At 49.3% G+C, this 144,179-nt stretch overlaps 4 protein-coding genes, 1 long non-coding RNA gene and 1 pseudogene across 7 annotated transcripts; 4 read left to right on the forward strand and 2 right to left on the reverse strand.

Moving 5' to 3' along the window:
- Positions 1-6,045: 6,045 nt before the first annotated feature.
- On the forward strand, positions 6,046-29,328 carry SULT4A1 (sulfotransferase family 4A member 1). The gene is made up of 9 exons (XM_078876305.1): positions 6,046-6,077; positions 7,665-8,085; positions 11,925-12,055; positions 14,871-14,951; positions 16,730-16,856; positions 18,389-18,483; positions 19,497-19,635; positions 22,613-22,630; positions 24,125-29,328. Exons 2-9 carry the CDS (start codon positions 7,914-7,916, stop codon positions 24,235-24,237), a joined length of 876 nt encoding a protein of 291 aa, XP_078732431.1. The 5' UTR covers positions 6,046-6,077; positions 7,665-7,913; the 3' UTR covers positions 24,238-29,328.
- Positions 29,329-34,080: 4,752 nt separating this feature from the next.
- On the reverse strand, positions 34,081-92,033 carry LOC144947104 (N-alpha-acetyltransferase 15, NatA auxiliary subunit-like). 3 transcript variants are annotated; one of them, XM_078876306.1, is made up of 20 exons: positions 91,927-92,033; positions 81,833-81,917; positions 81,087-81,191; positions 80,422-80,585; positions 61,752-61,886; positions 57,378-57,531; positions 56,515-56,634; positions 55,792-55,887; positions 52,836-52,942; positions 49,936-50,008; positions 48,696-48,865; positions 47,114-47,245; positions 46,122-46,250; positions 44,379-44,610; positions 43,315-43,484; positions 40,988-41,099; positions 40,105-40,203; positions 38,431-38,574; positions 35,924-36,021; positions 34,081-35,190 (listed from the first exon to the last, which is right to left on the reverse strand). In XM_078876306.1, the coding sequence occupies exons 1-20, from the start codon at positions 91,984-91,986 to the stop codon at positions 35,068-35,070; spliced, it is 2,508 nt and encodes an 835-aa protein (XP_078732432.1). In that variant the 5' UTR covers positions 91,987-92,033; the 3' UTR covers positions 34,081-35,067. The 3 variants fall into 3 exon arrangements, with proteins under 3 accessions (XP_078732432.1, XP_078732434.1, XP_078732435.1); XM_078876308.1 differs by lacking the exon at positions 55,792-55,887; XM_078876309.1 differs by lacking the exon at positions 40,105-40,203.
- On the forward strand, positions 90,443-100,183 carry LOC144947105 (uncharacterized). Its single transcript, XR_013639975.1, has 2 exons — positions 90,443-91,870; positions 99,928-100,183. It is a non-coding gene; the product is annotated as an uncharacterized LOC144947105 (long non-coding RNA).
- On the forward strand, positions 97,780-99,897 carry LOC144946905 (uncharacterized). Its single transcript, XM_078875972.1, has 4 exons — positions 97,780-98,232; positions 99,319-99,452; positions 99,541-99,763; positions 99,893-99,897. Exons 2-4 carry the CDS (start codon positions 99,336-99,338, stop codon positions 99,895-99,897), a joined length of 345 nt encoding a protein of 114 aa, XP_078732098.1. The 5' UTR covers positions 97,780-98,232; positions 99,319-99,335.
- Positions 100,184-103,225: 3,042 nt separating the features above from the next.
- Positions 103,226-106,244, forward strand: LOC144946954 (uncharacterized). Its single transcript, XM_078876023.1, has 3 exons — positions 103,226-103,269; positions 105,564-105,738; positions 106,050-106,244. Exons 2-3 carry the CDS (start codon positions 105,601-105,603, stop codon positions 106,242-106,244), a joined length of 333 nt encoding a protein of 110 aa, XP_078732149.1. The 5' UTR covers positions 103,226-103,269; positions 105,564-105,600.
- Positions 106,245-139,540: 33,296 nt separating this feature from the next.
- On the reverse strand, positions 139,541-141,770 carry LOC144946952 (protein S100-A1-like; annotated as a pseudogene).
- Between the last annotated feature and the right edge of the window lie 2,409 nt (positions 141,771-144,179).

Raw genomic sequence — 144,179 nt, forward strand, 5'->3', positions numbered from 1 at the left:
AATCAAAAGGACAATTGTTCTGTCGTGAGAGGAAACCGACAAATCACAGGCCGAGGAGCAAAATCAAAGGAATTCTGGTCCTTTGTGAGAAGACGAGCCGGAGGCTAAACATTTCGGATATAACGAAGAAGCCGAACCACCCAAATGAGTCTTGCAACAGCAAGCTCCGGCGTATGGTCCTCAAAATCAACCATGGGTGTTGCGTCTTGCAGAGGAGAGGGGCGATGTGTTGCTAAGTGTTGAGTTCGGCGCTGACAGACGGAGTATCGCTGAAAGTTTTATTCTACATTCATCCTTATGTTTTGAGTCGCTTGCAGAGTCAAGGACTGCGAGAAGTTGTATTGTACTAAGCTACAAGAGTCGTGATATGCTAAGAGGTGTGCAAATACATTTTATGAGTTTTGGAGAGAGCGGACGAGCAGCTCAGAGCAGGAACCTTCCTGGTGGAAAGGCTGGGAGCGCCAAGGTTGCTCGCGCGAAGCAAGCTACTGAGACAAGGAGGAGCGGCGCGGTCACAGGCATTCCGACTGCTAATCGACCCGGGCGCACAGACAATCTGCGGACGTGCCGACCTCGGAAGCCCCAAGCACACTCCAGCAAAGGTCGAGAACGAGTCCCGATCAACAGTGTCTGGTGCCAAGGGGGGTGACGCGCTGCCGCCCAGCGGACGAGCTGCGATCGCCATCTGGCAAGGCGACCATCACGCACATCAACGCAGACGGAGCCGGACCCATCATCCCTGCCAGCACGGGCACCACCACCAGCACGGCCACCGTTTCCAGTGTGAGCAGCGTGCCGACTCAGCAACCACCGCAGCGGTGGAGAGAGACTGACGGGCTCAGCCGAGTGCACCGTGTGTTCGGCACATCCACACGCCGACCCAGCGCCCCCTACCGGGGACCTGTGGTATTTTCGGTATAAGAAACGCTGCACAACGGTGACGCTTCTGATTCGTCAAAACCTTATGTTCCATCCCCCTTATATACCTCTCGGTGTGGCCAGAGGCCCGCCTCTGGCCACCTTCCAGAACCTTCGAGAATCTTCCTGACTAACCGCACCTTTTAGCTTTAACCCAGATACGCCCCCCTTCTGATTAGTTGTTACATAACCTTGCCCATACCCGTGATTACCCTTCCAGGCCGACAGGTGGCACCCTGTCATTACATTTGTACTGACGTCAGCATAGGTGTATAGAATCGATTCTGGGCTATCCAGATCACGCTTAAACGAATAGAATATTAACATTACGAGTATGGATCTCGCCAAGAGGAATCTACAACTCCCGCGCTATTAACCGCAATTGATTCCCTGATATATGTACTGAAGTTATCACAAGTTTGTGGAATCGATTCTGGGCTATGCCGATCATGCTTAATTGAATCGAAAATTAACATTGCGGGTCTGGATCTCACCAAGAGGAATCGACAACGACCCCGCTATTAACCAAAATCGATTCCCTGTTATATGTGTAGGACTTGGAATATGCCGCGCCACGCGTTCTGTGGGTCTGTTGCTATGCAAGCGAGCAGTGTACAGTAGGGGGTATTTGACGACGATGTTGTTGTTGCTGAGGCATGAGGGAAACGCAGTTAAGTGGCGTAACAGGTGTTAAGGGTAACCGGGGATACAGGGCGGTGATTGGCTAAGAGGGTGAGGGCTTAATGACTGGCGTCGCCCAGGCGGGAACAACAAGGCCACGTGAGGCTGGGGGCCTGGGGGGCGAGGGGTAATCGGGGGGTGAGATAATTAATAGGGACTAATTGGTGCGGGGATATAAGACACAGCGTAACAGGGAGACGGGAGTCTTGGTCGGAGTCTTGGTTGAAGCTGGAGCGATGGGGAGCTGGAGTGATGGTGCCCGGGGAAGAGAGGAGCAGGAGTAAGTAGGGAGATACGATAAGGGTAACCGTGATAGGGGGAGTCTTGGTGGAAGCTGGAGTCTTGGTTAGAGCTGGAGTCTGGATAGGAGTTGGAGTGATGGTGCCTGGAATAGCGAAGAGCAGGAGTAAGTAGAGAAGTTACGATAAGGGTAGCAGTGGAGAGAGATAGGACAAAGTACGGTAGCAGTGGATAGAGGAGACAGAGTGAGTGGTAGCAGTGGTAGCAGTGCATCGGAGAGATACAGAGTAGGGTAGCAGCGGAGTGACGGACTCTGGGAGAGCAGGAGAGAGAACGGAGAGACATAGAGCGCCGTTGATGGCGGATAGCGTGACGGAGCGAACGGGGAGACACGGAGCGGTGATGAGGAGAAGGTGTGGACTTAAAGGAGCAAATAAACGAAACGAGAAAGACAACCCGAGTACGAGTCCTACATATGTGCTGATGTCATCACAGGTGTGTGGAATAGATTCTGGGCTATCCCGATCACGCTCAATCGAATCGAATATTAATTTTGCAGGTATGGATCTCGCCAAGAGGAATCGACAAAGACCTATTATTTCATAACTAGCCTTTTGCCCGTCCAAGGAGGGGTGTATTGTAGTAAATCTGAAACTTGCAAGCGAAAAGCAGACCACGACGTGATATTCATTGCATCTATTCGTGTGCAATTTGTAAGGCCGCGGTGACACAGACCTATTTCATTTAAAGGTTATAATCCCTTGTTCATCATGACGTCCTTTTTACTTCGATGTCTCAACAGCGTTACGGAGATCGCGTGACGTGAGGGTTCTGCCTTTGTAGTGAGGGAAGTAAGTTGACGCTGAGGAGGGGGGAGGAGGCGCCTCGCCCCCCTATGTGGAGTGACGTCACCCGCTAATTATTATTAATGGAGGGGGGTCCATGTGGAGGACGTCACCTGTTCATGATTATTAATGAGGGGGGCTGGCCGACGTGGAGTGACGTCACACAGATATTCTTGGCTCATCATAGTAGTAAATATATTAATGGCGTCATCACACGTGTGACAAATCGATTCTCTGCTATCCCAAACACGCTCAATTGAATCTAATATTAACATTGCGCGTATGCATTTATCCAAAAGGAATCGATTCTAACCCTAAACCTCTGGCACACTCGGTGGGGCGCTCTGCCCCACCCCCTCGCCCGGCCCGCAGTCACTCCGCCCTCGCTCTAAATGACTTCGATCACCACAGTGTCACTCATCCTGCAGTGTCACCGAGTCTCGCGACTCTCTCCCAGGGGGGTCCTGCGCAGAGATGTTTGGCCAGTTTCAAATGGCTCACGTGGTTCCCACTTACTGTCTCCGAATGCCCTAAACGCCTTGGAATGCCATCACTTCACAAATGTATTTCATATTTGATCTGCGTGGGAGGGAACCGGAACAACAGCAAATTATCATTTACATCAACAAAACAGTTTGCCTCAGCAGCTTTCCCACACTTTTTTCTCCTGATGACAATTGCTTGTGTTGCGATCGAAACGTCGTAGTTTTTGGTTATTTTGTTATTTTCTTTGAACCTATCTATGTGACTTTACCGAAAGACCGAAGAATAAGAAAATTATTGCCTTACTGAGTTGGAGACAGAATATTGGAGGAACTACATAAACCAGACACCATAATAAACGGAAATAATGTTGTCGAATCGAATCACCATCCCGAATCGTGACACTCCGTCGAGGTCTAGGAGGAGTATCGGTGAATGGTGACAAGCCTGATGGTCGCTATACAACTAAGCGTAATCCTTCATGATGTCTGGGTTGATTGTATCTCGCACACACGAATATCCGTGCAGTGGTGGTGCTAACACATTGGCAGGCCTAAGCAGAAATTACTTCAATTTATAAAATAAATCGTCAGATGACAAAGAGATGTGGAGACAACAGAGGACCACAAACACAGAACCAGCTTTTCCACCTGGCCCCTTCCTCCTCCACTGTCTCTCTCCCCCCACCTCTCCCTGCCCTCCGCACTCTCTCACCAACCCCCCCGACCATCGGAACCCGGCTCATGAGACCCCCCCACCCCGCTCGGTTCAGCAGAGCATCATGAGCTCGCTGTGAGGTCGCAGGTGCCTCTTGCTGGACGACAGTTACTTGGATGTGTCCCTTGAGACCAATTAATGAAGCTTAAAATGACGACGATGTCCAATTAGCCAGAGCTATGGCACTGTTATCGGCCTCATGCGGGGTCTCCGAAGCTTGAGCGCTCTGGTGATTGGACACCGCGCGCTCCGCACGAGGTTCGCTTCGTGCCTCCAGCACCAATCCCTTCCCTCGCGCCAGCCAAGCCGATGGTGAGCACGTGGCTACCATGTGACGGACGGGGACTAAAATGGGCTCAGTCATTTGTAAACACAGTGGCCTAATTTCCGTGCGATCTCATTGGCCAATGTGGGCTGGGTCCAAAAAACAAATGGGCCGTTGAGGAAGAATATTTGGGGATGCCGAATATGTGGGGACTCAATGCCAACTGAGAGCGTAAATAAGCAACGAAGCGTACACATTAGAGGTCATATAATATCTTGATTTGAAGCTTTTATGACTGCAGGAATTCATACTCTTTGGTTCTTTCGATAAAGTCACGTAGGTAGAAAATAATAGATCACGACGTTTCGATCGCAACACAAGCAACCGTCATCAGGTGAGACCAACACAGCAGGGTAAATGCTGACGAAGGAGAAAGAGCTGCTGCGACAAGAGGTTATATAAGGTATGAACAACTGACAAACGAAGTTGTGTCTGCGGCAGCAGTTACATCGGAGAAATGAAATGACATGTCTCGGACCGTGTTCGCGAACACAAGGCAGATTTGAAACACGGCAGAACCAATACCTCTGCCGTAGCTGATCACTGTTTTAACACGGTGGGTTCACACGATATTGTTTTTTACGAGACCAAGGTACTCTACAAACCTTCGGGCTACCATCAAAAATTTGTCCATGAAACCTTCCTGATATATAAATACATACACAATTTTAACCGAGATGGGTACAAACTGAGCAATCATTGGAAGCACGTTAGTAACCGGTTTAGGTCATAACTGGCTATGATGCCCCCCTTCCTGCCTGCCGATGTTAGCAGCTATTCTCGACTCTCTGAGTCACATTCACTAACACAGCTTCTCTCTCCCCCTGCTACCGATTATCTCTGCCCCACCCCCTCTCTATCCTCCTGCCTCCGATCTCCGCCTTGTCTCACGCGCAGCAGTCGTTTATGGGATACTCCCATTTCTACCCTTTAAAAGCAGCCTGCATCAGCGGCTTTCCTCCTACCTTATATAACCTCTTGTTGCAGCAGCATTCCCCCTGCTGTGTTGGTCTCATCTGATGACGGTTGCTTGTGTTGCGATCGACACGTTATTATTATTTTCTACCTACGTGACTTTACCGAAAGAAGCAAAGAGTAAGGTCATATAATACTTCAATGAGAAAAAAACTATGTTTTACTCCGATCACATTTCCAATTTCCCCAAACAGACCGGCCCACCGGCCGTCGGAAAAGACCGGCCCACGGGCATGTGATACTGCCTGTAGTGCAGCAACAGAAGCAGTACTGTGGGCACAGCAGCAAGGGTTAGTGGATCGCACACTGATGCCATGCAACTCTCTTCCCCGTGGGTGAGGAATAGCCGTACCCTAGCTCTGACAGAAGACGGCGGTAGAGTAAAGTGTGGACTAATAGCCTTCTGTCCCATATGAATGGGATAGAGTGTTGCCCCCTCGCACGCGTGGGTCTTCTCTGGGTTGCTCCAATTTTCTTCCAAACTTATACAAAATAAATATACTGTTTACTATGAAATACATTTAAATAAAATCTAAAAATACATTACGAATTATATTCTTTGAATTCTAATAATTATAAATTGATTCTAAATATAAATGATAAAAATGATAATTGAGAATTAAAAAAATCGGATGAGAATATCTTCATCTATACAGATTGCGCAGCGCTGGTGTGACGCAGTTACAAAGCCATGCATGACCGCTACTCTATAAACGTTCACTATGATTTAGTTTTAATCATATTTATGATTGTGTGGCGCTGTTGCACTGAGATCCAGCACATCAAACACACATTTACAACACGGAGCTTACGCTGTTTCAGGTCATGAGATGTACAGTTCCACTTGGAGGAGACGGCCTGCAGTGAAACGAGCTGAATTCTATTTTCAAAAGGTAAGATCTCAAAACAGTGCGAATGAGATTACAGGAGAATCGTGTAGTAAACCCTACCGATGCTGCGTTGTTTACTCAAATAAATCCGACCGTTTCGCTGTCCAATTCCACTGTCTCGCCGTCTGTCCCAGAGGAGTTGTTAATCTCTCGCTCCACCGCGGAGGATGCGCTCATAACTTTGAAACGGGAGAATCCCACACGACAGCTACATTGTGCCTGAGAGCTGCCCCGACCTCAGCCCTAATTGCGTGGGAAAAAAAACTAGAGATGTAAAACAAACAATCAATGATGAGCCTCAGTGGGCTTTACCTGGTAAGATCAAAACAATACTTTAGTTGTATTGTATATTTTTAAGTGATTTACACTTTGATCATGTTTTGTATTGCTTGTTGTTGTGACGTTCTGATCTACCCTTACTAGACATCTGTAAAAATAGCTTAATAGCTCATCGGGTTCCTCCAGTATAAATACATTTCTGATTCTGACTTCCCTCTGGCCTTGAACTCGGTGCATGGCGAGTGAGGGAATGGTCGAGTTAAAAGAGCGGGGCGTTGGGAGAAAATCCGAGCCGCTCCACCAAACAGTTCAGTTCAAGTCTCGTCACCGCGATGGGATGACCGCAGCAGGAAGGTGAGAGGAGGGGGTTGTGAGGCTGACCAGACGGTTGATGGAAGGGGTCGCCACGTCGGAGCTTCGGGGCTCGTGCACAGACAGAGTTTAACTTGAGCCGCAGGTGTCCGGGGATGAGTTCCGGAAAATATTATTTCACACCCCCCCCACCACCACCCCGGAAAATATTACGTAAAAAACGAAGCCCTTGCTCCTGTACACCGATGCGGTGTTGAGACACACTTGGTGAGCTGTCCCTGGTGCTGTCCCTGGTGCTGACCCTGGTGCTGACCCTGGTGCTGTTCCTGGTGCTGTCCCTGGTGCTGTCCCTGGTGCTGTTCCTGGTGCTGTTCCAGGTGCTGTCCCTGGTGCTGACACTGTCCCTGGTGCTGACCCTGGTGCTGTCCCTGGTGCTGTTCCTGGTGCTGTCCTTGGTGCTGTCCCTGGTGCTGTCCCGGTGCTGTCCCTGGTGCTGACCCTATCCCTGGTGCTGTCCCTAGCGCTGTTCCTGGTGCTGTCCCTGGTGGTGACCCTGGTGCTGTCCCTGGTGCTGTTCCTGGTGCTGTCCCTGGTGCTGTCCCTGGTGCTGTTCCTGGTGCTGTCCTTAGTACTGTTCCTGGTGGTAACCCTGGTGCTGTCCCTGGTCCTGTTCCTGGTGCTGTTCCTGGTGCTGTCCCTGGTGGTGACCCTGGTGCTGTTCCTGGTGCTGTCCCTGGTGCTGTTCCTGGTGCTGTCCCTGGTGGTCACCCTGGTGCTGTCCCTGGTGGTGACCCTGGTGCTGTTCCTGGTGCTGTCCCTGGTGCTATCCCTGGTGGTGACCCTGGTGCTGTTCCTGGTGCTGTCTCTGGTGCTGTCCCTGGTGCTGACCCTGGTGCTGTTCCTGGGGCTGTCCCTGGTGCTGACGCTGGTGGTGCTGTCCTCAGCGACCGTGGAAGAAAAAAAACGAGGCAGGCACTTGCGTGCATTTGTTGTTCACAGCGCTCATCGGCAGCGCTGCGCGTGATGTCATACGCAGCCTTGCGTGGTGAAGTCACTCCAGAGGGCGCGAGTGAGAGCGAGGGAGGAGCGAGGGTGTGAGAGCGAGGGAGAGAGCGAGCGGTGAGGGAGGGGGTGGGAATGATGTAAGCGGTGAGGACACCGACCACCATCCCGCTCACCTCGGCACGGTGCGCACGAACTGGGAGCCGCCCGACCCGGCGCTTGCACGAGTCACGTCCGCGCGCCGCGATGGCGGAGAGCGAGGTGGAGACGCCCAGCACCCCGAGCGAGCTGCTCGAGAACCGCTACTTCGAGTTCAACAACGTGAGGCTGCCGCCCTTCTGCCGCGGCATCATGGACGAGATCCTGGCGTTCCCCGTGCGCGAGGACGACATCTGGGTCGTCACCTACCCCAAGTCGGGTGCGTGTGCTGCGGCTGGGTGCTGCTGCTGCTGGGTGGTGTAGGATAGTGTTTGACCAATGCTGGGTGGTGTTAAATGATGCTGGCTGGTGTAGGATGGTGTTTGGTCGGTGCTGAGTGGTGCAGGTTGCTGATTACTCAGTGGAACTGGTTGGTGGGTGCTGCTGGGAGTTGGGCGTTGCTGAGCGTTGCTGAGCGGGACTGGGTGGTGCTGGTTATTCGGTAGTGCTGGGTGATACTGGGTACTTATTGATGGTGTGTGCTGGGTAATGCTGGGTTTAGGTGAGTAATGCTGCGTATTGCTGGGTGCTGGAAGATTTTGGGTGGTCCTGCATTGTGCTGGCTGGTGGGTCCTTGGTGGTACAGGGTGTTGCCTGGTGGTGGATGGTGACTTGTGCAGGGTGCGGGCTGGTGCAGGGTGGTGGTTGGTGCTGGATTGTGTTGGCTGGTGTTGGATGCTGAGGAATGCCGGGTGGTGCTGTGTGGTGGCTGGTGCAGGATGCTGACTGGTGGTGGGTGGTGCAGGGCGGTGCTGGCTGGTGGTGGGTGGTGCAGGGTGGTCCTGGTTAGTGCAGGCTGATGTTGGTTGGTGCATGATGCTGGTTGGTGCTGGGTCGTGAGTGATGCATGCTGGTATTGGCTGGTGTTGGGTACTAGCTGGTAGTGGGTGGTGCTGCGTGCTGGCTGGTGCTGCGTGCTGGCTGGTGCTGCGTGCTGGCTGGTGCTGCGTGCTGGCTGGTGCTGCGTGCTGGCTGGTGCTGCGTGCTGGCTGGTGGTGCTGAGTCCTGGATGGTGCAGGGTGGTGCTGTGCGCTGGTTAATGCCGAGTATTGGATAGTGCTAGGTAGCGCTGGGTAGTGCATGGTGCTGGGAGGTGCAAGGTACTGGATAGTACTGCGTAGTGCAGGTAGCTGGGTGGTGGTGGAGGGTAGTGCAGGGTGCTGGCTGGTGCAGGATGGTGCTGGGCGGTGCTGGGCCGGGCGAGCACCGCGCTGAAATGGGCGGGGGCGCTGCACACGGGCGCGCTGAGGCCGCGTGTCGCACCACCGGGACGCAGCCTCGGCATCGCCTCCCAAGCGGCCCTCCCTCGCCGCGGCCGCGCTTTGTAACGATCACAGCCATCACAACGATCCCACTCCGGGCTATTGAACAGCCGGACAATGAACGCTCTGTGCTCAATTTGTGCCCATTTACTGGCACGCGAACGTGGCACACGCATCCCACGTAACCGACGTGCTGTATTCAGCACGTCACACCGTACCGACACACCAACTACTATTTCCACGTTGTGCTGTGTGTGGTGTGTACTGTGTGTGTGCTGCGTGCGGAGTGTACAGAATATATACTCGGTGTGCACTGCGTGTGTGGCGTGTTCGGTGTATATTGTATATGTACTGTGTGTGCTGCGTGTTTATTGGTGTACTGAGTGTGCTTACTCTATGGCGCATGAAAACTTCGTGTGTTCTGTGTACTTCGTGTTTACTGTTTGTACTGCGTGTGCGGTGTGTGCTGCGTGTACTGCGTGTGTTCTGTGTAATGCGTGTGTGCTGATGTATGTGCTGATGTATGTGCTGCGTGTGTGCTGCTTGCTGTGTTTGTGTGCTACACATGGGTCCGGGCGGTTGTTATCACTGTGACGCGGGTTCTGACCACGCCACCCAGCCCACACCCTCGTGTGCCGATCCGGAATTCGTAGGTGGCGCTACTGTTAAGGCTACACGCTGAGTCGCAGGAGTCATTTTCAGGAGGGTTCTGTCAGATTGCTTATTTATTTTTAGATGTGTTCCGCCAATAAATGGCGAGTCGTATTTATTATTCACGTGGGGAGAAAACCCACACCTTGCGCGAGGGGGTAGCTACACCCCATCCTCCGTACAGATGGAAACAGCTGGCGATTTGTCCACATTTCGCTGCCACCGCCTTCTCCTGGCGAGCCCGGGTACTGCACCTCCTCGACGTCCATGGGTAGAAGGGAGTTTCGCAACAACAGTGCAGTGATCCACCAACCCTGACTGGTGACTCCACAGTGCTGGAGGATTACAGGCAGCCACTTGCAGGAGCGGAGGCACCACAGTGGCATGGAAAGGCTGCATAGAATACTACAGGCAGGGAGATGTTACAAAAAACATAACTCGTTCACAGCCAGACCTGTGCACAATGGGAATCCCGTAATCGATTCAAAACAACGCGCCTATTGCGGGAACTCACAAACGTGGCCTTTATAAATATCGCGGACTCACAATTTCGTGTCCTATTTCTAAGCCTCTTATTAAAATAATTAAATGGTCAAGATTCCAGACTCGTACGTGATTGCGGCTTGAGCAGCTGAGAAGCGAATTCCCTCTCAGCGTGCGAACCCGCCCGTGCGTCCTCAACAAGAGGACACGCGCACTGCTAAATTGCACGCGAATCAAAAGCAGTAATTATCTAGCGAATTGCAAACACCATTTGCGTGTTTTGTAACGGGGGTACGGTCGAGATGTCATTGGGAGCTAATTGCTCAATGCGCCCCTGCCGAGTTATTTAAGCTGCCAGTCACAAAAGGCATTGTCACCGTGAGCAACACGAGACGCGTTAAAGTGTGCTGGGTGTTGGCTGGACCGAAGGATAACGCCATAGCGGATGTAGAACAGAAGTGTGGTGTGTCTGTCTGTGTGTACTCACAGGATGGTGTGTCTGTGTGTACTTACAGGGTGGTGTGTATGTGTGTACACACAGGGTGGTGTGTCTGTCTGTGTGTACTTACAGGGTGGTGTGTATGTGTGTACACACAGGGTGGTGTGTATGTGTGTACACACAGGGTGGTGTGTCTGTGTGTACACACAGGGTGGTGTGTCTGTGTGTACACACAGGGTGGTGTGTCTGTGTGTACACACAGGGTGGTGTGTCTGTCTGTGTGTACACACACAGGGTGGTGTGTGTGTGTACACACAGGGTGCTGTATCTGTGTGACTCACACAGATCACGACGATCACAATGCATTATCCAGTCAGACTGTCCCTTCGGGCATTCTACATCTGCACTTGTTTTTAAGTTATTTATGAAATGTAATGCTTCTATTCAGACTGAAAATTAACAGTATAGGCACACGTTGAAGACAATGTGTGAGTAAACAGTACAGAAACAAGAATATGAATTACAAGATACGTCACCACTTTTGCCAGGCTAGGTGCACTTTGAGGCCGCCACTAAGTGTCGAAGGGTCTCACTGCTGGCCAGAAGGTGTCACGGAACAGACCCAGGTGCCGTGGGTTGACTGAGATGACTGGCAGATGCCACTACCTGTGCTCCCCACTGTGCCACCTCGCTGGGTTTAATCTGCCAGGGGCTCCGATCTTTGTTGTGAGTGTCCCTCCTCTGCTCTCATTACCAACATTTGCAATCAAAACAATGGTACCGAGAGTGTTTATGAACGATCCATTAATCCTATTAACTAGATGTGCTAGATTGGCACTGATTGTACGTCACAGATTGATTGGCAGACGGATTGAGTGGCACACAGTGAGTGGCATGGAGAGAGTATAGAGAGAGAATGGAGTGGGCGATAGAGGAGAGAGAGGACGGAGAGGGCATGGAGAGCGAGAAAATGGAGAGCGAGAAAATGGAGAGCGAGATCACATGGAGAGCGAGGGGGCACGTAGAGAATGGAGAGCGAGGGGGCACGGAGAGAATGGAGAGCGAGGGGGCACGGAGAGAATTGAGAGCGAGGGGGCACGGAGAGAATGGAGAGCGAGGGGGCACGGAGAGAATGGAGAGCGAGGGGGCACGGAGAGAATGGAGAGCGAGGGGGCACGGAGAAAGCGCGCTTCTCTTGACGGGGCCCGGCACGGCGCTGGGCAGGCACGAGTCTGCTGCAGGAGGTGGTGTTCCTGGTGAGCCACGGCACCGACGTGGACGAGAGCGCCCTCATGAACATCGACGATCACATCCCCGTGCTCGAGTACCCGCAGCCTGGCCTGGACGCAGTAAAGGTACCCCAACTGCTCCATTCCTACCCCATAACCAACATACGTACGTATACTCTTTGGTTATTTCGGTAAAGTCACGTAGGTTTAAAATAAAATAAATCACGACGTTTCGATCGCAACACACGCGGGCATCCTCAGGCGGAAAAAAATATAATCCAGCAGTGGAACTGCTGAACCAGCGAGAGAGCTGTTACAATAAGGTTATATATGTGGCGATGGGCAAGCAAGCGGGGTCTGAGCTGGAAAGGAATACCATCCACAGACACAAGCACGTCAGTTGTGTTAATGGGGGAGATTAGGGAGAGAGGGGTTAGGGAGGGAGATTAGCATGAATGAGCTTCCGTCACCGCATAAGAGTATCATGCCCGCATATGCGCACAACAGCAGTGTTAATGAGAGATTAGCACCATGAGAGTGCAATCCAAAGGACGTGAACATGAGAGTGCAATCCAAAGGACATGTGAGCATGAGAGTGCAATCCAAAAGGCAAGTGAGCATGAGTGTGCAATCCAAAGGACATGTGAGAGATCTAAGAGAGAGGCACAGGGAGAGAGAGACACAGATAGTAGGAAATAATAGCCGACATAGGCAGGTAGGATGGAAACATCACAGTCAGTTAAGACTTTACCCGGTTAATAACGTTCTTCCAATGATTGCTCAGTTTGTACCCATCTTCTTGGTTGAAGTTTTGTCTTTGTTTATATATCTGGACGGCTTCATGAACAAATCTCTGAAGCTAGCCAGTAGGTTTGCAGAGTACCTCCATCTTGAAAAAAACAATTTCGTGTGAGCCCACAGCGTTAAAACAATGATCAGCAACGGCAGAGGTATTGGTCCTACCGTGTTTCAGATCTGCCTTGTGTTCACGAACGCGGTCCGAGACATGTTTCATTTCCCAAATGTAACTGCTGCCACAACCACAACTCAGTTTGTAGACACCAGGGTATTGCATGTCAGGAATCACATCCTTTACAGATGGGATTAAATCACGGATGTTGTGTGCTGTGTTGAAATAGAACCTGGATCTTGTGTTTGTTTAATATTTTGGAAATCTTTTTGGTAAGCCCTGCTATGTATGGTAAAGTGATGATTTTGGTTGGATCCTCAGAAGGTTGTCTCGCCATGGCTGGGGAGGCAGTTTTGCGGATTGTACGGTCCGAGTATCCGTTCATCCTGAGGGCTTGGTGTACGTGCTCCAACTCAATAGCTAGATGGTGCTGTTCGGAGATGTAGTATTTTGATGAGGGAATTCTTCTGGGCTGAATGGTGGTGGGAGTCAGGCTTTAGATAGGCATCCGTGTGAGTGGCTTTCCTGTAGACCAAATGTCCCAACGAGCCATCAGGTCTCTTCTCGATCAAAACATCCAGGAATGGTAGCTTGCCATCCTTTTACACTTCCATAGTAAATTTGATAGACAGGTGTATGGAATTGATGTGGTTGAGAAATTGTTTCAGTGCTGGCAGGCCATGTGGCCAGATGACGAACGTGTAATCTACGTATCTCTTCCACAAGGAAGGACGTAGGGTGGATGTCTGGATGGCATCTGTCTAAAATTTCTTCATGAAAACATTCGCTACCACTGGCGATAAGGCAGAACCCATTGGAGTACCCTCATTTTGTTGCAGAATGTACCATTCCAGGTGAAGTATGTTTTGGTAAGACAGTGCCTTAGCAAATTTGGTACATCTGGATTCAGTCCTTGTTGGACCAAGTCTTCAATTATTGCAATCGTGTCAGGTACAGGTACCTTGGTGAACAGAAAGACTAGATCGAAACTGACAAGCAAATCATCTGGAGACAGTGAGATGTCCTTGATTAGAGAAACCAAGTGAGCTGAGTTAAGTACAGCTGAGGTGGACTTGCCCGTGAAAGGAAGCAGGGTCTCAGACAGAAATCGGGCCAGTTTGTAGGTGGGTGAGTTAATGGTGGAGACGATAGGACGTATGTTGAACTTCTTTCGCACCGTACATAACCGACTGTGCTAATCGTAGGTGCGGGGGAAGGACAACAAACTAAACACACAAAATTGGACCGGTGTCATGCCGTGTGTCCACTCAGCCGCAGTTTCCTCATTGTTCGTTGTGGCCATGCACGTGGCCTGTAACCCAGTGCTGTGGAGGCATTCGCAAGGGTTGGTGGATCACGCAAAGATGGCTGTGAAACTCGTTTCCCGTGGGCGTCGAGGAGGAGCCGTGCCCTGGCTCGCCAAAAGGCAGCATTACAAAGCATGGGCTAATCTCCATCTGTTCCATCTGTATGTGGATGGAGTGTTGCCCCCTCGCACACGTGGGGTTTTCTATGGGCCCTCCGGTTTCCTCCCACATGTAAACACACATTAATTGGCCTGTATGCCCTTTAATAAATAGATGACCTCAGAGCTTGGGCAATTGTTGGCGCCGGCTCATCGTGTGGCTGCCTCCCCCTCTCGTCTACAGTTCCTTCGCACGCCTCCGAGTCGTTCTCTTGTACGAGAGCGAGCAAATCCCATACTAAAAGTTATTTAAATAAATGTAATAATAGTTACTTAATTTATTTTCTGTCTACGTGACTTTACCGAAAAAACCAGAGTAGAAAGAAAAGAAATTAAATAATAGTTATTTCATGTATTTTCTTTCTACGTGACTTTACCGAAAGAACGTGACTTTACCGAAAGAACCAGAGTAGAAAGAAAATAATTCAAATAACTATTATTTTATTTATTTTCTTTCTACATGACTTCACCGAAAGAACCAAAGAGTAATTCCTGCAGTCACGAAAGCTTCAAACCATTATTATTGTTATCAATATCGTGAGCCTGTGACCGTTGCTGTGCTGCAGGTGCTGCCATCTCCCCGCATCATCAAGAGCCACCTCCCCTATCAGTTCCTGCCCAAGGAGCTGCAGGACGGAAAGGCCCGGGTAATTGAGGACGAGCGTGGCCTCCAAAAGGCTTGGAGCATCGCCAGGATGGGCGATGCTTGTGATGTTAAGATGCTTCAACGAGCGCTGTTGAAGAGTGTTGTGGAATATTTATAAAATACAACACAGAGAGACCCCAAGCAAAGGTCATGCTCACTGACAACAGTTAGGTCAAATGCATTGGCTCTAGAATTCATAGTGCACATAGGTGCACCATCTCAGCAATGCTCTTCATTGCAAGGCCCCACGGGCCACTGGTGGCCACCTTGTGGCCTTTACTGCGGCCCCTGACAATGCACAAATGTGAAAACACCCCCCATGATCGTGCTGCTGTCAAATCATAATGGTTTCAAATGTGTGGCGGCCCTCATACTGATGATGTCTTAGGGGCCGTCCATAAATGACGTCACGCGATTTTGGCCGATTTTTGACCCCCCCCCTCCCCCCTCATCACACAAAGTCAGACCCCCCTCAAATATGACGTCACAAAACTCTGCCCCCCTCCCTAAAATCATATTTCCATTAAGAAAACAAAACATGCTTCAAATCACTTTAAACTATTGTCATTGTAATGCGTATTTAATGTGGCGCTGCACTCTGATGTTGTAAGAGAAAACACGGATTAAAAAGGAGGCGTTGGAAAGCTGAAATTTAGCATAAAATTTACTTGAAAATATTAACGTCTAACTAAAACTGCAGATGTTCAGAATATTATATTGAAAGTCTCTTATAATTATAAAATATTACAAGTAATTATAACTATAAAAAAATACTTGAAACTTTGTAGTAGAACGAAGCAAAATGAAGAGTACAATTATAACAATCACACATTAATTTCACAGAATGAAAAGCCCTGGTAGAATCATTAGAATCAAAATGTTTAATTACAATCATTTTATTTTTTTACAAAATTGATGCTTCTCCATTTCCCCAAGGAGAAGCAAAATGCTCCTTCATGGAATAAATTAAAGGTGACCTTAATACATTTGAATAATCAAATAGTTAATAATAAAAATAATCAAAATTAGTGTTGTTATAACAATTCTATTTAATTAATATTTATTTAAAGTTGCGCATTTTGATGTGACGTCACATTTCTCAACCCCCCCCTCCCCCCCTCGTCACACATCGTCACAAATGTCTGACCCACCTCCCCCCCTCTAGGTGCGTGACGTCATCTAAGAACGGCCCCTTATCGGCGAAAGTGGCCCCCCTCAGAGGATTAGCGAAGATCACCATCCTACAGCATGCAGCTTAGAGCTCAAAGTTTTTTTTGCAAATTATTTTCATTATTTCGGTAATCTTAACTGGCTTAGCCCGAATTTTGGCGAACTCGAGTCCAGATTTGGGAGGGGTTTATTTCCCAGGGTTGTAATTGTATGTTGACAACAGGAAACTCAGAGCTGCAGGTCTCTGTTGAATACTCCTGTGGGAAATGCGTGCTCTCCATTGAGCTAATTCACCCCACCCCTTGCCGTGGTATCCACAGCCTGCGCACGTATCAATATTGAACGGCGTTGCCACGTGTACTAATGCGTAGGCCGCCTCCAACTACCACGTTCTGTACTTCCCGATTAAACGTGGAACTTGGGCTGTGAGTCCAATGGTTCCAACGACATGTTAACATTGGACCAACGTTGATCTAACCACATGCCAACGTTGGGCCAACGTTGATCTAACCACATGCCAACGTTCGCCTGACGTCCGTCTATTTATGCGTCCCACGGCTAGTCGGCGGTGACGCGCGGTAATGTCGGTACGTGCCCGTGGCGCTGCAGCTCGTGTACATGGCCAGGAACCCCAAGGACCTGGTGGTCTCCTACTACCAGTTCCACCGCTCGCTGCGCTCCATGAGCTACCGGGGTACCTTCCAGGACTTCTGCCGCCGTTTCATCTACGACAAACGTGAGATCCGCCATGCCGCCTCTCACCCGTCCACGATTCACTGCGCCTGTGCCGCCAAACTCCAGAAGCGTTTGTCTACGATCCCCAGCCGATACCTCCCTCCCAAAGAGAAAACATCCCCTGTGTAGCCTTACCAGACTGTCGAGACAAGTACTGTTAGCGAGCACCTATGAAGGCCGGCACTGCACACGAGGACGTGGGCGGCCAGCCCCATGCCCGGCCGCCTTTGTCTCCCTCGTGGAAATATTTACACACTGCACCAGGCACTCATTTGAGGCTGAGTCGACCTAGAGGAGGCCCAGGACTGGTTCAGATGAACGTCACTGGTCTTGTCCATGAGCGGGATTCGAACTCGGGACGCCAGGTACATAGCGCAGCGCGCGAACCGCAACAGCACCACCGCTCCCCTTATTACTCCCCGCCTCCCCACTTTGCCTGCACCATCGCTGCTATCCCGGCACAACTCTTTTGGCTGATCATCAAACGAAGATGGTCACAGCAATCGCGCACTTTCAGATGCTTGTCTGCGGCTGTCTGGAACGCGCGTACTTCCGATATTAGCAAGCCACTGGAGCTGTGCATTTTATAATCTAAATTGAAAATTTTTTTCTTTAGAACTGCTTTTGTGTTTAGTTTGTTGTCCTTCCCGCGCACATCCAATTAGCATGGTTGAATGTATCTTCTTTTGCACCATATATAGCCAATCGTGCAAATCGTAGGTGCGAAAAACGTTCAACCGACATACATACTTATACTGTATCTGTGACGCGGTATCCCTTGCCTGCAGTCCATCCATGAAGGATATCACAGAATCCTCAAATCCGTTGTGAATCTCTTTTCGAGGCTGAGATTTTGGCAGTCCCTGGCAGTGTCGGCTCTAGGGCCCAACGACCGTGCCAACATCAATTCCGGGTCAAACGCTGGGGGGTCACCTCTGAAGCCGTTCCTTGGCAGCTGTGCCCTCCCTCTGTGGCCATGCATCCCGCGGCCGGACAGCAACGTGAACGGAGCGCCCACTCTCTCTCTCGGTTGGCGTGGGCCCAACGCCACGGCATTCCCTTATGCGTCTCATGCCTCGCTCGCAGTTCACATCCGGGAGCTCTGCAAATGCGGCGGCAATACTCTGGCCGAAAGCCTTAATAGCTCAATCAACTTTTTGGCAATTAAAAATGTCCCCATTGAAAATGGCCCAAAATATTTCGTGTGAGCAGAATAACGCATGGCGAGAGCAGATTTTGATGGGACGCAAATTGGGCTTCATGTGCATTTAATTTCTTCATGACAAATACTCCGCAACTCGTATTTCAGGAGGCCGCTGCATTAGGGAGGCCTTCATTCAACTGCAGAATAACCATGGCCGATGACAATGATGATGGAAATCGAATACCAATCAAACAAGACCGAAAACTCTCTTGGCACAGCGTTGTATGTACAGTGCTTTGTGTTCAATTAACAAAGAGGCATATGAACTATCTGCTGTTTCCTTCTCTCTTTCGTCCTTACTTTCCCTCTGCCGGCACCACCACCACCAGTGGGCTACGGATCGTGGTTCGAGCACGTGCAGGACTTCTGGGCACACCGCAATGATGAAAACATCCTCTTCGTGAAATACGAGGATCTGCACATGGTTTGTGCTGCAGCGCCCAAGCGCTCGTTGTCTTCGCGTTATGCGGCAAAATAGCCGGGCGGTGGTGGTGAAAGCTTCCACTTGCCTGGTATACAGGAGGGTCGTGGGTTCAATCCCAACCCTGACACCTATATATTTGGAGTTTGCATGTTCTCCCTGTGATCACGTGGATTTTTATCCACCACACCTGTCACAGAGTGAGACTTTCAGCGACTAAAAATGGCACTTCTGGTAATCCAGTGTAGACGTATGCGGACGATGCTAGGAATTCAGACTTGTATGTTTAGAATACAATATGGGAATACAACATTGTAGATGCAATAAGGAGGAAGTTGTTCTGTGTGGGACACGTGTGTAGAGTGGAAGATAGGGTAAGCAACTTGGAGGTTGAGCGGTGGCACAGTGGTTCACATACTGCGGTGTATGAACCCAGCGATCCACACCCACCTCCTTCACCTACCCACCCACTCCTGTTGGGGTTGAGTCGTGGGCATAAAATGTCAACTACATCGAGAACCCTCCACTTCCCGACACGGCCGGGCAAATCGAGTGGTCACGTGATATCGCTTGCCAGCGCACCTAGCGGTTCGTAATGTTGCAACGCACGTCCGCATCTACTCAAGGGCCCGGATCGGAAAACACTTTTGATCTAGCGCCGAGCTCCTGCCGACGCCTGATGACGCTGCGCATAATCTCCAAAATCCTCAACATAATGCTCGCTTTTCAACGTAACCGGTTTTGCTGGGAAAAAAACGCATCAAATCGGCACATTAGTTAGCCTGTTTCAGGCGGTGGAGGGTTCTAGCTCTGATATTACACCCACACGAAGGTTTAAGCCCAAGAGAGACCAATCGTGAATCGGTAATGACGACCGATTTCTGGGCTTGTTCGCAATTCCAACCGCCGCGGCACGCGACCGTTCGTTGCGTGTCATCCGTGGGAAAGTATTTCAGGAGGGGGGAGGAGGAGGAGGAACATCGGAATGTGACCGTTTGCTGCTGTCGGTGCTGCAGGACCTGCCCAGGGTCCTCGGGAGGCTTTCCTCCTTCCTGGGCGTCTCCTATGAGCGAGCGCACCTGGAGGGCATGGTCGCCTACTGCCAGCAAATCATCGACCACTGCTGCAACACCGACGCACTTCCCATCAGCCGAGGTGCCGCCCCGACTCCCCTTCACCCCTCCTCGCCCCCTGTCCCCCCCCTTGACTGCGTAGCACCTACCATTAGCACGGTTTGTTACGTATGGTGCAAAAAAAACTTTAACATCTATACACACACATCTCCTGAAACGTCTCTCATTCACCCTCTTATTACAATCGGATGTAGAAGCTTTCTGTCAGCTCCTCCTTTGCCTCCTGGAGCATTAGGTTGAAGAATATGGCGAAGAGTGTATGTGCCAGCACGCAACCTTGCTTGACCCCATTGTTGATGAGAAAGCTGTCTGAGAGGCTTCCTTTGTGTTTGACCTGGCCTTTCTGTCCGACGTGTAGTTGCTGCGCGATTGTACGGAACTTGGGAGGGTAGCACCATGATAGCTTCCTTGTCTGTCACAAGGGTTGTGCCATCTGATGATCTTAGGAGGGCTATGTCTGGTGCGAGGGTCCATACACTGAGCATAGAGCTTCATAGAATGCTCGTGACCCCCACTTCTGCATACAGCTGTGTCCTTACTGCGAGGTCTGTCCACCAGCTGTTCTTGAAGACTCTCAGCTTTGTTTGCAAGGTTTTGTATGCAACGCTGTATGCAGCTTTTGTGGCTTGGTCATTGGAACAGGCAAGTAGTCTGGAATGATAGGACCGTTAAGTCTGGAGGAGTGATTTGATTTCCGGATCATTCTCATCGAACCAATCTTTGTGTTTCCGTGGAGAATTTCTCCCTTAACAGGGGGAGCTTCTCTACTTGGATCTTCTTGGGGTGCAGACCTTTATTCTTGTGTGGTGGCTTGATCCTGAGGGTGACTTTTGCTCTGACCAATCTGTGGTCTGTATCGCAGTCGGCGCTGGGCCTGACTCTGGTGTGTAGTATGTCCCTTGCATCCTGTTGGCGAACAAGGATATAATCCAGTAAATGCCAATGCTTGGAGCGTAGGAGTCTCCACGTGGTCTTATATCTGGCTTTTTGTTGGAACAATGTGTTATGCAGAGGTTGTGTTCTGCGCAGAGCTCCAGTAGCACTCAAGCCTTTCCACCACATCAAGGTGAGGATCCTTGGAAAGAAACTTGATTTGAAGCTATCGTGACTGCAGGAATTACTCTTTGGTTCTTTCAGGAAAAGTCACGTAGAAAAAAAACCATGATGGTGTGCGTCTATCTCTGCTTGTATGTCTGTCTGTGTGTCTCCGTGTCTATGTTTTGTTTATCTCAAATTTAGTTATACATGATGACGACTGCTTGTGTTGCAATTGAAACGTCGTATTCTATTATTAAATTTCTTTTCTTTCTACGTGACTTTACCAAAAGAACCAAAGAGTAATCCTTGGAAAGGTGACAATCCTTGAAAATTACACAGATAGCCATAGTTAAATAGCGAACCACAGAGTGAGACAGAGATCAGAGAGTTACATAGAGATGTATAGACTCGGCTGGCGAGGCACAGAGCCCAGCAGTTCTGTTACAATGACCATCACAGCCCAGGACTGTCACCATTGGCAGGAGCTACAGGGACATGGCTCAGATGTCAAGGGACATAAGCCAATCACGTGAACTCGCAGACGCTTTTGGCTAGCCATGGAACAAAGACGGTCACAGCATTGCACGCTCAGTTATTTCCAATATTAGGAAGCCACTGGAGCCATGCACTTTTAAATCACATAGATTGAAAATCATTTCTTTAGAAATGCTTTGTTTAGTTTTTTTGTCCTTCCCCTACATCTCCGACTAGAACGTTTGGCTATGTACAGTATGAAACAAGTTCAACATTCATACACATACAGGAGACGGTTGGATCTTGCAGTACGTCACTACACATGCCAAGTAATTTAGTATATGCTGCAGCTTGGTAATGTTTTTGGCAGACGTCCCAGAGTAGTGCGTTGCAATAATTGAGCCTCATCGATACTATGCTACACGACACCGTGGTGGCTATGTCACGACTCAATAGTGGTCAAAATGTGTCGTAGATCCCTGATATGAAAGTTTCAGGATCTAACGATATTTTTCAAGTGGTGATAAAACAACATATTCTGGTCGAGTACGGTGCCAAGGCTCTTTAGATGAGTAGAATACTGAATCCTGGAGTCTGCGACCGAACACACCAGATCCTCTCATATTTTTTTCGCCCGAGTACCAACGGCGGCTTTTGCATGTTACTCTCCCCATAGTCACGTGGATTTTTCTACAGATCCTCCAGGGTTTCCCTCCACATTTAGAAACAACATGCGTTTAAAGTATTTTGCTGATATACATTTCCACGTAAGCCACTTCGTTGAGCTATCATTTGTGGCCAGGCCGCTTCTGAAAAAAGAGCTATAAAGCTTAGTGGGCTTTACCTGGTAAAATATTTCGTATATAGTTTATAATATTAACTTATTTTTTTAAACAATTGAGTGCTTGCGCCACGTCAGAGCAATCGAGGCCAGTTCTCCACTGTGGTTGATAAAAAAAATATCATTACAAACCTCTGCGTGACATCGACCCTCGTTGTACAAAATGGATGCGAATGATACACAAGCAGAAGACAACCTCAGTGTTGGTTTTTGGACCGAGTAATTACCTTGGGTCAAGTTCAGGTCGATGAAGTAGTCTTTAACAATCCCGGAGTTTGTAAGATTAATTTATTTTCACAATTATTGTGTATCATTGTGGAAGATATATAACATAAAATAAGCAGACAATATCTCAATATCTCCTGCATATGCCTCTCCCCACAATCTATTTTTAAAGTATTTATCCTCACACAACCCATCAGCCGCATGGCGTTATGGTTGTGCATACATTCATCAGTGTTTTGCTTGTCTTGAATCAATGCTGCTGACATTAAGCACTTCCAGGTTGGGTTGTTTCAGGAGCAATCCTTTCATTTGTTTGCATGGAGAGACAGATATATATATCGTCTACTCACCTATTTTGTAATTTCTCCCAAGTTGAAACCCTTTTAACTGAACCTTTTTGTTTTGTTCCTCCACTTTGCAGTTGGAAGCCTGCAGCAAGGTACGGTGAGAAGTCTCCCTATGTTGGATTTCATCAGCACCGCAACCGACATCCAATTAGACTTTTCAAAGACGCACTCTCCTCCTACTAACCCTATTATTTAAAGCAGAGATCAGGGGTGCTGCTTATATTCTTGTGTGTGACCGGATCTGTATAACTTTATTAACACCAGGCACAAGCGTTAGGTGCATCTGACTTTCCGAAGCATCTTATAATCCGGAGAATACAGTAATAGTAATTATGTGTACTGTAGTTTTATATACTGTATAGCATCTCTTACAATCGCCGAGAAACCACAGCCAAAGCAGCAAGGCAGCAGCCATGGTGATGAGCCGGCGCTACCATCAATTCCCCAAGCTCTATACATCAGCCAATTAATTAGTATAACACGAAGGCTTTCGCGACCAATATCATTTATAATATAGGTTTTTTGGGGGGTTATATCGTGTAAATCTGAGTACAGATCGTAAATGTGTACTCAGGATTGTAAATGTTGTGGATTTGCTCTCCAACACACCGGTGAGGTCTACTCGTGTTGTGGCCGACTTTGAGACGTCACTTCTTGGAGGCAATTATTTAATCAAACACCGAGCACACCGTGTACACTATATACAATACACTCCCTTCGCTGTTACACAATCTGTCTATAGTATATACGCAACTCTACACTGGTTGCTAGCCTACACACAACGCTAGCCGTCCGACACTGACGGCGCTGAACTAAGACAGCCAACTACGTCTAAGCAGCGCAATTATCAAGTGGATACGACAGCGACGAAGGCACGAGACGACAGCGGCGACAGCGGCGATGGTGACGATCTTCAGCAGCAATGACAAGGATCCCACTCCAAACAACAGCCCCGAGCTCCCGCTCGGGGTCCCCTTTTATCCTGTTAGCGTGGCCTCACTTCACCCCGGCCTCACTTCACCCCGGCCACGCCCCCCTTCTGGAACTACTAGCGGGCTCTCGACGTGTCCCTTCCATAACTTTTACCGGAGATCCTTCTCGGGTCCATCACGTGGCCTGCTGTCAGTCAGGGCTCCTACAAGCTGCAGATCCCCTTCCCTGCCAGCAGCCAGCGCTATGCTACTTAGTGACCAATTCTATGTCAGTACACCAGTAATGAATTGGAATGTTGTGTTTATGTGACAAACCTTACTAATTGGGTGTGTCAGGTGGTGGCGGGTTTAACGATACATATTTACGCGATCTAACCCAACAACCCAATATATTATGAATTAATGAGTATTTAAGCATGTTTGAGCCTAAATGGATGTTTACAAACAGCCGCAAAACGTCGTGGTGGGTGTTACAATTAAAATCAGCTTCACTGGCCGAGCGCGGCACCAGGTGCCATCCCCCGAAGTGAACGTGAAATCGTTGAGTTAACGTTGGTCCAAGGTTCCAAACCGCATGCCAACGTAGGTCCGACGTCGGCTTGGTTGATGCGATTGTAGTCTGCGCGCGTCTCCCCCCGGCGGGCTTGCGTGCAGGCCGCGTGGGTCTCTGGAAGGACATCTTCACCGTCTCCATGAACGAACGCTTCGACAGCGTCTACCGCCAGAAGCTGGGCAAGTCGGACCTCACCTTCGACTTCCAGGTGTAGAGTTGGCCGAGCGTTGCCACCGCCAGCCGCGTCGCGGCCTCCACATGGGCCACGCTTGTACCCACCGCTACTCTCAGACCATCTCCGGGCTACTTTACGACGCGTGTATTAACGACGATAACAATTGGGCACATTTGCTATTTCGTGACGCTATTTAAAGAGCAGGACGACTGTCATGACAAAGGCGCTACGTTCCACATAGTAGGGAGGTTGTGTTGCTATGTGTAACCCAAATTGAGAAACGTTAGTAATAATTAAAATTTGGACCGATTTCTCAGTGGAAGTTTCAAATGTAGTTGTTGTTTAACCAGGTGACAACTTACAAGATTGGGATACAGTAATACCTCAGTTAACGATGTAGATGCGTTCCATGATGTCACTTCGTTATCAGAAACTCGTTACCAGAGGTCAATATAACATAGGAGGCATAGGGATGCATTGCAGGACTTCAGAGATGGGGGGTGCAATCGCACACATTGCTGCACAGTCGACTTTCACTTTATCTGCTTGGTTTATAAAATGGTCTTTCAGGTGAACTGCGTCAACCCTCACCAACAAGCCGATTCACTTTTTATCTCTCCTGCCTCTACCCTCCTTATACTCTGCATTTTCGTTTCCAAAGAAATTGATTTCCACGCTGCACTTCTTGCCCAGTAAGGCCACTAGCACGAGATGTTCGTTGTTTGGATGACATAATGGGGTTAGTAAAATCACTTTAAAACTGTAAAAACCACGATAACGTTTCACCAACGCGAGGAGCTTGAGCAATGGCGGAGGGAAGAGTGGGAAGCGCGCCGCTAATTGCGCCGCGTGAGGGGGGACTCCCAGAGCTCTTCGCTGATTGGCTGCTGATCATGTACAGGACATAAACCCCACTCAGTTGCGTCTACAGGACACACGTAGCATTTAAAAGTGTTCTTTGTTGCAAGGCCTGCAGGCCAATGGTGGCCCCTGGTGGCCTTTAGTGCGGCCCCCAACGTGGGGCCCCCGACAATACACAAATCTGAGAACACCCCCATCATCGTGCTGCCAAACCCAATGTGTGGCGGCCCTCACACTGGTATCTTATCGGCGAAAGTGGCCCCCCTCTGTAAATTTTTGAAGAATACGGATTTAAAGCGTTACTCTTTAAAATGTATTTGCATCATTTCTGAATATATTTGTATTTTTTCTATAATTTTTTGGCAAAAATAGGCGGGTCGAAGGAACCCCCGGCCGACTTCGTTCCCAGAGGATTCGTTAACCGAGGTATTACTGAGCCTAATTTGCAACAGTGACATGCGGCATTAGTCTGCCAATAGGAGGTGATGATTGCTGCTGTGTAAGTCCCAGTTTAGTAATTTGCGGTGTCATTCTCGCATTTGGCAAAATTTTGATCCGGACAACAGCACATGATGGCCGAGTGTCGCAAATAACGTCACGGTAATGGCTTTTTCATAGCACCATTTATGAAGGGCCATTGCCCAAAACGTCACATTATATTTCTTCTTTATTGTTATTTGTTCTTATGCATCACCGCCAGGTAATGTGTTTAACCGTTTGCGCAGCGGGTGTCTCAGCCTTTCCCCAAATGGCACTGTACGAGTCAGAATCTGCAAGCTCTCTGGATGACAGTTTACCAGCGTGTCGCGGCAAATGTGGAACTGTCGAATCGTGATTCCCGTTTGTGTAGCTCGAGAACGGATGCCTTCAAAGATTTAGAGGTAAACCAAGGAGATGGATGATCAAGAGAACCATGTTACAGGATCACGCCAGTTTCCCAGTTAACATGGAACTTTGGGCCAACCACATGGCATCGTTGGGCCAACCACATGGCATCGTTGGGCCAAACACATGCCAATGTTGGCCCAACGTTGCATGTGTACTGGGCTCTTATCCTTTACAACTTTAATAGGACTTTTTGCCAGCCGCTTAGTGTTTTGGGCCTGTGGTGCCGAGCTCGGCAACAGTAAAGACAGGCGTATTTAGGCGGTCCCCGCTTTCACGATGTCACAATGCGCTCCTGGTAACCCTGTCGTAAATCTAACCACTATTTTCCCATAGATGGTAACCAGTAGAAACACCACGTGCCGATTTGTTTTTAATTTTATCGGCCATAATTAACAGGGTTCAACAGGTAAACATCCACAAAAACACTTGAAACCAGACTATGTTCAAATATGTTTGAAGTCGTGTCGGAAGTCGTGTCGGAAGATGAATCGTAAATCAAGTTCCTGTGTCGTAAATCAATGGTGGAATTATATAAACGTAAATGTGGACCATCGTACATCGAAGACCACATATATTTGCTCTGGGAAATGTAGTAACACAGTCCAGGACAATGTCCCAAATCTCAAGACACCACAACTCGCCATCATCGCACACCTACACGTACATTCGTTAGCACCGGTGATCGGGACCTCTTATATTGTTTGCCTGGCAAGAAAGGTTTACCATTGTTTATGCAAAACAAAGAGACTGATTTATAAAACAAATATCACAGCTTCAAGTGAAATTATAATTATTGAGCGTCAATGAAGGAGAACAGAAGTTCTGTAGTGTCGTAGACCCGTTGAGACACACGATACATTACCTCCTGCAAGGGCGACCAGCAGTACTTTTTGGCTGGAACATGTACTGCGACCCACCAGTGGATCACTAGAGATTCTGTTGTGGGTCTCGTGACAGATCAGAACAAACACCGACATCGTAAGCGCACAACAGTTTCCGCTGCATCCGACGGCAAGTAAAAATTCCCCGATACAAATTCATACGTTCAAAGTATAACTTGCACCAACGCATGGTGCTCCTCCTTGCTACATCTGTCGTATATCGCAGGGTTAAATCCACCCGGGTAATGTTATTCGTCGTAGCTTTCTGGTGGTGGTGGATCGTCGCGGAGGAGCAATTTGAGATCCACCGGAACGGATCGTCACAGTGCTTTGTGTATTGGTCACCGCTGCTTTAAGGCGCTGCTGGACTGCCTGCGGGAAATGTTGATGGTGAACTGCAGCAGCCTGCAGAAGCTAGCTACACTCAGCTAACAGACACCAAAGTACAAACCTGGAAATAATGCATTGCTTTCCCCTGCCTGAACAATTAGTGTTCTGTCCAGAATGCATTTCCCCCCAATTGTGGCTTGCTAAACTGGATGTGTGTGCCGTGCAGTAATCTAGCTATCAGCTCAAGCCTCCCATAAACGACGTGACGTTGTGTGGTCAGCCCCACTCTGAACCTCTTCCCACCGCTTGCTGTGAGAACAGATGCCACTCCTCCTTCATGCAGCAGCGGCGGCGAGACCCTGATGTAGCCTCCTCCTCCTCCCATCTCTCCTGAACCCTTGGCTCCCGTTTCTTCGATCATTTTTCTCTCAATCCCATTCCTTCTCCGCTCTTTTCCTTTTTTCCATCGATTTATTTTCCCATGCATTCTATCCTTGACTCTCATCCACTTCCAGTGCTGCGTGCCACGTGCCACGGGTTATAAAGTATTGTGCAGTGGGTAATTACGTCAAACATAAAGCTGGAGTTGTCTTTTGAGATGTTTGCTTTCCACGTGTGCCCTCTTTGCCGACAGGTGCTGTATTTACTTCCTGTGACTCAAAGTGTTGTGAGGAATTCTTCGACAAACTGCGGTGCATATTGCCGTGGTCACGTAGAGCTGCTCGCAAATGGTATACGTGTACAGTGTATGTATATAAAGTATATCAACCTATATTCAACGCGAGCGGGCTCTGGTGACCAATATGATTCACACAAATCGATTTTTGGGTAAGATCGTCGCGCGAGTTAAAATTCCAAAGCATCTTGGTTGGCAAAGGGCGTACGACACAGTCAGCGTTTTACTCGCGCTATCTCGCCCGAAACGCAATTACGAATGAGCTTATATTTGATTAGCAAATTCCATCGCGCTTGTCTTAACAGGTCGAACAATTTTTTATTTAAAAGTTCTGTAGGTTCTGACATATCAATGGTGGTCGAAATGTAATTGTGTAGGTGTCAGGAATGACACTGAAGCATTCTGCGACAGCTCCTGACCACCGCCGTTTCCTCTCCGCGTAAACATCGCGGTACAGGAATCGGAACCGTTCTGAATAGTGCTAGTGACATACATGCGCTTGGTCTTGAGAGAAGTGGCGGTATGGTGTACCGGCGTATACTGGTACGTTGCCACCACTGCATTATCAACAGTTTTTTTTGTTATATAATTACTGCCGATAACTAATGGGTCTTGGCTATGCCATACATTAGTGCGATGAGGTTTTTTTAATATATAATTTTTATTAAAACTCAACGCGAGCCCGGTACAAAGCGCTCACAGAACGGAGGGAGAACAAAAATTCCACGAACAACAGCAACCCGAATTGGGGCCGAGTAAAGGGGGAGAATTGGGTTCACTGCCCCACCCAGGTGGGCACCACGAGCGAGGGCATTATGTTTTTAACCAACGCTGGTGAGGTGTGCTTCTTCAATGTTTTGAAAGTCGTGCTGTTCAAGTGAGACATTAACTGCGAAAGGGAACACGAGTGCGCTGCAATCATGGCCGAGACAAAGTGCTTTAAAATTGTGGGCACACTCTTCAGCGCCCCCCATGCGGTTGCCTGGCCTGCAGGAGTTTAGTTGCATAGGCTGGACCATGTATAGTGGCGGGTACCACCCGCCTCTAGCCCACAAGTCTAAACAGATACAGAATTAGCTGCAGCTCAAACTGTCGGAAAATTAACGCCTTATCCAAAGTCCGATAAGTTTCCTAGGTTTACAAATCGTTTACTCGTAATTTTCAAACTGACGAGGTTTTTTCCCCAGAGTCCGCTGCTGATCAGTGTAGTAACTGTAGGAGTTAAAGGTAGAGACCCGGAAAATATGCAACGTTGGGCCAATGTTGGCATATGTTTGGAACCATCAGACCAACGCTGCCCTAATGTTAACCCAACGTTTCATATTTACTGGGGGATGAGGAGTGCCCAATGAGCTTCAAAATGCAGCTTCCCGAGACTCAATATATCGTGAAAGTGCACTTGTACGTAAAGGCGAAAGCTCTGTGGCTTCTGTAAGATTTTGTTGAAACTATGAAAACCTCATAAACAAAAAAAGGCTACACTTGTTCATCATGTGTTGTTTTTTGTATGCACGACACACAACCACTCGCCACCAATCTTATCCATGGCCACAAAAATCAAACTCGGGTTGCCAGGTTCATAGTCTCGTGCATTAACCACTGTGCTACCATTACACCTGTGGGTACTGCCTATTGCCTTCATATCCCATGCTCCTTTGTATGGCCCTATAGTTTTTGGCTACAACTGATATTAGTCAGTTTAACACGTAGGCTTTCGCGACCAATATTATTCATAATGAAGGTTTTTGGGTTAGATCGCGTTATTTATAAATGTGTCGTAACCCTCCACCACCCGACACAGCCAATCAGCAAAAAAAGTGTCACGTTGACAAAAGACAAATAGTTCACTACTTTAGCCGACCGGTGTGTTGAAGCGTGAAACCACAACATTTACAATTTGTAAGATTATGGGTGGCCACAGAGAAGCCACATCATTTATGGGAGGCTTGAGCTGATTTAGACAGATGCTATTACTACCAGTAACACGAGTAACACTATTGCACTCAGGTGTAGTGTAATCCAGCATGGCCGTCGGGTCGTGACTTAGCATAGGCAAGACATTTTATCGCTGTATTGTTTAGACCAGGGGTCCTCAAACTACGGCCCGCGGGCCACATGCGGCCCACCGAGGGCATTTATCCGGCCCATGGTCACTAATTGGGCTGCGCTTGTGAGCACTAATTGGGCTGCGCTGGTGAGCACTAATTGGGCTGTGCTGGTGAGCACTCATTGGGCTGCGGTGGTGGGCACTGATTGGGCTGCCGTGGCGAGCACTGATTTGGCTGCGCTGGTGAGCAATAATTGAGCTGCGGCGGTGGGCACTCATTGGGCTGCGCTGGTGAATGGTTCAATGGGCCAATTGACTGGACTTGCCCCCCAGGCCTAAGGCTGCCAGCCCTCCCCTGGCTGCGCTTGACTGGCTCTCCCTCCCTCAGCTCCCTCACTTGCCCCTCGGCTCCACTCCCAGTGATATTCCCGTGTGCTGAGTAAATGATAGAGGGGTAATAACAGAGTGATCTCTGATCTCTGGAGGAGCTGCCTGCTGTTTTCCCGTGCTGGTCTGTGACAGACAGCCGAGGAGTAGGAAACCCAATTTAAATGACAGTAAGTGCATTTATATTCTGATTGCTATTCAATTATATGAGGTTATATGTTGTATGTTGTGTAAGCCCCGGTTCATACTGTTGCGATCTCTGAGCAGTGCGAGTTCAGCCATATGCTTGTATGGCTGAACTTGCATTAGATTCGGAAGAAAAAAGGCACATGTGCCTTCTTTTTTCCTGCAGTGAAATCGGATCGCATGGGTCTTCTCCCCCATGCGATCAGATTCCTATGCGAGTTCGCAGATCGCACTGCAATCTGTGAACAAAACTGCAGGTGTAATTAACTTTTTAATGGCACCCGCACCAGTGTGAGCCTGGGGTAAAAGCGGAGTTCCCCCAATCAGACTGCATTGATGGGCAGTGCAGTCTGTATGTCTCTGTGTGGGCAAAGTTATTGCTGGTATATTGTTTTTGTAGCGCTGTATATATATTGGTATTTTACCAATAGCAATTTTGACTCCCTAGGAAACAATGATGTCAAGAAAGAGAAAAATTGACTCGGAGTGTAGGATATTAAAAAAACAGTGGAATTATGATTACTTTTTCATGCAATACAAGGAAAGAGCTGTGTGTCTGATATGCCAGAATATAGTGTCTGTGTTCAAAGAATACAATTTACGTCGACACTATGAAACTCAACATAAAGATAAATATGATTGTTTGGTCGTTGAAGTGAGAAAAGATAAAATATTAAAACTGAAAAATACATTAACAACTCAGCAAAATACTTTTGTGAAGCAGAAGCAGCTAAATATTTCATCACTGCGAGCAAGTTTTCAAGTTGCCAAGCTAATAGTGTGCACTGGCAGACCATTCGTTGAGGGAGAATTTGTTAAAGAATGCCTTCTTTCTGTTGCCAAAGAGATGTGTCCAGAGAAGGCCGATTTATTTAGTACAGTGAGTCTTTCAGGACCTACAATTACACGGAGGATTGAAGAAATGGGAGACAATTTCCATCAGCATTTGCAAAACTCCACAAATAAACGTTCCTATTTTTCCTTGGCACTCGACGAAAGCAATGATGTTCGTGATTCTGCACAACTTCTAATTTTTATTCGTGGGACGAATGACTATTTCGAAGTCACAGAAGAGCTTGCTGCACTGCAAAGCATCAAAGGAACAACTACAGGAGAGGATATCTATGAAAAGGTTTGCCAAACTGTGAATGGTTTGGAGCTGAACTGGGCTAAACTAGCCAGTGTGACAACTGATAGTGCTCCTAGCATGGTGGGGTCTAAGAAAGGAGTAATTGCTCGCATTAACCAAGAGATGGACAAACATAACCATTCTCATCCAATAGCCATACACTGCCCCATCCACCAACAAGCGCTGTGTAGTAAATCACTGAAGTGGGACTCTGTTAACTTCATTAGAGCTCATGCACTAAACCACAGACAATTTCAGGAATTTCTGTCTGAGCTAAATGTTGACTATGAAGATGTTCTGTACCACACAGAAGTCCGTTGGCTGAGTCGAGGAAGAGTTTTGAAACGTTTCTATGACTTACTACCACAGATTACAGCTTTTCTGTTTTCAAAAAACAAAGAAGTACCAGAGCTCAATGATGCAGAATGGAAATGGCACCTTGCCTTTCTGACAGATGTAACAGATCTACTCAACAGTTTCAATGTGCAACTTCAAGGAAATGAGAAGCTCATCTGTGATATGCAATCACATGTCAAAGCATTTGAAGTAAAATTAGGCCTCCTCATCAAACAAGTGAAGGAGGAAAACTTCTGCCATCTCCCCACAACTCAAAATCTGTTAGCAGAAAAACCATTGGTTGCATTCCCAAACAAAACATGTGTGGATTCACTGGAAAAATTGCAAAAGGAGTTCCAATTTAGATTTAAAGAGCTTCATCTCCATGAACAGGACATACAGCTTTTCCGTAACCCATTTTCTATTGACATTGAAAATGTGGATACAATTTACCAAATGGAACTGGCTGAACTGCAGAATTGTGACTCTCTGAAAGACGCATTCAAGTCAAGCAACCTTCATAATTTCTATGCATTTCTCCCCTCTGAGACATATCCTCATCTCAGGAACCATGCACTCAAAATGGCAACCATCTTTGGCAGCGCTTATGTCTGTGAACAAACTTTTTCCAGAATGAAACATTTGAAATCTCCAACCAGATCTAGACTAACGGATGCACACTTGAATCACTTGTTACGACTAGCAGTGACAAATATGGAACCGGACATTGACCATCTCATTAGCCAAAAGCAGGCCCATAGTTCCCATTAAAATACTGGCAAGTTTGTTGATTTAACTTTACTGTTCTTCATTTTAAATATTGTATTTGTTCCCGTTTTGTTTCTTCACTTCAAAATAAGATATATGCAGTGTGCATAGGAATTTGTTCATAGTTTTTTTAACTATAGTCCGGCCCTCCAACGGTCTGAGGGACAGTGAACTGGCCCCCTGTTTAAAAAGTTTGAGGACCCCTGGTTTAGACTTAAGTGATGTTGAATAAGTTTACGAAATTATGTTGATGCTGCTGTGTTGGCAGTGGTGCAAAAAAAATAAACTCCACTCCTTCCATCAATAACACTGCGGCCTTCAAAGGAAAATATATTCTCGGCTAAAATACTATATATACAAAATATATTTCTATACAATTGTCACATTACTCTTGCGACGACACATGAAGTTGTTTACAGCATGAATTATTGGTGTCAGCCAGATTGAGCTGCCCACATTTTCACAACTTTACCGCCTACGTTTTGACCGGACGCGACGGCGAAATAGCCGAGCCACATGTAACAAAACGACCGCATACCTTTCGGCAGGATCGTCTGATCCACGCCGAGGGGATATTTCAATACGGACTTGAGCGGACTTTTCAATACGAGATCCATGTCGACGCACATTCTCTCGTGGTCAAAATAAAAAACGGAACATTTACACCACCGTGTGCGCGGTGTTGCACAAGCATGAATGAAAAAGAACAACTCATCAGTGACATTGCCTTATCACAGAAAATGTAATCGTGTGATAGGCTGACCAGTGGAACAATGGCTCTTCAAGAGGGGAAACCTTAAATAAATGAGACACTATGCTACAATTTACACCGTGGCTCCTGACTAAAACTGTACCCGATATGTATGTTGAACTTATTTTACGCCTTACGTACCCAGCCGTGCTAATCGGAGGTGCGGAAAAAAAAGGAGGTGCGTTGGTGTCAGCGAGATGGAGCTGGCCAACCTGTGGTGGTGCTACAAACGTATACAGTGTTGGCCTAAAACTATACCCTGTGGTGCCAACGAGGGCAAAGAGTCAAGTGGTGACACCAGGTCACCCAGCTTCTGGGGCGAATGGGATTTTGGCTCCACGTGCCTCGTAGTCCACGGTCAATTTTGTGAAATATTGTGCATGCTACAAATCGCATTATCACTATGATGATCACAAAAGTGCCAGCTGCATCTATAATTTCAATAAAAAAAACAAAAACTCAACGCATTTGTCGATAACAGTGGGGCATGAAAAGACAGCAGTATCGAAGAGGCGACGGCCCTTCTTCATAGCACATAGAGGCCCAGAGAAGTAGGGTCCCCGCAAGTACTGCTATGATACGCAGCGTCACCAAGGCGATCGTGCGATAAAGGTCATGACGCAACACATCAGGATATTGTATTTATATTTATTTGTACGTGGCCAATTCCTGAACCTCTCGCAAAAAGCCACCCAGGAATTATTGGAATGATTAATTCAGCAAGTACATTTGGTAAACTACCAAGTTCGAAGGAGTTATTTTATCGCAAGGAAAATATTTGGGAAAAAATATCGATATTTCTGAGATGTGTGTAACACGGACGCTATAGCTGTCTCTCTCCATCGTGAACATGCACTCTCAAAGCAAGCAACGCGACACGTTCGTCAACAACACAAATCAAACGTTCCGGCTGCGACGTGCATATGGAATGTCGCATAAAAAAAAAACCTTTAAAGAACATTTTTTTTGGTGGCAAGGATGTGGCGCAGGGTTCAATTCCTAATTTGAGTGAGTGGAGTTTGTTTGTACTCCACTTGTTCTGCAGAGTGTGTGTGCAAGAGTGAGCGCGCTGCGCTACAAACCCAACGACCCGTGTTTGATTCCCTCTCACGGCCAACACTAGCGATGATTACCTTAAACAATCCTGGGCTTCTTCTAGGTCGACTCAGCCCCAAATGAGTACCAGGTGGCTGGGCATGATGCTAGCCATTTCCTCGTGTGTCGTGCCGGCTTTCATAGGTGGTCCCAAAAGTCTGTTGAGGCTATACTTTGTCTTTGTGTGAGTGGAGTTTGGATGTTCTCCTGATCTGCAGAGTGAGAGTGAGGTGGAGTTTGTATGTTCTCTCCCCCTGTTCTGTTTGGGGTTTCTCCGAGTTCTCCAGATTCCTCCCATAGCTTAAAATACCCCCACACAATGTAACTGGAAGTGAACAAAACATGCCAATGCTGAAAAATTACCTGCAAATTACATAATTGGGATTTTACACATCAACATCGGCCCCTTACTGCAAAAAACTTGGCAGGACCGTCCTGCAAAAGAGCCTTGAGACTCGGTGAAGCTATCCTGGGTAAACAAGCATAAATAAGACCTGAATAAAAGGTATTTGGGTGTTTAAGTCCAGGTGCGCACTAAGGCTGGAAGGCACTGGCGAATGGAAATAGCTTGTGGCACGTCGCTCTGTACGTCTCTGCCTGAGCCTTCGCGCAGCCCAGGCTGCCATCTCTCAGGGCCTCCAGCACAGATGTACAAGTCTGGGAAAGGTCACACAATGGACACATATACCAATTCGTTAAGTCCTCGTGGTGTTCACAAAATGCGTTTTATCTATCACTCAGTTCGTTTTTCGGGGGAACAAATTTCGCACAACGCTGAACTAGCACCGTTACAATAACACGGAATGCCCACCGTTCTAATGCGGCTTCTGAGCGGTCAACAATGAAATACTTTCTTGAGCTGCGCTGCTGAGCGGTATGACACAGTATTGGAGTGACACGGTACGTGTAATGAGACGGTACGCAGCAGCATACCCTCATCTCAGCTCTTTGTCCCGCCATGGGATGGCTGCAGGCCGAATTTACCGTGCAAATGTGATTCAGTAACTCAGTAATTCCTTGCTCTAACAATCGTAATAATATTACTATATCACTTGCTGCCTGTGCCACCGCACCGCAGCAGCAGCGCGACTCACAACCTCCTCCTCTCTCTACACCAAGGAGCAGCACGATAGCCACTGCCGGGCATCGTTTCTCTGTGGCAGCCCCCACGCTATCTGGACCACAACCATCATCGTCTCAACTGCTGTTGCTGCGCATTTACAGGAGCAGTAGAAACGATCAATCCACAAAGACTTAAGAGACACCTCCAGGCTTCATCTCCTCTGTCGCTCTCAAGCAACAATGAGCTTGGCTCTGGTACCTCAGGAGTCATGGTCATTTACATCTGCGAAATAGTGCTGTGCAACAGAGAGGGAGTGGGAGTCCTCACCGCGACATTCCTGTCCGTCAACGCTTCGTCAAGGTTGGTGGCGATAGCGAGGGCCTTCTCCTGGTGAGCCTTATCTAGCAAAAACAACATCCGTGCCCCTGCGAAAAAACAAACACCCACGTGAGTCTCTCCAGGGCACAACGTGAATGGTACGTTCGGGATGGGGACAAATAGTCACATTTTTTCTGCAGACAGCACTGTCGTTCATTAGGGGGGAACTATTCAACTATACCCCCAAGTCCCCCCAAGTAATCACCTCTGCACTGCATACCCTAAATTTGTAAATCTGACAAAACATCACGCAACATGTGGTTTAGTGGTCCATTTGCTGCCTGTGGACAATGATGGCATTCACTCAGGCAAGCGCTCCGTAGGATAGAGGAAGTGCTCTCCGATGGGTGGTGGTGGTGGCTACACCGCACATAGTCTGTAATCCAGTGCTGTGGAGGCAGCAGGGAGGGTTGGTGGATCACAGATAGACATTGCGAAACTCCTTTCCCGTGGGTGTCGTAGAGGAGCCATGCCCTGTCTCACCTGCAGGTGGTACAGCAAAGTGTGGGCTAATATTCATCCATTCCATCGGAATGAGATAGTGTTTTCCCCTTGCATGTGTAATATCTCAATTACGGCGGGAGACGAGTTGACGGGGCAGCACTTATTTATTAACACTGGTGCAACAATAACAGTTACAGCCGAGACACAGCCTACGCTACGCGTGCCTAACTCGGCCACGCTCTCAGGCCCTCCGGCTACGCTCTCCCTACGGGGAGCTATTGGACCCGCCTTGCCAAGCACGGGTCTCGACCTCTGGGTTACACAGCCCGGCCCTTACAAGGACATCGGGCCGTGAATCCCAAGGTTTCGCCTCTGAGCCGCACAGAGTCCCGGCCCTTACAAGGGCAGCGGGGCTAGGGGTCTCAGGGCCTTTCTCTTCCTCCGTCTTCTGTCTTCACTGGTTGACTTCTCCTCGAGCGCTGCTGCGCATCGCCTTACACAGCCCTCCGCGCCAGGGGGCGGGGCCTATGCGGACCTCGATGTGGACACCTGCCTGCGGACCGTGATGTAGCCACCCACTACGCGCTGTCTCACGATCCTCCCCGCCTGCGCGTACCACCTCTACACATGCAAGGGTTTTCCCCAGGTGCTTTCGTTTCCTCCCACATGTAAACACTCACTAATTGGCCGAAATCTATAATTGCGCCTGTGTGTTGCGGATTGTGCAGCTTTGTAAGTTGCAGTTTGCATGAAGACGCTAATATCTATAAACACTATTATTATAGGATAAGTAAGCCTTCTATAGGAGTTTAACACGTAGGCTTTCGTGACCAATAACCCCAAAAAACTCTATTATGGGCCTTCTATAGGAATAGAAAATGTTTAATAGGGAAGGTAAATGTTGTATAGGACAGGCAAGTGTTCAATAGGACAGGCAAGCAGAAATTATTCCAAGACTCCTCTACTTACGAACATTCGACTTACGAACTTTCAGAGATACTAACAAACCTGTATGTCCAGTTGCTTGTTCAGACCGAGAGTCGTAAGTTGGTTGTTTGGTGTCAACCATTGGCTGTTTTGAGTCTCAGGACCCAAATACTGAAAGGGTTACTAAGGTGTCTGCAGCTGTTCATGATGCAATTGCTGTTAGTAGTTGATGAAGAGAAGAAGAGACCAACGTTGCAGACATGTTTTCAAGCGAGGAAACAGGAGCACCAAAGGTAATTTGCATTTACATCTGCAGAACTTAGAGAACCAGTGTCATCTACATCTGCAGAACATGAACAACCAGTGCCATCTACATCTGCAGAACATAAAGAACCAGTGTCATCTACATCTGCAGAACATGAATAACCAGTGGCATCTACATCTACAGGAGATTATACAGCTTTTTAAATCATTACCAGTGTTTAATGTACGTGCCGTACAATATGTTTGGAATCGACAGGAGTAAAGTTGGACTTACCAACAAATCGATTTACGAACAGACCTTTGAAACCTAACTCGTTCGTAAGTAAAGGAGTACCTGTAATTTGCGAGTTTACCCAAGAAAGTTGAGTCTCTTGACTTTCACAGTTGGGGGGCAATGATTGCTGCTGTGCACGATTCCATTCAAGTAATTTAACGGGGTAATTTTTTCAAACTTGCCAATCCAAACCATGACACCAGTAGCACACGTTGTCCTGCACTTGCAAACGATGTCACGGGATCTCTAACGACGTCCACTGAGAGTGAAGTGGACAGCTCGTAGCAGTCATAGCAGTAATTTACAACGGTTACTGCAGTTGTGGCAGCTGGACTCGAACCGTGAACCTCTACAACAAGCGGCAAACGAGCGTACTACTGCTCAGGCGTGCAGGAGAGTCCAGCATCTAGGAGAGCGCGGCGTGCAGGAGAGCGCGGCGTGCAGGAGAGTGCGTCGTGCAGGAGAGTGCGTCGTGCAGGAGAGTGCGGCGAGCAGGAGAGTGCGGCGAGCATACGCCACAACGGGGCCTGGCTGCCAGCAGACTCACCGGCGAGGGAGTGCCGGAGCGAGGTGGCATTGCGCTGCAGGAAGTCCCCATTCATCTGCTCCAGGCTGCCGGCGCCGAGCAAGGGGGGCAGTTCCTGACGCAGGACCTCGGCCACGGGTGCCGTCGTGCCCAGCACGCCCTCCGCTACACTCGGCACGACACACGGCTCGTCGTCGTCATCATCATCTTCAGCAGCATCTAAGATTAATCCGCTGCTGGATGAAGGCCTCCCCAAGCTGATGCGATATCATCTCATGATTCTACAATTTAATCTTAATCCACTGAGCAACTTAAAGAGTTGGCCGCTTGGCGATGGCTATGCACGTGGCTGCCTGTAATCCAGCACTGTGGAGGCAGCAGCGAGGGTTGGTGGATCACACACACAACTCCCTTCCCATGGGTGTTGAGGAGCCCATACCCTGGCTCGCCCAGAAGGCAGTACAGCAAATGTCAACTAATATTCATCTGCTCCATCTGGATGGAGATATAGCGTTGCGCCCCCTCGCAAGCGTGGGTTTCCTCTGGGTGCTCCGGTTTCCTCCCACGTGTATAATTAACGCACTCATCATTAATTGGCTGAAAACATCTCAAAATGAAAACCAAATACAGGACATCCTGAAAGCAAGGCCTATAACTAAGCATGGCTTTCCTGGATACATAATTATTAATATGTCAATTTGAATATAATTAGAAATTAATAATATTAACAGAGGCGGATTTAATCTCTACATTTCTGCAGTGGATGTCCTAGCCGGCATGTTCCCTCTTTTGGCTGCAACTCTACGTTAGTCCCGAGGATCAACCATTGTATCCCCTCTAGTGACGTGTTCTGCAAAAACCCACTTACTTTCTCGAACTCCATACGAGTTCACTGCTCGTGTGTGATTCGCATTTACTAAGGCAGAATTGACTTGAGGGAGGCCCCCAGGATCATTTTAGACATTCTCCAATATTGTCCGTGACCGAGAATCGAACTCGGGTAGCCGGCCCAAGTTCGTAGCACAGTGCGATAACCACTGCGCCGCCGCTCCCTCCCCACCCCGCACTCCCCGCGGCCTCAGCCACACCGCTCGCCGTACCCAACTCAAACAAAACTAAATTATTTTTGATTTTGATTTAAAGCTTTCGTGACTGCAGGGATTCATATTCTTGGTTCTTTCGGTAAAGTCACGTAGAAGGGAAATAATAAAATAATATTAATATAAAACAATAAAAATTCTCACGACGTTTCGACTGCAACACAAGCAATATCACACCTGATGATGATTGCTTGTGTTGCAGTCGAAACGTCGTGAGAAATTTTATTGTTTTATATTTATATTATTTTATTATTTCCCTTCTACGTTACTTTACCGAAAGAACCAAGAATATTTTTGATTTAATCAAGTATGGCCCACTGATCTATATAGCTCTTTTTCAGGGGCTACCTGGCCGCAAATGGTAGCTCAACGAAGCGGCTTATCACGTAGACGTTAATTGTAGCCAAATACTGTGAACGCCCGTTGTTTCTAAATGTGGAGGGAAAAACCGGAGTACCCGAAGAAAAATCGATGTGACCACGGGAAGAGAGAGAGACACACAAACTCTAAATATACAAGTGTCAGGTTTCAGGGTAGAACCCACGACCTCCTGTATACCAGGTGAGGTAGTTAACATCCCGCCACTGTGACTCACCGGCTTTGCAGAGCCGCACCAGGCAGGTGTGCAGCCAGGGGTCGTGGGGGTCAATCGTGGTGGCGCGCTTCACAGAGCATAGCATCAGGAGGGGTTTACCTGCAGACACAAATGGCCGCTGCACTTTCTCGCTCACTCCAACGGTCATATTGAATTGTTGTAATTATCCATCACTCACATCTCCGCAATGTGACGGGTACCAAAATATTATTGGTACGATATAGAATCCACGAGCATCGTAACATAAAATACGCGGTTAAATCTTCATTGTTATTGTTCGTTTTATGTACTTGAAAATACAAATTTCGTTGTGAAATATATGAAGTTATGTAATAAGTTAAGTTCGACTAATTTCAGTGCTTTTTACAGAACGTGTTCTGGAGTAGTTAATGGCTCGGCGGTAGTTTCTTGACAGCGGACACGCATTTGGAAATACATCTCACTTTCCGGAGCCTCCTATAATCCAGAGAATACGTTAATTATTGGTACGGTCGGCAGCTGCAAGGTGATTGATGAACACAAATCGCAGCCGATGCAGACTTCCCCAGCGGAAAACCACGACCGAGTCGGTATAAAAAAAACACACTCATGACTTTCAAACTTTGTACAAGTAACAAAAATTATAACCACGTGACCAAGGTTGCGCTGCTCGATGATGGCGTTCACTCGGGCAGGGGAGCATTCTGAAGGACAGGTAAGTGCTTTCTGCCGTGTGGCGGTGGTGGTGGCTACGCCGCTGCACGTGGCTGCCCGTAATCCTGCACTGTTGGAGGCAGCAGCTGTTGGTGGATCATCGCGCTAATGTTGTGAAAATCCCTTCCCCGTAGTCATTGAGGAGGATGAGGTTCCGTATACCTGCTTGATGGATCACATGATCGCTTACCTCTTCGCAGATGTATTTCGAAGGCGAGCAGGTGCGTCGCGATGTCGTTCGCTGCAAAGTTTTCAAGAGGAGCCAGGAAGCTCACGGCTTCGGAGAGTGGGTCGTCGGCGTCCTGGCCACGCGAGTGGTGGGGGCGGTGGGAGGGGTGCGGGGGTGGGGGAGGCTTGAGGGGTCAGGGATCACTGCGCAGAAGACGCAGAATGCAGGCGAAACGCACGACGTAGAAAACCGCAGAAACACGAAAAACTCATTGACACTGCGTGTGGCCTGTAATTCAGTCATGAAGTGCAATGTGATCGTGGGACTGTGGTGTATTGGTATGGTTTCGAATCGTTGTTCTTTTGTTGCATTGCCCCAGCTCACATTTGATCTTGACAAATCTGCAATTATTTTTACTGTATACTCATTTAATTTATACTTCCAAGCTTTATCTTTCTGCATTTAATTGTACTGCCTTGCTTATCTTTTCTCTTATCATGGTGGTGGGGTTTGTGTGTTCCAATGACCCTAAGAGCTATGTCGCCTGGAGTCTTGTATTTCTGGTAGGGTCTCCCTTGGCGAACAGGTCTAGGGGGAGGTTTTAGACAAATAACAGTCCAAAATAAACCCCCTCATGAATGGTTACAAAATATCAAGATCAGAGAACCTCACCCTGCACACCCCCAGAGCCAGGCTTGGGGGTGGTGTTCGCTGACAAGCGCCTGGTGGACAGGTGACCCACGTAACCTGGTTGGGTCCAGCCCGAAATGGCTATGTGGTGCCGTCCTGTGGGCTCACCATCCGCAGGACGAAGGGTGAGTGAGATGCCAGTATGGCAGGGAAAGGGATGGTCTCAGATGGACTGGACCTTGGCGGTGTACACTAGCTATTGGGAGGTGGAATGTCACGTCACTGGGGGAAAGGAGCCAGAGCTGGTGGAGGAGGTGGAAAGGTACCGACTAGATATAGTTGAATTTATATAGATATAGTTGGTCTCACCTCCGCACACAGCATTAGTACTGGACCAAACTTCTCGATCGGGGGTGGTCTCTCTCCTATTCCGGAGTAACCCCTGGTGAGAGAACCCGGTTGGGTGTGGGGATACTCACAAGCCCCCGGGTGGGTGCTGTTTGGCTGGAGTGTGTACCAGTGGATGAGAGGGTCACCTCAGTGAGACTTCGGGTCTCAGAAAGGAAAACTCTTGACTGTTGTCTGTGCTTATGCACCAAACAACAGTTCAGAGTATTCGGCCTTCTTGGAGATGGTGGGTACATAGCTCTACAGAGTGCCGCCTACCAACTCCATAATCTTAATGGGCAACTTCAATGTTCGAGTCTGTCGCCAGGGAAAGCGAGGTCTGGACCGCCCTACTCAACATGCTGCCGCCGCGACCCTCACCAAGACTAGCGGATTGAGAAACGAACGAACGAGACCCCTTTTCTCTATGTTACTCTTTCATCCATTCTTGTGTTGTTAGTTGATGTAACTCGCTGACCATGGCCGCTACTGGACATCTCTGACAAAGCTTCATAGCTCATCAAATTCCTTCAGGATAAATAAAGATTCTCATTGTGAAAAGTCAAAGGAAAAAATATGTATCTTTCACAGCACATAGATAGGCCAAAGAGGTGGGGTTGATGATACGAGTTAGGGACTGGACTTTACACCATGGGGCATGATGAGAATAGCATTCGAGAGAGTAAATTTGTCATCGTTCTCAAGTTAATAAAAAAATGGTACATTTATTAGAAGTGTGCCTGACATGCCCCCACGTCACCCAAAATGCACTAATTCCACACACAAAGTGCCTGCCACAAATAAACCACAATACCTTGCTGATCTCATCAAGGAGCATAAATCATCACGCCAACTCCTCGCAGCAGCGGTTTTTGGCCCACAATCGAACAAAATCGGTGACCACATCGCCCGCTTTCAGATGCGCTTCTGCAGCCGTCTGGAAAGCTCTTCCTTCCGATATTAGGAAGCCACTGGAGCTATGCACTTATAAATTAAGATTGAAAACTAATTTCTTTTGAATATATTTTTGTGTTTAGTTACCCTGCACCTCCGATTTACATGGTTGGCTACGTACGGTGCGTATTCAACATACGTACAAAAAATAAAAGGCTCTCTCCCCAACTAGCCATGTGTTGTGAGGCTCATTGTAATCACCATCCAGCAAGCAGCATAAAGTGCAACCTCCAAATACGAGCCGAGCTCTCTGCCCTCACAGCCACTTCCACGCAAAAAAGAACATCGGCTCTGCGGATCCACAGTACCAGCTGCACCACGACGCCGGTACTGGTGACCGTGGGACTTCACTTCTCTTGCGTGGGGACACACTTCACCTGCACGCCGAGCTCCTCCATGAAGTCGTGTAGCTCCTTGCCGTCGCACACGTCAGGGTCCGGCCCGCTCCCCGCGCTGCCTCCACCTCCTCCGTCACCACGTAGGATGCGTGCTACCGCCTTGCGCCGCTTGCTCTGCTGCTTGCGCTGCTCGGCAGCCGGTGCTGATCCTAAGCAAAAGAGATCCGGTACGAAACGGCTGCCGGACCTCCCGGGAAACGATAGAGCGATACCCAGCAAGGGGACAATACGCGCCGATGGCACCGACGAGCAGAGAGTGGAAAAAGAGACACGTCAACGCACCGCTGCCGCCACCGCACGGCTCAAGAGGCATGAAGAGGGACCACAGACACGAGCGGCGTCAAACTCCCCCCCCAAGCTCTGTGGTCCTCTCTACATTGTGGTTTTATCGGCCAATTAATGAGTGTTTATACATGTGGTAGGAAACCGGAACACCCAGAGAAAACCCACGCGTGTTGACGCAGCAACACTATCCCATACAGATGAAACTGGTGGAATCCACATGTTGATGTACCGACTTCTCCTGATATGAGCCAGGGTATGATTTTTCGACAGTCACGGGAAGGGAGTTGCACAACATCTGTGCGGTGACCAGAATATTTTTGTATCAGAATCTTTATTTAGACTTGGGGAATCCGATGAGCTATGAAGCTCTTTTTCACAGATGTCCTGTAGGAATTCACAAACATCCATTGATCCAACAACCCTCACTGCTGCCTCCACAGTGCTGGACCACTTACAGGCAGCCATGTGCAGCGTGGCCACCACCACCCATCGAACAAAGACGGTTACTGCATCACGCACTTTCAGATGCGCTCTTCATTTTGATATTAGGAAGCCACTGGAGCTATGCACTTTTAAATATAAATTGAAAACGAATTTCTTTAGAACTGATTGTTGCGTTTAATTTTTTGTCCTTCCCCCCCATCACCTCCGATTAATACGATTGGTTAAGTACAGAGCATACCGAAGTTCAATGTGCGTACAAGCATCGTGCCGCACGCTTGCAAAAAAAACTCCGCGCGCACGACATCGAAACTCACCGCTGACATCCCGTGCTTGGCGGCCCCCGTCCTCTGCGTGCCGGATGGGTGTGGAGGGCCGGTCATGAAGGCCAAGGCAGCAGCGCACGGCCGTGCGGGCCGCACGCACTGACGCGGGGTGGCCGCGCAGCGCGGTGGACGTGCGCAGCATCCCCGCGTATGCGCGCAGCGTGGCCCGGCGCAGGCAGTAGGTGTGGAAGTCCAGCTGGGACGCGGCCACGTCGTTGAAGTGCTGTTTGGAAGACACACAGCGCCAGTGGCGCGGATGATTTGCGCCCTTGGCGACGATCCAGCAAATTGTAACGATCTGGGATGTGCGATCCCGCTCTAGAACTGCTTATTTTTTTATTGCCGTCTCGTTAATACTATTGTATTCCCCAGGTCATAAGATTTACTTATCCCCCCGTACTTTAAAGCAACAGTTGCAGTATTTATATTCTCCATAATTATGCTTATTATTATTTCGAGTTACATTCACTAAAGTTTACATGTGAATGTAATTTTACATGTATGCTGAACTTCTTTCATACCCTACATAGCCAACCATGCTAATCGAAGGTGCAGAGATTGTTATTACGTTTGTGTTTTTAAAAATCTGTAATTGTGGAATGCTTTGATGTTGTCTGCCGGTCAAGTCACCCTTGAAAAAGAGCCTCTTAGCTCAATGGGCTTTACTCAGTGGGATATAAACTTTTGATGACGATTCTGATCACGTGCGGCCAGGTCGCCTCTAACAAACCACTCATGTTGCGGTGGCGAGATGTTAACTCCCTCGCCTGGTATACAGGAAGTTGTGGGTTCGATCCCGACCCTGACGCCTACTGTATAATTTAAGTTTGCGTGTCTCTCTCACCGCGATCGCGTGGATTTTTATCAGAGTCCTCCGGTTTTTATCCCTCCACATTTAGAAACGTGCATTTAGAGTATATATCTGCTATAAATTTCCACATGATAACCCACTCATTGAACTACCATTTGTGGCCAGGTCGCTTCTGAAAAAGAGCAATATATAGCTCAGTGGGCCTTACCTGTGTAGTGAGTTCAACTGAGTCGCAGACGTACTCTTGGAGGCAACACATTTATTTAACACCAACACACGGGGTAACTGCCCCTTAACAACCTATGGTGGTGACCACCAAGTTAACGACAATAATTACAACTTCACTGGCTACTACGGACCGGGACCACAGCTCGGGTCCAGGTCCATGTGTTGGAGAACGTATAACGTAGACGAAGGCTTCTTCAGGATGAACAACGCCGGTCCCTCTGGGGGATCCGGCTTATATTCTCTGCGGCATGGCTGGCTCCGCCCTTGGCCACGACCACCTTCCAGAATCCTCGAGCAGGATCTGGACCCTGACCACGTGACCACCCCTAGCCCCCACTTGAGGCCTCTTTGTAGACTTAACTGGTCACGTGTCCTCTTGGGTCAATCAGAGTGCCATGGCCTTTAGTAATCTCATTCCTACGGCCGGCACTCCCACACCCTATCCTGTAGGGCCGGCACTGCACGCCAAGCGTGGTGCCATCCAGCGCTATCAATCAGTGCTGACCGAGCCCCTCTAGGGCCGGTACTACACCCACACCATAGTAGTATCCGCGATGTCAATACACCGCACCCCGTGCCTCTCTCGGGCCGGCACTACACAAATGTCACTACATCTGTAAAGAAAAAAAGTTTGGTATGCCGTGTGGAGTGGGGCGTGTGATCGGAGCGGCAAACGCCGGTTTGCGAGCACCGACCTTCTCCACCTGGCGGCACACGCGGAGCGCGTCGCGGTGGCGGCACTGCCGCCTGTACGCCTCCGCCAACGCCAGTAGGAACCACAGGGGCTGCGGCTCCCCGGGGCTCTCCTGCACGAAGCCGCTTTCCTGCCACCGGCAGAAAAAACAAATACGACAGATTCCCCACGTGGTTGTGACAGAGAACGTTGCAGCGAGCACCATCCGATCGACTTGCTCTTCCACTCACCCGTGGCTTAGTGAAGAGTAACGCTAAGCTCTCTGTCGGGGGTTTGGAAGCCACGTGATGGCTTCAGCCGAAGCTGAATGGATGGATCCTGCTGCTGCTTCTGCTGCAATGGTGCAACATCTCTGACACAGCATCTCCGGTCCATGGCCCCCATATTTGAAATGCTCTGCCTGTAAAATTGCACCTGACCGTTGAGATTCTCCAATTTAGAAATATATTCAAATCCTACTCATTTCCTAGGATATGTTAGATAAGGGGTCGGCAACCGAAATAACAAAAAGAACCATTATTTTAGAATTTGGTAAAAAAGACTCAATATTTCAAGAGCCACAATGCACGTGAATAGGAAACGGTGGTCCTTAATAAATAACGTCACGGTGCAGTCTATAAAAAGCCACACGCGGCTCCAGAGCCGTAGGTTGCCGACCCCTGTGTTACGTAAACTGGAGATGTTATTATTTATTTTTAGATACAATTTACTGTATGGTGCTCTGCAGCCCTATGTTGGGACTGCTGCGGTTTATAAAAATGTAACCAACAGTAATGAAGCCAGAGAGCAACCTCGCAGACCCTTCCCGCCTTGAGTCAGCCCTGAAGCCTCGCTGGTGGGTGGGAGGCGGTGCACAGCCCCCCCTGCAGGAGGCTCGGCCCCCTTGTGAACTCATACATTGAGCCAAACAACGTCGAGCCAAACAACGTAGGTACGAACGTCGGTACGAATGAGTCGCCGCCAGGCTCATGATGACTCACGCGAGGGACTCACCAGCAGTGCCTGCGTGACGAGCCCCGCGCGCAGTAGGTACTTGATGCGCTTCACCTGCAGGAAGCGGTCACCCGGCTCCAGGCCCAGGGCCTGCCTCAGGCACTCGGCCGCCGCCACGGCATCCCCGGCGTGCTGTGCGACACCCCCACCACGATCATTCACGACCCTCCCTCCCCGCAGAGACCCACTAAGCATATGCCATTTACTCAACTAAAACTAAAGGATTGATATTTTTATTTTAACCAGGTAAGTAAGGCCCACTGAGATATGTAGCTCTTTTTCAGAAGCGACCTGGCCACAAATGATAGCTGAATGAAGCAGCTTATCACGTGAAAATGTATAGCAGCCAAATACCTTAAACGCATGTTGATTCTAAATGTAGAGCAAACCTCTTCCACTATTCTCATCAGTAGATCCACTCATTTGTTCGTTTACATTATTCGCAGAGATTCACACTGCAGGCCTCTAGTTTTGTGTGCGTGTCGACGGTTGTATGAGTGGGGAGGCCTTCGTCCAGCAGTGGAGTGACAGAGGGCTGTAAATCATTGTTCACATGAATAAAGTGTTCATGTGACGCCACATGGGGCCGTGTGTAATAAAACACAATGCGTTTTTTGTCATCGTCGAATTAAAACAACGTAAGTTACATCTCTAACTCAGCTCAAGCCTCCCGTAGACTTGTGTTGCCACTTCCACTCTGAACCCTCCCCTTTCCCCGCCCACTGTGAGAACAGATGCCGCTCCTCCTCTGTGAAGCAGCATCGAGGTCCTGATGTAGCCTCTTCCTCCTCTCTATCCTCATCTCTCCTGACCCTGTACTCCCGATTCTCTGTTCCTTTCCCCAATGTTTTTCTGGTCTTTCCCATTCCATTCTCTTTCCCTCCCCGCATGCATTACATCCTTGACTCTACTCCCCTTCCCGTGGTGTGTAGCAACGGAGGGTACAAAGGTTGCCAGTGAATCCTACTCAATGCCAATAACGTGATGGCACGCTGGCGATTAACCGAGCTCCTTATTCGTTGACTTTACCTGCAGGTAAATAAGTAATATTAAAATAAACTTTTTTTAAAACACGCTTTTATGAAATGTACTTGTAACGGCAGAACTCCACGACTCCAGGAAGTGGCCCCAAAGCTTGCCATAACGTAAGGGACCGTGGCCAATTACAGCCAACGTTAGTTGACCATGGATAATTAGACCCAAGCCGAAACATAACAGAAAAAATAATGTTTAAAAATAAATATTTTTTATGATAGAATATTGTATTGTCATCAGTATGACATAAGTATACCAAGTTTGCAGTCGATAGCACATTGGGAAGTGGGTTAAAATAGAGTTACAAGATTTGAGGATACAACAACGACAACAACGATGACAACAACAGAGTGAGTTAAATGAAAGCGTGTAAAAAGCGCTTGTTTCGTTGCATCTGCCCCAAACTCTCGCACGCCGCTCATTTGTCCTGGACTCGAAATCATCGCCATTGTTAAGCGCACGTGCGCTAGCACGAGCGTTGCCATGCGCGACCATGGCTCACGCGAGCGTGGCTCCCACAAGCGCCAATGCGTGGTGGTCCACGCACCTTGTAGATGCTGGCCTTGGCAACGAGCAACTCTGGGGAGCACGGGAAGACTGCGAGGCAGCCGTCGATGTAGTCGAACGCCAGGCCTGACTGTCCCACCAAGTCGTAGTGCTGAGCCAGCAGGAAGCGCACCCACAACAGGGTGGGTTCATGCTGCGGCTCGCCGTCGTCTTGCAGCATGCAGCGAGTGGTGAGAACACGAGAGCTTAGCGAGTGGTGAGAACACGAGAGCTTAGCGAGCGGTGAGGATACGAGAGCTTAGCGAGTGGTGAGGACACGAGCGCTCAGTGTATTACAGCGCGAGTGGTGGGAACACAGGTGATTACTGTGATGTTACTGAGCACATATAATTTATATTATAAATTTATAATTTATATTCACTTGATGCAGCTAATTCGGCTGTGACGGTCCCACCTAATGACGGAGACTTGTGTTGCCTCCGAAACGTCGTGAATTTTATTTTTGTTTTGTTTTATTTTATTTTACTTTCATTAATTTTAATGTTTTACCTACGTGACTTTACCGAAAAAACCTAAGAATATGAATCATTGCAGTCACGAAAGCTTCAAATCTAGAACCACATATAATTTCTTCTTTTATAGATTTTAATAGTGCCTTAATCCAATGTGCTTTCTAACAATTATATTGTGCATAAGATGATAGTGGTTAAAGTAAAAAGTGGGGTTATTAAAAGCAGTGGTGTAGTTATGAGGCGGTGGGTGGCCAGCACCAAGCCCAGCCGCCTTTGTATTCCTAATGGCGATGTTTAACACATCACACCAGGTACTCACTTGAGGCTGAGTCAAGCGAGGAAAGGCCCAGGACTGGTTCATATATTCGTCACCGGCATTGGACGTGGACAGGAATCGAACTCGGGCCGCCTGATTCATAGCACAGTGCACTAACCGCCACACTATCGTTCCCCACTCCACCCACTACACTCATTCACTCACACACTACAGAAGAGCGGGACAGAACATACAAACTCCACTTACTCTCACTCTACAGAACAGATGGAGAACATACAAACTCCACTCACCTATTCACTCTACAGAACAAGGAGAGAGAATTTCCAAACTCCACACAGAGGCGCCTGAGTCGAGAACCGCACTCAGGCGCCCCTTCTCGCTGTGAGCGTTACTACCGCACAAACCCTGCCGCCCGACGCGAAGTGCACGCGTCAGGCGCTCGCATGTCCCGTGACCGTAGGCGATGTGAGGGGGGCGGCAGCGGTGCTCACCGTCACGGTGAAAGAGGCCGTAGTTTTCCAGCGATGTCTCATACGCCACCGCAAGCTCCTCGATGGCAAGCACCTTTAAAACAAACGAGTGCTTCACTTTACTGAGCACAGCTACGGTACGAGGTACGGCCGCATCCCTGCAATTGCACCGGCGGAAGGGCCGTCCAGCTGAAAGGAGCTCTAGAACGCCCACTCGAAGATAGTAAATTTGGCCTACTCTTCCACAATGGACCGACGTCTTGGAAGAAGTGGGAGTACCCACACTTTACCCCACCGCACGCAACCTGCCGATCGACTAACTGTGGTGAACCCATTTATTTACTAATAACACTATTTTTATTTTACCAGGTAAGGCCCACTGAGCTTTTCAGCTCTTTTTTAGAAGCGACCTGCCCACAAACAAAACTCAATGGAGTGGCTTATCACGTGGAAATTTATAGCAGCCAAATACTCTAAAAGCATGTTGATTCTAAATGTGGCAGGGGAAAACCAGAGGACCCAAAGAAAAATCCACGCACCCACAGGGAGAACATGTAAACTCTAAATATACAGGTGTCAGGGTCGTGATCGAACACACAACCTTCTGTATACAGGCGAGGTAGTTAACATCTCACCACCGTGGTGCCCCGCTGGGTAGACGGAGGTAGGGGGGAGAATTTAAGAAACTTGCCTCCATTGTTTTAGATGCCATGCCAGGAGAATCAATCTGAACCAGCGACCTCTGGATATCAAGTCCAGTGAGCGAAGCGTTGCACCACTGCGTAGCCCACTTCAGGGTCATGGAACTGTGCTTAAACGTTTGTGGATTTCATGTGACCAGTGAAGAATTCGACATTACGGTACATTATGTAACACGATTTTTGTTCCTGTGTAGTAAGTGTTATTTTCTAATTGCTTATGCCTCAAAAGTATATAAAATGGCTATTAATCCCCACAAACTTTGCTTTTGTGACCAGGACCTTATGTGAATGAATGACACAAATGCACACGTTTTCTCATTGAAAATAGGTAACTTTGAAAATATCACTGTCCTGGTCACAAAAGCAAAGTTTGTGGGGAATAATAGCCATTTTCTGTACTTGTGAGACATAAGCAATTAGAAAATAACACTTACTACTCAGGAAAAAAAAAATATATGTTTTTGTTACACAGTGAATTATCATGTGGTTCAGTCAACAAACACCCTGACACAGCATCTACTCAAGGGCTTGGATCGGGAAGCGCTTTCACTCGAGCTCCTGTTCACAACCTGAGTATGCTGGATGTGATCTGCAGAGAATAGTCCATACCCAATGTTAAACGTGGTGTGGATCACTCTGCAACAACAATGCCAGTGGTGCTGCTGAAGTGGTGATACATTGCCCATGTTTGATTGATGCGACACTTTTAAACAACACATATATACTTGCACAACCTAACCCTAAATAATAAATGAGAAAGGGCCTCCGGTTTATAACGATCCACATTTACGACATTAATATAATGCCACCACGGATTGCTTTGCGACGACGCAGAAACTTGATTTACGACATCTTCCGACATGACTCGGAACACATTTGAACAGTTGGTCTGGTTTCCGATGTGACTTGGCGTGGAGATTGTGTTATTCTCAAGTGATGTTTCTGATGTTTCGACCAGGAACACATTGCCAGTGAACTCAAACACGTACGCCAAGCTCTTAAGGCTAATGGTTACTCCGACTACACAATCCGCAAGGCCATCACTCCAACCGTCAAGAAGGATCCTGCTGAGGAGCCTTTCAAAACCATCACCTTACCCTACATTGCTGGGGTCACAAAAAAGATCTCCAAAATCCTGATTAAACACAAGATTCAGGTACGATTCAACACAGTACATAAAATCCGTGATCTGGTCCCGTCTGTAAAAGACGTGGTTCCAGACATACAGTACCCTGGCGTCTACAAACTAGGTTGCCTCTGTGGTAGCAGTTACATTGGAGAAACCAAACGACATGTCTCGGACCGCATCCGTGAACATAAAGCAGACCTGAAACACGGTAGGACAAACACCTCAGCCGTGGCAGATCACTGTTACAATTCAGTGGGCTCACATGACATTGACTTCTCCAAGACAGAGGTTCTCTGCAAGCCATCTGGCTACCATTAGAGATTCGTTCATGAGGCGATCCACATATACAAACACAGAGACAATTTCAACCGAGAAGATGGATTCTGGCTCAGCAATCATTGGAAGGACGTAATAAACCACTTCGGATCTTAACTGATTGTTGTTCACGTTTATGGTGACTTTCAGACCGCAGTCCACTCACTGGCATTAACTGTGTATGTTGTGTTCTCCACAGGGAATGCATTATTTGCTCCGCTGCGGGTCTCCTGCCACCGTTCTCCCATTCACATGTTTCATTGCTTCTACATACTATTAAGATGCCCTCCCTTTGTTAATGCTACCCCCCTCCCTTTGGTGCTGCTGATCCTGCATAATGCATGGGCATAATATGACTTTGAAACCCCCCCGCCCACCTCCTACGCATTTCCCATGAATATGCTAAATTCCTCTTGATATGCACATTCTTTTGTTAAGGCTCTCTTCTTCTTCCACCTCCAACTCAGCTTAAATATAAGCTCCTAGCTTGGCAGTGTCTCATTCTTCACCTGAAGACGGCTGCTTGCGTTGTGGCCGAAACGTCGTGATAATGATTTGATTTCATTATGTTTCATTTTTATTATTTTATCACTTCCCTTCTACGTGACTTTACCGAATAAACCAAGAAGATAAAATAGGTGCCGATTTACGATGACGGGGTTTCCAGGAGTGCGTTGTAACGTCGTAAAAGCGGGGGACCGCCTGTACAGCGCAGCACTAGCCTTCTCTGGGTGACACACACCACTCCTCGCAGTCCCCACACTTTGCTGGAGCACCTTGTCGGGGTCCCTGTAAAGCCCCTTGATGGTGGTGAAGAGCGGCGGGCAGCAGACGCTCAGATGCTGGCGCAGGTATCGGTCCATCGAGTCTCGAAAGCGCGTTCCTACCAATCCCGCACCAACAAGACGAGACGGCCTCCAAACTCAGCAGCTGTTGAAAACACGTGTACTAACCAGGGCACGCGTATCCACCCGGGCACGCGTACCGACTAGGATGTAAGTCCCTGGAACCATTTAATACTTTGTTTTTAATATAAGAGAATGTCTGATTATGTTGCAGCTGCTGCTGTGTTGGCAGTGGTGCACAAGCACAAACAACAAAACAGACCTAAACACCACAGCCTTAAAAGGAAAAAGTATTTAAGAAATTACGTTTTGAGCAATGGCCCTTCTTCATGGCACTTAACTAGAGAGGCCAGAAGGAGTGTTCATACCATGGGGGCCTGATGAGAATTACATTTTAACAATGTTTTCTCATGACCGGTTTTTAAACTGGCATTTATATAGTTACATTATTAGCTTCTGTTAAGTAACAGAGAAAGCCTTTGATAAATCAAAAGGTGTTGCTCCTGAACACACTCATTTATATTAAAAGTTAAATATACACCACTGACACCAATGAATCAATAATGCAAAATGTATTAAGCAGCCGGCAAGTTGGATCGCAACTAATTCATTCACTACGATCAGAAATGTTCACTAAATAAGAAAAATTCATCCATCTGCCTGTGGGCTATAATGATCAAAATGAACGGGTCCTACAGTGTTCACAGAGATCTCTTGCCAATACCATCAGCCAATTCAGCAAGAACATTTGTTCAACAAGATGCACTGATATAATTAAAACCAGTTCACAGTTTGTCACTTTAAACAAATAATCTTGGAAATATTGGTCGGAAAATCCCAACGATTGGTGGACTATTTTTACCATATGTGGCCTATAATCGCATCTAATCCAGCCCTGTGGAGCCAGCATCAAGGGTTGGTGGATCGCCGCACAAATGTAGGAGCCATAGCCTGGCTCTGCCAGGAGACGGTAGGACAGTAAAAATATGAACTTCAACTGTTTCATGTGTACGGGATAAAGTGCTTTTATCCGTGTACTCCTGTTTCCTCCCATATGTAAACACTCATTAATTGGCCAATAACACCTCAATATAGACAGTACCGCAGAGCTTGGGGGAAAATTTGGTGCCAGATCACCGCGTGGCTGCTGCTGCTACTACTATGACTGCCATTCCTGCCTGTGGTCCCTTCTTGCGCCTCCAAGTTCTTTGCGAGTTTGAGTGAATCCTGTGTGGCCGCGTGGCGTTACAAGTTGAAATGATTCACTAATTAATAAACTATTTTTATTTTAACAGGTAAGGCCCACTTATCTATTTCTGTTTTTTTCAGAAGGGACCTGGACACAAAATGATAGCTCAACGAAGTGTATGTATGCTGAACTTCTTTCGCACCCCATGTAGCCAACCGGGCTAATCAGAGATGCAGAAGTGGCTTATCATATGGAAATGTATAGAAGCCAAATACTCTAAAAGCATGATTATAAATGTGAAGGGAAAAACCAGAGGACCTGGAGAAAAATCCACACGACCAGAGGGAGAATATGCAAACTCTAAATATACAGGCATCAGTCGGGATTGAACCCACGACCTCCTGTAAACCAGACAAGGTAGTTAACAGCTCGTCATCATGGCACCCTCATACTCCGTTAATATTATAATTGTACACAGTGATAACATTATTATAGAGATAACCAGTGGTCAAAACAAAACAAAGATTCCCCTATAGCCACATGGTAGGGTTAAGTGCTGATACCGGGTTTTTATGAAGGCCGGCCCATTAGCTGTGTACCTGGCCATCTTTGTCTCCCCAGTGCTGATCGTTTACATAGCACACCAAATCACACTATGCTTTAAATTTTACATTTCAATGCTTACATTTAAGGCCGAGTCAACTTAGGGGAGGGCCCAGGGCTGGGTTGAAATATCTTGCCACTGGTGTTAGCCGTGTTCGGGAATCAAACTTAGGTAAATTGAGTTCGTAGTTGCGGTGCGCGTACCACTACACAGCCGCTCCACCCAAAAAGCACGCTTGGACACGCACACACATAAACATGACACAGATCCCCCGTATAGCCTTAACAGACTCGAGGCAAGTGCAGTTAGCGAGCACCTATGAAGGTGAGAATGGCACACCAGGGTGTAGGTGGCGAGCAATACGCCCAGCTGCCTTTATCTGTCACCAACCCTTCTGTCTCAGCACCAGGTATTCATTTAAGGCTGAGTCGACCTAGGGGAGGCCCAGGACCAGTGAGCGGGAATGGAACTCGGGTCGGCAGGTTCGTAGGGCGGTACGCTAAGCACTACGCTACCGCTCCCCACACAAGCAATGACAAAACCCCCCCATATAGCCTTAACAGACTTTTTGGGGCAAGTGCTGTTAGTGAGCACCTATGAAGTAGGGCTAAACGATTAATCGATTTCAAATCGAAATCGATATTTGAAAAATGTGATTAGCAAATCGCAAAGGCTGCGGTTTTTTGCGATTTGAAAAGTCCTATTACTTTCTTATTGGAATTGTTTTATTGCTTATTATTATAACTTTATTCCACTAAACAATTGTTCTATGTTTGATTGTTCTATTTCAATTAAAACATTTTAATAAATACATGTTGGAAGCAATTAATATCTCTTAAGTTCTCATCCTTGCATTAGAATATAAAGAGCAGTTCATATTTTGATGGTATCATGTGGTAATGCTCCACCACATGTTATAAATCTATTACACAATGAATATTGAACTGAAGCTTGACTTAAAAAAAATGTAATCGCAAATCAAATCGCAATTAGATTTTTTCCCCAAATCGTTCAGCCCTACTATGAAGGCAAGCAGGACATGGCACACAAGGGGGTGGGTGAGCAGCAGGACACACGTTAGCGTGCACACACACCGGTGAGGAAATTAAGGGGAAGCCTTTGAGGAGCACTGGCACTTGGGTGTATCTTCATGACATGTTGATAGATCTTCCACCGATCTTCCTCCGACTCTGTTGAAAATGACATTGAGCAAGTGATCAACGAATCCATATATTCCACCTTCATAGGGTCGGCTACTCTGAAAAGTTACCGGAAAACAGTTTGGGGAGTGCCTCATCGGTCTAAAACTCACGGGATCATCATCACAGGCATCTGGTGAAGCTATGGATGCACGTACATCGAGGTGTGCCCGTATAACAAATCGAATTTAGTAAATTTCTATCATGAAGTTGGCACGTTAGGAATGACATGGCGGCATCTTTAACGTCCGTTTTACAGTTAATGCATCCACAATATTAACCAGGGCGGCATGCCCCATTCGAACCGCAAACCTCTGCAAGAAGAGCCGAATGCGATAACTGCTGGGTGCCACGCGTCAATGCCCCGATCTCGTCAACAACTTCTCGCGTGGTTCTGCACTCATCAACGCACCGATCGGCACCCACCCCCACGCATCAACACCCCAATCGGCACCCACCCCCACGCGTCAACGCACCTATCGGCACCCACCCGCACTCGTCAACGCACCAATCGGCACCCACCCCCACGCGTCAACGCGCCGATCGGCACCCACCCGCACTCGTCAACGCACCTATCGGCACCTACCCGCGCGCGTCAACGCACCTATCAGCACCTACCTGCGCGCGTGGCCTGCTCCAACCTCTGGTAGTAGGTCCAGTTCTCGGGATTCCTCATCACGAGGCCGTGGAACAGCTCGGCCGCCTCTTCGAAACATCCCAGAGCCAACAGCAGCTCCCCTGGCCGCGGCAAGCACCGTTCAGAAAATACAACGCGACTACGTTTACCTTCCAACTAATTATGTTGGCAATTGTTCTGAACAAGCACAGTAAACAACAATAGCACTCAACACGTTCACCAATAACACTGTGTGTGCATGGCCTTGAAAGAAGAAATACGTAATAGGCGACATTTCAGGGAACGGCCCTTCTTCATGACATGTAAATAGAGAGCCCAGAAGAGGGATACATAGAGTCGGAGACCACTTGTTGACATCATGTGGGTCTGGTAGGATTTACATAAAAAATATAATTGTGATTTGCAGTTTTATAAACGAGCACATGAATAAATTTTGACTTAAAGCTTTCTTGACTGCAGGAATTCGTATTCTTTGGGTCACATAGATGGTTCAGAGAAAATAAAAAACTACGACGTTTCAATCACAACACAAGCGATCGTCATCCTCCTCACTCTCTTGAAGACGATCGCTTGTGTTGTGAAAGGTCGTAGTATTTTATTTTATTTGAACCATCTACGTGACTTTACCTAAAGACCAAAAGAATATGAGCACATGAATAGTTGCACAATTATTACCTACTGAGCACCAGACTAACACGAAATATTGTAAACTGGAAATTAATAAATCGAGGGATACCTGTATACAATAATATATGTTGTGGGTTTGCTCTCTAATGCACAGCGATGGTGCTGAAAAAGCAATACGCTGATTGGCACGTTCTGTTTTAGTGTTATAGTTAAGCACCTCTGTGCTCGTCCAGCGCCTGCTTGTCGCAGATTTGCTCGCTGTGCTGGGCGAGGTGCGTGAGAGCTTCCCTCCGCATGCCGGCCTCAGCCATCAGCTCCGCCTGGTACAGCATGAGCTCGCTGTGCTGATTGCCTCGTGCGTCACCCATCACCTGCGAAAGCCACGCAGCTGCATTATAACCCACTCGCCACTACCACCACTCCCGCCGCCATCACTACTACAGCCACCACCACCATCACCACCACTGCCCTCACTACCGCTCCAGTTTCCTCCCACAAATAAACAATCATTAATTGGCCAATCACACCTTAATATATATAGGACCGCAGAGCTTTAGGGTAGAAAAGACAGACGGAGGCGTGAGAGCACAATGGGTAAGACTGCAAACGTGGTGACAGTAGCGTCGTGCGGCTGGAAAATCGGTGCCAGTCCAGTTGCACCACCTGCGTACTCGACAACTACGTCGCCACGCATATACACATGCACTTAAGGTGGCTAAAATTGAAACAAGAGGGGGCACATTTGGTGCATCTGCCAGCCATACCAATCAGTCAATCCATGGCACCTGGGTTTGTCCTGAAACCTCCTATCAGTGAGCCTTCGACACTTCACGTGGCCTGAAAGTGTGCCTGGCCTGGCACAGGCGGCCTGGTAACATCACCACCACTTCGTGGTGAATGCCGGTTGTTGTTGTGTGTACGTGGGTGCATGTGGGCGTGGGTGCATGTGTGGGTCGGTGCGTGTGTGCGTGCGAGTGTGTGTGTGGGCGCTGTGTATGTGTGCGCATGCGCTGTGTGTGAGAGTGCGTGGGTGCGTGTGTGAGTGGGTATGTGTGTGCATGGTCAGTAAAACAACCCCCGATCTCCTCGTGGTGCCGGACGGGCAACGCTGTCGTGGACAGTGCTGTTGGGGGGAGGGCCAATTCCGATTGGCCTTTCCCCTCATGGCGTCTGTGACCACCACAGCGGCTAAATGGGGACTACGACCGAAAAATGTAATTAACAAGCTTGTGCCGGAGGCCCCGGGGGGACAGGCGTCTATGACGTCTCCTGGCCAAACCCCATTTGGTGGAGCCAGGAGATTGAATCTTTACCCTCGGGGCTCCTCCAGAAACAACAAAAAGCCACTACGGATGGCCACGTGGAATGTTGGAACGCTCACTGTGGAGAGGCTGCCACTCCTCTGTCGGGAGCTGGACTGGTACCGCCTGGATCTCTGTGGTATTCAGGAGGTCCGGTGGACCAGCTCTGGCTCCTGTCACCAAGAGGGTTAGACAGTACTATATTCGGGGCAGGCGACTGCCAAACAACAGGGAGTGGCTCTTCTTCTGAACAAAAGAATGAAGGGGGCGTGGGGGCGTGGGAGCGTGGTGGTGAGGTGTGGGAAGCTGTAAGCCCCAGACGAACATCCGTGGAGGGATGCAGGCAAGGCTGATGAGTCAGATGCCTTGTATGACCTCCTGTCACAGGTGCTAGCTAAAGTGGCCCCTCGGGATAGTCATCTTGTTGGGTGACTATAATGCCCGAGTTGGTCATGATGCTGGTACCTGGTCTGGAGTGATTGGAAGGCATGGGGCCAGATCAGCTCAATTACAACGGTAGGAGGCTGCTAGATTTTTGTGCAGCCCATGGGCTTGTAATTACCAACACGCTGTTCCGGCATCGGCGTATCCATACAACATCATGGATGCATGCCGGGTCCAAGCAAGAACATCTGCTAGACTACGTAGTGACGGACCAGCAGATGCGGGCCCATTTCCGTGACACCAGGACCTACCGTGGAGCTGATCTACCCTCTGACCATCGACTAGTCATCTGTAAGATGCGCCTGCCATTCTTCCACTCCAGTGGTGGGTGTACACCCAGGACCCCATTCAAACCTAAGGTGGCCTGGTCTCAGCTAGCTGATGAAAGTTGCAAGCGAGAATTTCATCATAGCTTGCGGCTGGGGTTGGCATCGTCCCCCACTCCTCCAGATGTCGAGGGCAAATGGGCGAGGTTTAGGACTGTGACTCAGGCAGCTGCAATGGCTGCTTTGGGTACCCGGTCCAGACTTCCCCAGAGACCCTGGCTGACAGAGGAGGTGTTCAAGCTGGCTGAGAAAAAGCGACAGGCCCACTCTCATCGGCTACAGCATCCCACGTCGGAGAATGAGGAGGCTTACCGTAGCCTTCGCTCGGTGGTTCGGAGAGCCATGAGGCGCTTCAAGGATGGGTGGTGGTCGCGGGTTGCTGAGGAGATGGAATTTGCCCCAATGGCCCGCGATCACAAATCACTATTTAATTCCATCAAAAAAGTGACCTGCAGCACCATCCTATTACCATCATTAGGGGAAAAAAGGCGATCCAATCTCCGACCCCCAGGAACAGGTTTGCAGATTTGCTGAGCATTTCTGTGAAGTCCTGGAGGAGGGGAAATCCCACCACATGGAAAACATTGTGGGACAAAGTGGGGAAGACCCTGCTGAGGCTGCGGTGCCTCAAATATTGGAAGAGGAAGACACCCCCTGTTAGTGGCTGTCTGAGGTGCCATCTGTTGAGGAAGTGCTGAAGGATATCCAGAAGCTGAGACCAGGAAAGGCACCGGGCAGAGATGATCTCCCAAGCGAAATGTTGAGGGAGGGTGGCGTTTGTGCACAGACTGTCCTACATGACATCATATCAACAGTCTGGACCACTGGATGGGTTCCGCAGGACTGGAAGGATGCCCTGGTGGTCCCCATCTTTAAAAAGGGAGACCGCACAGACTGTAACAACTACAGGGGCATCTCGCTCCTCAGCGAGATGCCCCTGTAGTTGCCAGGAAAGGTCCTGGCAAAGATTATTCAACACCGCCTTGCCAGGCAAGCTGAGGAGAGGCTTGCGGAACCCCAATGTGGTTTCAGGAAAGGGCGGTCCTGCACAGATGCCATATTTTCTGTCCGTTTGCTACAGCAGAGGTGTAGGGAATTCCAACAAGATCATTAAGGATCTTCATGATGGTGAGCGGGCCCGGGTAAAACTACGTGGCCGGGAGTAGGAGCCATTCCCTGTTCACCTTGGGCTGCCACAGGGATGTCCTCTGGCTCCAACATTATTTAACATCTATTTCGACCACGTAGTTCATGAAGCCTTCAGTAGCTGTACCGGACAGATACAATGGGAGGCTGATCGATGCCCGGGTGCGGTCAAGGGATGGCTCCCTATTGGTCAACCACATTATGTATGCCGATGACCTGGTAATTGCGGCTCACTCAGAGGAGGAGTTGGAGGAACTGCTGCTGAAACTGGAGTGTCCCACTAAGAAGTGGGGCCTTACCATCAGCCTCACCAAAACGAAGCACCTGCCTGGGTATATTGTACCATCGGGCACTCCACCCCCACAACTCCCAATCGGTGATGGGGCAGTTGTGGAGAGAGTGGAGAGTATCCCATACCTGGGCAGTGTGCTCATGACCGGCTCCGGTTTAACAGCAGAGGTCTCACTCCGAATCAGTCGAGCGGCATTATCTTTTCGTTGGTTGCGTAACACTGTGTGGAAGCTACCTGGTCTGTCGCTCCGCACGAAGCTTCGGTTCTTCTCGACCACTGTCATTCCCTCCCTTCTCTACGCTTGCGAAACGTGGACTCCCCTAATGGAACATCTTCGCCGATTAGAAACATTTAGGCTGGCCTGCCTGCGATCCATCCTGGGTTTAACCAGGCTGGATTGTGTGAAGAGCTCACAAATCCTTGAAAGATCTGGGCAAAGTCCCATCGGTGAGCTCCTCCGGCAGGCAAGGCTGCATTGGCTGGGCCATGTAGCCCGCATGCCCAATCACCGCATGCCGAAACTGCTTTTGTTCGGCCGGATCGAGGGGGCTAAATTGGCGCGGCACGGGCTAGAGAAGAGATGGAGTGATGTGGCACAGGAGGATGTGGAGCTGAGTGGACTTGCCGATGACTGGTACCAGTGGTGTAAAGAACGGCCTCTGTGGAGGAGGCTCGTGAAGGACGCTACTGGGCAGTTGGAGGCAGTCGCCCTCCAACAACAATGGAGGGCGGAGGAGCGACGCTCACAACAACGAGCAGAGCGCTGGGTGGCTAAAGCACAGAAAGTTGACACAGTAGGGAGCACAGGTGGTGCATCAGCCAGTCATTTCAGTCGACCCGTGGCACCTGGGTCTGCCCCGTGACCTCCTGCCAGCGGGCGTTCGACACTTCACGTGGCCTCAAGGTTCACATAGCCTGGCACAAGCGTCGTGGTGACGTCACCGCCACTTAGTGGCGAATGGCGGTTGTTGTTGTGTGCGTGGGTACATGTGTGCGTGTGTGCGCTGTGTGTCTATGTGTGTGTGTGCGCTGTGTGTCTACGTGTGTGCGTGTGTGCATGCGTGTGCGCTGTGCCGCGGTACCGGGTGTCTCGTGAGCAGATCCTGCAGTGCCTGCAGAGCAGCCGTCGGCTCCCCCAACAGGTGGCATGCAACAGCGTAGCCCAGCCATGACGCGGGCACCGAGGGCAGCGAGTGCAGGAGCCGCGCCTGAGACTCCTGCCGGGTCGAGTCGGCGTAGCAGTAGCGCAGTAGTGACGGATCCAGGGGGGAGAGCGGGGAGGAGTAGGGACGGGGAGGAGTGTTACCCCCCTCACATGCATGGATTTCTCTGGGTGCTCCAGTTTTCTCCCACAAGTAAACACTAATTCATTGGGTTAAAACATCGTCGTATTTAAAGGACCACAGAGCTTGTGTTCATTGCACTCCTCCCCCCACCTTTGATATTACATATTACTGGAGTAAATAATGTTTTCAAACATATTTTTTTTTGGTAGCCAAAACTCCTATACAGGTGTAAAGGGTTCCGGAGACACTTGTAGAGGTAACTTCATTATTACAACACAACACTCCAACAGTCCTGATACTCTGTTACAGCCTAGGTACACAGCCTAGGTACACAGCCTAGGTACACAGCCTAGGTACACAGCCTAGATACTCTACTCTGGCTACGCTCTGGAACTCGCCCTCACAAGGTCGTAAAGTCGGGAGTTCCAGAGTCCCACCACTCGCTCTCACAACATTCCAGGGTCTTCAGATGGCTGGTCGTGGGTCTTGGATCTTGAGTTACAACTCGCCCCGATCGTCTAGGGAGCTCCCCTTTTTATGTCTAGTCCAACGAGGGGTGGGGCCGTGTGCGCCACCAGACATCCCACAGAGCACACACAGCCCCCCCCCCCGTTGGCGGCGCCAAAAGGCTTAAACGCCTGGGAACCCAACGCCTGGCGCCCAGAGGCTTAAGCGTCTGGACCCCCTGGGAACCCAGCGCCTGGCGCCCAGAGGCTTAAGCGTCTGGACCCGCCTGGGAACCCAGAGCCCCCAGCAGCCCCTCCCTTCTTATGTCACTACATTACCCCCCTCTACGTAGCCTCCAGCCGACCCGGCTGCCAAAAAAAAAATACAATTGTACAATAAATTATTTGTTAACCATCAGAATGAGTGTGTGACAAATCAAGAAAAAAAATTAGAAGAAAGCGCCTCTCCCCCTCCTGTGGTCACCGATGCAGAACAACACTGTATAAACACATATATGCAGGATGAACGCACGCCCCAATCGCCCATTATACATGATGGCAAGGTGAGTGGCGTCACGTTGGGACGAGAGTTCGTGGGCGGGGGTCATGAAAATCGTTTGAGTTTTGAGCGAGTCCGAGTGGCAGGTCCATCGGTCGCGACGGAGGCGGGAGGGGACCGACGACCCGCTGTTGCGCTTGTGTCCTGGGTCGCTGATCCCGCGGGCAAGCTTGTTCCCGCTGGGTCGGCCGTGGCGGGTTTCATTCCCAAGGCACCTGAGGGCGGGACAGCGGGACCTGTCCGAGAGTTAGAAGCAGCATCATCGCGGCGCGGCTCGTCAGACATGTCGCGCTCTCGGCCCCGGAGAAGTGAAGGAGGTGTGTAGGGTTGAATGTAAGGTTTTAGACGTGACGGGTGCACGAATCAACGTCGCTTGCCATGCTGGATCCTGACACACTGCGGGCGGAGAACGCGAATAATAACAACCGGGCCTCTCCAAGGCATAAGCAGTTTTGAGGAAGTAGCCAATGGTACCTGCGGGCAGTGGAGCCAGGCGCGGTCCCCTTCTACCCAAACGTGGCGGGACGTGCGGAGATTCTGCAACCGCTCGTTGGCAAGCTGACGGGCTTCTGAGTTATTTTGAGCAGCCTCCCGGGCATCCACGAGATGACGCATATTAGCACGGATGTGGTCGGCAATCTTAGCCTTAGGTGCGGGCTATTTAATGTGCAATTGTACGTCGATCGGGGGGCAAACCTCCCTACCATACATAAGATAGAATGGCGAGTACCCCGTGGCAGCATGGGACGCCATTCTATAGGCGGCCAAGACACCAGGTATGTGGAGATCCTAATCAGTCTGTGACTCAGACACCTGGTGGCTTAGCATGGAGGTAAGTGTCCTATGTAATCGCTCGACCATACCGTCAGTCTGGGGGTGATATGGCGAGGTGCGAATTTTGTGTGTCCCTAGCAGGTTGCACACATCCCGCAACAGGGTGGAAGAGAAATTTTTCCCTTGGTCGGTCAGCAGGCGTTCGGGAGCACCCTTATCGAGGACGTAGCCCTGGAAAAAGGCTTCTGTAATGGCTGCTGCAGACTGGTTGGGGAGTGGCCAGGCCATGGCCCATCGGGTAAAATATTCGACCCCAACCAAAAGGTACTTACTACCCCGAGGAGTAGCGGGAAACGGACCCAAAATATCCAATGCGACGATCTCATTGACCCGGGAAACCTTAATGGATTGGAGCGGCGGGCAGAACGGCCTAGCAGGTGGTTTCCGCCGTGCACATTCTGTGCAACCTTGCACAAGGTCAGCCACATCGTTTGACATGCCCGGCCAGAAAAATTCCAATTGGATTTTAGCTAGTGTTTTCTGAACACCCAAATGCAAGAGGCGACTGTGGGTTTCCCACACAAGTCGCCCCCGCAGGGAGGTGGGCACCACCAATATGTGGGATTGGGACCCCCCATCCCAATGCATGAGGACGCCTTCCCGGATGACATATGATACGGGGCCCCCCTGCCCCCTGTGACCCTCGGCATCCCTAGCGCGGCGTCTCAATTTGAGGAGGGAGACGTCTTCCATCTGAAGACGTCCCCAGTCGTCCAACCCGAGGCCCAGCAATGCGTCCTGCGGAACTTGTGTGGAGGGAGCCCCGTGGTCCCCGACCCCATCCCCGGCCGCGGCCGCAAAGGATGGGGGCGGTACCCCGTCAGGCTGCCTACAACGCCCCGCACCCAAAAAACAAGCACAGCGCCCATTGTTCGGCAGTCGCGACAACCCGTCGGCGTTCCCGTGTTGAATCCCCTTGCGGTAAATGACAGTGAACGCAAAGTCCTGGAGGATCTCGAGCCAACGCGAGAGCTGTCCAGATGGTTGGTCCACTCGCAAGGCGTATTGTAGTGCCGCGTGGTCGGAGCGTACTGTGAAATGCCTGCCATACACGTATGGCCTGTACTGCTTTATGAAAAAAACGATAGCAAGCAATTCGCGGCGCGTCACGCAGTAACGTTGCTCCGCGGGCGACAGCACCCTGCTGCCATAGGCGACGACGCGCTTCACTCCATTGACAATTTGCGACAGCACCCCTCCAATTCCGGTGTTGCTGGCGTCTGTATCCAGAATGAACAATGCCTGTTCTAACTCTCCCCAGCGGAATTTGACCCCTTAGGCCGTTAATGCGTGGAGGGGCTTTGCGATGGATGCGAATCCCGCAACAAATCGTCGATAATATGAGGTGAAGCCGATAAAACTCCGCACCTCCCCAACAGAGGTAGGAGTTGGCCATGAGCGCACGCAATTTGTCTTTTCGGGGTCCGTGGCAATTCCCGAGCGGCTGACAATATGGCCCAAATAACGAACCGAATCCCTCATGAGGTGGCACTTTTGTGGTTTGAATTTGAGGTTAGCCGCTCGTATTTTAAGGAAAACTGCCTTCAATCGCGTGAGGTGTTCATCAAAAGTTTTGCTGAACACGATTACATCGTCGAGGTAGATTAGGCAAGAATCCTACTGGAGCCCAGCGAGGACCAGCTCCATCAGGCGCTGGAACGTCGCCGGGGCCGAGTGAAGACCCATGGGAAGTCTGTTGAATAGGAACAGTCCCTGCGGCGTGCGAAAGGCCGTCTTTGGTTTTGATGCGTCATCAAGGGGTAGCTGCCAAAACCCCGAGAGGAGATCCAAGGTGGAGAAGTAGTGCGCACCTGCTAAGGCATCGAGCGACTCGTCCATCCTGGGAAGCGGGTAGGCGTCGGCCACAGAAATCTTATTACGTTTCCTGAAGTCAACACAAAAGCGGAGGCTCCCGTCGTGCTTCTTAACAAGAACGATCGGCGCCCCCCATGGGCTATTTGATGGCGCAATGACATCGGCCGCCAACATATCGTTGACGGCCACCCGTACATGTTCCTTTTCGGCCGGGCTCAACCGGAATGGGTTTTGACGAATTGGAGCGGCATCACCCGTGTCGATGTGGTGGCTTAGCAATTTAGTGCAGCCAATGTCGAATTTGCTTTGACTGAAAACGTCGGCGAAATCGCTCAGCAGCGTGCGTAATTTAGCATGCTGTAATGGTGACAAATCGGCAGAAGTGGAGCAAAGCGCGTCGAGCCATCCTGTGTCAGGACCTGGCTTGGCAACGGAAGAGGACTCGCCCCCTACGTGACCCACGATCACATCTTCTGGCGGGGCTGGTGTCGCGTGAACAAGCACCATTCCCTGACAGATAACGGCCGTTTCCAATCCCGCGTTAAGGACCTGGATAAAGGGGTCGTGGTCGCTTCCCACGAGCGTTTGTGCACACACGAGGTCCGACACCCGCTCAGCTGAACGCGAAGGCCCGATCACAGCACCCCCCATGAACGCGTCGTAATCAAGGGGTTTACGAAACCGGAGGGGAACTAACATCTGAGAGCCGGGAGGAATGTGAATTGTGCACGCCGCCAACGCCTGCACCGTCGTAGATGCGGAGTGCAACCGAGTGGGTGTGGGTAGGAAGGCCATGCGTCGGCCGGAGGGGAGCTCAATACACCCTTTGTTAATGAGAATTTTAATGGGCATCTTCCCCAAGAAATCTGTTCCGAGGAGGCACGGAACGGCGAGGGTTGATGAGACCAAAATGGGCCCAACTAATTGGACGTCAGCAATGCGAATCTGAGCATTGATCCGTCCGGTGATGCCCAACGAACCCCCATTTGCGGCATAGCATGGCACATCAACTGGCTGCAAGGGACGGCATGTATCGGGCAGAATATTATAAATTATGTCTGAAATGATGGTCGCCGACGCACCCGTATCGATCAATATACGAACATCAACGCCCTCGATGGAACCCACTACGGCAGAGGACCCTGCCGCCGCGGCAACGACCCTATGGGCCAACTCGGACCATTGACCTGGTCCGAGCACCCGGTTGTTCAATGATGGGCCCGAATCCCCCTCCTCCGAAGCATGACCCCCCTGTGTGGTGTGAGGGTGCGTGCTTGTTGTAAGTGGGGGCCGAGAGTGCGAGGTGTCGTGACTCGCCTGGGTATGCCGAGGATACGGTGGTGGCCGAGGCGCCGGAGGTCCTGAAGTCCGGCGTCGGGGGACCCGGCAGCCGGACGCCACATGGCCCCGAAGGCCACAGTTGTGGCAGACGATGGACGCCCCGTCCTGGCGCGAGATTGGCCGGTCCCGCTGGTGGTGATCTCACTGGGATCGCCAGTTGGACGATCCGCGATTTTCTGTTGCCGCGAAGGCCTGATGAGGCCCCGAATGCACGTCATAGGCTTGTGCATCAGGTGGGCCTGCGCAGGCGGCGATGGTTGTGTCCTCATTGCAATGTAGGTGTGCTTGGATGCACCTGGCAGCACGTAGCGACGTGAAGTCGTCGTCGTCGTCAGCTGTCGGCATGGCAACTCGAAGCTGGCGGGCCAAGCTCATGAGCTTCTGCAGCACGAGTGACTCCACAGCGTCTTCATCCATGCGAGGGTAGGCAACCCGCGCCATGGCCAGCAGCGCGCTGCGGTACCCCATCGCCGACTTGGAGGCCTTCTTCCTCCTCGCATCGAAGCGGTGACGTGCATTGGATGGGGGTCCATAAATCAGCCGCATCTGATGAAGGGCATCCGTGAGCGTGGCACGTTTCGCCCGTGGCACCGCAAGGAGTGCTGCGAGGGAGTCGTCGTCGAGCATGGCCGGGAGGCCCTGGAGCGCTTCATACTCCGACCAGCCGGACGTCTCTATAAGAGAGACGAACCGGCGTTCGAACGCTGCCCACTCACCTCCCTCTGAAGAAAATGCCTTGAGTGCCGGCAGGCGTTGGTCGACGTGAGCCCCGCGCTCGTTGCCTGGCAACCCGGCTGAAGCTGGCTTCGCGTTCCCAGCGCTGTCACTCGGCGGTGAGGGACGCAGCGCTGATGACGCGGCGTTGCTAGGTTGCAAACAGCTGTCACCCGGCGGTGAGGGACGCAGTGCTGATGACGCGGCGTCGTCGGGTTGGCCCACGCTGGGCCCGGAAGTGACGTCGCTCCCAGCGGTCATTGCTCCCCCGGCAGAAGTGATGACACACCCGGATGTATTTGCGGCGGGAACGGCTGCCATCTTTGTGTTGGAGCCGGCGGAATGGCGCGGCCGCTGTGCCGCCTCTCTCTCTCCTGTCTCCGCCTGTGAGCGACGCATATCGTCCAGGATGAAGACGGTGGCGTGGAGCAGCTCGGTGAGGCGAAGCAGCGTTTCCTCCATTGCTGCTCCCGACGCTGGAGGAGGATCGGCAGGTGTGGTGGATGACTGCTCAGCCGGCGGTGCGGCGTCGTTGTCGGCCCGAGTTGGCTGCCCCGTCGCCGCTTGCTCCTCATCATCGCCGTCAGGACTGAAGGTACGTGGCTTACTTCTTGTCTCCATTGCCATTTCTGACGCCAAATGTAACGGGTTCCGGAGACACTTGTAGAGGTAACTTCTTTATTACAACACAACACTCCAACAGTCCTGATACTCTGTTACAGCCTAGGTACACAGCCTAGGTACACAGCCTAGATACTCTACTCTGGCTACGCTCTGGAACTCGCCCTCACAAGGTCATAGAGTCGGGAGTTCCAGAGTCCCACCACTCGCTCTCACAACATCCCAGGGTCTTCAGATGGCTGGTCGTGGGTCTTGGGTCTTGAGTTACAACTCGCCCCGATCGTCTAGGGAGCTCCCCTTTTTATGCCTAGTCCAACGAGGGGTGGGGCCGTGTGCGCCACCAGACATCCCACAGAGCACACACAGCCAAAAGGCTTAAACGCCTGGGAACCCAACGCCTGGCGCCCAGAGGCTTAAGCGTCTGGACCCCCTGGGAACCCAGCGCCTGGCGCCCAGAGGCTTAAGCATCTGGACCCGCCTGGGAACCCAGAGCCCCCAGCAGCCCCTCCCTTATTATGTCACTACACAGGTTGGCCCAAAAGTCAGGAAACATAACATTATTCTATTTAACAAAGGAACCTTATGGAGAGACCCCGGGGTCCCATAAGCCACTCGCTCTCGCATAAACTGCGTTGCGACGTCATTTTGTGTTTGTTGAAGACGAACGATACGGTAACCTATTCCTCTTGAAGAACTCTACACGATGTGCTAATTAAAGTTTCAAAGTTTTGTTTATGACTACGGCAATTTTTGCAACGACGGGTGCTTGGTGAAGAACGAGAGGATTTATTTCTGGTGGGTCGTAGCATTTATGTGCGCGGTGGGACGGAGTCGCCAAAATTTAATTAATTACGATTTTCACTTCCGTTTATTCGGGACACCAGGGTCCCACCATAAGGTTCAAATCAAAAACGGTTATTTAATTTATTCCAGTACATCTTCCAAATGACTCCCATTAACATTCATGTACGTTGTATGAATTATCTTTTGAAATTAATTTAGGACTTTTTTTGAGATGAGAGGTGTAATCTTTGAACATTTATAAATTGTTTCACCTCAATTAATTAATTCAGGGTTCTTTATCAAGTTTTGTAAACGACGGATATGAGTTGACTTCACAGGGAGAACAAAAATAGATATCAATGATGATGATAGAAAAAATAGTAATTTAAAGAAAAAACTTTTGGGCAACCCTGGATATACCGATTGTGCTTGGAATTCCGCATGGCCGTGCGCCGTGCATGGCAGAGCGCCGTGCATGGCAAAGAATGGCTAAAGAGATTCTGTCCACTGAATTTCTCACTAATAATTATGTGCCAGTGGACATCGTACCTTTTACACCGTAGGGCACACAATCTCCCACACACACGCACCGCTGTACGACCACCACGTAGTTATCATGCTGACATATTGCATTCTCACAACTGAATTTCATCAAAATCAAACCCATCATCTCTTCTCCCCTCAACCATCCTCCTGCTCTTGCCCGCCCACCTGCTACGACCAGGCCTACCCCAACCCCTACCCTATTACCACCCTTACGCCTATCACTACCCCGACCACTTTCACTATCCCTATTACTACCCCAACCCCTCCTTAACCACTCCCGCCTGTTTTCCTTTCACCACAAATACACCACCACATTTAATAGCACAGATGAACCTCCGATTACCAGTTGTCTAGGTACGGTGAAAAATAAGTTCAACATGAATACAATAACAACCCCACTCCTTATTATCTCAACCACTACCATCTAATGTACAATTTTATGATGGTTGCAAACAGCCGTGGATTAGGGCACTATATCAATATATATAAGATATAAGAACCACAATTTATGTGATGCTCATGTTTTTGTGCAGCCAATGGTGACTGGGGCAACGTGCAACTGATTTAGTGGGGCGGTGACACAGCCTGGTGGTGGCACATTCGCCGTTTCATGGCGGACGTTAAAGATCTCCTGGCACCGTTGGAAGCGAGCAAAGCGGGCCACTGTGTGCCAGCATTACGATCCAAATTTGATGAGACGAGAATTTTGGCAGCCTTATTCTAGCTCCTGCGGAGGGCTTCTCAGCGAATCGCCCGTCACCCCCATTGATGCCCCCCCCCTTCCCAATGTTTGCAGATACTACTGCCGTTATTGTATGTAGGGTGTGTAGGCATATATGCCTACAAAAGACATTTTTTTGGGGGGGGTGGTCAAAAACATTTGGGGGGGGGTCGACAATTTTTGGAAACCTGTCAGATCAACTTTTTACCCCCACATCTGGGGGCTCCACTTATCATATTTTTTTTTATTCAGGACTTCTGAAAGGCTCTTATAATTTAGTGGATGGACAGACGGACAAACGGAATGCTGGGCTTTTATAATAGACTAGCTAAGTTACCCGGCTTCACACAGGTCGCAGTAATCAAGTGGTAAGAGTAATTTATTGCCATGCTGTCCTCTTAGAATAATTGAATGCTGCAAATGAAGTCGGTAAAACTGTATTTTGTGAAGGTATTTTGGTTGTCTGATACAGTCGCATGATTGTTTGTTTGATATGACATCTTATAAATGTGTTACCCTTATAGAGCTTCAGTATAGACAATGTTGGATGTATTGCAGGGGTCCTCAAACTTTTTAAACAGGGAGCCAGTTCACTGTCCCTCAGACCGTTGGAGGGCCGGACTATAGTTAAAAAAAAACTATTAACAAATTCCTATGCACACTGCATATATCTTATTTTGAAGTGAAGAAACAAAACGGGAACAAATACAATATTTAAAATGAAGAACAAGTAAAGTTAAATCAACAAACTTGCCAGTATTTTAATGGGAACTATGGGCCTGCTTTTGGCTAATGAGATGGTCAATGTCCGGTTCCATATTTGTCACTGCTAGTCGTAACAAGTGATGCAAGTGTGCATCCGTTAGTCTAGATCTGGTTGTAGATTTCAAATGTTTCATTCTGGAAAAAGTCTGTTCACAGACATAAGTGCTGCCAAAGATGGTTGCCATTTTGAGTGCATGGTTCCTGAGATGAGGATATGTCTCAGAGGGGAGAGATGCATAGAAATTATGAAGGTTGCTTGACTTGAATGCGTTTTTCAGTCACAATTCTGCAGTTCAGCCAGTTCCATTTGGTAAATTGTATCCAAATTTTCAATGTCAATAGAAAATGGGTTACGGAAAAGCTGTATGTCCTGTTCATGGAGATGAAGCTCTTTAAATCTAAATTGGAACTCCTTTTGCAATTTTTCCAGTGAATCCACACATGTTTTGTTTGGGAATTGCAACCAATGGTTTTTCCGCTAACAGATTTTGAGTTGTGGGGAGATGGCAGAAGTTTTCCTCCTTAACTTGTTTGATGAGGAGGCCTAATTTTACTTCAAATGCTTTGACATGTGATTGCATATCACAAATGAGCTTCCCCTTTCCTTGAAGTTGCACATTGAAACTGTTGAGTAGATCTGTTACATCTGTCAGAAAGGCAAGGTGCCATTTCCATTCTGCATCATTGAGCTCTGGTACTTCTTTGTTTTTTGAAAGCAGAAAAGCTGTAATCTGTGGAAGTAAGTCATAGAAACGTTTCAAAACTCTCCCTCGACTCAGCCAACGGACTTCTGTGTGGTACAGAACATCTTCATAGTCAACATTTAGTTCAGACAGAAATTCCTGAAATTGTCTGTGGTTTAGTGCATGAGCTCTAATGAAGTTAACACAAGATACCACAATTTTCATAACAGAGTCCCACTTCAGTGATTTACTACACAGCACTTGTTGGTGGATGAGGCAGTGTATGGCTATTGGATGAGAATGGTTATGTTTGTCCATCTCTTGGTTAATGCGAGAAATTACTCCTTTCTTAGACCCCACCATGCTAGGAGCACCATCAGTTGTCACGCTGGCTAGTTTAGCCCAGTTCAGCTCCAAACCATTCACAGTTTGGCAAACCTTTTCATAGATATCCTCTCCTGTAGTTGTTCCTTTGATGCTTTGCAGTGCAGCAAGCTCTTCTGTGACTTTGAAATAGTCATTCGTCCCACGAATAAAAATTAGAAGTTGTGCAGAATCACGAACATCATTGCTTTCGTCGAGTGCCAAGGAAAAATAGGAAAGTTTTTTTGTGGAGTTTTGCAAATGCTGATGCAAATTGTCTCCCATTTCTTCAATCCTCCGTGTAATTGTAGGTCCTGAAAGACTCACTGTACTAAATAAATCGGCATTCTTTAACAAATTCTCCCTCCACGAATGGTCTGCCAGTGCACGCTATTAGCTTGGCAACTTGAAAACTTGCTCGCAGTGATGAAATATTTAGCTGCTTCTGCTTCACAAAAGTATTTAGCAGAGTTGTTAATGTATTTTTCAGTTTTAATATTTTATCTTTTCTCACTTCTCCGACCAAACAATCATATTTATCTTTATGTTGAGTTTCATAGTGTCGACGTAAATTGTATTCTTTGAACACAGACACTATATTCTGGCATATCAGACACACAGCTCTTTCCTTGTACTGCATGAAAAAGTAATCATAAGTCCACTGTTCTTTGAATATCCTACACTCCGAGTCAATTTTTCTCTTTCTTGACATCATTGTTTCCTAGGGAGTCAAAATTGCTATTAGTAAAATACCAATATATATACAGCGCTACAAAAACAATATACCAGCAATAACTTTGCCCACACAGAGACATACAGACTGCACTGCCCATCAATGCAGTCTGATTGGGGGAACTCCGCTTTTACCCCAGGCTCACACTGGTGCGGGTGGTGCCATTAAAACGTTAATTACACCTGCAGTTTTGTTCACAGATTGCAGTACATCCCCAGCACACAGGAATATCACTGGGAGTGGAGCCGAGGGGCAAGTGAGGGAGCTGAGGGAGGGAGAGCCAGTCAAGCGCAACCAGGGGAGGGCTGGCAGCCTTAGGCCTGGGGAGCAAGTCCAGTCTATTGGCCCATTGAACCATTCACCAGCGCAGCCCAATGAGTGCCCACCGCCGCAGCTCAATCAGTGCCCACGGCCGCAGCCCAATGAGTGCCCACCAGCGCAGCCAAATCAGTGCTCGCCACCGCAGCCCAATCAGTGCCCACCACCGCAGCCCAATGAGTGCTCACCAGCGCAGCCCAATTAGTGCTCACCAGCGCAGCCCAATTAGTGCTCACAAGCGCAGCCCAATGACCATGGGCCGGATAAATGTCCTCGGCGGGCCGCATGTGGCCCGCGGGCCGTAGTTTGAGGACCCCTGATGTATTGTCATCTGGTGCTAATATGAAAAGTTTTTTTGCATTACCAACTCTGAAGCAACCAACAAAGAGTTGGCCATGAGAGAAGCATGGGCTTAGCAGGTTGAGGCCAACAACTTTGAGTGATTGACCCTGTGCTTTGTTGATGCTCATTGTGAAACTGAGGTGGACAAGGAATTGAAGGCATTTGAATATCAGAGCAGGTCAGAGGGAATGAGTGGAATGAAGACATGATGTGCTGCTGTATGGCCAGTCATGATGGTAGCTTCAATTACATGGGGCATAATTGTCTTCACAGCAAATCATGTACCATTGCAAAGTGTTGGTGGGTCTAGATCCCTGAGAAGCATGATGGGTGCACCAATCTTGAGATTGAGTTTGCGTGGAGGCACAGCCAGTGGTTGTGGAGAGTTGAGAAATTCTGTAGGGTAGTTGACTGCCTCATTAGTTTCCAGTACAGTGGCAATTGACTTGAATGAGTGAGGAGTGCCTGGCAAATTAGAAAGGTTGTTGTTAGTGATATTGACAGCATTATTTTTGGTGTGAGGATGGCTCTTTTGCATAGCCACTTGTGGTCAAGGAAATGGCATACAACATCACCAAAGACAGCTTATTTAAGTTTGTGAAGTGTTCCAACTGTAGGACTTGTACTGACGCGACAGCTTCTTTGTCTTTCCTTGGTTCTTTATTAACTTATATAGTTCCACATCTCCTCCGTCGACATCACTCAACGTTCCTCCGTATACTCCAACTCACAACCCCCCGTCAACATCACTCAATGTCCCTCCGCTCCTCCAGCGATCCTCCTCTCCGCTCTCTCTCTCCAGCTCGGCTGCTATTTGTTAACTCTGTCGTCTCACTCCGTCGTAACTCTCCGTCGTCTCTCTCTCCACTCAGGTCCGTTACTCCGCTGCTATCCTACGCTGTACTCGCTCCATCCACTGCTACTCTATACTGTATTCTCTCTATCCACTGCTACCGTATACTGTATTCTTTCTATCCTCTGCTACCTTATACTGTAGTCTTCTATCCACTGCTACCCTATGCTATACTCACTCTATCCGTTCGTATCTCGTCCCAGGCACCAACTCCCCGTTTCACTCCACGCTCTCCACTTTTATCCCTGAACCAATTCCCCTTAATTAATTGGGTCATCCCCCGCGACGCCACTCGCCCCCCCCCCCCCCCCCCCCCCCGTGGCGTTGTTGTTGCAGACACACCGGCGCCAATTCCAGACACCAATACCTCTCGTCCAATCACTGGCCTCCGTCCTTAATTACCCCCGGCCACCTGCAGCCCCCTTAACTATCACGCCACCTTAATTAGTACAATAACAACAGTAAGTTGCTCAGCGCCCTGTGTCCTCGTTTGCCCTCACTGTCCGCCACGTGCACGCATACCGACCCCGCGCGTGACCCGTGTTTCTCAAGCCCTACACAACTGTTGTGTCAATGCTAGTTATCCAGATACTTTGATCTGCATTGTCAGAGAGTATGGCTCCATTACCAATTTTGACCAGACTTGCAGCAATGTACTCGCATATTGATATTTAGGCTGAGCTGCTGAATGCCTTTCCAAATTTATGCTTTGAGGTAGGCGTGGAGTTAATCAGCTTTCGTTCCACGTGGAATGACTGACAGCGTTTGTTGGAAATCCACAGCCTCCCGTTGTTTTGTCATTATGACAAAGGTCTTGCAGGGTGCAATCAACAGCTTCTAAGGCAGCTTTGTGAGACATTGTGCACTCATCCCAGACAATGAGGTGGCACTGCTGCAGGACCGTGGCTTTGCCAGTGGGCCAGGCAATGTTGCAGGTAGGTGCCTCTGCGTTAGCAAAATTGAAGGGCAATGTATGTTGCCCTGGTGGATTTCAGAAAAAAAAAGATTGATGAAGAAAGTTTTGCCAGTTCCACCCAGATCATTAAGAAAATAGCACCACTGCCCATGAAAACAGCAGTAGTAATCTTGTAGAAGGCTTCTATCTGGCTTGGAAGCAGACTTGGCTCATGTAGTTGGATGTATTCAGTAAGCTGTTGCATGTTGTCGTTGGTTTCTTGCAAAAGGTCATGGGCCACGTCATTATCAGTGTTTCGTATTGGTTCAGGAAGGGGGAAAGCTTCGACGCAAGAGCAAACGAAAGTATTAATCTTGTCTTCAATGATGAGAGCCTGAGTGAAGATGGTATCATTGTAATGCTGTAACAGGTTTGGATTTAGCACTTGTGCCTGGTGCAGAATATCCTCTGCCAGGTTCTGCTTGTGGTTGTGCCATAGTTGCACAGGATTAGTTATGGCACATATGTGCAGCATGATGGCAAACAGGTTTCACATCATTTTTGGCGACTGAGTTGCAGCTGCCTCATCCAAAATACTGTTCCACTGCGCATCATCCTCTAGCAGGCCTCGAAGTTGGCAAGCGTGTTGGTAATTATCACAGGTAGTGTCATCAACTGTTCACAGGTCTTCAAATAACTTAGGACTTTTGGCCTCAAATAGAAGCAGTCAGAGTAGAAAGCATTCAAATGTGTTGGGATGTATTGTCTAAACACAGCCAAGTGCATAACTGGCTTTGATTTGAGGGTAATTTGGCACGTTTTGTGCAACTTTGAAGCGCACCCACTTTTAGCTGCCAACATTTCATTTATAGTACTTGGGTACCAGATGCTAAAGCAGTGTCTGAGCAAAAGCATCATCCCTACAGAGAAGGAGTGAGAGTTGTGTGTTGTGGGACTTGGGCTCGCGTACATGCATGTGTCTCTGAAGTAGACTCTTTGCCCATTCTCAAGGTGCATCGCTTGTGAATGGGGAAGTTGAGGATTCTCCAAATGGCTTCATTGGTGCTGATGTATCTGCCCAATTCATATTATTGAACCTCATCATGCACTGCACCATCTATTGTGAGGCCAAATATAGCATTGTTAGATCCTTTGTTGACATACTCGCACATATTTTATGAATATAACAGAGTGGCAGTACTAAACATTGATGTGTGCATTGAAGGGGCGTGAGAGAAGTGGACAGTATGGAATAATCCACCTGTTGTTGTTAATTTCAATGTGAGAATCACGAACTCTGAAAGTTGTAAAGCCGCCATATTCGGGTGTTCTGCGACAATACATTGGGTATCCATCTTGTGCAGTCTGTCTTTGAGTTGTCATAGGAAACGTTTAGTGCATTTGTTGCCTTTCATGCATGGTGATTTGGGATTGATGGCTCCACAGGGACAATGCACCATGTATGTTTTGAAAGTGTTGTGAAGAAGAGGATCAACGTGTGGGTCTGGTAGTTCAGCGCACATGAAGTTGGTCTTGAAGCCACAGCAGAATATATGCATGTGGAAGGCCATGCTTTAGCCACTCAATGTGTACATGTAGCATCGGGTTGTGCCAAAAAAGATACGCCTTGTTGATGGCATTCATCAAAACTGCATTTTTTTGTCGGAATATTCTGGCCAGTAAATCATGGTGGTAATGTGGTTTTGGCCTTCTATGACTTCATGAGCCACTTCGTCCGAAGAAGGATTGCAGGTGAACGTGATACAGTGGATGAATTTGGAGGGAATGCTGCAGGGCTGATAATAAGTATAGATAACATGTTAAATTGTAGAAAAAATTACAGTACAGTGCAGACACTGTACTGTACCCCCCACTGTGCCAACTTGCTGCATTTCAGCTGCCCGGCGCTCCACTCGTTGTTGTGAGCATCACTCTTCTGCCCTCAGTTGTTGTTGGAGAGTGGCTGCCTCCAACTGCCCAGTAGTGTCGTTCACGAGCCTCCTCCACAGAGGCCGATATTGACACCGCTGGTACCAGTCTTCGGCAAGTCCACTCAGCCCCCTCTATGCAACCAAATAGAAGCTGCTTCGGCATGCAGTGGCTGGGCATGCGGGCTACATGACCCAGCCAACGCAGCCTTGCCTGCTGGAGGAGCTCACTGATGGTAATGTGTCCCGATCTTTTAAGGATTTGTAAGCTCCTCACACAATCTAGCCTGGTTAAACTCCGGAAGGATTGTAGGCAGGCCAGCCTGCAAGTTTCTAACTGGTGCAGATGTTCCACCAGAGGGGTCCACGTTTCACAAGTGTAATGACCTGTCGGCCTTAAGGGGTAATCGCGGTTATGGGCAAGTTACGTAATGCTTAATTATGAGGGAGGCGTATCTGGGGTAAAGGTGAAAGGCGGAGTCAGTCGGGAAGCTCCGGGAACCAGCTGGAAGGTTTTGGAAGGGGGCATGGGCGGAGGCGGGGCTTGGCCGTGCCAGGATGTATATGAGGGACCGAACCAGAGGTCGGTGATGTTGCGGGTCCTGGCTGCATCGCTGCTCGCCGTCATCTCTCTTCGTCATCTGGCCACGTGGCCCATCTTCTGCAAGGCTCTCATCGTGGCCTTCGCTGCGCTCATCAGACAGCTGTGTAGTTGGACGCCGACGATGGGGTTGTGTAGAAGGGTCGGCTATGTGTAGCTACGTGAAAACGTTACGTAGATGTATCGTCCAGTGTAATGCTTAAAGTGTGAGAATACATAAGAAGCCTTCTACACGACGTGTCTCGGATGTTGCTCACTACACAAGTGTAGTGACATCGCTGGATGTCACCATGCTGTAAGTGCAGTGCCGGCCCTACAGGACACGGTGTGTGGGTGTCGATCTAAGCCGACATGGCATTCTGGTTGACCCGGGAGGACACGTGACCGGTTAAGATGACAGGGGAGCCCCCAAGAGGAGGCTAGAAGGGTTACGTGAATGGGACCCAGGTCCTTCCCGATGGTTCTGGAAATCTGGAAGAGGGACGCGGCCAAGGGCAGAGCCGGCCATGCTGCAGATAATATAAGCCGAGTCCTGAGAGGGATCGGGGTTGTTCATCCCGGAAAGAAATCCTTCGTCTAAGATTCTCTGTCCTACGAGTCTTCCAGCACGTGGACCCGGGCAGATGCTGTTGGTTCCGGGTCCGTAGTAAAAGTTACGTGGTAACTAGTGTAGTTAGCCGGGTGTTCACCACCCAAGGTTGTTATTGTGTTAAGGGGAAGTGTACCCCGTGTGTTGGAACTAAATACATGCGCTGCCTCCAAAGTCTACGTCTGCGACTCAGTTGAACCCACTACACAAGCATAGGGAAGATAGGGCAGGGCATGACTGTAGCCGAGAAGACCTGAAGCTTCATTCGGAGCGACAGACCAGGTAGCTTCCACACAGCATTATGCAACTGATGAAAATATAATGCCGCCCCCGACTGATTTGGAGTGAGACCTCTGCTGTCAAACCGAAACTGGTCATAAGCACACTGCTTATAACCACTCTCTTCACAATGCTCCATCACCAATGGGAAATTGAGGGGGTGGAGTGTTTTATGTCACAAAATACCTAGGCAGGTTCTTAGTTTTGGTGGGACTGATGGTAAGACCCCACCTCTTGGTGGCACACTCCAAGGTGCACAGCAGCACCTCCAACTCCTCCTCTGAGTGAGCAGCAATCACCAGATCATCAGCATACATAACATGGTTGACCGTCAGAGAGCCATCCCTCGACCACATCCAGGAATCGATCAGCCTCCCATTGTATCTGTACCAGATGGATATTCCTCCGGTACAGCCATGGAAAGCTTCTCGAACTACGTGGTGGTCAAAGATGATGTTAAATAATGTGGGAGCCAGAGGACATTGCTATCGCACCCCAAGGTGAACAGGGAATGGCTCCGACTCCTGGCCACGTAGCTTTACACGGGCCTGCCCACCATCATGAAGGCCCTTAATGATTGTGAGCAGAGAGTCAGGGACTCCAAAAGTACAAAGAACTGCCCACAGCACTGGCCTGTTGATGGTATCATAGGCCTTGACCAGGTCAATAAAGCAGGAGGTGTAGGTCTTGCTGGAATACCCGATACCTCTTCTGTAGCAAACGGACAGAGAATATGGTATCCGTGCAGGACCGCCCTGGTCTGAAACCACATTGGGGCTCCGCAAGCCTCTCCTTAGCGTGCCTGCCAAGGCAATGTTGAATAATAATCCTTGCCAGGACCTTTCCCAGTACACTGAGAAGAGAGATCCCCCTATAGTTGTTACAATCTCCTTCCAATCCTGCGGAACCCGTACTGTGGTTCAGACAGTTGTGATGAAGTCACGTCGGGCAGCCTGCACACAGATGCCACCCTCCTTCAGCATTTCGCTTGGGAGATCGTCTCAGACTCCGAATCACCCCTCGCACTACCTTCACAGATGGCACCTCTGCCAACCATTCAGAAGGGGTGGCTATTTCTGTCAATAGTTGAGGCATGGCAGCCCTAGCAGGGTCATCCCCACCTTGCTCCATTATGTTGTCTGGGCTAAGCGGAATTCCTCTCCCCCAAGACCTTACAAAAATGGTCTGCAAACCTGTAGACCTGTTCCTGGGGGTCGGTGATTGGATTACCGTTATTTCCCTTAAGGATGGTGATAGGTGAGGCGCTGCAAGTAATTTTTTTGATGGAATTAATTAGTGATATGTGATTGCAGGCTACTAAGGCAGATTCCATCTCCACAGCAACCCGTACCCACCACCCCTCCTTGAACATGCAAAGGCTGCTTTATTTATATAGATTTTTTAAAACTACACTGCAAATTACTACGCTAGGATTAGACAGAGCAGCAGAAGCTGCAACATCGCCACCTCCTGCAAAAATATTGCTGACTGCGTCTGTGAAACAATGCCTTCGTGATAGTCCTCTGCTATAAGAAAGGTACAAACACCAAAAGTGCTAAATTATTATTGTTATTAATCACAGATGGCTGAACCCCCAGAATAACCCCCAGATTTGAACCCGGGCTCTCAATGACACTAGCTCAGTGCTTCGAGCCCTTAACCGCCTGGCCAACTTACAACACCCACCGCTGCAACGACAACATTCGGACCACGAGTCATGGAAAGAGGAGCGCTCACCCTGAACCCGGCCAGGTCGGAGGCGAGCAGCTGCAGGGTGGCGAGCTCCTCGAGGAGCCGCGTTTCGCCCTCCCGGCCACACCTGCCCAACGCCCTTCGCACGCAGGCGGCCGCCTCCACGTAGTGCCCGTCGGCACGCTGCAGTGAGCCATATACGCGCCAGCCTGCCGGGACGCGCCGCTAAGGGGGCATCAGCCGAAGGTGGGGCTTGGTCGCGGATGGAGATGGACATATGGCGCGCCGGCAAGGCAATGCCGAGGGGTGTTAGGGAACGTGTTCAGCGCAGAGACACGTAGCGACGTGACACATGCTGCCAGAGACACGCGCTGACGTGGTGACACAGTGGTGACACTAAGATGTGCATATAATACGAACTGTACAGAGACACAAAATGACATGGTGACATGGTAAATCAGTGGCACAGTGGTAACACCAGGGCACGTGCAGCGAACAGGCTTAACCCATAGTTCCAGCCTCACAGCCAATGGTATTGGACGATCAGCCAGATGCGTTAAGAGGAAGAGCCGTGGGCGACCACGGCGGGCGTTCCGCGATGTCGGTACGACGCGGCCTCGCAGGGTGGCAGCAGCATACGGGCCGTTGATGCCGGCCAACACTGGGTGGCGGTGACTCGACGCCAGGGTCACGTTGCATGCGGAGGATACACACATGACTCTCCAGGTTGTTGCGGAGGCCCCGGCGGACGCACTCGCGAGCCTCGTCACGCCGGCCCAGCTTGCTGAGCGCCAGCGCTTTGAGAGCCAGCGTCTCTGCAAGGGACGTGGGTACAACTGAAACTCATCAGCATACATAGGGGGGTGCGGGTCCCCCCCCAAAGCATGCAGCCCAGGGCGGTCTCCCTAAATTCGCCATACCCTAGAGACAGCTCTGGTTTTCAGCAGGTTCCTGCTGCTACATTTGCTTTTTATTTCAGGATGTTTTCAGCCGATCAATGATGCATCGGGTGCTGGCCACCCACCCCCTTAGTGCGCCTTGACAGCCGATATAAGTGCTCACTAACAGCACTTGCCCAAACAGTATGTTAAGGTTATACGGGGGATCTTTGTCCTTGCTTGTCTGTATCACCATATCTCTGTGCGTCTGTCTCTTCAGTTTCTTGGATAGACAGAGATACACAGATATACGCACATCTATAAACATTTCCAGCATATATCATACACATCAACCTCGACTTTAATTATGCTGTCACAGGAAACACTGCAGTTAACCCCTTAAAATATAATTTTACTGTGAAACATGGAATGTTGATTGTACGAACAAAATTAACAAACGCTTCATTCATTGTATTTTCCCAGCAAGTTTGCCGATTAGGTAAAAAAAATCTCTCCACATGTTACGATGATTTTCAATGTTAAAGCTGTGTGGATCGTCAGTGTAGAACCCAGGTCACCTCCGTGCTCAGCGAGCTGTGGGTTCGCCAGGATCTGGTTGCATAACTTAAGACCAAGCCTGTACTGGGTCTTCTCGTAGCATTTCTGCGAGACACGGAGAGGAAGACACAGTGAGGGTGACGCAGAGAGCGAGATGCAGATAAGGAGATGCGAACAGGGAGACAGAGACCGTGAGTGCTGTGATGCCAATGAAACATGATCCACCACAGTGACGGATGTTATCAATGAAACACACTTCTATACGGTCTTTCTAACCCATATCAAGGCTTCTGGACAGACTTGTGTGGCCACGCCAACTCTGCATCTTCCCTCTCCCCGACCTCTGTGCATCATTCAGCTCACTTTGATCACTCCTTCCTTCTCTCTGTTCCCTCTCTTCTCTCCCTCTCATCATCATCCTCTCATCTTCAACATCTTGGCACCGTCATTCCGTCTCCCCCTCTTCCCCCTCCTCCTCCACTTCCTGCCCAGTACTCCTCCTTCTCTCTTCCTTCTGCTCTTCTTTGTTCGTCCTGGGGACTTCCCTCCTGGAATCCATTTCCTGCCCCACTCATTGGGATGGTCATCCAGGACAGACCATTACTACTATAATGAGCCAAGAATGTCTGTTTGTGTGTAACATGCGTGACGTCATTCCACATGCCCCCCCCCCCGTTATTCATATTAATGAGTGGGTGAATTTCTACACTCACGCAGAAGGGCGAGTGGAAATTATTTTTTTCGCAAATTCGCTTTAAGTTTGACGTTTCTTTATTGAAAGTGAATCTAATAAATAATTCTACGTAGCAACAAAGTGGATTTGGTGTCTTTATTTATTTCTTCAGCACTTGAGACAAAAGGTAAGCCTAATTTATGCTTCTATATTATGGTGAAATAGACATCTCTCGGTGATTTTGCCATATATTGTATCAAATTCCTATTTATTCAACCCCAGCAACTGAAAGCAGAAGAGAATAAAGTATCAGAGCAGTGAATTTGAACAAATTGGTCAGTTATATACAGTGCTACAGTGACATGAAGTGAGGTATTTTATGACTTCGTTTTGTGCCAGATTCACTGCCATTAATACAGCGCTACAGTGAAATACAGTGAAGTGTTTGATGACATACTTTCGTGCAAGATTCACTGCCATTAAATTTACACAAGATACATTTATATTCTGCTCAATTTTTTTTTGTAAACATTACAGCTTCCGTCCTAGGACGGGCAAACAAGCTCGTACAACTTCTAACGACGCAATACCCGATCCACAAATTTGAGGGAGACATCGCCACAGCAATACTCTCCTCTGCTCCTGACGCCGTTATCTGGGCCTGACCACCTGAATGTGAAATTGTAGTTGTTGCTCTGCATCTACATCAGCCGTACGGAAATAGAAAATCTTACCTCCATTGCCTGCTGCCCTATTGCGCAACTGGCTCGACTCCCCTTCTAGTGGTGGGGTGCCAGGGGTAACACGCTTTTATTACACGCTTTTATTTAACTCACTCTGCCTGTTGTTGTTGTTGTTCTTGTCGTTGTTGTCGTATCCTCAAATCTTGTAACTCAATTTTTACCCACTTCCCAATGTGGTATCGACTGCAAACTTGGTATACTTATGTCTTACTGATGACAATACTATATTCTAGCATTAAAAAAACATATTCTAAAACATAATTTTTTATATGTTATGTTTCGGCTTGGGTCTAATTGTCCACGCTCCACTGACGTTGGCTGTAATTGGCCACGGTCCTTTACGTTATGGCAAGCTTCGGGTCCACTTCCTGGAGTCGTGGATTTCTTCCATTACTAGTACGGTACATGTCATTACAGCGTGTTTTAAAAATGTATTACTTATTTAGATATAAGTGTATGTGTAATGTAGTAACTCGGCGGGAGACGACTTCACGGGTAGCACACTCTTTATTTCACCAACTTCGTTTCACAGGTGACTAACACCCACTGTAGTATCTCGGGTGACTAACACCCACTTGGTTACTCGGGTGACCAACACCCACTCAGCTACTTGGGTGACTAACACCCACTGAGCTGCCCGGGTGACCAACACCCACTTAGCTACTCGGGTGACTAACACCCACTGAGCTACTCGGGTGACCAACACCCACTTAGCTACTCGGGCGACTAACACCCACTGAGCTACTCGGGTGACCAACACCCACTTAGCTACTCGGGTGACTAACACCCACTGAGCTACTCGGGACACACCCTGCCGGGGTGTCCGTCTCGACTATGGGTCCCACAGTCCCGACCCACATGGGCGTCGGACCACGGGTCCCACAGTCTCGCCTCCGAGCCACACAGGGCCCCGGTCCCTACAAGGACAGCGGGACTAGGGGTCTCGGGGCACTACGTCTTCAACTCCGTCTTCGATCTTCAACTGGTTAACAACCACGAGTGCTCTCGCGCGTCACCCTTTATACCCCACCTGCGGACGTCGCTGAGAGCACCCATCCTATTTGACCAATCACTGGGCGCTGGCTACGATCCTGTTTTCCCACCTCTCAGCGCGCCTCACCACCCACGCCGCGCCGCCCCGTCATCTGTCACTCCCGGCGCGCGCGTCCACACCACGCCCACAACGCGTGCCCAACCCTGCACCCCGTGCCGCCCCGTGATCCATCACTGTCACTGTCGGCGCACGTCAACACCACCACTACATCACCCCCTACCACATAGCTCGCAGCCGACCCGGCTGCTATAAAAATATACAACACCCCCTCCCCCCTGTGTGCCCCGTAACACAACAACAAGAACAACAACCAACGTAACAACACAACACAACGCGAACACTGCCATCCGTAACCATCAACCAATGCCACTACAACAACAGAACAATATGTACAATCCGGCGAGTGACAATACCAAATGTGTATGCAGCGTCCCATTCTTTCCGAGCGTCCCTAGAACGGGACATTACCCCGGCAGAGGGGGAACACTGGGCGAGCTCATGGTTGAAAAATGTCTTCATGAAAAGTGTTGTGCCCTAGCCCGAGTCCGCCTTGCCGGTCCGTCGTACGGCACCAGACGCGGTTGACCGTCCGGTGGTGCCGGCAGTTCAGGAAGACATGGGCCAGGCATCGGGGATCCGCGCGTGCCGCGGGGTTCCGGTTCCCGACGGTCAGCAGCCGTCAGGTCCGAGACACCTGGGGGTGGGTCAGGTGGAGACACGTGAGGATCAGCCTGCGACACATCCCTCCCCGAGTCGACGGTCACATCACACGCCCGGTCGTTACGGCACAGAACGGGGTCACACGGTGCCGCATAGGGTTTCAGTCGGGAGGGGTGGACGTACCAACGGCGTTTTCCCCATTTAATCTGTATACTCTGGGGTCGTGCAACCCGCACAATTTCCACCGGTCCCCTCCAAGGTCTCAACAATTTGGGGGACGTAGCCAACGGTGCATGTGGACAATGCAGCCAGGCCTTATCGCCTGGTTTCCAATCGTGCGTATGCACCCTCCGTCCATGCAATCTCTCGTTCGCGATTTGCCGAGACCGCGAATTCAATCTCGCCGCCTCCCGCGCTTCAGCCAATTTGGCGATATTAAATTTGATGTGGTCTGCCAATTTAGATTTTGCACGTGGCTGGGAAATCCCCAGTTGGACGTCCATGGCCGGATCGGCCTCCCGCCCATACATAAGAAAAAATGGGGAAAATCCTGTCGCCGCATGAGGGGCCATTCGATAGGCCGCGAGTACCCCCGGCACCTGTAAGTCCCAATCAACCTGATCGTCGCAGACCTGTTGGCACAGCATAGACGTAATCGTCCTGTTCAGACGTTCAACCATCCCGTCAGTCTGCGGGTGGTACGGGGAAGTACGCACTTTCTTTGTACCCAACAGGTCGCACACCTCGCGCAACAAAACGCTCGAAAAATTCTTCCCTTGATCCGTCAGCAAGCGTTCGGGGGCGCCCTTGTCCAAAACATAACCTTGGACAAAGGCGTCCGCCACTGCTGCAGCCGACTGGTTGGCGAGTGGCCATGCCATGGGCCATCGGGTGAAGTACTCTACGCCAACCAGCAGGAACCTATTTCCCCTCGGTGTAGCAGGAAAGGGCCCCAAGATGTCTAACGCAACCAATTCGTTTGTGCGCGAAACTTGAATGGATTGCAGCGGAGGATTAGCCGCCAATGGTGGCGGTTTTCTTTGGGCGCACCCTACGCATCCCTTAAGAATGTCCGCCACGTCGTTACCCATCCCCGGCCAATAATAGTCTCGCTGGATTAGGGCGAGCGTTTTGTGAAAACCCAGATGAATGAGTCGTTCATGAGCAGCCAGAACGACCCTACCCCGCATAGCAAAAGGCACAACGAGCACGTGACGCCGGGACATGTTGTCCCACTTCATCAAGAGGCCCTGTCTGCACACCCAGGAACCGACCCGCGCATCCCCTACCTCGGGAGCGTCAACTTTCCGACGTAGCGTGAGTAGGGAGCTGTCGGACATTTGGAGACGGCCCCACTCGATGAGGGGCAACGATAACAGTGAGTCCCTCCCCGTGGGAGCGTCGACACCCGCGGTGTCAGTGGCGGCGAGCGCAACTCCCGCGGGGTCGGTGACCGGGGGTTTACACCACGCCGATCCCAGCAAACATGCGCAGTCCGTGCGCGGTGGCAACCGCGACAAGGCGTCCGCATTTGAGTGTCGCAATCCCTTGCGGTAAATCGTCATGAATTGGTAGTCCTGAAGGACCTCCAACCATCGGGACAATTGGCCGGATGGCTGCGCCACCCGCATAGCGTATTGGAGAGCCGCATGGTCCGTACGAACCGTAAAATGACGGCCGTAAAGATACGGCCTGAATTGCTGTGTAAAAAACACAATCGCTAACAATTCACGACGAGTCACGCAATAGCGTTGTTCGGCGGGGGAAAGAACTCTACTACCGTAGGCGACCACCCGTTCAACCCCCCCGACCACCTGTGAGAGCACTCCCCCGATACCCGTGTTGCTGGCATCCGTGTCAAGCAAAAACGGTTGCGTGAAATCGGGGTAACACAAGGGGGGAGCCTGCACCAAGGCGTCACGAAGGGAGCAGAACGCAGCCTCCTCTTCCGGCCCCCAGTGAAACCGCACACCCTTAGCCGTCAAAGCGTGCAGGGGCCTGGCTATGGTGGCAAACTGCTTGACAAAACGACGGTAATAGGAGGCGAATCCAATAAAGCTGCGAACCTCCGTGACCGAGGTTGGCGTTGGCCATGAGCTGACGCAGTGCGTCTTAGCAGGGTCTGTCGAGATCCCTGAACAACTCACGATATGGCCCAAATACCTGACCGATTCCCAAAGCAGAAAACATTTAGCCGGTTTAAATTTAAGCTTAGCGGAACGCATCCTGAGGAACACCGCTCTCAGTCGCTGGAGGTGCTCCTCAAAAGTCCGGCTGAAAACGATGATATCGTCGAGGTAAATCAAACAGGTGTCCCATTGGAGGCCCGACAAAACCAATTCCATGAGCCTCTGGAACGTGGCGGGAGCGGAATGTAAGCCCATGGGCAAACGGTTGAATTCAAATAGGCCACCAGGTGTCCGGAAAGCGGTTTTAGGTTTAGATTCGTTATCGAGGGGCAATTGCCAAAATCCGGAAAGCAGATCGAGTGTGGAAAAAAACTGTGCTCCCGCCAAGGCATCCAGCGACTCATCCATCCTGGGGAGCGGATACGCATCCGCCATCGAGATTTTGTTTAAGCGGCGGAAATCGACACAGAACCGCAAAGACCCGTCCTGTTTTTTAACTAGGACAATAGGAGCACCCCACGGACTAGAAGAGGGCGAAATGATGTCGGCCGCCAACATGTCATTAACCGCCGACTGCACATGCTCCTTCTCGGCTGGGCTGAGCCGGATGGGATTCTGTCGAATAGGGGCCGCGTCCCCCGTAGCTATGTGGTGGCGCAACAGGTCTGTGCAGCCGATATCGTACTTATGTCTGCTGAACACGTCAGCAAACTCGAGTAGCAAACCCCTCAATGCTCCCAATTGCACCTTGGACAAGTTAGCAGACCCGGCACACAACGAGTCCAACCACTCTGTCCCCTCATCACTTGGAGGATGCGACTCGACACTGAAATCGGCGTGAGCAACGAGCTGTTCCTCAACGGGTAGCGGCGCGGCGTGAGCCAGCACCGTTCCCTGCGTAATTATGGCCGGCCGCGACCCCGTATTCAGGACCATTACGAACGGCTCACTGTCCCCTCTCACCATGGTTTGAGCTACCGCCAAGTCGAGGCCACTTTTGGCCCTGTTAGACGGCCCCAACAGTACTCCCTGTGCCCCCGCATCCACCCCGAGTGGTTTCCTCAACCGAAGGGGTACCAACATTTGCGATCCCGGGGGCACCCGTACAGTCTGAGTTGCCAGCGCCTGCACCGTCGCACAAACCGTGCGTATTTTGGTAGGGCTCGTCAAGAACGCAACCCGCCGTCCCGACGGAAGCTCAATGCAGGCCTGATCTATGAGAATTTTGATGGGCATTTTGGACAAAAAGTCCGTACCTAGCAAACAAGGAACGGCCAGCGATGATGATACAAAAATAGGGCCCGCCAATTTGATGTCACCAATGCAAATAGTCGCCCGAATCTGGCCGATGATCCCCAGGGATCCCCCATTCGCCGCATAAAATGGCACGTCCACAGGCAGAAGGGGTCGACTTTGGACGGGAAGAATGTTATAAATAAGGTCCGAAATGATAGTGGCCGACGCACCCGTGTCCACAAGCACCCGGACCTCAACCCCGTCAATAAACCCCGTTACCACGGACGACCCGGCCGACGCAGCCACTATCCTGTGGGCCAATTCGGACCATTCGACTGCTTTCGGGCCGTGTACGGACCCCCCTCGCCGAAGTGAACCCCCGGCACCCAGACGCGGACCCCCCACCGCCAAGCGGCGACCCGAACGTGCCGCGTATGTGGACCGAGCGTGTGAGGTGCCGCGACTTGCCGGGTTTAGTTGGGATGACTTGTGGGCCTGGTCGTCGTCCCGACGTGGTCCCGTGGCGCGCTGACGCGGAGCCCGGCACCCGGCTGCGACGTGACCCCGAAGGCCGCAGTTGTAGCAGACGACGAGGGACGTCGTAGGTTTCGGTTGCTCCAGCTTGCGGGATGAACGTGTGGGTGAACGACCTCCCGTTCTCCACTCCCCCGGACGCGATACAGCGAAGGTCTGCTCCCGATCCGCAGCTGGCTGAGGCTCGGCGATCATGGCGGCCGGTGCCGCGTTCCCCGCCAATTTGCAGACGACCGTCGGCTTGCGCTTGAGGACCTCGTACGCGTGAATACTCGTGGCGATCGCCAGGGAGCAGATATCCATTTCGTCCGCCACATTGATGGGGACTCCCAACTCGTGGGCCAACGCCAGCAGCTGCTCCGTCACCATGGCGTCCTTCCCCTCCTTGTCCATGCGGGGAAAAGCTGCGTCCGCCAGGGCGAGCAGCGCCGTGCGATAGGCGAGCGTTGTTTCTCCAACCACCTTCCGCCGATCGTAGAATTGGTGGCGGCAGGTCGAGGGCGGGCCGAACACCTTAGCCATTAGGTGTAGTGCGGCCTGGAGCGTTGAGCGAGACGACCTTGGGGCAGATGTGAAGGCTGCAAGCGCGTCGTCGTCGAGCATCGCTGGCAGAGCGCGCAGGGCAGTGGTGTCGGACCACCCCGACATTTCTTGATGTGCGAGGAACCTTCGGTGGAAGGCTCCCCAGTCGCCTCCGTCTGCCTTGAACGCCGACAGCGCGGGCAATCGTTGCTGGAGGACTCGGTCGTCGTCGGAACGATTTTCCCGCGCGCCACTGTGGTTGTAGAAAATGTCGGCTCTGTCAGCAGTCGCACCCTGGAGAGCTCCGGTGCGCGCCGATGACGCGGGCCGCGCTGAGTGGAGATCTCCGGCCACGTGGTGTCCCCGCTTCCCGCCAAACAATGGCGGTCCCTCAAAAACGGCGCCAACTTCAAAACTTTTGGCGCGAAGCGCCTTCTGGTGGGAACCCTCCAGCCGCGCCGCCTCCTCCAACCCCGCAGCCGTCCCTCCGCCCGCTGGAACGGAGATCTCCGCCAAAACTGCAGCGGCGGCGAGCAGCAACTCCGCCAGGCGGGAGTGTGCGTCCTGTAGGCTGGTGTCGGAGGCGAGCGGAGCGTCGGCCATCGCCGCGAAGTGCTGCATCGGCGGCAACTCCTCGTCCTCTCCTCCCGAGGTTGGTGTCTCCGGTACGCCGTCGTCTTCCCGATCTCGCTCGTGGGTACGGGTAGTCTTCCTAGTATCCATTCTTCTTGAAGACAGGTTTACTTCTGACGCCAGTTGTAATGTAGTAACTCGGCGGGAGACGACTTCACGGGTAGCACACTCTTTGTTTCACCAACTTCGTTTCACAGGTGACTAACACCCACTGTAGTATCTCGGGTGACTAACACCCACTTGGTTACTCGGGTGACTAACACCCACTTGGTTACTCGGGTGACTAACACCCACGTAGTTACTCGGGTGACCAACACCCACTCAGCTACTTGGGTGACTAACACCCACTGAGCTGCCCGGGTGACCAACACCCACTTAGCTACTCGGGTGACTAACACCCACTGAGCTACTCGGGTGACCAACACCCACTTAGCTACTCGGGCGACTAACACCCACTGAGCTACTCGGGTGACCAACACCCACTTAGCTACTCGGGTGACTAACACCCACTGAGCTACTCGGGACACACCCTGCCGGGGTGTCCGTCTCGACTATGGGTCCCACAGTCCCGACCCACATGGGCGTCGGACCACGGGTCCCACAGTCTCGCCTCCGAGCCACACAGGGCCCCGGTCCCTACAAGGACAGCGGGACTAGGGGTCTCGGGGCACTACGTCTTCAACTCCGTCTTCGATCTTCAACTGGTTAACAACCACGAGTGCTCTCGCGCGTCACCCTTTATACCCCACCTGCGGACGTCGCTGAGAGCACCCATCCTATTTGACCAATCACTGGGCGCTGGCTACGATCCTGTTTTCCCACCTCTCTGCGCGCCTCACCACCCACGCCGCGCCGCCCCGTGATCCATCACTGTCACTGTCGGCGCACGTCAACACCACCACTACATATGCAATAACCACCCCACACGTGATATCCGTGTTCTCCCCAGAACCTTGTCAGGACACGGTACTAAACGCATTTGAGAGGTTTGTCAGCGGTGGGCAGTGCAGCGAACGCCATTGTTGTACTGTACCTCTATGCCCCAACGTCTATGCTCCAGGCCTTCAGCAATCAACACGGACTTGTTCAAATATATGTACACACATCACTTGCACCATTTATAAAAATAGACACAAATCCCCAGGGTAGCCTTTAAACCACAGCTGTGATCAGTGCTGTTTGTGACTACCGATGAAGGCCGTTACGGTACATGAGGGGGGAGGTGGCCAGCACCACGCCCGACCGCCTTTGTCTCCTCAGTGCTGTTTACATAGAGCACGAGGAACTAATGTAAGTCTGAGTCGACCTAGGGGATGCCCACGACCTGTTCACACTAGCCTGCCACCATCACACACTAGCCCACACCATCACACCAACCCACACCATCACACACACACCAACCCAGAACCATCACACACACACACCAACCCACACTATCACACGCATCAGCCCACACCGTCACTCGTTTGTTGCGAACTGTGACCATGCCCGCAGACGAGAGGCGGAGAGACGAGGAGACTGAGGGGAGGGAACGAGAGGCGAGGGGTAGGAAGCGGGAGGAATGAGAGACGAGGGGAATGAGAGGAGGTGCCGCGGGAGACGGAATGAATGGAGATGAGAGTGGTGGAGATGACGAGGAGACATTCGGGGCGAGGAGGAGAGAGATAATCGTCATAGAAGAGAGATGAGCAGAGACGAGGCGAGATGAAGGGTGCGTAGGGACGATGCGAGATGACAGAGGAGGCAAGAAGATCGCGATTGGGGGATGCCGCCGAGGGAGAGGAGAGAGCGCGGCTGGATGAGAGGACACGGAACGCGAGACCGGCAGTGAGGAAGACGAGAGGAGGTGTGGGAATATGAAATACGATGACGAGGTGTGAGGGGGGGGGTTTGATGAGGGGACGACGAGGGGGTGTTGAGGGAGCCTCACCAGGATTTGGCCGTAGAGCGCCGCCTCCCTGCTGGGCAGAGCCGCGGCCTCCGCGTCCATGGCCGTCGCCTCGCGCCACAGAAAATCCTACGGCGCGTGCGCGTGCACACTGCGTGTGTGTGTACACGCGCGTGCACACTGCGTGTGTGTGTGTGTACACGCGTGTGTGCACCTTGTGTGCGTGTACACGCGTGTGTGCGTGTGTACACTGCGTGTGTGCGTGTGTACACTGCGTGTGTGCGTGTATACTCGTGTGTGCACGCACTCTGTACACGCGCGTGTGTACGTGTTTTGTGTACGTGCACGCACTGTGTGTACACACTGTATGGGTACACGCGCGTGTGTACGTACATGCGTGTGTGTGTGTGCGTACACTGTGTCCTCCTGCCAGACGCCAGTGGGCGTTCGACACTTCACGTGGCCTTAACGTGCACATGGCCTGGCACAAACGCTGTGGTGACGTAACCGCCACTTCGTGGTGAATGGCAGCGGTTGTTTTTGCACTGCGTGTGGGGAGCGATAGTGTAGCGGTTAGCGTGCTGTGTGTGTGTGTAGGGAGCGGTGGTGTAGTGGTTAGTGTGCTGTGTGTGTGTGTAGGGAGCGGTGGTGTAGTGGTTAGTGTGCTGTGTGTGTGTAGGGAGCGGTGGTGTAGCGGTTAGTGTGCTGTGTGTGTGTGTAGGGAGCGGTGGTGTAGCGGTTAGCGTGCTGTGTGTGTGTGTAGGGAGCGGTGGTGTAGTGGTTAGTGTGCTGTGTGTGTGTGTAGGGAGCGGTGGTGTAGTGGTTAGTGTGCTGCGCTACCAACCCGGTGACCCGAGTTCGATTCCCGATCACGGCCAACACCAATGACGATTATCTGAACTGGTCATGGGCCTTCCCTAGGTCGACTCAGCCTCAAATGTGTACCCAGTGTGGTGTGTTAGCATCGACACTGGGGAGACAAAGGCGGCCGGGCGTGGTGCTAGCCACCCACCCCCTTCTTGTGCAGTACAGGCCTTCATATGTGTTCTCTCACAGCACTTGCCCCAACAGTCTGTTAAAAGGCTATCGCAGGTGGGGGGGGGGCTATTTGTGTTAACGTAGGTGTGTACACACGTGTTTAAGAAGGCGTAAACATGTGTTTACGAAGGTGTACACACGTGTGTGTACACTGTTGGATGCCGCAAAGCAAACGTCAGCAGGCAGAGTCATCTCGACCAAGTCCAGAAGAGCTGCTGGTGGCGAGCCGACGAAGCCTCCTCGCTCCATTGCTACACGCTGATGACACGATGTAACAGTTTTTGTTCCTGGGTAGTAAGTGTTACAGCCACTCATCTATGGAGATTATTCACACTGTGCGAGCTTAAAGCAAATATGAGACAACAAGGGTGATAATACATTCATCACTGTATTGAATGCACGGCGAGTCGGAGAAATGAGAGCTGAGCATTTCGGAGTATTGGAAAGCAGACATCTTAAACAACCAATTGGAGAGTTTGCCATAGATAAAGCTCTGCGAAACTAATCAATGAAGAATCAAGGTCATGCTCATAATGAAGCATTGCTTCAATACTTCAGAGCTCTTAAGACCCCTATGTACACAATACCAGCACAAGATCAATTAGTGGATGCCGCAAGAAATGTTGAAAATTTAACACGTAGGCTTTCGCGACCAACATTCATAATCAACGTTTTTGGGTTTAGATCGCGTTATTTATAAATATGTCGTAACCCTCCACCACCCGACACGGCCAATCAGTAAAAAAGTGTCACGTTGACAAAAGACAAATAGTTCACTGCTTTAGCCCACCGGTGTGTTGAAGCGTAAAACCACAACATTTTCAATTTGAGTACGACGTTTCGCTGGTAATTGCATCCAGCATCATCGGGAGATGGTTTTACGCTTCAACACACCGGTGGGCTAAAGCAGTGAACTATTTGTCTTTTGTCAACGTGACACTTTTTTACTGATTGGCTGTGTCGGGTGGTGAAGGATTACGACACATTTATAAATAATGCGATCTAAACCCAAAAACGTTGATTATGAATGTTGAAAATATCGAAATAAACAATCATTCCAAAGGACATCAATAAGACTAGAGGCTTGCCACGTGAATTGCTAATATTTATAGGAGCCAAAGTCATGTTAAGATCCAACATTGATGTATCGAAAGGATTTGTAAATGGGGCTGTTGGATATATCCTAAAAATCACTTGCCCTATTCCTAGTTGTGCACAATTGCACAAAAGAAAAATACCTGAAATAGTTGCAATAGACTTTGGCAAGGACGACGCAAACCAAATTAAGCCGAAATAAGTTCAGTTCCCTGCTATTCGTGGCTATGGTACAGCTGAACGAAGAATGCTGCGACTAATTATATCATGGCCATCGACACTACACAAAATGCAAGGATGTACAGTGGATCATGCAGTTGTGTACTTGGGATCAAAACTCTTCGAAGCAGGTCACGCATATGTTACCTAAAGTTGTGTTCGCTCGCTGGATGGACATTCAAATGAAGATTTGGACAACCTAAAACTAACCATGCTATAATGAAGCGTTACCAAAAATTGATAACGTAAAAAATCATCAATCAAGTTAAGAAACTCGATTTGTGTCTCACCATCTTATATACACAAATATGGTTGAGTACGTTGCAAACAACATCAAGGCAATGTATCCAGTTAAGAACAGTGCTCTCGGATCGCACTATAAAAGGTAAGGTCCACAAAAGAAGTAGACTTAGTCTTAGATTGAGTCTATTTTTTGCAAGTATTTCAAAAAAGTATCAAACAATATTCCTTGTGAAAAATCATTGTTAAAATTAAGACAAAAATTTTAAAAATACTTGCACTCATAAGTTAAAAATAACTTTTTTTCAGCCGTCACCAGCTGATCAGAATAGTATTTTACATTTGTAGCTAAAAATAAAACCATGGGGTGCTTCTTTAATATCACTATAATCCTAATCGATGACCAAAAATAGCTAAATATAATTATCAACACATGGTAGTCAATATCATGACAAAATACTATTAGATTTCCAATTATATAGCAGGGTTATCTCTTTTATTTATTTATTTAAAGCTTTCGTGACTGCAGGGATTCATATTCTTGGTTCTTTCGGTAAAGTCACGTAGAAGGGAAATAATAAAATAATATAAATATAAAACAATACAAATTCTCACGACGTTTAGACTGCAACACAAGCAATCATCACACCTGATCACACCTGATGATGATTGCTTGTGTTGCAGTCGAAACGTGAGAATTTTTATTGTTTTATATTTGTATTATTTTATTTTTCCCTTCTACGTGACTTTACCGAAAGAACCAAGAATATAGGGTTATCTCTATTTGCTCTTACCAATCTCATTATGGCACTTTGTTGGTTTAGATGCTTTTGTGTTAGTAGCACGTTTGGAATCATCTAAACTATTCCATGCTAAAATTGTAATATTTAGCTTTTGAGGAGTTGGAACTAAGTATAATATGAAATGGCTTGTAGCGTTCCTTTGTAAACTAAAGGCTCACAATATGAAGGGAGTGGTATCTGATATCACTAGAAAAAGGTAAGGTGTAAGGTCCTAAGCAATGTAGAATATGCCTTATATGGAATTTCACTTATAAATAATAAAAATCCTAGTCTTAAATTATAATACAAAGTTCACCATTCATCTGCAAATCTCGACGAGCAAATTTTACTTACCAAAAGTAAAAACTTTACAACATCAGTAATACGTATTTGAAGCAATTGAAACGCACATGTCGACTTGATTATGATAGGAACATTAACAAATCATAAGCAATAGCTAAATAATTACAATTACAAATACTTGACAAATACCTTCAGCATAATTTGAACCAAATCTACGCTTTTATTATATTATCGGATAAAGCAAACATCGATTGCATTATCTATATATAGTAATTACATGTACATGTAATTTATGTACTTGTCTTCCCTTCGACTAATATGCTCTGTTCATAATCAACGTTTTTGGGTTTAGATCGCGTTATTTATAAATGTGTCGTAACCCTCCACCACCCGACACGGCCAATCTGTAAAAAAGTGTCACGTTGACAAAAGACAAATAGTTCACTGCTTTAGCCCACCGGTCATGTTGAAGCGTGAAACCATAACATTTACAATTTTTTAGTACCGAAAGCCTACGTGTTAAACTAATATACTCTGACTGATCATAGAAGTTGCCATAGGAAGTTCAGAAAACAATGGGTTTAGGTCAGTGGTTCTTAACCTGGGTTCGATCGAACCCCAGGGGTTCGGTGAGTCAGTCTCAGGGGTTCGGTGGAGGTTAAGACACACACCCGACTCATATGATTCGTGATGACACGTCCGGCTTGGCCATCATTGGCTGCAAGTGATCACGTTATATCGCTTGGCCTATCTGTGCTGCAGGGAATTTGGTGCGCTCGGTAGTCGACTTGTGACTGTCGTGATGGTACGTCGCGTGATTTCTTTCTTAATATTTTAATCCCTTCATACTAACTATGTTGAGCAAAACAAGAAAGTGGTCGGACGAATATGTACAATATGGATTCACATGTATAACGGAACGTGATTGGAGTCAGCGTCCTAACTGCATGATTTGCAATGCCAAGTTGAGCAATTCTAGTCTAGCACCGGCAAAACTAAGGGAACACTTCCTTAAGCTGCATGGAGATGGGGAATACAAGAACACAACGCTCGCTGAATTCAAGGTGAAGAGAGCCAGATTCGATGAAAAGGCTACTCTGCCTGTTCTCGGCTTTGTACCCATCAACAAACCGATCCTCACAGCATCGTACGAAGTTGCTTACCTGATCGCAAAGCAGGGCAAACCACACACCATTGGTGAAACACTCATAAAACCAGCTGTGTTGAAGATGGCGAATATCATGCTGGGAAAAGCGGCTGAAGTTAAGTTATCCCAAATTCATCTTTTAAATGACACCATCAGCGACAGAATAGAGGACATGAGCAAAGACATCTTGGCTCAAGTAGTTGCAGATCTGCTTTCAAGCCCGGCAAAATTCAGCCTGCAACTCGACGAGACCACAGACGTTTCCAATCTAAGCCAGCTTGCTGTATTCGTGCGCTATGTGAAAGACGACGTGATAAAGGAAGATTTTTTTTATTTTGTAAGCCTCTTACAACAACAACTTAGGCAGCCGATGTGAAGAAACTTGTGGATGACTTCTTCAAAGACAACAATCTTTCGTGGGATATGGTTTCTACAGTTTGTTCGGACGGAGCTCCAGTCATGCTGGGAAGAAAGTCTGGTTTTGGTGCGCTAGTGAAAGCCGATGCACCACACATCATTGTTACGTATTGTATTCTGCACAGGCATGCGTTGGCAACCAAAACCTTGCCTCCAAAACTGACAGAAGTATTAAAAATTGTAGTGGAATGCGTGAACTATGTGCGAAATAGTGCTCTGAGGCACCGCATCTTCAGTGAGCTGTGTAAAGAAATGGGCTCTGAATTCGAGGTACTTCTGTACCATTCTAACGTTCGGTGATTATCCCGGGGACAGGTGCTGAATCGTGTTTTTGCCATGCGTGTGGAATTAGCCCTGTTTTTGCAATAGCACCAACATTGTCATGCATATTGCTTCAAAAATTCTGAGTTCATTCTCATTTTAGCGTACATGGCTGATATCTTCGCAGCTCTCAATCATCTCAATCATCAGATGCAGGGCGGTGGAGTCAACATCATTGAAGCGGAAGAAAACCTGACGGCTTTTCAAAAAAAGCTACCATTATGGAAACGATGAACAGAGAACGATAACTTCGCAAACTTTCCCCTGCTGGACGACTATGTAAGTAAGATCGAAGATGTATCTGGAATCGGAAACATTTCTGTACCCGCGGAACTGAAGCAAGCAATTGCCATGCACTTAGATGAGCTTGCAAAGTCTCTCGACGGATACTTCCCTACAAGAGAGTCATATCCAGCATGGGTGAGACAGCCGTTCACGTTTAGTGTTGAGACAGCAGATGTCAATGATGAATACCTCGACGAAATCATTGAAATTCAGCAGAGCCAGGTTCAACAGCAACTCTTCAGAACAACAACGCTCTCAACGTTTTGGTGTCAACAAATGGTAACGTACCCTGTTATTGCTAAGAAAGCCCTAGAGATTTCCATACCGTTTGTTACAACATATCTTTGCGAGCAATCCTTTTCGAGGATGCTGGACATAAAAACAAAGAAAAGGAACAGACTTTGTTGCGAAAATGACATGAGAGTGGCACTTGCCAGGGTGAAGCCGCGCATTTCTGAACTGGTCTCTGAAAGGCAACAGCAGAAGTCACACTGATTTGCAGTAAGTATTCATTATTATTTTTTTGTGTGAAAATCATGTTTGCTGGTTTTGTTCTTTGAACACAGTGATGTTGATGCACAGTTCATTTTGTGCACCAGTAAAACACATACCTATGTTTTGAATTTGAAAAATCATTTTATTTTCCAATTAAGAAGGGTTCGGTGAATGCACATGAAACTGGTGGGGTTCAGTACCTCCAACAAGGTTAAGAACCACTGGTTTAGGTACACTTTTGATCACTTTGCAGTCAACTGTTCTTAAAAAAGCAGTTCAAGACGGATACGAGTAGAAAGAGCTACCTCATACGGAAATAATAATTATACTCAAAACACTTGTAAATGTTCTACACTTCATCGCAAAGTTAAATGACATCATTATCAACATTTTTCCTTCTACTAAAAATTATTTCCATACATACATTCTATCATGCAAATACACCTTTATCAAACTCTAAAATTATAAAGCAACTCATTATGCATACAAAAATGCAAGGAGCACCCCACGGTTTTATTTTGAGTTACAAATGTAAAATAATATTCTAATCAGCTGGTGACGGCTGAAAAAAGTTATTTTTTTACTTTTGAGTGCACTTTAAAATAAAACCGTTGTTTAAAAAAAAATGTTTAAAGGAGTTTATTTATGCTTCTTATACTCGAGCATTGGGGTGAGACGGAGGCATCTGCTCAAAAGTTTGGCTCCTGATTTGTGAAGCCATTGAATCTCGCGGCTCTTGTCTTCCCCTGAACGCAATACTCGTGTTTTGTAGGGTCCCTACTCCGTTAAACCGTATGGATTGCACACTACTGTGTACATCCTGAGATCCGAGTGGTAGGGTATCAGTTGTCTAGTCCTGGGCCTTCCTTAGGTCGACTCGGCCGCAAATGCGGACGTGGTGTGGTTGTAAACTTCACCACTTAGCAGATAAGTGACCGGGCATAGTGCAGGCCACCCACCCAGTGTGGTGTGCTGGCCTTGAAGAGATTATCGGTAGAAAGGCTGTACGGGTGATCTAGCTTCATCATTGTGTAATGAATGTACGTGTGTTCATTGAAAGACTCGTGATGCCTTCGTCTGCCGCCGCCATAGAGGATCTGATCGCTGTGATGGACATCTTCGTGCGCGAATTCTGCGCCAACTGTGAAGGAGGCGCGGGGAGCGTCTCCATGAGGAAGCACGCGCTGCAGAATCTGCTCGTGAAGCACATACGGCCCTACCTGGTGGTGGGTTTCCTGTGGGCTCCGCTCGGCGGCTACACTACGCACGCGTTTCTCGAGCCGTGAGCGTCACTGACCGTCTCTCCTCGCGCAGCCGGTCGGTTTGGAGACCGGGACCTGGATCCGCGAAGGTTCTAGGCGGCGCTTGGGTCCGTGGCTCTGGGTCCGTGGCTCTGGGTCCGTGGCTCTGGGTCCGTGGCTCTGGGTCCGTGGCTCTGGGTCCGTGGCTCTGGGTCCGTGGCTCTGGGTCCGTGGCTCTGGGTCCGTGGCTCTGGGTCCGTGGCTCTGGGTCCGTGGCTCTGGGTCCGTGGCTCTGGGTCCGTGGCTCTGGGTCCGTGGCTCTGGGTCCGTGGATCGAACGACTGAGCGCGCGTACCCACTGCTAGGGGTTGATTGCGATTGGGCTTTTGATGGCCACCATAGCATCTTCATTCTTGTTGATGCAGTCTGAGCAGAGTGATTGGTGCGTTGCCTGTAACAGAAACTGTTCCAGCTATCACGACGCCTGCGACCTGGATGAAATGCGCAAGATGATGGGGGATCTTCACGAGAACCAAGGCGGCAGCGTGGACTTCCAACCGCTCATGGCCGCATGGACGAGGAACCTCGTGGTCGGCCATGCCCCGTTCCAGGAGCACGTGATCCCCACCAGGGGGCCCTGTGGCTTGTCCATTTCTGCTGACGAACCGAAATAAATCCCTTAAAATTAGATGAATAATAAAAACGCTGGCAAGCTGGTCCTGGTCTTGGTGAATCATGCGTGTGAAGTTGGGAACCAGCGACCTGTGGTTGGCTCTTGTGATGCAAATTGGGTTACTGGCAATGGCGGTGGGCTTCATGGATCGCTGGGTTTGCTTGGCCCAAAAGGAGCAACGAGCGTGGCACTATCCTCACAGATGTTAGGAGAATCGGGCTTTGTTCTGTTTAAAAACAGGTTCGTGATATGTGGAACTTGACACCCAATTATTAGCTCCCCGAGAACTGGTACATCTATGGAATATATTTAATACTGGTAGGAACCTCCTGGTTACACCAGCCCACAGGGGATTATTGTGTCCGTCGTGCAGGGAGGGGCTGGGTGGGGAGGGTGGGGAGAGGCTGGGTTGGGAGGGGCTGGGTGGCGAGGTTGGGGTGGGGAGGATGGGGAGGGGCTGGGTGGGGAGGGTGGGGGGTGGGAGGGAGGGGTGGGGCTGGGTGGGGAGAGGCTGGTCATCCCGTGGTGCCCTTATAAAACTCAACGTTTAACCTACTCACGCCGGCTTGTGCCCGCCCTCACAGTTGGGCATATTTGCGGAATACACCACGCCGCCGTTGACCCTGGCCATTGACCGAGCAACCCAACGTTCCTACCAGCTCCCTCCACAGGAATGGGCTTCTTCTATAGAAATAGGGGTAACACTTCCTTTTCTGTTTGTGGCGCATAGGCAGAGCTTGGAAAGAAAATAACGGAATAATAAAGCGGTCAACCTCACACCTGATGAGTGAACACGTTCCTTCGGAGTGGGCAGGTAGGAACTTGGTTGGACAGCGCATTCGTGCGATCCGTGTCACGTGGCGCAAGCTGCGTGGAGTGGCGCGTCACGTGGTGCTGAGCCCGCCCGAAATACAAATCGAGGGCGTGGCTATGCACGACAGACAGACAAATAATCCCTGGTGGGCAGTGTGGAACCTGGTGTTCCTACCTGTTTTATGAAGGTTTTATACTGACATGCCCGTTCAAGTTAAAAATCTAGTTCTTGAAGAGACCAACTATGACGTAACCTTGTCCCGGCCCTTGCAGACTATGAGAAAGCCTTTGACTCCGTGAAATTAAAGCCATGCTCTAATCTCAGATGGCAAGGGGCTATGTCGACGTGCAGAAAGAGGCTCCATTGATATTTGAAGGGATTCACCCTTTAACCAAAAGGTATTCACCGGGCATTATAATGTTTCTCAAAACTTTGGTAGAAACAAAGGCATAGGGGGGTGACCACCACTAGTAGTTAGTGATACAATCTAACGTGCGGTGGGATTTGATGTGAAAACGCGAGAATCGGGAGTGGAAGCTCCCAAAGCTGGGTAAACGAGCTAAAAAAAAAGTCATGCACAAGGTCGCAATGCACCTGGAGAGCTCCGCTGGAGGCACACAGCTGGGAAACATCACAGAAGGTTGACGGAACTCGGCTAGTTATTGAAAGCGGAGCGAGGTCACTCGTGAAATAGAGGTGGTTAAATGAACGTGGAGTTTATTTGAAAACTGAATTTGGTAAAACAAAGCAATGTGGCAGTGTAAATGAGTCCTGCATAAAACGAAAAATCGTACCAGCAGCGTCGAATTTAACATGTAGGCTTTCGCAACCAATATTATTCATAATAAAGGTTTTTAGGTTAGATCGTGTAAGTATAAATGCGTCGTAGCCCTCTACCACTCCACACAACCAATTTGCAAGGGATTTGTCACGTAAACAAAACGCCAATTAGTTATTATTTCAGCCAACCGGTGTTTTGCAGAGTAAATCCACAACGTTTACAATCTGAGTGCGCCGTTTTGCTGGTAATTACATCCAACATCATCGGGCGATTTGAAAGAATAGTGAAGCAATCACCTGCTTCCGGTCTTAAATAGAGCAGGACAACGTCACCACTGAACCCAATCAGGTGCAGAGACCAGAGGCGGAGCAGGGGGGGGGGGTATTGTAAGTATATAATAGATTACTAAACAGTTAATTAGTATGTTTCCTCTATAAAGAATTGTAATCGTAAGATGAATTACTTAATAATACGCTTCTAGGCCGCTTGTACTACGCGATCTAACCCAAAAACCCTTTTTACGAGCGTCTGTAATGCACGCGGGGTTCTCATTGCTATGTTCGTGATGAATGGTGATAATAACACCGAAGGACAAATGGGTTGGATATTGCGGATCTAGCGTGTGAATTGGCATTCGTTTCCCGACGAATGATTCAGACATTTTGCTGCGGAAAGCAGAGGCCGCACTCGGTTGCGATATTCCCCGCAACACCGGTGGCTCCACTGCTCGGAGCGCTGCTCCATTTCCACTCGAAGTGCAGCCGCAAAGCGCCAATCCCAGTGCGGTGTCAATGAGAGGGGCTATCGAGTGCGAGATCTGTATTCCTATTGAAGGGGCATGACGCAACAACTGAAACGGTCCTGCCTCATCCCATTCACAAACACTGACTTACCACAGTGAAGTATGGTCAAACAGCACCGCACGAATCAAAACGTTAGAAAAGTGAAATGTATTTTGTTTAACCAGGTGAGATGAAAACTCCAAGAGACCAGGATAAAGTCTCATTTGCAAGTGACCTAGATCACCGAAATGACAGGAAAAATGATTAAACTATAGAATAAAACAAATAGCAATCTGTACAAAAACAATTGCGTCACGAGTAATCCAAAATATGCCACTAAAATAAATGTTGAATGAGTTATTTGTTGCCTAAATCGGCTCAAGTAGATGATACATTTAAAAGTGATCGTAACTCGTCCCGGCAAAAGAACGGTGAGTGGCATCTTCACGACAATGGTGAAATTCACAGAGAAAGACAAACTCAGCCAACCTCATCATCATCATTACCCCGCACGCCCGAAGGATTCGGCTTAATGAGTGGATGCACTGGATTGGTTTGATTCGTACACGGAGACTCGATGAGTCATATGACATCAATACAACAGGCCAATATAATTATTATTAACGTCAACAGCACACCTGTATACAATGATGAGTGACGTCACCAGCAGAGGTGAGGATTTAACCGCCCCCCCCCGCCCCCGAGTCCGTGGTTGCTCATCATCGTCTTTGTTGTTGCGCCTTTCCATCGCGGTGAGTTTCGTCTTTTGGCATCTTGAATGCGGTGGGGCCTCGTGGAGACGGCATCCCTGGATTTCTCGCTGTGAATCTTCTCTGCGCTGCTTATACTCGAGCGTTGGGGCGAGATGAAAGCTACTTAATCTCGCGGCTGTTGTCTCCTTGAAAGCAATACTCGTGTCCTGTGTAGTGTTGCTGCGCAAAGCTAACCCGTGTGGCGTGTATACGCGTGTGTAATGATGAAAGCGGTAGTGTAGTGGTTAGCGCACTGGTATCATGAACCTGGCGAATCGCGTTGGATACCCACTTGGAACCAACACCCGCAAAGTATTGAACAGTCCTGGGCCTTCTCTTGGTCGACTGCCGCCAAATAAAGATGTGGTGTGGTTTTAAACCAATATGACCGGGTGTAGTGATGGCTAGGGCTGAACGATTTGGGGAAAATATATAATTGGGGACTTTGACGGATATTGCGATTTGACTTGCGATAAAACTTTTTTTTAAGTCGATCTTAAGTTCAATATCCACTGTGTAAAATAGATTTAAAACATGTAGTTGAGCATTGCCACACGATGCCATCAAAACATGAACTGCTCCTATATATTCTAATGCAAGGATGAGAACTTGAAAGATGAATTGCTTCCAACATGTATTTGTTAGATTCCAAAGAACACAGGCTGAGATGTTACTATCCTTTGTGCAAGCACTTCCAAGAGTTCATGAACAGTGAGCCTGGTGAAATTTGGGGAGCGCATCGTCAGTAGTGAACCTTTGGTTCCTAGGGTGTTTCGGCCTTTCATACTATACACCCTCCCCAAAGGCGGCCAGCGACAGGGTGATCAATCCTACGCTTGCGTCCCATTCCCAATTAGTCATAGGAGTTGCCTTGGTGTTGATAGCCAGCATCCCATGGGACTATGCATGGCAGGGGTGTCCTCCTCCCTGAGTCAAGCATTGTTGACTGCATACCTCCTGGCCCCCTCACTTTGGGGCCCAGCTGGGGTCTTTCCTTTTCATCCAGAGCCACTGACTGCTGCCTTCTGCCGCCTCCGATACAGCTCTGATTGCCGAACGCTGGCTCTGGCCCTGAATTCCCAGGTCTCTAAGCAGTCTGGTTGTAGATGTTGCCACAAAACCTCTGCAGCCCACCTCCACTGGTCGGACATCTGTGTTCCAGCCATGATGCCGTGCTTCGGCAGCTAGATCGGCATAGCGCAGATGTTTTCGCTCATAAGCCTCATTTACTGAGTCCTCCCAGGGTACTGTGAGCTCAATGATGAAGACCTTCTTGAGCGAACGGGACCAGAGCACCATGTCAGGTCTTAGGGTGGTGGTTGCGATCTCCGGAGGAAACACAAGTTTTGCCGGCCAATGTCAGCTTGCATTTTTCAGTTGCGGGCCAAGCGCAGCTGGTCTCGCTCTATTGGTGTAGAGCCGCTCTTCGGTGGTTTAGCCCCTTCGCGGACAAAGGTCGTCCGTCAGGGGTGTGATGCTGCTGGGGGTGGTAGGGAGTTGGTGGCAGCTCGCTTGTCCTCCAGGGCGGACGCAAGGTTTTTAAGGACTTGGTTGTGACGCCAAGTGTAGCGTACTTGGGTGAGGCTTGTTTTACACCCTGTGAGAATGTGCCTGAGGTTGGCTGGCATGGAACAGAGGGCACAGTCTGGATCTTCACCATACCATTGGTGAAGATTAACTGGTGTTGGAAGGACGTCATATGTTGCTCTGATGGAAAAGCTCAACCGCCTCGCTTCCATGGGCCACAGATCCTTCCAGCTGATCTTCCTTTTCTCCACACTGTCCCATCGAGTCCACTGTCCCTGTTTGGCAAGAGAGACTGCCTTGGCCCACCTTGCAGCCTCCTCCTGATGGCGTACTTCCTGCACTACCATCTTCCGCCGCTCTGGTGCAGTGGCTTTACTCCAAGCAGCATGGCTAGTTAGCCCAAGGCCTCCTCTCCCTTGCTGAACATGACCCACAATGTCAGCATGTCTGAGGGCTGCTGTTGCTTCCTGGACTGCTTTTCCTGGCCTCCATTTAAAATGTTTCAATTGAAATAGAACAATTGTTAAGATAAATAAAGTTATAATACTAAATAAAACGATTCCAATAAAGTAATAGGACTTTTCAAATTGCAGCCTTTGCGATTTCTTAATAGCATTGTTTCAAATTGCGATTTCGATATGATATCGCTTAATCGTTCAGCCCGAGTGCCGACTACCCACCTCATGTTTTGCTGGCATTAATAGGTGCTCGCTAACAGCACTTGTCCCAACAGTCTAAGGCAAAACTTGTATTGTTCTTTCCCCCAGTCAAAGAATCTTGTGATTGTCTTCGTCTGCCACCGCCATGGAGGATCTGAGCGCTGTGATGGACATCTTCGTGCGCGAGTTCTGCGCCAACTGTGAAGGAGGCGCGGGGAGTGTCTGCATGAGGAAGCACGCGCTGCAGAATCTGCTCGTGAAGCACATGCGGCCCTACCTGGCGGTGGGTTTCCTGGGGGCTCCGCGCGGCGGCGGCACTGCGCACGCGTTACTCGAGCCGTGCGCGTCACTGTGATCGCATTTCCTCGCGCAGTCACTCTGCTCGGAGACGCGCGCACTGCGGGAACCCCCGCGGCCTGGAGCCTCGACGGCTCCTGGTCCGTGGCTCGGACAACTGAGCGCGTGTAGCCTCTGCTAGGGGTTGGTTGCGACTGCTGATGGTCACCATAGCATGTTAATTGCTGTTGATGCAGCATTGAGCAGAGGGATCGGTTCATTGCCTGTAACAAATTGTTCCCGCCGTCACGACTGCAGGGTGCTTGCGACCCGGATGAAGTGCGCAACATTATGGGGGATCTTCACGAGAACCAAGGCGCCAGCGTGGACTTCCAAGCGTTCATGGCCACGTGGACGCGGATCCTCGTGGCCGGCCATGCCCCGTTCCAGGAGCGCGTGTTCCTCACCAAGGGGCCCTGTGGCCGGCCCATTTTTGCTGATAAACCGAAATAAATATCTTTAAAATGAGATAAATAATAAAATTGGTGGCAAACTGGTGCTGGTCTTGGTGAATTGTGCGTGTGAAGTTGGGAATCAGCGAGCTGTGGTTGGCTCTTCTCATGATGCAAATTGGGTTACTGGCGATGTCGGTGGGCTTCATGGATCGAGGTTTTCTTGGCCCAAAAGAAGCAACTAACGTGGCACTGTCTTCACATGTTAGAGGAGTTGGGCTTTGTACTGTTTAAAAACAGGTCCGTGATGAGTGGCATTGGCACCAGATTATTAGCTCCCCGAGAACAGGTACGTCCATGCAAAATATTTCATTCAAAAAAAAAATTAGGAGGTCCATAATAGGTTGCATTTGACACCCAGTTATTAGCGCCCCGAGAACGGGTACTTCCCTGGAATATATTTCATTCCATAAAAATCAAGTTCCAGGAAAGGCTAATTATGAAGTAACCTTGTCCTATGAAAAAGCCTTTGACTCCGTGTAAGTTAAATATATCCTCAAACCTCATGGCAATGGGGGCTATGCTGACGATGTGCAGATAAAGACTCCATTGATATTTGAGGGGAATGGCACTTTAGCCAAAGTTATTCACCGGGCATTAAAACTCGTTTTCCAAGCTTTGGTGGAAACAAAGGTATAGAGCGGAGTGGCCACCTCCAAGAGTTGGTGATCCAATCTAGCGTGCGATGGGAATTGATATGAAAACGTAACTCAGGAGTGACCCCCTCCCCTAAAAAGCTGAGCTTGTGGCAAACGAACTGAAAAACAATCTTGACTTAAAGCTTTAGTGACTGCAGGAATTTATCTTTTTGGGCCTTTAGGTAAAGTCCCGTAGATAGGTTCGAATAACAAATAACTACGAGGTTTCGATCGCAACAAGCAATCGTCATTAGGATAAAAAAGTGGGAAAGCTGCTGAGGCAGGCTGTTTTTAAAGGTTTGAAATGGGTGTAGCCCAAGGTTCATGAAGTGGGTGGGGCTAGTGATGATAAAGTGAGATATTTGCATGTAAGGTCCGAGAGCTACCTCCACGAAGGTAGCCATTGTATTAGGAGATTAATTGGCATGCCAATGTAAAATCTCAGAGCCCCGCCACATCGAGGACACGAGCGACGGTTGCTGAGTTTGTGTGAGATATTTAACCTGTTAATGTAAAACCAGAGTCGAAAATAATTACTAACATCGGAAGGGTGGAAACGGCACAGCCAGTTATGACTTAAACTGGTTAATAACGTCCTTCCAATGATTGCTCAGTTTGTACCCATCTCGGTTGAAATTGTGTCTGTCTCAATACATGGATGGCTTCATGAACGAATCCTTGTTGATAGACAGTGGGCTTGCAAAATAACTTCATCTTAGAGAAATTAATTTCGTGTGAGCCCACCGCATTAAAACAATGATCAGCCACGGCCGAGGTATTGGTCCTACCGTGTTTCAGATCTGCCTTATGTTCACAAACACGGTCCAAGACATGTCGCTTAGTTTCTCCAATGTAACTACTGCCGCAGACATAGCTTAGTTTGTAGATGCCGGGGTATTGCATATCAGGGATCACATCCTTCACAGAGGGGATCAGATCACTAATTGTATGTACTGTGTTAAATCGAACCTGGATCTTGTGTTTGCTCATGATTTTGGAAATATTTTTAGTGACCCCTGCTATGTATGGCAAGGTGATGGTTTTGACTGGGTCCTCAGATGTTTTTTTTCCCAACGGTTGGCGTGATAGCTTTACAGATTGTGTGGTCTGAATATCCATTCCTCTTGAGAGCTTGGTGTACATGTTCCAGTTCACTGGCTAGGTGATGACGGTCGGAAATACATCGAGCTCTATGGTGCAGAGTTTCGATGAGGGAATTGTTCTGGGATGGATGGTGGTGGGAGTAAGGTTTTAGATGGGCATCCGATTGGGTGTCTTTCCTGTAGACAGTGTCCCATTGAGTCATCTGGTCTCTTTTCAATTAAAACACCAAAGAATGGTAACTTGCCATCCTTTTTCCACCTCCATGGTGAATTTGATGGCAAGGTGTATGCAATTTATGTGGTTGAGTGTTGTATATATTGGGTCTTGAAAAATGCATTAAAAATAAGTAAAAATAAACAAATGTGTAATTAACCGAAATTATGCTAATTTATGTAATTATGATAATTGGGCTCTGCCTCGTTGTCTGGGGTTGTATTATCAATCGGGATAATACAGTGCATTGTATGAAGTTATGCAAGTGTGATGTAAGTATGCTGATTAAGCTTGGCTTCGTTGTCTAGAGTTGTATTATCAATCGGGATAATACAATGATTCTCGCTTTAACTTTTACTGATTATGTTTAGTGTGTTTTATGTCAGGTCTCAAAATTCATATCTCTCCGAAGGATACAGTTCTTATAATTAAGATTATTATGCATGAACTTAGGAAGGCACCACTCAGACTCTTGTGTGTTAAGCAACTTTAATTTCTAAACAAAAACATAACACTCTAAAATGCGAATTCTTATGCTAGGAATGTTAACACAGTATTCCTAGAGATGTTCTCCTCATTGATCCATACATTTAACCCTCAATGATTACGTTTGTTAAACTGGGTAACAGAACAATTGATTAATTCCTCAGAGTAAAGCTAGCATACACGGCGATCGGAAAAAGTCCTTAAAAATGAATGTGACAATATTCATACGAACAGCAATAAAGAAACACGTCCTGAAAGCAAAAGTAGACCTCAATGAATTCATTGGTAAGATTATGCAATTAACAAAATGTCTTGGAACAATGGTGTGCGGCAGTGTGCCTGCTTCATCAAATGCTTATCCATTGGCTAAGGCTTCAATAAATTCGCGGGCAAGATTCTGTGATCAAAAGAAAGATTTGAACACAATAGTCTTCCTGTGAATGTGTAGATTCGTAACATATATGTTTCTAAATGCTTAATTTCATCAATTAATTAATTGGTACAGATGTAGAGGTGTAATTGTGTATGGGCGCGGATGGCTAACAAACACAAGGGGCGTGGTTAGGGCCGTACACAGAGGAGGTGCTCACACCGACGTCCGCACCTGCATCCCCTGCGGGCCCCTCCCGGGGGCTGAGTACTATAAAAGGTGGTGAGCCGGAGGGCTCGAGGTGGAGTATCAGCTTAAACCAGCGAAGACTGAAGACCAGCTAGAATAGGCCCCGGAGCTCCCCTGGCTCGCTGTCCTTGTCAGGGCCGACCAGGGCAAGCCGGTGGCGTGGCCCCGAGAGCCCAGACTGACGTTCTTATAAGAGCCGGTCTGGAGACTCAGGGTGCCGGGATCCCAGCTTGACCAGGGCTGGGATAGGTAGCCTCCCCTAGCTCCGTAGTGGAGGACTTGGGCATAGGTTAGCGGGGTTAGATGTTGTGTCTCCCTGTTAGCCGAGTGAAGGGGACTATACCCCTTTAAGTACTGTGTATACCCGTTACTGTGCACAAGTTGGTGTTAATAAATAAGTGTGCCTCCGACCCCGTCGTCAAAGCCTCCTGAATACTTACTACATCTGGGGTCAGAAGTGAACGTTCAACGATGGACACACGAGGGACGACACGTACCAGGGAGTCGGAGATGGAGGACACCGCGGCCGAATCGCCACCAGAGATGGCCGAGGTCGGATCGGAGCAGCCGGGGCTGAGTACACCCGTGCTGCTACGACAGGAAGGGGGGGATGCGTCGGCCGAGGGACTTCGGCTGGCTCACTCCCGCCTGGCGGAGCTGCTCTACACTGCGGCCGCCGCGTTGGAGGAGATCACGCGGCTGGGGGCTGGAGGGGCTGCGCGGGACGACGACGGCAGCCAACGCGCGGCGACATTTCCCGCCACCCCGACGCGGCTTGCAGTTAAATTTCCCGCCATCACTACAGTGCGAGCAGAGGGCGGGGCCGGCCCGCGTCAGGTGACTGCTGAGGGCCAAGCACAAGCCGTGACATCATCAACACCGGCCAGCGCATCAACAACGGAGCGACCGGCGATGCCATGCTCGCAGCCCGTCCACACTGTAACGTCTGCTGGGAACGACGGAGCGCGATCCGCAGCCACGGACGTCGCGTTACAGCAGCGACTGCCGCCTCTCAAAGAATTCGTGGGCGCGGACGGAGACTGGGGCGGCTTCAAAAGGCGGTTCATCGCTCATCAGGAGATGGCGAATTGGACGGACGCCGAAGCACTACGCGCGCTGCCGGCGATGCTGGACAACGACGCCCTGGCTACTCTCACCTCGGCGCCTAAGGAAAAGCGCGCCACGCTGCACTTGGCGCTGCAGCTGCTGTCAGCTGTCTATGGCCCGCCTTCGGACTGCAGGCAGCTATTCCACGATCGTCATCGGGGTGCCAACGAATCGCCCCTGGCCTTCCGGACGGCTCTCCTGGCCCTGGCGAAGGCAGCTTTCCCGCGGATGGACGAGGAGGGAGTGGACGCTATGGTGGCTGAAAAGCTGCTGCTACTCGCGGATGAGCTGGACGTCGCCGTCTTGGCTCAAGACGATGCGGAGATGTCGTCCTTGCTGGTCGCGCGCCACATCCACGGGGGCTTGCGGTCCCTGCGTCGCAAGGCCGCCAAGGGGGTGGCCGGCCATGCCATGGCGGCCACCACCCTCCCATCGGAGGAGGTCTGCGGGGTGGAGCGGCGGGGGGAATGAGATCGGCGGCACCACAGGCTCGGAATGGACCGAGCCGCCAGGAGCAGCCCAGGCCATCTGGGGCGCTCACACGTTGCTACAACTGTGGCCTTCAAGGCCACGTTGCTTCAGGATGCCGGGCTCCCCGTCAGCGTGGGGCGACACCTCGTCAGGATGCCGCGCCGTCTCCACCCAAGCTCCAGCAGAGAAATACGGCGAGTCGTAGCACCTCACACGTTTGGCCCATGCACACATCCGACACACACTCACGCGCTCAACCGAACAGGGCTCGCAAATCGACGGCCGTTGCGCCCGATTGTTCTGAAATGCGGCAAGCGCTCCAACCGGGTCAGTGGTCGGAGCTCGCCCATCGTGTCGTTGCAGCGTCGGCGGGATCGTCGGTTGTGGTCGGTCATATTGATGGGGTAGAGGTGCGGATTTTAATTGACACAGGAGCGTCGGCGACCATTATATCTGATTTGATTTATAACATTCTTCCCGTTCAAAGTCGTCCCTTGCTCCCCGTTGACGTGCCATGCTATGCTGCTAACGGTGGCTCGCTAGGCATCATTGGCCAAATCCGCGCCAAAATTTGCATTGGAGACATTAAATTATCCGGCCCTGTTTTGGTTTCCTCCTCACTGGCGGTTCCGTGCCTGTTGGGGACGGATTTCTTGGCCAAAATGCCCATTCGTATCTTGATTGACCAGGGGTGCATCGAGCTCCCGTCGGGTCGACGCGTAACGTTTTTGTCTTCCCCCGCCATGGAGCGTCGGGCGTTTGCAACCGTGCAGGCGCTCGTGGCAAAAACTGTGCGCGTACCCCCGGGGGCTCAGATGCTCGTCCCTCTTAGGTTGCGTCGGCCGTTTGCTGAGGGGGTTGCGGATCGGGGGGTCTTGTTGGGACCATCTCGGGCCGGGGTCAATGGCCCTGATTTACTAGCGGCTCAGACCATGGTGAAAGGGGATGGGGACCCCTTCATTGCAGTCCTTAATGTAGGATCGCGAACGGCCGTGGTTCCTCAAGGGACCGTGCTTGCACACGCAATGCCGGCACCCTATGAGGAACCACTCGTGGGTCAGGTAACCACCGATCCTCCGTCGCGACTGCATTCGGACTGTGATGACGGATGGCTGGATGCACTTTGCGCGGGATCAGTGGACCTGTCCGACTCGCAGCGTGCGCAGCTGAGTTCTCCTGAAAGAATTTGCCGACGTTTTTACTCAACACAAATTTGATATTGGTTGTACTAAATTGCTGCGACACCATATTGACACGGGTGACAGCGCGCCAATCCGCCAAAATCCCTTTCGGCTGAGTCCCGCCGAAAAGGATCATGTAAAATCGGCCGTTGATGACATGCTAGCCGCCGATATCATTTCCCCTTCCAACAGCCCGTGGGGCACGCCGATCGTTTTGGTGAAAAAACACGACGGCTCACTGCGGTTTTGTGTCGACTTTCGGCGATTGAACAAAATTTCTGTGGCAGATGCGTACCCGCTTCCTCGAATGGATGAGTCGCTCGATGCCTTGGCGGGAGCGCGATTCTTTTCCACCCTCGATTTACTTTCTGGATTCTGGCAGCTTCCTCTGGATGACGAATCAAAACCTAAGACTGCTTTTCGTACACCGCAAGGTCTCTTCCAATTTAACCGCTTGCCGATGGGCTTACATTCTGCGCCGGCAACTTTTCAGCGGTTAATGGAACTGGTCTTGGCAGGCTTGCAATGGGATTCGTGTTTAATTTACTTGGACGATGTCATCGTCTTTAGCAAATCCTTCGAGGAACACCTCCAGAGGTTGCGTGCTGTTTTTCTCAAAATGCGGGCTGCCAATTTGAAATTTAAACCGCAGAAGTGCCATTTGCTCCGCGAATCGGTGCGGTATTTGGGTCACATTGTTGGGCGCTCGGGGATATCCACTGATCCCGCCAAAACGGAATGCGTCAGCTCCTGGCCGATTCCCACCTCGGTGGGAGAGGTCAGGAGTTTCATTGGGTTCGCGTCGTACTACCGACGGATTCGTTGCTGGGGTTGTCGGTCGCGGAGTGGGGATGCCTCCAAATGGAGGACACCTCCCTCCTCGCTCTGCGCCGTCGCACCGGGGGGGTTGGTCAGGGGGTGGCGAACATTGACTCGTGGGGGTTGTTCCAGGGGCTTTTAATGCACTGGGACGGAAAATCCCGCCGCCAACGGCTCGTGGTGCCTGCAGCATTGAGGGGTAAGGTGGTATGGGCTGCGCATGAGCGGCTCCTGCACTTGGGGGTTCACAAGACCTTTGCCATGCTCCAGCTCGATTTCTTCTGGCCGGGCATGGCAAAGGACGTGGGAGATCTCCTGGGGTCATGCACGCAATGCGCGCAGCGGAAGCCACCAGCGAGGGGGTCCAACCCTCCGCTGCAGTCCATAAAGGTTTCCCGGGTTAATGAGCTCGTTGCTCTAGATATTCTCGGGCCATTTCCCGCTACACCCAGGGGAAATAGGTATTTATTGACAGGGGTCGAATACTTCACGAGATGGCCTATGGCCTGGCCCCTGGCCAACCAGTCGGCAGCAGCCATCGTGGAGGCCTTTGTCCAGGGCTATGTCCTCGACAAGGGTGCTCCGGAATGGCTGCTGACTGACCAGGGTAAGAATTTTTCGGGGAAACTCCTCCGCGAGGTGTGCGACCTCTTGGGTACGGAGAAAATTCGGACCTCCCCGTATCACCCACAAACTGACGGGATGGTGGAACGGCTGCATCGGACTATCACGTCCATGCTGTCCCAGCAGGTATCGGAATCCCAGACAGATTGGGACCTTCGCATTGCCGGTGTGTTGCAAGCCTACAGGATGGCTCCCAATGCGGCCACCGGATTTTCCCCTTTCTTTTTAATGTATGGCCGCGAGGCTAACCCCCCTGTGACGACCCAGCTGAAGCTCTCGGCGCCTCAGGCGAAGTCTACATTGTCCGAACACGTTAAATTTAACATCGGCAAATTATCTGAGGCGCGGGAAGCGGCCGTGCAAAATTCTGAACTCCGCCAGAAGGCGAACGAGAGGCTTAGGCTGGGGCGGGTACATGTGTTCAAATGGAAACCAGGGGACAGGGCATGGTTGCACTGTCCCCAGGTGCCGCTGGCGACCTCGTCAAAGTTGGTACGGCCGTGGCGGGGGCCCGTGGAGGTCGTACAGATCTTGCGGCCGCAATGTGTACGCGTCAAATGGGGGAGGCGTCGGTGGTACGTGCACCCCTCAAGGTTGAAACCGTTCATTGCGCCGCCCCGTGGTTCGCACACACACACGCATGGCCAAACGTGTGAGGGGTCTGCCGACTCCCCGACGTCGCTGCTCTCGCCTAACCTGACATCAACTGTTCCATCTCCAGGTGCAACTGGAGTGACGGGTCCACGACCGCCAACCCCTCCCGGGGGGGTCGGGGGTCACTCGGCAGCGAAACCAGACTGTCTCGCACCCGGACCGTCAACAACCGCCACTGAGCGTGCCGGGATGGGCCCTTGTGACGGGCCCGCCGCGAGAACGCGCGCCAAAACACGCAGACTATTGTGAGGTCGGCCGTTGGGGGGCCCTTGCGGACGGTGGGGGGAGGCGTCCGGAGCGCGTGTATATATGTTGGTTTTGCGGAATGGGGTATTTATTCGGGGGGGTGCGTCGGGTTATTTTTTTTTCTTCCTGTTTCCTGTTGTTGTTGTTGTTATGGTTCTCATTGTTCTTGTTCAAATTACGCGAGGCACACACGGTTTTGGGGAGGGATGCACCTTTATTCTGGTTTTGTTGCAGCCGGGGACGGCTGTGAGCTGTACAGGGGGGGGGGGGGTGATGTAGAGGTGTAATTGTGTATGGGCGCGGATGGCTAACAAACACAAGGGGCGTGGTTAGGGCCGTACACAGAGGAGGTGCTCACACCGACGTCCGCACCTGCATATAAAAGGTGGTGAGCCGGAGGGCTCGAGGTGGAGTATCAGCTTAAACCAGCGAAGACTGAAGACCAGCTAGAATAGGCCCCGGAGCTCCCCTGGCTCGCTGTCCTTGTCAGGGCCGACCAGGGCAAGCCGGTGGCGTGGCCCCGAGAGCCCAGACTGACGTTCTTATAAGAGCCGGTCTGGAGACTCAGGGTTCCGGGATCCCAGCTTGACCAGGGCTGGGATAGGTAGCCTCCCCTAGCTCCGTAGTGGAGGACTTGGGCGTAGGTTAGCGGGGTTAGATGTTGTGTCTCCCTGTTAGCCGAGTGAAGGGGACGATACCCCCTTAAGTACTGTGTGTACTGTGTGTACCCGTTACTGTGCACAAGTTGGTGTTAATAAATAAGTGTGCCTCCGACCCCGTCGTCAAACCCTCCTGAATACTTACTACACAGTTATGCAATTAACAAAAAGAATGACTAAAATACTTCTAAACGACCGTATCTACGTAACTCAATGGGCAAAAAACAAGGATAACATTTGGAGTACTCTTATTAGTCCCGATATGTGCGTTATGTCTGTGTTGGTGTATTGTCTTCTTGCTCAACTCTTTGCGTTAAGCAGACGCCGAGGTGGGGCGTTTCTTGTACCAAAGATGCCTTGGTTCCCTGCTGGGTGATAAGTGTGTGAGTGTGGGCATGTCATACACACGGCTCTCTGTCTCTCTCGCTCGGCTGCAGCTGCAGGCTCCTCCGCTGCTGGATGTGAGTGGAGTCGGCACGACCCTTGTCTTTGAAGGTGCTCGATCGCGCTCGCAGCTCGTCCACAGGTCGCAGGGGCTGGCACTCTTGCTCGGTGCTCTCTGGCGATGCACGATTGCACTCGCAGCGCGTCCGCAGGTCGACGGTGCTGACCCTCTTGCTTGGTGCTCTCTGGCGATGCACGATTGCGCTCGCAGCGCGTCCGCTGGTCGATGGTGCCGACACTCTTGCTCGGTTGCGCTAGTTATGCTCTCAATGGTGAAAGAAACAATTTAAAAAAAGAACGAAAAACAAGAAATGAACTCCGCGACTTGTGGCTTCTGCTGATGCAGCTCCCTATCGTGCCTGTCACGGGGGCAGATTCCCGGAGTCTGCCGCTCGCAGAACTAAGTTGTATGATCTGTTTCCTTGCTTATATGTGAAATTCTCTCCCCTATGCCCGCCTTCTCACAAAGGACCAAATTTCCTTTGATTTCGCTCTTTGCTTGTGGGGGCAGTTGCTTATCCGACGTACGTGTGTGTGTGTATGTTCTGATTTATTAAGCCCCACAAAGGCCTGGTTCCTGTGCCCCTCCTCAAGCCACCTCGCCATCAATGGAAACAGATGCTCCAAATTGCCCCCAAGTGCGTCCTTCCAGTCCTCCGACCCTCTGAAATAATTAATCTGGAAGGAGGGGGGGGTCCTCCTGTCCGGTTGCATTCTCCCCCCTCTTCCTTCACGGTCGGGGTGTTACATTTTTGTCTCTCTCAAAGAGGGACACTGTGGCCTTTGAAGTCGTGTTCGCTCATACCGGTTGGAAGTTAAAAATATTATTTTACCTCTTATAGCTTGATACCGTACCACTTTTTGCAGTTCTGACTCTGTAAGTGACTCAATGTATATTTGGAGCAGTGTTTACAGTACTTCCATCGTGGTTTGGAATTCCTTTGATTTCTCAAGTGGAGGCGCCCTCCCTGCATATGTGATGTATTGCTATCACGTGCTTCTGGAAGAAAAAGGCGGTTTGGAGGCTCTATGGGATACATTTTATCTTGGTCATGTGTGATTGACCTATTTCACCTTGTATCTCTTCTGGATGACCCTCCGTCTAATACTTCCCAAGTAGTATTTGGTCTATCTAGATTTGAAGCTTTTGTGACTGCAGGAATCCATACTCTTTGGTTCTTTCGGTGAAGTCACGTAGATAGAAAGATACAATAACAAACAATATATATGGTGAATAAGAGTAAAGTAAAGTAAGTAATAATAAAAGCCACTAATGTAGACTGCAGTCTGGTTTTTAATCTGGGTGAGTGTGTTGGCAGTCTATGATGTCTACTTATTCTTATAGCCAAGTTCCGAACTTTTACCGTTCTATTAAGAAAAACAAAAAAATATTCAATAAAAGTTGTCTGTTTGGTTCTCGTGGCGCCTGTTGTTCGTACGTGCTTTTGAGGCAGTCTTTGAAACTGTGTAGAGATTTCCCCAGAATATCATTAGCAACCCCCCTCTACCTTTTTTGAACCGGGTTTTTTAAAATTACCTTTTATGGCTACTTCCTTGCCTGGTGTGTCTTGTGGAAGGCAGCTGCTGTGAGGGGTGAGGGTGGTTGTTACATTTTTTTTGTGCCCCATGCTACACCCCGATTGATTATTATAAAAAATATATTGTCAGAATTATTCTTAATATCAATTTTGGAAAAAAGCCTATATATACATCATGAGGAATTGGTTCAGTGCTGGTCGGCAATGTGGCCAGATGACGAACGTGTCATCTACGTACCTCTTCCACAAGGACAGACATAGAGTAGATACCTGGATGGCATCTGTCTTAAAGTTTTCCATGAAAACATTGGCTATAACTTGAGATAAGGGAGACCCCATTGGGGTACCTTCAACTTGTTTGTAGAATGTTCCATTCCAGGTGAAGTCAGTGTTAATGAGGCAGTGTCTCACCAGGGCCAGTACATCAGCATTCAGTCCTTATTGGACCAAATCTTCAATGATTGCAATGGTGTCAGGCACAGGAACTTTGGTAAACAAAAATACCACATCGAAACTAATGAGCAAATCACCTGGAGATAGTGAGATGTCCTTAATTAACGATGCCAAGTGAGCTGAGTTGAGTACAGCTGAGGTGATCTTATCAGTGAATGGTTGTAAGGTCTCGGACAGAAATCAGGCCAGTTTGTAGGTGGGTGAGTCAATGGTGGAAACGATAGGACGAAGGGGTGTCCCTTCTTTATGGATTTTTGGTAAGCCATACAATCTGGGTGGTCTAGCAGCAGAGGGGTTTAAGGAAAACCGCTTGGTTGGTTCGATCAAAGATGTCAAATCAGTGATGATATTGTTGGTTTTCGTAACTAGGCGATTGGTTGGGATCTCTTTAAATGTTGGTATAGCTGCCATCATTCAGTAGGTCCTGAATTTTCTTATTGTATGTGGTTTTGTCCATGATGACTGTGGCATTGCCCTTGTCAGCTGAGAGCATGACGATGTCATCTCTTTTTTTTTTCAGAAAGCTCAAAGCGGTCATCTTTACTGATGTTGCTAATAGGTGTCTTAGCGTTTTTGAGGATTGCAGCGATTTCCGATTTTTCCACGTCTGCAGTAATGTGTCCCAAACCCTTAAGGGCTACGTCGACCTGGGCAATTATATCATCAACTGGGATGTGTTTAGGGGTGACTGCGAAATTCAACCCTTTGGCTAGAACCGATTTTAGGCTGTCTGAAATTGGACTGTTACTCTGATTGATAACAATCTTGTCAACTTTTTGATTTGTGGATCTGGCTTTTTCTTGGAAAGTAGGTTGAACTGAAAATCAGGTTATCTTTGCATTTAGCTTACGTTGAGGCAGCTGAAGAGGCTGTCATGTTGTTTACATGTTTCCAATCAGATGTAGACATTTTTCGGTCAATGTTAAGTGTGATTGCAGGAGAGTCGTGTCTAAATTGCCTAGTTCAAATCGGAGCAATCTTAATCTCTCTGAGATCAGGGCTAGGCCAGCCCTGAACAAGATCCGTTTAGCATTGGGAAAGTGACAGCAGCAGATGTCAGTGTAAAGGCGATTGATATTATCTGAATGTCGCGGCATCTCTTCAGAAATGTGAGCGACTCGATCAGATGAGCCTTCTTGTCTCGAAGTTCGTTAAAAGATCTAATATTTGTGTGGAAACCCTCCCCGTAGAGGTGGTTACATCTTGACTTAAAGATTTAGTGACTGCAGGAATTCATATTATTGGGTCTTTCGGTAAAGTCACGTAGATAGGTTCAAACAAAAATAATAAAGATAACAAAAAACTACGGCGTTTCGATTGCAACACAAGCAATCGTCATAAGGAGAAAAAAGGGGATCCAACCTTGCCATACATAGCAAGGGTCACTAAAAAGATTTCCAAAATCATGAGCAAACACAAGATCCAAGTTCGATTTAACACAGTACATACAATTCGTGATCTGATCCCATCTGTGAAGGATGTGATCCCTGCCATGCAATATCCCAGCATCTACAAATTAAGCTGTGTCTTTGGCAATAGTGACATTGGGGAAACTAAGCGACATGTCTCGGACCGTGTTCGTGAACACAAGGCAGATCTGAAACACGGTAAGACCAATACCTCGGTCGTGGCTGATCATTGTTTTAATGCGGTGGGCTCACACGAAATTGATTTATCAAAGATGAAGGTACTTTGCAAGCCCACTGGCTGTCAAGAAAGATTCGTTCATGAAGCCATCAATATTTTAGACACAGACACAATTTCAACCAAGAAAATGGGTACAAACTGAGCAATCATTGGAAGAACGTTATTAACCAGTTTAAGTCATAACTGAATATGATGTTTATATCCTAACTTCCGATCTTTGACACCATTACCTGCACTTGCTGCTCCGAGCAGCACAGCCGCTGAACAAAGTACACCCCCCCATCACCACTCCCGATACAGCATGGGCTGATATAATAGGGCTTCGACATGCACCGTCTCTTCATCACCTGAACCTGGAATCCGCGCTCCTGAGGATGCTCTCTGGCCTCGGGCTTCTTCAAGGTCAACGTCAGAGACTACATTGGCACCGTGGTTGCAGAGGCGGTAGGGGTCGCTGTTCACAGCTATTTTCTCTGATCTCTCGACGCCGCCCCTCTACGGATCTTTACATACACCCTTTCCCATCCGCCTCGGCCATCTTAACTCACGCTCCATTACCAACAAATCATCCCTGATTCACGATACCATCTTCGACCACCACATCGACCTTTTGCTGATTACCGAGACCTGGTGCAGGCCAGACTCCCCGCCAGCCATCTCTTTGGAATTTTTCGATTTAAAGCTTTCGTGACTGCAGGGATTCATCTTCTTGGTTCTTTCGGTAAAGTCACGTAGAAGGGAAGTAATAAAATAATAAAAATAAAACATAACAAAATAATTCTCACGACGGCTAGTTATTGAAAGCGGAACAAAGTCACAGTCGTGAATTAGAGATGTTAGATTAACCTGGAGTGGGTTTTGGAAACCAAATTTGGTGATAAAAAAGCAAGGTGACAGTGTAAATGAGTTCTGCATGAAAGGCAAAATCGTGCCAGCAGCGTCTGTAATGAATGCGGGGTTCTCATTGCGCTATGTTCATGATGAATGGTGAGGATGACACCGAAGGACAAATGGGTTGGATAATGCGGATCTGGCACGTAAATTGTCGTTGGTTCCCGGAGTCTGACCTCGGGGAAGGCTTCAGACATTTTGCTGAAGGTGGAAAGTAGAGAAGTCGCGCTCGGGTTATGATCTACCCCGCAATTATAGTGGCTCCACTTCTCAGAGCGCTGTTCCATTTCCACTCGAAGTGCAGCCGCAAAGCGCCAATCCCAGTGCGGTGCCTATGAGAGGGGCTAGAGAGTGCGACATCTGTATTCCTATTGAAGGGGCATGATGCAACAACTGAAACGGTCCGGCCTCCCCCGCTTCTCATTCCATTAACCAACGTCGACTTACCACAGTGAAGTATGGTCAATCAATACCGAACGAATCAAAACGTTAGAAAAATGAAATGTATTATGTTTAACCAGATGAGATGAAAACTCCCCGAGACCAGTATAAAGTCTCATTTGAAAGTGATCTGGTTCACCAAAATGACAAGAAAAAATATTAAACTATAGAAGAAAGCAAATAGAAAACTAACCAAAAAACAACTGCGTCACGAGAAATCCTAAATATTTTATGGGGATGAGCTGTCTGGGTGGGGATGTATATATGGTTTCAAGCGTGATGGCTGGACGAACCAACGGCGATGCCCTGCCTGTATCCGCAAACACTGTGGCCGTTTCACTTCTATGACCTCCACTGGATCACCCCATGGCCGGTGTAGTTTGGGGGACTACGCGGCGGCACCTGTGGGCAATATAACCATTCCCTGTCCCCAAATGCCCATAGAAGCAAGTGCTCACGCTGCCCTGCGTCCTTTTCATTAGCGGCAGTATTTTCTCTAGCTGCTTTGCGCACCTCTGCCACACGACCGTGCGTAATCTGCAGAGGTCTGTGAATGGATATTTTTTTCTTCCCTGAGGCCGTACCCAATTGAGCCCATACATTAGAAAAAAAGGGGAGAATCCCATAAAGGCGTGTGGGGCCATTATGTATGCTGCCAGGACCCCCGGAACATGCAAGTCCCAATCCGTCTGTGCCTCATTAACCGCTTGACAGAGCATAGCTGTTATAGTCATGTGCAAGCGTTCCACCATCTCATCCGTTTGAGGATGGTATGGTGAAGTTCTAATGTTTTTCATACCCAGTGCGTCACACACTTTGCGCAGCAATTTAGACGGAAAATGTTTAACCTGGTCAGTGAGAAGTTGCTTGAGGGCTCCCTTGTTCATCATGTAGCCGTGCAGGAATGCATCAGAAAAGGATGCAGCAGTTTGGTCAGGCAATGGCCAAGCCATTAGCCACCGGGTAAAATATTCCACCCCGACCAGAAGAAACGTGTTCTCTTTTTGTACATAAAATTCGTGATCTGATCCCATCTGTGAAGGATGTGATCCCTGACATGCAATACCCCGGTGTCTACAAACTAAGCTGTGTCTGCGGTGGCAGTTACATTAGGGAAACTAAGCGACATGTCTCGGACTGGGATCGTGAACATAAGGCAGATCTGAAACACGGTAGGACCAATACCTCAGCCGTGGCTGATCAATGTTTTAATGCTGTGGGCACACACGAAATAGATTTTGCCAAGACGAATTAACTCTGCAAACCCACTGGCTATAAGCAAAGATTCGTTCATGAAGCCATCCAGATATAAACAAACACAATTTCAACTGAAAAGATGGATACAAACTAAGCAATCATTGGTAGTACGTTATTAACCAGTTTAGGTCATAACTGGCTGTGATGTTCCCTTCCCACCTGCCTATGTTAGCAGTTATTTTCGACTCTCTGAGTTACATTCACTAACACAGCTACCGTTGCTCGTTTTCCTCGATGTGGCGGTTGCGCTTGCCGAGCTCTCTCCGATTTAACATTTACATACAAATTTCTTACATTTGTAATAAAAGACTTGACCACGATCTCTGGCTCAGTGTCCTTTATTTGGTCCGTACTGCATTCCCACACGGCTGTCTCTCTTATTCCCTCAGTGCTGGTTCCGATGTCACTCCAGTCACCATCAGCAGCCCCGCTGCTGTTCTTTGTCGCTCTTGCAGCCCCACAGCAGCTCCGCTGCTGTTACTCACTCTCAGCCCCCTTGGCTGTAATCGCTGCTGCTCTTCTCGCTCTTGCTTACTCCGCAGCGCTCTGACAGACTCGTGCTGTCTCTCTCTCTTCGTCGCTCCTGCGACTCTGCAGCCACACCGCTGCCTCTAACACACAGCCTTCCTGGCTGTACTCTTCTCTCTCTTCGTCGCTCCTGCGACTCTCTGCAGCCACACCGCTGCCTCTAACACACAGCCTTCCTGGCTGTACTCTGGGGTCGGCTCCCGCTCGCCGGCGGTGCCCCCCTCCTCTCGTTCGCCCTCGTGGCCTCACCCTTTTCCATTCACAACCCGACTGACTCCTCTTTCCGGTTTACCCGCTTAAAGACCCCAACCTTTCACCCACGTCACCTGGCTCCGCCTCCTCGTGACGTCACATCCGGAAGGTCGCTTACGCCCGCATTACACCACCCTCCCCCATAGAAAAAACCCAGCCGACCTCGGCTGAACAATACCAAAGCGTAATGCGGTGAACCGACCTTCCCCCTTAAAGGACACTAAGCATGTAATATAACAACAAGAACAACAACAGCACAAAGCACAACAACGCACATCCGCATGTCGTACACGACAGCCACCCGGCCCCAGGATAGTGGAGATGATGTAATTCCGGGCCGCTTAAGAAAACCCCAATAATTACCCAAATAACCGCGATGGACGCCCCAGTATTTACATTTTAACAGCAATATTATTTACACGTGAAAACAACAACAACAAAAAAATTTCTGCTCTTACCCACCAGCAGTCCTCCCTTGAGGACCAGCACAGACCTCAGACGTACACAGCATGTACCCACAGTCACTCTCAACAAACCAACAACCCCTAATCGCACACACTCGCGTGGAGAGAGCCACGCTCCCCAGCGGTAACGTTTAATTCGCCGTAACCCTCACCGTGCTCGTCAACCCACGGCAACATCCATTTACCATACTCTCAGCTAGTGCCATTTCGGGGATGAGCAGCACTCGGCCATGCTCCTCCCTTACTATCCCATCAGCGATGGACACACACCAGCCTTGCCAAAATAATGACGTTGCAACGTCAACAAAGTCTTCTGCACCCCTAAATGCAATAGTGTGTCACAATGGAGAGTTCTCATCAACTCGAATCGCGAGGACGTTGGTAGCACCACACGCCAGCTTTCCTGGAACCCTTCTCGCCACATAAGCAGACCATCTCGGAGAGCGGTTCGCGGCCCCACAGCCGTACTCGGACTCCCATTGTCCCTCATAGACCGCTTCCGCATGGACAACAACAACTCATCCATCATTTGTTCCCGAATCCAGACAGACCGCGGCAGATTCAAAACCCCGTCAGTCGGTCCCGGTTCCATCGGATTATCCGACTTCTCGACGGCCAACGTAAGCGGCTGAGGGGGGTTTAGAATCGGCGAACACCTATGCGTCCCCGATGCACATTTACAAGGGGCGCGCCCTGGTAATCTGGAAAGTGCGTCAGCGTTCGCATGGCGCACTCCCTTCCGATGTTGAATTTGGAAGGAAAATGCCTGTAGCGTGTCCAACCAACGTGCCCACTGTCCCGATGGCTGGTCCATTTTAAGTGCATATTGCAAGGCCGCATGATCCGTACCCACAATAAAAGAACGACCGTAAAGGTACGGTCGAAATTGCCGTAGGAAAAACCAACCGCCAAAAGTTCTCTACAAGTGACACAGTAGCGTGTTTCCGCAGGCGACAAGACTCGGCTACCATACGCCACGACGCGCTCTACGCCCCCTTTAGACTGTGATAATACCGCCCCATTACCTGTGTCACTCGCGTCCGTATCAAGAATGAAAGGGCGATCAAAATCGGGATAATCCAATGTCGGAGCCGTAGCCAATAGATCACGCAGACTCCGAAAGACCGCCTCTTCCGGCTGTCCCCAAACAAATTTCCGTCCTTTACCCGTAAGGAGATGCAAGGGCCTCGCAATCGTCGCAAAACCCGGCACAAATCTTCGGTAATACGAGGCAAATCCCAAAAACCGCCGAACATCCCCCACGGTGGCCGGAGTCGGCCAATCCCGGACGCACGCCGTCTTTTCCGGATCCGTGGACACCCCCTCAGCACTCACAATGTGCCCCAGATAACGGACGGACCATTGCAGTAGGTGGCATTTCTTTGGTTTAAATTTTAAATTCGCAGAGCGCATCCTCGTGAACACTGTCTCCAGCCGTGTTAAATGTTCCTCAAATGTGCGGCTGAAGACAATGATATCGTCCAAATATATAAGACACGTCTGCCACTGCAACCCCGTCAGACGAGCTCCATCAATCTTTGAAATGTGCTTCATAGCCAAGGGAAGATCAATCCCTCGGCAAGGCCAGATATCAACGACCCCCCCCCACGGGGTAATGTTCTCATAGAGACAATAACGCCCTAACCCAAAACCCGTGAGCCCCCGGCACACCAGGTTCAGTCTGCCACCGCACAACTGAACCATGACTCCCCGAGCCATATGAGCACACGGCCCATTAGTTTAAGACATACCATGGAGGTTTCGCCCCGGGCTGTCAGGTCAGCCATCAGCCATAGGCCGACGTGACCACCACTCGTGCATCACCCAATCAACAATGGCAGGCATAACAGATGGAATATTTGCCCCACCGAGGTTTTTCCCGCGCGCTCAAAATGGCGGCCCCCTTCGCCCAGCGCGTTCGCGCAATATCTCGCGCGCACTCAAAATGGCGGCCCTTTCCGCAAAGCGCATCGACGCCATACCCCTCGTGTGCGCAAAATGGCGGCCCAACGTGCGAACACGTGGCCAGTTTTCTCCATTCGTGCACCCCAGCTTCCCTTTGCTGGGGGTCACAAATTGCTTCCCCCGTCTTATTGTAACAATCCCAACAACGATAGACGCACAGCCCCAGCTTGCTGCGCGCAGCAGTCATATCGGGGAATTTTTAACCGATATTTTACCAACCACATTGGTTACACAACCCAACTCGCAAAGCAACTCGTGGCTGCATGCGACCAACCGAATACGCGACGCAACTTGGCGCCAATTACGGTCCCATTAGCATTAACCTTTGAGACACCCACAACGGCGTCATCACGCACCCTCAAAGCGCGCTCTCTCTCTCACAAAGCGCCGTTACCCATAATATACACAAAATCGCGTGTACATAACATCCATACGACCAAATAATAGGGTCCCCCTCGAATTTGTTACCAATTTCCAAACAGGTACGCACAATTAATAACATCCCAATCCCAATAGTCAATCAATGCATCGCACCCCATAACCGTACAGAACGGTGTAACAGCACATACAGTCAGTATATCGCGATCACACGCGCACATTTAAGCACAATAGCAACCCGATCTGCAGGTAACCAACACACCATTAATCCAGTCGTAACATTGCAGCAACAACACAAATATTCTCTCTCTTGCAACAACCACATCGCACATAGCACCTCGCAGCACAATACACCAAAAAAAATATATATATTTTCCAATTAAGGACATCGCACAAGGTAACCCACGAGATGATACAGCGCAAGATACCCGACGCTCCCGAGTTAATAATTAACTTCGCCATCAATATAACAACTCCACACCGCAGCGCACACACACAATTTAACACTCAGCAAGCACAGCATACTCTCCGTCCATTCTCAACACACGTACACACTTTAATTGACACCGAGCAACAAGCAGATAGCGCGTTCATCGTTATTACACAGACATACTCACAGTCCGAACCGCGCTCCGCACAATCGAGTCATGAGAGAAAACAAAATCGCCCCCACCCGGCCCTCGAAAGATGGGTGAGGTGTGTGTAAAGGCCGGTTGCGTATCGTTACGACCCGCCCGGGGCTGCAGCAAGAAGAGGACGGCAGGGCGGCAACTTGAGTCGTCTCGCAGAACTCGTTCGGCGACTTGACTGCTCCGTTGTCACGCACCCGAGCCAGGACGGGAGAGCTCCCGCCCCAGCAGCTGTAGCGTCGTCGTCCTCTCCTCGCAGCTCCCCCTCGCAAAACAGCAGCTCACAGCAGGCTGCTCTCCCCGCGGCACCTCCAGATGGCAGCGCAAGGCTGCCTCTCCGCCGCGATGTTGAAGATGGCGGCGTCTCCCCGCCGCGGTGAAGACAAGATGGCGGCTTCCCGCCGTTTCTCCCCTGCCACGCCCAAGATGGCGTCTTCGTGCCGCGTGGCAGATGGCGCTGGCAGCGCAGGCAAGGCGTCGGCCTGCAGACCACCATCGGCTCTCCCCACTGCCGTCGTCGGCGTGGTGAGCTCACACGGTTTCGCCAGCACGATTTTCCAGGTCTCCAGCTGCGCCATCTGTCTCAATCGTAAGTCGGATGATGTAGCAGATGATGGCACAGGAATATTCTTTCTTCCGAGCCGTCTTGACAAGCCGTTTCACTTCTGACACCAGTGTAATAAAAGACTTGACCACGATCTCTGGCTCAGTGTCCTTTATTTGGTCCGTACTGCATTCCCACACGGCTGTCTCTCTTATTCCCTCAGTGCTGGTTCCGATGTCACTCCAGTCACCATCAGCAGCCCCGCTGCTGTTCTTTGTCGCTCTTGCAGCCCCACAGCAGCTCCGCTGCTGTTACTCACTCTCAGCCCCCTTGGCTGTAATCGCTGCTGCTCTTCTCGCTCTTGCTTACTCCGCAGCGCTCTGACAGACTCGTGCTGTCTCTCTCTCTTCGTCGCTCCTGCGACTCTGCAGCCACACCGCTGCCTCTAACACACAGCCTTCCTGGCTGTACTCTTCTCTCTCTTCGTCGCTCCTGCGACTCTCTGCAGCCACACCGCTGCCTCTAACACACAGCCTTCCTGGCTGTACTCTGGGGTCGGCTCCCGCTCGCCGGCGGTGCCCCCCTCCTCTCGTTCGCCCTCGTGGCCTCACCCTTTTCCATTCACAACCCGACTGACTCCTCTTTCCGGTTTACCCGCTTAAGGACCCCAACCTTTCACCCACGTCACCTGGCTCCGCCTCCTCGTGACGTCACATCCGGAAGGTCGCTTACGCCCGCATTACACATTGACATGCTAATCTCTCACAATACAATGGCCATCCCCACAGCTTCGTCGTCGTGGGTATGGCTCAGCTCTCCGATCTTACATTTACATGCAAATTTCATCTCTAGCCCCGCCCATTTAACCTTTGGATACACCCATCTCAAACCTTTATAACATCCTGCCTTAGCAGCTCTCCCACCATATATTTTTCCTGCCTCAGCAGTTCTCCCGCTATATTTTTTCACCTGATGACGATTGCTTGTGTTGCGATCGAAACGTCGTGATATTGTTATTATTATTTGTATTCGTTTTATTATTGTTATATCTACGTGGCTTTACCGAAAGACCCATAGAATATAGATATGAGTTATGTTGAATAGGAGCTGCATCACCTGTATCAATGTGGTGCTGCAGCAGCGAGGTACGGCCAATATCAAATTTGCTGTTGCTAAAAATGTCCAAAAATTGTTGTAGCAATGACCGAAATTTGTCCCGTTGTGCCTCAGATAAATGAAGTTTTTTCCCGCACAATTTTTCTGCCCATGTCCCATTTGACTCGGCTCTCTCCTCCACTGCACCTATGACATTCACCACAGCGGCGTCAACAGCCTCGCAACATGCAGCCATCGCGTGAGCCAGCACAGTACCTGCCTGGACCACAGCTGTTCCCACATCTATGTTCAGAACTTGCAAAAATGGCTCCTGGCTCACCCATAGGATCGTTTGTGCACCCATCAGCATAAGCAGTTTTGGACGGTGTGAGGAGGACTCCCGCATCGGGGTCAGCCAATTTAAGTCGTTTGCGGTAGTGAAAAGGAACCAACATTTGCGTGCCTGGTGTAATCTCTATCGATTCCTTTACCAAGGCCTGGACTGTAACGTTCGCAACTGTATTTTTACAAGGGGAGTCTAAAAAGAACAATCACTGCCCTCATGGCATTTTGACGCATCTTAGGCCTGTCAGAATCTTAAGGAGCATCTTGCTAAAAAAAATCGTGCCCAAGAGGCAAGGTACTGCCAGTATTTTCGAGATCAACACAGGCCCTAACATTTCCATTACCGAAATCCTTACAAGCTTCTACCTGCCCCACGATTCCCATGCTCCCTCCGTTAGCGGCAACACACGCATTCCCCACCGGCGTAACGCAACAGCTCCTTGATGGTAACATGTCATATTTTACCTTCGAGATAATAGCAGCCGAGACCGCTGTGTCTATCAAGACACGCACCTCTACCCCCTTGATAAGCCGGCCACTGCCGATGTACCATTGCGAGGTCTCCCCTCACTGTCGAACCCAGCCTTGGACCACCTCCTTCCCTGGCTCTGGATCTTCCTCCGCCGGCGTCACGGTGCTCCTCGCCAATCAGGCGGCCGAGGTGTCGCCTGACACAGGCCCACCTGACCACGCTAGCACCCGAGGCCACCGGTTCATATTTTAGTGTGCCTGCAGGCACCTGGCCACCCACAGGGATATCTGTGCCTCCTCCTCAACGATGGGCAGCATGACCCCCATCTCCTGCGCCAACACCAGCATCTTCTCCATAGCCAGAGAGTCCAGTGCCGTCTTATCCATACATGGGTATACCACCTGCCCAAGCGCCATCAATGCGCTGTGGTAAACGAGGGGCATCTCTGCCTCCCCCCGCCTCTGCTGCAGGAACTTTTTTCGTGTGTTGGATGGCAGGTCCTTGTACGTCTGCTGAAGGGTGGCCCTCATTCTCTCAGGAATGGCCCGGAATGTTGCAAGGGCGTCGTCATCAAGGGCAGTTGGCAAGGCCCTCACAGCTTCCTCCTCTGTCTATTCTATGGACAGGCATGCGGCTTCGAACCTGCAGGTGAAAGCGGCCCAGTCACCCCCTCTGACGGGAGGCATTCGCTTTGGCCAGTCTGCTGCTCTCCCCTGCACTACCGGAGTTGGAGCCAACTCTGTCGCTTCCTGGGCCACGTGTGTAATGGCGGCCATCGATCATATCACCTCCCCCATGGGCAAAATGGCGTCCGAAGACTGTGCGGGCTCTACCGTGGGAATGACGGCGGTTGGCGATCATCCCATTCCCTTCATTGGGACCTGCAGCACTCTCTCCGTGGCTCGTCCTCTCACCGCCAGTCCTGAGCCTTCCCTAGCTCGACTCGGCCGTCAGAAATCGCCGCTTAAACGCCACCCAATCACCGCTGGCGGCAACAAATTATTTAATGAAGGGCAGTCGATGGTGGAGCGCTTGGACATCAATCGACAAGGACGTTCCCGCTTCAAGCTTGGCGGGCTCAGCGCTCCATGCCGGCGGCAAAATGGCGCCCGCGAGCGTGAGCAGTGGTGATGGCATTCCCGCCTTTTGTGAAATTGGGGCCGAGTCTCCCCATCCGGACAACTCTGCCGCTCCCTCCTTCGCCGTCGAGGTCAGGGACCGCATCTCGATGAGAATCGAGGATGCCGCTTGAAGGAGGTCAGGAGAAGGCTGTGCACGTCCCTGACGAGCGCCTCCAATGAAGGCGAGGTGTCGCGCGCCCCGACTGCGCTCTGCTCTGCTGGCAGCGCCTCCACTCTCTCCTCAGTGGCTGTGGGCGGAATCAGCTCCTCCTCGTCTTTGTCATCCGACGCCCATACACAAACTCTGCGATGTGTAGACATGACTTGTCTACTGCTAGCTACGGCTTAGCAAGTTGGCCACTTCCGACACCAGTTGTAGTGAGTCCAACTGAGTCGCAGACATCAACCAACTCAACATAACATAACACAACCTACAGTTGGGTGTTGAATGCCCATCTAACCACAAGCTGGGTCCCGGACTGCGTGGCTAGAGGCTTCTTTAACCCGACGTGGTTCTTCTTCACCAGCAACCCGAAGAACCCCGAGCTCCTCACGGGGCCCTCCGTTATATCGGCCTGGGCTGAGGCTGGCTTCGCCCCTTGCCCCGCCCAACTTCTAGATCTCTCGAGCTCTTTCCCGAAGGCTCCCAAAAGTTATTTTATACCACGTGACCGCCCAGCGGCCCCCATCCACCGGTGGCCCCCCTCCAATATGATCTGGTCACGTGTCGGCAGGTCAACCAGCGTATCATGCCCCAACGTAACCCTGGCTGGCTGACACTCCCTCTTGCTCCCTCACCGGGAGCCCGCACCGCACACTGTACGTGGTGCCTCCGCGATGACCAGTGCTCACCAAAGCCCCGCTCGGGCTGGTACTATGCCCAGTAACCGGGCTACACAATGCCAATACATTATCAGCCATGGCTTCGTAAGCCCGGCACCACAGTGACATTCACAGTCACTACACATGCACCGCAGTAGACAAAGTATCCTAAATTTTGTAGGCAAAGTCTTTTCGTCAAGTGCATGACGGAGCAATTTACTATGTGTGATCATGATATATCAGATACTTGTTTCTTTACATAGGCAAGAAATCCTGATTTTTTTTTCCTAGCATGGCAGGGACACCACCGGTGCAAATTGATCCACACACGTCAAGCGTTATTTGATGCTTCAAAAATAAGTATTTGACGAGATTGAACACATAGATTCCTTTCGTAGTTAATTGCAATGGTTCTTTCTCCTTTATGTACTCTACAAACATCAATAGCTGACTCCAGCCATCAACGTCAGTTAACTCGCCAAGCTGAATACCCACTTTGAGGACTAGCTTTGATATATTCTAGAACTTGCTGCAAGATAGCCTGGCTCATCTCTGGAATTCTAGAACAGATCACGTCATTTGGCAAGGGGACCTGCTGGAGCTTCTTTTGTGCACCTGGTGCCAATACAATTTTTTCCATTTCCAATGCACACGGTTTCACTAATTCCTCAGCTATGGTATGAGGCTTCTTTTCCCTGGCACACAAATAGTCAACTTGATATGGTGCTTGTGATGAGGGCTTCTCAAGTGACAAACCCAAACACCCCCAAGGTTCCGCTACGTTCAAATCGTGCCCTCGTAGACTTCAGGATGTCAAGGTCATGTCCAGCATGACCTTGACACCCTGACAGCTTTGATGGTTTAAGATTGGCGTTGGATTGAGATTGAAAATAACTAGCTGCGCAGTACACAAAGTGGTCGTGGAGTTCCATTTTTTTGTCGTACAAGTGAATCCGTAAAAAACATAATGGTCGTTCTATTTGCGTTTCTTCAACATGCCATGGGTTACTGAAATGAAAACATTTAATAACTCACTACTGGGGGTCAAATTACAGCAAGCAAAACTACATGATTCATTTTGTTTGGTTTATTTCACTGCGATAACAATAACAAAAGATAAACTCGTACATATACAAATATAAAATAACACACCACTAAAATAAGTTCTCATTTTTTTGTTACAACTTAACCTAATCTAACCTTCTTGGTTCTTTCGGTAAAGTCACGTAGAAGGGAAGTAATAACATAATAAAAATAAAACATAATAAAATTATTCTCACGACGTTTCGGCCACAACGCAAGCAGCCGTCCTCAGGTGAAAACCAGGTCCGTCGAGGCGACAGAGTCTGAATGAAACAGCATACGAGCTTGGAGCATATATATAAGCTGGGCGCCTTGACAAAGGAATTTACATATCAAGAGGAATTTTGCATATTTATGGGAAATGCAAGAATGTGATTAGTACTACATATGCATGTGCATTATGCAGGATTAACAGCATCAAAGGGAGCTGCAGTTGAAGCTGCTGCTGCAGCTGCTGCTGCAGTTGCTGCTGCAGTTTCTGCTGCTGCTGCTGCAGTTTCTGCTCCTGCTGCAGTTGCTGCTGCTGCAGTTACTGCTGCTGCTGCAGTTGCTGCTGCTGCTGCTGCAGTTGCTGCCTTATCCATTTTAATATAACACTATGTATTATTCTACCCACCCTAATGTGTATCACACTGCTATATATTTACTATACAATTACGACACCATACATTACTCTGCACACTGCACCATGCCAGTGAGTGGAACGCGGTCTGAAAGTCACCGTAAACGTGAACACAATCAGTTAAGATCCGAAATGGTTTATTACGTCCTTCCAATGATTGCTAAGCCAGAATCCATCTTCTCGGTTGAAATTGTCTCTGTGTTTGTATATGTGGATCGCCTCATGAACGAATCTCTCATGATAGCCAGATGGCTTGCAGAGAACCTCTGTCTTGGAGAAGTCAATGTCATGTGAGCCCACTGAATTGTAACAGTGATCTGCCACGGCTGAGGTGTTTGTCCTACCGTGTTTCAGGTCTGCTTTATGTTCACGGATGCGGTCCGAGACATGTCGTTTGGTTTCTCCAATGTAACTGCTACCACAGAGGCAACTTAGTTTGTAGACGCCAGGGTACTGTATGTCTGGAACCACATCTTTTACAGACGAGACCAGATCACGGATTTTATGTACTGTGTTGAATCGGACCTGGATCTTGTGTTTAATCAGGATTTTGGAGATCTTTTTTGTGACCCCAGCAATGTAGGGTAAGGTGAGGGTCTTGAAAGGCTCCTCAACAGGATCCTTCTTGATGGTTGGTTGCTGGGGTCACAAAAAAGATCTCCAAAATCCTGATTAAACACAAGATCCAGGTCCGATTCAACACAGTACATAAAATCCGTGATCTGGTCTCGTCTGTAAAAGATGTGGTTCCAGACATACAGTACCCTGGCGTCTACAAACTAAGTTGCCTCTGTGGTAGCAGTTACATTGGAGAAACCAAACGACATGTCTCGGACCGCATCCGTGAACATAAAGCAGACCTGAAACACGGTAGGACAAACACCTCAGCCGTGGCAGATCACTGTTACAATTCAGTGGGCTCACATGACATTGACTTCTCCAAGACAGAGGTTCTCTGCAAGCCATCTGGCTATCATGAGAGATTCGTTCATGAGGCGATCCACATATACAAACACAGAGACAATTTCAACCGAGAAGATGGATTCTGGCTTAGCAATCATTGGAAGGACGTAATAAACCATTTCGGATCTTAACTGATTGTGTTCACGTTTACGGTGACTTTCAGACCGCGTTCCACTCACTGGCATGGTACAGTGTGCAGAGTAATGTATGGTGTCGTAATTGTATAGTAAATATATAGCAGTGTGATACACATTAGGGTGGGTAGAATAATACATAGTGTTATATTAAAATGGATAAGGCAGCAACTGCAGCAGCAGCAGCAACTGCAGCAGCAGCAGTAACTGCAGCAGCAGCAGAAACTGCAGTAGCAGCAGAAACTGCAGTAGCAGCAGCAACTGCAGCAGGAGCAGAAACTGCAGCAGCAGCAGAAACTGCAGTAGCAGCAGCAACTGCAGCAGCTGCAGTAGCAGCTGCAACTGCAGCTCCCTTTGATGCTGTTAATCCTGCATAATGCACATGCATATGTAGTACTAATCACATTCCTGCATGTCCCATAAATATGCAAAATTCCTCTTGATATGCAAACTCCTTTGTCAAGGCGCCCAGCTTATATATATATGCTCCAAGCTCGTGTGCTGTTTCATTCAGACTCTGTCGCCTCGACGGACCTGGTTTTCACCTGAGGACGGCTGCTTGCGTTGTGGCCGAAACGTCGTGAGAATAATTTTATTATGTTTTATTTTTATTATTTTATTACTTCCCTTCTACGTGACTTTACCGAAAGAACCAAGAAGATGAATCCCTGCAGTCACGAAAGCTTTAAATCAAAATCTAATCTAACCTGACCTCACCTAATATTGCATGTTTTTCGGTCAAGAAGAATAATAACAACACATAAATGGAGATAGGGAGGCCGGTGTGGCACATTAGGAATGGATCGCTCTTTTAATTATATCCTTGTGCAGCAAGGGAGTAAAGTGTGGTTCTGTGAAGGTCCTGATGTGCTGTGCAGTGCATCAATGCATGTGTGTACAGCAGCATGTGATGACTGAGTCGGGCCTGTAGGTGGCTGGTAGGGCTAATGAATAACAGCACGTGTAAACCAGCCACATGGTTAATGGCGTCTCGGAAGAATTGCTGCGTGTAACACACGTGTTGTTGCATTTTACAGGTAAAGGACCCAAAGGTTGTTTTTGATCGTTATATAAATGTTCTAGACTTGTTTTAGACTTGTTCTAGACTTTAAGCTTGGCTTTGAATGGGTTCGTTTGTGATATATGCAATTAGAGGCGTTTTAGCACTGTGCATTGTAAAGAGATGACGCACTGTAATTAGTTACTGTCATTATAATTCTCTAACTCTAATACTGTTTAGTCTATAACCATGCCCATGTACCCAGAGTATGACTACTTGCAATGCTATTGAGAATAGAACACATGTAAAGTAGTAAGCTGTACAATGGTGAGATACAGTACGTATACTGTACACATACAGTACATATAATGGGTGTAATATACCGATATAAGTGGATGGTATAGATAGACATACAGCTTAGGATTAAAGTAATAGTCGAATAGTGATGTGCAAATGTGATTGTCAAAGACAAGGATGGTTTATAAGTAGTAGAATTGGGTTGAAGAGAAAGGGTTAATAAATAACCGCACGTGTAAACCAGCCACATGGTTAATGGCGTCTCGGAAGAATTGCTGCGTGTAACACGTGTTGTTGCATTTTACAGAGTGACGGTGCGGTTCTTCACAAGATTAATATTAACCACAATAAATAAATGTGCTTGCCCTCGATTTGGAGCACCTGCCCACGTCCTTCATTTCGAGTGTGCAACACCAGTACACTTTTAAATGCATATTAAATATATGTAATAGTTTTGTTATTAATCATCATAAATAATGGTACAGCAGGCTAACAGTGGATAACTTAATTCAAACAAAGCAACGGCGCTGCTACATCTGCGCATGCGTCAAGAAATACCCCGCAACGTGGCGGTACACTATTTTATAGCCAGATAATTTCACTACACTTAGCTTAAAAACTTCTAAATATATTTTTGTATATTACAGTAATCGTTGAAATTGTATGTTAATAAATATAGATTTAAGGAAACAAAGTAGTTGTACTTATGTGCATGTGCTTAATTTGTTTTCGATCATTTTCCTTCTGAAAATATCTGGCTTGTGGAAATTTACGTCAGCTATATACACGTGATGGTTGGGATCAAACCAACGACCTCCTTTATATCAGGCGAGGTAGTTAAGATCTCGCCCCCGCGGCACCCCTTTCACAATTGGTTAAAATTTCACTATTGTAACCTCACTCGGCGTTTAATAACCTACCGGGCTCTGAAAACATTCCAGTGTTTCCCAGCTTAGTTATCCAGGTTGCTTGCAGCCTTGTGTGCAGCCTGTTGGGCTTGTAATTAACACGAGCCCAACTTTGGAGCTTTTGTTGATCAGTTCTTGCATTTTCACGTAAATTTATATTGCACATTGGAGTGGGTCAACAGCAATATCAGAGAGATGGTCATCACTCTCAATTTCAACCAAAAAAGAAAAAATTATAGTGCCGGGTGAATAACGTTGGTTAATGTGAGACCCCCCCCCCCCCCCCCGAATTTTAATGGAGTCTTCATCTGCATATCCCTGGTGCCTTGCCACCCCAGAAGTTGAAAAGCTCAATTTTTACAAAGTCAAAGGCCTTCTCATAGTCCAAGGGCATTGGACAAGGTTACTTTATCGTTATGCATCGCTCCAAGAACTCGATTTCTAATCTGAACGGGTACACCGGTAGAACACCTTGATAATCCGATCGCTTGTCCGCTTTAAATTCTGCGATGCTTTCCAAGATCTGACTATAGAGGGTGAATGGAAAAATGGAGTATTACCCCCTATTTCTATAGAAGAATTAAATATATTACAGGTATGCACACGTCATGAGAAGGGACCAAACCACAGAACGATTCAAAGACCAGGACCCAGTTTGCCAGTGATTTTATTATTTATCTCGTTTCATATTTTAAGGCGATGTCGGTTTATCAGCAGAAATGGGCCGGCCACAGGGCCCCTTGGTGAGGAACACGCACTCCTGGAACGGGGAATGGCCTGCCACGAGGATCCGCGTCCACGTGGCCATGAACGCTTGGAAGTCCACGCTGGCGCCTTGGTTCTCGTGCAGATCCCCCATGATCTTGCGCACTTCATCCGGGTCACACGCACCCTGCAGGCGTGATAGCGAGAACAGTTTCTGCTATTAAGTAATGCACCAATCCTTCTGCTCAGTGATGCATCAACAGGAATCAACATGCTACGGTGGCCATTATAAGCGGTCGCAATTAATCCCTAGCAGCGGCTACGCGCGTTCAGTCATTCCTGCAAAACCCAGCGCCACGGCCCCTGGCAGTCTTGAGGCGTTCCAGATCCAGACGGGGCTCTCACAGTGCGGGGTCTCCGACTGCACGAGGATGAAGCGCAGATTACGGCGACACGCACGGCTTGAGAAACGCATGCGTTGTGTAGCCACCGCGCGGAGCTCGCAGGAAACCCACCGCCAGGTAGGGCCGCATGTGCTTCACGAGCAGATTCTGCAGCGCGTGCTTCCTCATGGAGACGCTCCCCGCGCCTCCTTCACAGTTGGCGCAGAACTCGCGCACGAAGATGTCCATCACAGCGCCCAGATCCTCCATGGCGGCGGCAGATGAAGGCATCACGAGATTCTCACTGAACGTGTAAAGGATACACTTAGATCACCAATATAACATTTAGACTGCTAGCGAGCACCGATTACATGGTAGCACGGCATATGAGGGGGTAGGGTTATGCATCCACATCACATCCTCATGTGGCAGAGATGAACTAGGGAAGGCACAATACTAGTCAAGATATTCCTAACCCGGTGTGTACAGAGCAGGAATCGAACTCGGGTGGCCGGGTTCATAAAGCGCAGAGCCCAAACCGCGCTACATTACCGCTCATCTCAGACACGAATGTACACTCCACACGGGTTAACGCCGTGCAGCGACCATCCACGGAACACGAATGTTGCGTTCAGGAGCAGACTAAAGAACCGCGATAAAACGTGGCTTAACAAATAAGGACCCAAACTTTACAGCAAATTCCTCAAACTCGCCCCAACGCTCGAGTAGAAACAACGCAGATAAGATTTATGGTGGCCAATGCGCGGATGTCGTTTCCGAGGCCCGGTTCGCACTCGAGACGCTAAGAGGGAACAAAAACAACCGAACATACCGCGATGTAAAGCAGGAACAGAGACGAGCCGAAAACACTGACTCCACCTTTCGCAGAGTTTAAATCCTCACATATGCTGGTGACGTCACCAATTACTGCCTTCACCTGTACTTGTGACGTCACTCATCATTGTATGCACCTGTGCTGGTGACGTCACTCATCATTGCATGCACCTGTGCTGTTGATGTCAATCATCATTGTATCGACCTGTTTTATTGACGTCACATGGCTCATCGAGTCTCCGTGGACGAATCTGACCAATCACGTGCGCGTGCGGGGTAATGGTGATGATGGAAGCAGCGACGATGAAGATTGATGAGAATGACGAGGAAGGTTGCTGAGTTTGTTTGTCTCTGTGATGTTCACCATTGTCGTGAAGACGCCATTCGCCGTTCTTTTGATCACAAATCCCATGCGAATTTTTTTACTCAGCGTCGATTCGCGAGAACTCTCACCTTGCCACGTGATATGCCAGCAGCTCACCCCTCTCGCTCCTGCGCAGTCGCAGCCCTCGCGTTCACGACTCCGATCGCCACAGCGCCACTCATCCTGCAGAGCGTCACCGAGTCTCATGACTTCCTTCCTGGAGGGTCCTGTGCCGAAGTTTGGCCAGTTTCACATGGCTCACGTGGTTCATACTCATTCTCTGCGAACGTCTGGAATTCCATCGCTTCACAAACGTCCGTGGTTCACATCACATCTACATAACTTGATGTCGAGCTGTCGATTATCTACGATTAGTGCAATAGCCACTTCATATATTTTAATGTCTCCAACTTTATTTAAAATTATATTCTACTACGGTCACTTTAAATGTATAATATACTTGAGTCGATTTAGTTAACATGCCTATTATAATCACCCAGGAATGTCTGTCCTTAACGCTCGTGACGTAACTCCACATCGACCAGCCCCCCTCATTAATATTCATGAGCAGGTGACGTCCTCAAAATGGACCCCACCCCTCATTAATAATCATGAGCGGGTGACATCACTCATTATGGAGTAATGTTTGGAATCTTGTGGTGTTGATTGACCATACTTCACCACTGTGGTAAGTCGGTGTTGCTGAATGGGATGAGTTTCAGGGGGAGGCAGGACCGTTTAAGTTGTCATGTCATGGCCATTCAGTTAGGAATACAGATATCGCACTCCTGAGGCCCTCTGACACAGCACTGTCATTGACGCTGCACTAGTGGAAATGGAGCGACTTTCAAAGCAAGACCTGGATAAACATTCACGCGACTTGGAAACTCCAAATACAGGCGTCACGGTTAAAATCAAACCCACAACCTTCTGTTAACCTGGCAAGATTGTTAACATCTCGCCACCACGGTGCCCCTTTCACAATTTGTTACATTCAGAATTTCACAATTTTAACCGATCAGCCTTCAATAACGTACTAGGCTCTATAAACAAATATTCTGCTAGTTTTCCCAGCTGAAATCAACGTTTCTCGCAGGCTTGTGCATGATCTGTGTTCGGCTCATTTAACACTCGCCCAACTTTGGGGCTTTTGTTGATCTCTTGCATTTTCACATTCCTAATCGCACGTTTGAATGAGTCAACAGCAAATCGCAGATGGCCACTACTCTCCATCTGCCCGTGCCTTTATTTCCACCAATAATAGCTTTGGGAAACACATTTTAGGTGTCCGTGAATAACATTGGTTCAAGTGCAATTTCCCCTCATATCAATGGAGGCTTCATCTGCACATCCTTGGCGTAGCCCCTTTCCATCTCCAAAGTTGAAGCTCAATTTCCAAGGAGTCAAATACCTCAGTCCGCAAGGGATGGGACAAGGTTACGTGTCTCCAGGAACTTTCTTTTATGCCTGACTGCTCAGGTGAGGTTGGCTGCTAGAATATCCCGCACTTTTCTTTCAGATCTCGTGAACGGTGAAGGGAGTGTTAACCCTATTTTACATAATGAAATATTCCAGGGATGTACCCGTTCTCGGAGGATAATTGGACGTCATGTGTCAATCACGGACCTGTTTTTAAACAGGACAAAACCAGATACCCCTAACATCTGTGAGATCAGTGCCACGCGCGTTGCTCCTTTGGGCCGAGGCAACCCAAAGAGGGGGCTCGATGAAGATCACCACCATTGCGCCATTGCCTGTAACAGAGTCTGCATCACGAGGCGGGAACCAACCACAGCCGTGTCCACTGCTCGCCTGTGCCAATTCCACACATGATTCACCGAAACCAGGACCAGTTAGCCAGTAATTTTATTAAGAATCGTTTTATATTTTAAGTGATTTATTTCGGGTTATCAGCAGAAATGGGCAGGCCACATGGCCCCTTGGTGACGAACACGCGCTCCTCTAACGGGGCATGGCCGGCTATGAGGATTCGCGTCCACGTGGCCATTAACGCTTGGAAGTCCAGGCTACCGCCTTGGTTCTTGTGAAGATCCCCCATGATCTTGCGCACTTCATTCGGGTCGCACGCCCCCTGCAGTAGTGATAGCGGGAACAGTATCTGCTTTCGGCAACGAGTAGGAAATACCCGGGTAAATATTTTGTGAATGATACAGCAACCATCAGCTGTGTTTGTAGCATTAACATCAGCAGCTGTAGCATGAGCAAAAGTGGAATCAGTAAGAATATAAGCCTCAGTAACCATCATTAGCATCGGAAGTAGCAGCGTCATAAGCAGAAGCAGCAGCAGTAACAGGAGCATGAGCAACAGTAGCATGAGTAGCAGCATCAGCAACCATCATTAGTTCCAGCTGTAGAACTTGCAGCATCAGCAGCGTCATTATAATTAGCAGCATTAGTGGCATTACTATCATTCGCAGGAATATTGTCAACCAACATACGTATTAGCACGATTATTAACAACATTAGCAGTATTAGTAATAGCCATAGCGTCATCAGCAATAGCATTATCAACAATCAGCAATCATTAGCAGTAGCATCTTCAGGAATTGCATTATTTGCAACTCGGATAGTAGCATCATTATCAGTGTTAGTATTAGCGTCACCAGTATTATTGTTTGATAAACAGCAGTAGGCCAAGCAGTATGATCATTATGAATATCAGCAGCACTTCAGTCGTATCTTTAAAATATCCATTTCGATTTTTTTTATAACGTACATACCACACGTGTTGGCACTCACCCATGAACTCGCAAACGCGCAATTATGCAGACAACCTTACCTCTTTGCGCACAATCACGCATCTTCCTCGATCACACACGCACGTAAATCAGCATGCAAGCATTGCATTAAAAAATAATCGAATGTTTTTACATGTAAATATTTAAAAACGTAAGAATTTACAGTAGCTAAGCTTTTTTTAAGCGTGAATGACGCCGTGTTGTTTGTCCTGCACAGAAAGATGGGCGTGCTCACGGAGGTGGAACGTTATAGAAATCACAACGGGTTTATTGGGCGATGCAATCAACGGCAATTGTTCGATTAACTTTAAGAGGAGGTCATTATGTAAATGTTAGATATGCGGGGCCAGGTGAATGGTTCGGGATGGTGACGTCACTGGGAGCGTGTGGGTGTCGTTTGGGGGGCTCCAGACCCCCCCCCCTATATAAATGTCGGCTCTCCATGTAGCTAAGGTTTCCCGTGGGGTTTTAAAAGTGAATCCTGCAAAGTTTGGTGTTGATATCATTAACGGTGTGGATTTAACGTCACGCACCTATGGGGTGGGGTCAGACATTTGTGACGATGTGTGACAAGGGGGGGGGGGGGTTGAGAAATGTGACGTCACATCAAAATGCGCAACTTTAAATAACTAGACAACACGTTCAACTTAATTAAATATACTTTTTAATGAATGTTTTCTCCTACAACATCAGAGTGCAGCGCCACATTTAATACGCACTACAATGACAATAGTTTAAAGCGATTTGAAGCATGTTTTTTGGGGGGGGGGGGGCAGAGCTTTGTGACGTCATTTGAGGGGGAGGTCAAAAATCGTCCAAAATCGCGTGACGTCATTTATGGACGGCCCCTTCGGAACGGACACTTTTATGTTATATATATATAAAGATCAAGATGCATCAATGCCTTTCTGCTCAGGTTCTGCATCAACAGGAATCAACATGCTACGGTGGCCATTAGTAGCCCAGTTGCAATAAACCCCCCAGCAGTGGCTACGTACACTCAGTCGCTCCTGCAAAGCCCAGCGCCACGGCTCCCGGCGCCATCTCGAGGCGTCGCGCCTCCAGGCCGTGGGGCTCCTCCAGCAGTGCGCGGTCGGAGCCGAACGGCTGCACGAGGAAACGCCGTCACGGCGACGCGCACGACTTGAAAAACGCGTGCACGGTGCCGCCGCCACCACGGAGCCCACAGGAAACCCACCGCCAGGTAGGGCCGCATGTGCTTCACGAGCAGATTCTGCAGCGCGTGCTTCCTCATGGAGACGCTCCCCGCGCCTCCTTCACAGCTAGCGCAGAACTCGCGCAGAACTCGCGCACGAAGAGGTCAATGAAAGCGCTCAAATCCTCCATGGCGACGGCAGACGAAGGCATCACGAGATTCTTTGACTGGGGGAAGGAATAAAAATATGTTTTACTTGTATAGCCTTACCAGACTGTTGGAACAAGTGCTGTTAACGATCACCTATTAAAGCCAGCAAGCAATACACGAGGGGTTGGGCAGCCAGCGCCACGCTCGACCACCTTGGTCTCCTAAGCAAAGTTTACAACCACACCACGTCTTTATTGGTGACCGAGTCGGCCTAGGGAAAGCCCAGGACTGGTAAAGAATACTCTGCGGGTGTTGGTCCCGAGTGGGTATCGAATTCGGGTCGCCGGGTTCAGGATCCCAGTGCGTTAACCGCTACACTTCCTCGCTCATTTCCTACACACGCATATAAATTACACACGGGTAAACTCAGCGTAGAAACCCTACACAACACGAGTATTGCTTTCAGGAGGAGACCAATAATTCAGGACCAGACTTGAGCAGCTGCCTCTCTCTCACCCCAACGCTCAAGTAGATGCAGCGCAGAGAAGATTCACAACGAGAAATCGACGAATGTCGTCTTCCACGAAGCCCCTCCGCATTCAAGACGTTAAAAGGAGATGGAACTCACGGCAAGAGGAACAGAGACGAGCAGCAACCACTGAATGCGCATCGCGCGGGGTTTTAAATCCTCACCTGTGCTGTTTACGTCAATCATGATTGTATTGACCTGTTTTATTTATGTCACGACTCATCGCGTCTCAGTGTGTGAATCTGACCAATCCCGTGCGTCCGCTTATTCAGACGAATACCTTGGGAGTGCGGGGTAATGGTGATGATGGAAGCAGTGACGATGATTGACCACGATGACGAGGAAGAGGTTGGCGGAGTTTGTCTTTCTGTGATGTTCACCATTGTCGTTAAGATGCCACTCAACGTTCTTTTGACGGGAAACTTGATCACAAATCCAATTCACTATCACTTTTAAAATTATAATCTACTTGAGCCCATTTAGGCGACAAATGACTCATTAAACATTTATTTGAGTCCAATATTTTAGATTTCTCATGAGGCAGTTGTTTTTGGACAGATTTCCGTTTGCTTTATTCTATAGTTTAATAAATTTCTCGTCATTTCGGCGATCCAGGTCACTTGCAAATGAGACTATCCTCGTCTCTTGGAGTTTCTCATCTGGTTAAACAAAATACATTTCACTTTCTAATGTTTTGATTCGCGCGGTATTGATTGACCATACTTCACAGTGGTAAGTCGGTGTTTGTGAATGGGATGAAGGGGTGTGTGGGAGGCATGCCCCTTCAATAGGAATACAGATCTCACACTCACTCGCCCCTCTCATGGACACAACACTGGGATTGGCAGTGCGGCTGCACTTCGAGTGGAAATGGAGCGGCGCTCTGAGCAGTGGAGCCATCGGAGTTGCGGGGAATATCGCAACCCGAGCGCGGCTTCAGATTTCCGCCTTCAGCAGCAAAATGTTTGAAGCCTTCCCCGAGGTCAGAATCCGGGAACCAACACCAACTCACGTGCCAGATCTACAGGATCCAACCCATTTGTCGTTCGGGTCTCCTTCATCACGAATATAGCGCAATGCGAACTCCACGAGCATTACAGACGCTGCTGGCACGATTTTGCGATTCCTTCAGGACTCCTTAACACTGCCACCTTGCTTTGTATCACCAAATTAAGTTTTCAAATAAACTCCACGTTCATTTAACCACCTCTATTTCACGAGTGACTTCGCTCCACTTTCAATAACTAGCCGGGTTCCATAAAGTCTGATGTTACCCAGTTGAGTACCTCCAGTAGCGATTTCCAGGTGCATAGCGACCTTGTGTATGACTATCTCAGCTCGTTTACCACAAGCTCAGCTTTGGGGGCTTTCACTGCCGATTCTCGCGTTTTCACAATTTCCATCGCACGTTAGATTGGATCACCAACTTCTAGAGGTCATTCCCCTATGCCTTTGTGTCCAAAGTGTTGGGAAACAAATTCTAATGGCATCTTTATCTGCATATCAGCATAGCCCCTTGCCATCGAAGGTTGAAGGACCTCTAACTTTACAGTCGAAGGCTTTCTAAGTCTAAAACAGCCGAGACAAGGTTACTTCATACTCTCCTGGAACTTGATTTTTAGCCTGAGCGGGAACGTCGGTAGAAAACCTTCCCAATCACTTGTCAGGTGAGGTTGGCCGCTTTAATATTCCGCCATTTTCTTTCCAAGACCTGCCTATGCACCCGGAAACGGAAGTGTTACTCCTATTCGTATGGAAGAATGAAATTCCAGAGATGTACCGGTTCTCGGAGAGCTAATAATTTGGTGTCAAATGCCAACTACCACGGACCTGTTTTTAAACAGTACGAAGTCCGACCCTCCTAACACGCGAGGACAGTGCCACGGTCGTTGCCCTTTCTTGGCAGAGCTAACCTAGGGAGTTTCATGAAGCCCACCGCCAT

The sequence above is a fragment of the Lampetra fluviatilis genome, chromosome 43, assembly GCF_964198595.1.
Source record: "Lampetra fluviatilis chromosome 43, kcLamFluv1.1, whole genome shotgun sequence".
NCBI classification, from domain to species: Eukaryota; Metazoa; Chordata; class Hyperoartia; order Petromyzontiformes; family Petromyzontidae; genus Lampetra; species Lampetra fluviatilis.

What these genes read in the sequence shown, in the direction of transcription:
- SULT4A1 (XM_078876305.1), top strand. Translation starts at nt 7,914, where the DNA reads ATGGCGGAGAGCGAGGTGGAGACGCCCAGCACCCCGAGCGAGCTGCTC. An exon ending in CTGGCCTGGACGCAGTAAAG is followed by an intron (nt 12,056 to 14,870) that starts GTACCCCAACTG and finishes GCTGTGCTGCAG; the next exon opens with GTGCTGCCATCTCCCCGCAT. An exon ending in CCGTTTCATCTACGACAAAC is followed by an intron (nt 16,857 to 18,388) that starts GTGAGATCCGCC and finishes CACCACCACCAG; the next exon opens with TGGGCTACGGATCGTGGTTC.
- LOC144947104 (XM_078876306.1), bottom strand. Translation starts at nt 91,986, where the DNA reads ATGGACGCGGAGGCCGCGGCTCTGCCCAGCAGGGAGGCGGCGCTCTAC. An exon ending in CGCTCTACGGCCAAATCCTG is followed by an intron (nt 81,918 to 91,926) that starts GTGAGGCTCCCT and finishes CGTGTCTCGCAG; the next exon opens with AAATGCTACGAGAAGACCCA. An exon ending in TGGAGGAGCTCGGCGTGCAG is followed by an intron (nt 41,100 to 43,314) that starts GTGAAGTGTGTC and finishes TCGCGTGGCCAG; the next exon opens with GACGCCGACGACCCACTCTC.
- LOC144946905 (XM_078875972.1), top strand. Translation starts at nt 99,336, where the DNA reads ATGGACATCTTCGTGCGCGAATTCTGCGCCAACTGTGAAGGAGGCGCG. An exon ending in ACATACGGCCCTACCTGGTG is followed by an intron (nt 99,453 to 99,540) that starts GTGGGTTTCCTG and finishes CTCCTCGCGCAG; the next exon opens with CCGGTCGGTTTGGAGACCGG.
- LOC144946954 (XM_078876023.1), top strand. Translation starts at nt 105,601, where the DNA reads ATGGAGGATCTGAGCGCTGTGATGGACATCTTCGTGCGCGAGTTCTGC. An exon ending in ACATGCGGCCCTACCTGGCG is followed by an intron (nt 105,739 to 106,049) that starts GTGGGTTTCCTG and finishes TCACGACTGCAG; the next exon opens with GGTGCTTGCGACCCGGATGA.